This window comes from Populus nigra, chromosome 3 (genome assembly GCF_951802175.1).
Source record: "Populus nigra chromosome 3, ddPopNigr1.1, whole genome shotgun sequence".
Taxonomy (NCBI): domain Eukaryota; kingdom Viridiplantae; phylum Streptophyta; class Magnoliopsida; order Malpighiales; family Salicaceae; genus Populus; species Populus nigra.
Window position 1 is genome coordinate 21,338,640 of NC_084854.1, and position 140,904 is coordinate 21,479,543.

Here is a 140,904-nt window from a genome sequence, read left to right on the forward strand (position 1 = left end):
TCAAAAATAATTTTTAAAAAATAACAAAATATTATCTTGATATATTTCTGAGTGAAGATATATATATACACACACAGTGAAGCATTCTTTTTTGTTGATCGTACAAAGAAGAAAGAATAACATATTTATCTCTTGTAATTAACTTCTACTTGCTTTTCCAATATAGCGTTTTTAGTTGATTGTAAAAAAAGGCAAAGAATAACATATTTTTCGTGTAATTAAATAGAAAAAATGTATTTTTTTAATTAAAAACTCTCTTTCTTTATTCGTGTATTTCTTTCTTTTTTTACAAAAATGTTTTTTATTTAGAAACGTTGCTTAAAAAACTTATTATGATCATAAAAAAAGTTTTAATTTGAAAAATAATAAATTGATAATTTCTATGCACTTATATAAATAAATCTAAGAATAATAATAATGAGAAAATTATGTAAAAATTAGCAAAATAGATATTTTGTTCTTATTGAATATTAACAAACATTTTATTTCCCATTCTCCGTACCAGGTTAATACATAATTAATTGTAATGTGACTGTAAATATCACCATAAAAGCCTTTAATTTTCATTATTGTTTAAGTATTATTTTAAAAAATTTATTCAAGGATAAACTTATTTTAAAATTAAAAAATAAAAACTTACGATTGTTTAATAAACAAGCCTCGCATGTGTAGGCCTAGAAGGATGGGCTTGAAAGGGTATGCCCATGTGGCTGGTTTTTTTTAACGGGTAGTCGCCATGTTATTTTATTTTACGGCATAGATTTTGACTATCTCCGATAATAGAGAAGTTAAGGGTTAAATTTTTGAATTTCAAAAACTTATTTTCAACTTGATTTTAGCAAGCATCTAAAAAACATCATAATAATGACATTATTAAATCTATTTTTAACCCTAACACTATCTTTAACCTTCCAAATACCCTTCAAATAGTCTAATGATAAAAAAACCAAGCCTGAGCTCCTATCTATCTTTAATGGCAAGATAAAGAATCCAAACTACCTTCATGAAACTCCTATTTGCAAGACAAAATCATTGACATTAAGATTGTTTTTCTTTTCGTGAATAAAATATGCTCAACCGATCTTTTTTTATTTTTTTCTATTTTTTTGACTCCTTTTTTTTTTCCGTTAATTGATCTTGTCCTTTAAATATAATCCATAATTTTACCCTGCAAAATTAATTTTTAATTCAACATTCTCGATTCTTCATGCATGGACGAGCATGTGAAGTAAAAAAGAATATTGAAAAGTACGGGAGGATGAGATAGTGAAGAAACTGGTGGTGTTCTTTTTACTTCTTGCTTCCCATTTGTTTGACATGGTGGCTATGGGTGTGTGTCTGTGGATAATGGAGTTTTGGAGCTTTGTAACAATGGCAGCACATGTGAGGGTTGCCCCCACCAAAGTTTTTCGTGATGCTTGCACACCGCATGTGATTTGAATGATTCCAAACATAAAAAGAAAAGAAATTGATGATCCCATTTTATGAATTGTATGCTTCCTATTGGGCACATCACCTCCAATAAATTTCATGACATGACATGACTCTTCTCTCCTTTAAAGGCTTTGAGGTGCACGAGATTGCTTTTAAAATTTGTTGTTGGTTTTAAAAAATATCATGTTAATTTTGGTTTATTATATGAATAATAAATAAAAAATTTAAAAAAATTATTTTGATATATTTTTAAATAAAAAATTATTTTAAAAAATATCATATATTACAATCTCAAACGCCGATAATTCTCGTGATCTAAAACCTAGATTATCCACCTTTATTTATTATTATTATTATTTTTTATAAAAATCCTAAAATCTTAAATACCAAGCTCAATTGAATGATTTAAGTTACAATTAAATTACATTACATTTGATTCTTTTTTCTAATAATTTATATGTTTTATAAGTTATCTATCTATTAACTCCTCATATTTATTTTTTAAACTACACAACAAAACAAATATTTAAAATAATGTTAAGAGGGAACTCATAAGTTGAATTTCCCAAGTTAAAGTTCCTCCTTTATAATTAACATGAGTACTATATTCTTATTCTATGATGACTAAAGAAAATTACTTGTTCACCTAATGCACATATTTCTTCATCCACTTGTGATAATTATTTTGTTGCCGCATGGATTGAATTGATGAAACACTAACATGAATGCAGTAAGAAATTCCCTGCAATTCACATTTCTCTTTTCTCTCTCTTTTTTTATTAAATTTCTGTTCACAGTAAAACAACAGTATTGATATGCGCTTTACTCTAAACATTCAATCACCTCAAAATAAATCACCTTTTCCTAGCTTGGTGATGTGAGGTGCATGTGTAGCTAAGAAAAACTAGACACTGCTTATCATGGATGCTTAGAATTCAAAGGGCTATAATCATCAAGTGGGGTTGAAGAGATGGACAGATGTTACGACATTCCGGCAAACTGGAGCCTGTGTTCTTGCTCGGAATTCGGATGGCAGTCCCATATATATATATATATAGACTGTTCCAAACTACTGTTGGTAGAAGCATCAGCACTACCCTCATGGTATCCATACATAAGTGAAGGGTTTTGACTGCGTTTAAGTTGAAGATATCTCGAAAGACGAGAACGAATTATAACACGAAATTAATCGCTAATAATCTGTGAATTGCCCTTGTGATGGAGCTCGAGCCCGATGACTGAACTACGAGAGAGAGCCGATTCTATGAGAAATGCCATGACATGAAGATGACCTTTTTCTCAAGTACGTGTATGCAAATAGGAGATCCGTGGATGAATGGGTGAAAATGACTTTCACAAGGTTTTCTGTTAAAAAGGGGAACAAAAGTAGTCTTCAAGGAGACAAAAGGTTTGACTTTATTTATCTTTTTTTATTCTATTGATTACAAACCAAATCATCCTCAGTAATCCCATCTTTTTATCTGCCTTTTTTCTCTTTTGGGATTTGATGAATCATAATCATAATCACAAACATTGAATTTGGGGCCTAGTTGTTTTCGTCCATTTGATCAATCCGACCTTGATTTTACGAGGCAGGTGGGTAAAAAATTACTTGTTTTTTTTATCCTAGGATGCTTTGACTTGGGATTTTCATCAAAAGCTACCCAGCATTTAGTGCGCTAACCTCTGTGTGTGTGGAAATTAAGAAAAACAAAATGCCTCTCTAGCTAGTGCCGGTGAGAATCGGATCTTCCATGATCAAATGTTATATATTATCTAAAGATGTTCAACACACAGTACTAAATGGCTGAAATCCTTCTATAACTTCTTTTATATACATCACCATCACAATCGTGTAATCTTATATAACAAGAAAAAATCAAATACAATTAGTCAAAATATTCCCACATCTACACAACCAGATATATATATATATATATATATATATATAGAAACTTGAATGCAGTAGCTATTATATATGGAGATGCATTTGATTCTCTCTTATCATCCCCTACAAGGTGAGCGTGGCTGAAAAGACAACGCTGAGCTTGCTTTGAAAAAAAAAAAAAAAAACTAAGGTGTGGTGATGCCTTCGATCGGTTAGCGAGTTAGCAAGCTGCATATGGCCGGGAAAGAACAAAACTAATTCTCAAAGTGCCATTAGCAACAAGTTCACGACTAAAATGATAATCGTTCGCAATATGTTTTGACAGAGATGAGTAACTGGATCGACTGCTATAAAATTGCGTTTTGTCTGTCACAAAGAACTATAGGTGGCCCTAAGAGTGAAAAACAAAGATCCCAAAGTATTGGAATAAGCCATGCAATATTAACAGCGCCAACAATTTACCAACAATTAAGGAGGATATTCTACTTTTGCACAAGATGCAACGCTTTGCTTCTTAATTAGTGGACCAAGAGATTAAATTGGCGTCAAACAAATAGCATAGCCGGTGGTGGAAATACATGTATCATGACATCTAGCCCAATTCGCATCATAACAGGCAAAAAGTTCATCAGTAAACTGTTTATGAAGTTAAGCAAGTCCATGACGAGTTGTGCCTTTAACATAAGGCATAATTTGTTTAAGAGCAGGAAAATGATTCTCCTCAGTAGAAGCATACATGAACTGACAAATGAAATTTACACTGAAAGACATATCAGGCCCGGTGATAATTAAGTATCGAAGAACATCAATAAAAAAACGAAATAAAGTAGAGTTGGAGAACAACTTTCCTTCGCCTGGTAGATGTTAATCAACAATAAAAAGCATACAAATGGACTTGGCATCAATCATGAAAGCACATTGCAAGATATCAAAAACATATTTTAATTAACAGAGAAACAAATCCTTTTCATTAGTTTCAATGCGGAGAGAATAATAAAGATCACCCAAATCCTTCACAGAAAATTCTTAGGAGAGTCGAGTAATAAGGATGCGAACCAAAATAGAATTATTACTAGTAATGATCATATCATTAACTAAAGAGTCCCAAGCGAAGCAAGTGGATTATTCATTATCAAATTTAATATATTAATAATTTTAATTCCAACCATTGTTACTCTTATTCTTTTAGAACATGAACAAAAGAAAAGGTAAGATAATTATATAAAAATACTTAAAAAAACTAATATTTCAATAATAATAATAATAATAATAATAATAATAATTTTGTGTTTTAAATATGATTCTTGGAAGATATTTGATATTACGGTTCAACCGTGCTTTTAAAAACTTTTGATTTTTTTTAGTTTTAAATTATTATTTTTATATATATTTTTGGATTATTTTGATATGGTAATGTCGAAAATAAATTTTAATTTTTTTTTAATTTTTTAAATTAATTTCTAAATAAAAATAACTTTAAAACACAATACGTACCGCACCCAAAACAACCACTTAACATTTAACATTCTAACCATATAATCACAAATAATCCGTAATTCTTGAAGAAAATCTCTCAATATCATCAGCCTTCATTCAGATCAGGTGATTGAATGCAAACCTCCATAGGAAAAAAAAATGGATACCCACTGTATCAACTTCTTCTACAATCAACAGCAATTTCATTAGGTCTTTTGTTTTAAAACCACAAACCCTACTGGGCCACCAAACAAAATAGAACATGCTTAATGAAACATGATCCCATAAATTTATTGCAGACCCAATATTGAAACCAAACCAGCCCATGAAATTGAACAGTTACCTTATCTCTCGGTGGCAGCTCAGACTGCTCTCCCTTGCAATCAAATGATGGTCCCAGAACTGGTTGGATTCTTAATACACCAATGTTCAAAAACCAAGGCTCTAAGACAAGGTCTCCCGCTTCACGCAATAGCTATAAAAACAGCAACAAGGTCTGATGTTATTGTCTCTAACCACATCCTCAACTTGTATGCAAAATGTCGCAAACTAAGGGAAGCACGCCAGGTGTTCGATGAAATGTCTGAAAGGAATCTTGTTTCATGGTCAGCTATGATTTCTGGTTATGAACACATTGGAGAGCCCATTTTGGCACTTGGGTTGTTTTCAAAATTGAATATTGTGCCTAATGAGTACGTATATGCCAGTGTTATTAGTGCTTGTGCTAGTTTAAAGGGACTAGTTCAAGGAAAGCAAATTCATGGTCAAGCATTGAAATTTGGGCTTGATTCCGTTTCTTTTGTTTCTAATGCACTTATTACAATGTATATGAAGTGTGGTAAGTGCAGTGATGCATTGTTGGCTTATAATGAGGCATTAGAGCTTAATCCTGTTGCTTATAATGCTTTGATTACTGGGTTTGTTGAGAATCAACAGCCTGACAAGGGTTTTGAAGTGCTTAGAATGATGTATCAAGATGGTTTTTTTCCTGATAGGTTTACTTTTGTTGGGCTGTTGGGGACTTGTAATAGTCGTGATGATTTGAAAAGAGGGGAACTTTTGCATTGTCAAACTATAAAGCTTAAACTTAACTCTACTGCATTTATTGGTAATTTGATAATCACAATGTACTCAAAGTTGAATTTTTTAGAAGAAGCAGAGAAAGCTTTTAGATCAATTGAAGAGAAAGATCTCATTTCATGGAATACTTTTATAAGCTCTTGTTCTCATTGTAATGACCATGAGAAAGCTTTGGAAGCTTTTAAAGAGATGTTAAATGAATGTCACGTGAGGCCCGATGAATTTACTTTTGCTAGTGCTCTTGCCGCCTGTTCTGGTCTTGCGTCAATGTGCAATGGAAAGCAGATTCATGGTCATTTAATCAGGACAAGGTTGTATCAAGATGTTGGTGCTGGTAACGCCCTTATAAACATGTATGCTAAATGTGGTTGCATCGCAAAGGCTTATTATATATTCAGCAAGATGGAGCATCAAAATCTTGTTTCGTGGAATACCATGATTGCTGGATTTGGAAATCATGGATTTGGAGGGAAGGCATTTGAACTTTTTGCTAAGATGAAGACAATGGGAGTAAAGCCAGATTCTGTAACTTTTGTTGGACTTCTAACAGCTTCCAATCATGCAGGGCTGGTGGACGAGGGGCTAGTCTATTTCAATTCTATGGAAGAAACTTATGGGATTTCTCCTGAAATTGAGCATTTTTCTTGTCTCATTGATTTATTGGGACGAGCTGGGAGATTAAACGAGGCAAAAGAGTACATGAAGAAATTTCCTTTTGGGCATGATACTGTTGTTTTAGGTAGCTTGCTGTCTGCATGTCGGTTGCATGGAGATGTTGACACTGGGAAATGTTTTGCTAGACAACTTCTGAAACTTCAGCCAGTGACAACATCACCCTATGTTTTGTTATCAAACTTGTATGCTTCAGATGAAATGTGGGATGGTGTTGCAGAGGCCTGGAAGCTGTTGAAGGGCAGTGGATTGAAGAAGGAGCCTGGCCATAGTCTGATTGAAGTGAAGGGGACTTTTGAAAAGTTTACTGTAGTGGATTTTTCACATTCAAGGATTGAAGAGATTATGGACATGCTCAAAACTTTAAGGTGGGCAGCAATTGAAGTTTAGTTTCAGTCATTTAACTCGGTCCTTTGAAAGGTATGTTTAACGTAGGTATCTATTCTGAGTTACACTGCATTTTTATTCAAGCTCAAATTATAAGTCCATCGATTGAGCTGCTAATGAGTTAATGTGGATATAAAAGTTTGTAGCTTTAGGGAGGATACTGAGGAACTCAAATTTGCTGCCATGATAAAGTTGTGACTCATTTCATGTCTTTTAAAGTAGCTCGCCTCAAATGCTAGAATTTTATTTCACTCCATCAATGCAAGGAATTTCATTTCACTCAATCAGTGCAAGGAATGTCATAGGTTTATTTAGATACATAGCTTCATTTTCTGTAAAGTCTGTTTTTCCATTGGTGTGGATCTGTTCAATTTTGTAGGTTGAATTGGATTTGAAGGATGACAACGACAATGTAACATGCAACTGCATAGCTTCCTTAGCAGATGAAGAACCTCTTGTAAGCTAATTTTATGCATTTGACGTTTTCTGACTTTCATTGATAGAATTGATTGCTTGATCCAGCCTCAATGCGGTCAATGTGGCTTATGGTGATGAGAAGGGGTTTAATGGCATTTTTTTGTCCCTGAACTATTGATATTGTGGCAAACTAAGGTCTATATTATCAATTTGATCAATTTTGTCCTTAATCTATCACATTATTCGCCTGTTTGATTTAACTGTTATCATTAACTAAAACCTGCATTAAAAGGAGTTCATTTTTTGGTATTTCGAGCTGAAATTTTTATTATGTGCTAATAAAAGTTCAATCCACTATAACTAATAATTTCAAAAAATTTTGAAGTCAGAAAGTATTTTTTTATTATTTCCTAAACAATAAAATTTCAATAAATTGTGAAAATAGAAATTATGCTGGAATTATCTCAATTTTTTTTGGGAGCCCTAAGGAGGTTATATTAATTTATATTGGTAATTTTAGTATGGTTCTTAAAATTTTTCTGTATGTGGTCCTCAAAGTTTGCTTATTTTAAGCTTGGTTAGATTGGTTAGGTAATGTATTCAACCATGTAAATATTTTGAGAATCATACTAAAAAAAATTATATGATTTTTTTAGAGTCCCCAACAAAATTATGGATGTTCCAAGTTATCTTCTATTTTTTTTTTGCAATTTTTTTAATATTTAATGTTAAGAAAATTCTTCTTAACCTACAAAATGTTTGAAATTAGATTATTTTCTTAACATTTATGAAAATCTTCAGCTCAAAATACCAAAAAATAAATCTTTTTAAAAAGGGTTTTTGGTCAATGACACCAGTTAAATCAAACAGAGAGACAATATTTGTTTAAATTATGTTAGTTTAAGGACAAAATTAATCAAATTGATAGTACATGCCTCAGTTTGCCATAAACCCAATAGTTAAGGGTAAAAAATGCCATTAAACCGATGAAAGGTGAATGTTTTGAAGCTTAAGCAAAGGCAAAAACAAAACAGGCTGCAGCTAAGGTATCTTGCTTCTCGAATCAGTGTTTAATCTGACTTGTGCTCATCGAGTTGATGTTATTATATTCCTGAGGAAGGAAGGTTGGGGGCATCTCACATGAGCTAATGCTTGTTGAAATGTTAAAGCTTTGGAAAATGACAACCAAACTGCCGGAAAATGTAGGTTTGGCGTTTGATGGCGACGAGTTGTTCTATTTGGCAGAGAGTTGCTGAATGTGTAGTTGGCGTGATAGGATGATGAAGAAAATTGTTGCGTACAAAATCAGTGGATGAGGGTATTAGGAAAAGAAGTTCAGCACGTGTAGATTTTTCTTGATTGATCGTAAAGTCAATAAATTGCTGCAAGGATTTTGTTCTTAATATGTCTCAGATGTTGGGGACTTGTCTTGAAAGTTTTGCTTGGAATTCAAATATTTCCTTCCCCTTCTCTTCATGAAGGAGATGAGATTGATTGAATTCATTTTTTCTTTTCCATCTCATCGTTTGGATTGATGATCTAATTAGACAGTTCGTAGTTTCTAGTTGACGAGGTAAGAAAATTGTATCATCATGATAGGAATTAAATTGATCAAAGATGAAGGCTGTTCTAGCCTAGTATTTTTAAACTCAAGTTCTTTAGAGTTAAGGATTTGAGCATGCGATGACTAACTGGCAATCAATTTTCCCACGGAAAACATTCTCCCCTGACAGATAACACTAGCCTTCCACTGTGACTGTAATGTGGCCAAGTTCACCATGGCTCTCTCCTTCTCCGTTTGTCTCTCCAGAGTTCTGATCAGGGTACTGAATCATTTCAGGTGAATAAAGATTTAGAGTTGCTGAAGAGTGGTCGGTGATCCCTTCACCTCAAAAAAATTATGGTCTTGAATCAATGGCCAGTGGCCACTATGCCGTGCGAGTTCATTTACAGATCACAAAATGTGACAAAAAAAAGACCAGCTCCTGAACAGCTGACATCTCTAGATCAGCAGTGCTAGCTGGTCATCTAGCAATGGTATATATGGTCGGCAGAACCATATCCTAGAGGGTTTTCTACATGACTCGCATGCTTGAGTGGCCGATATAACCCAGAAGTGACAGAGCTGCAGCGTAGCTGACCGCTGTCGGTGTGTGGGCCTTCATCAGCCTCAAAATTCTTGGTCTGAAATCAATTGCCGGTAGTGTACAAATATTACTGCCTTGCAGTTATTTCAAGTACACAACACAACACATAGAAAATGAACATTAACAGTGACGTTTAATTGGCAATTTTAGATACAGCTGATGAGCAAACCCCCAAAAACCATCCAATTGTTCCTTTAAAATAAACAAAATAGGCAGCTTGTGAATCATGGTATAGCAAACGTAAAAAAAAAAAAAAATCTACACGCTACAAGTTATGACATTTAACCTTTCATTTTTTTTTCCTATTGTTCTTAACAAAGAAATGAGGAATAATTGGCAATGTCCAGAGCTGGAAATAACTCGCAACAGCAGCTAAAATGAGTGGAATATCATAAATTACCACGCTCCTCTCAGGTGTCTTGTCATGGCATCATTTTTCCTTGTTCTGGGAAGCACCACAGGTGCATGATTGATGCAGGCTGACCCATGTTTGTTTCTTGATAGGCTGACCTAAACATTGTTAATCAAATTAATTAATGAAGATCGAGTTCATAATAAATTTGTACATTTTGCATTGAAGACAGCAGAGTTATGATCATCCAACACAGCATGATTTCTACTTTTCTTTAAGTCTGATCAAACTCTTTTGTTGCCGAGGTAGCTTTATATCATTGTTAAACCCAAAACGTGTTGGATTTGGACATGCTTGAGAAGGCTTGTAAGAATTGCATCTGCTTTTGCAAAAGTTGATGATAAGATCTCACCAAGTGAAAGCAAAGAAAACATCTTGAAATTAAAAACTTCGACATGGTTGAAGAAAAAGGGGGACATATTGGCTAGCTATGGGCTCGAGGTTCTTTGGTATAATGATAAAAATTGTTTTTTAAAAAGTTTTTTTTAATTTAAAAATAAATGAAAATTATATTTATTTTATTTTCTAAAATTTATTTTTGATAATAAAACGATTAAAAAACATAAAAAATTAATTTAAAGTAATTTTTCTTTTAACCCCAGTTAGATGGTGCTCTCAAATATCCCTTGGCCTGTACGTGGATAGAATATTGATTACTACCCGCGTACGTTATCTGAGTATAACCTTCATATTTGAAAATTTAAGTGAGGTTTCGAAAGGATATTTATCGTAAATATATTTGCTTACATATAAATAAATAACTTGTGGAAAATTAAGAAAAATAATAATTTTGGGACGTAAAAGCTGAACTATCATTGAAAAAAATATTTGCTTCGTATTTAAATACTAAAATATGTATTCCCTTGATTGATCCTGTTAATTTCTCATGCACATTCCTTTCTTCTTCCCCTCCCCTCGGAATTTTTTCTTTTATATATATATATAAAAGAAATTTCCAGAAGCAGAAACGGCTGGCGGCGGCCTAAAATTAACGGACACGTCTTGATCAGTTCACCTAGAGACGTCTCTGCATGCATCCTCTTCTTATCATGCATCATTTCAATAAGAAAATTTGCAACATATTATGTATATTTCTTGCAGAACATGCGAGGAATTAATTAAAAATTTGGTAATTTATTGCTGTCCTTTTCTAACTTGTAGTGACAACTGATCAATAAAGGCGTAGCTATAATTAATGAGGTTTGAAGAAATTAATCCTTGTTTGACCAGCCTAATTAAAATGAAAGCTTATAAGTCGTATGACATCTTGATTAGGGCGTGCAGTCCCTTGAATGTTTCGTGAGGTTGATTGAGATCTGAGAGGATCGTGAGTTGATGGCTGTATATATATATATATGAAGATGACATTAATGACAGGGATGATAATTTGCTTGCTTGCCTATCAAGTTAAATTTTCTACTAGTCTATAGAAGACTTTGAACTAATTGATTATTATATTATTAATTAGTCGCACAAATTAGTCTTTCAACTTTCAATCATCACCTTATTTCCATTCTAACGAGAATTATATATACCGGTAAACGTAAAAATAATTTGTTAATATTAACTATAAATAAAATTGAAAAGTTGATATATATATATATATATATATATATATATATATATATATATATATATATATATGATCTCGCAACATACATAGTCCAACCTGATTGTATTTATAAATTTTATAATTTGAATTAAAATTGAATACCTGCTGGATAAAACATCCCACACATATATTTAATCAATATATTATAATTAATTTAAACTTAATTTAAAAAAAAATAGAAAAATAAATAAAATAAAAAAATATATAAAAAGTAATTTGAGTTAAGTTATTAAACCTGCAACCCAAGTTATAAAATTTAGATAAATCATAAAAAACAAATCAGTATAAATAATAAAATTTAATTCCAACTAGTCTAATGTTTAAGAATAAAATTAAAAAAATAAATTAATTAAAAAATATAAAATAACCCGAATGAACTCATACATTTTTTAGCCATAAGAAAAGCACAATAATTTTTTTTTTTTATTAACGTTAACGTTAATGTCTTTAAGGATAATCTGTTCATACATCACGTAATTAACTTGCTAGGAACTTTTTGTTAGTGATAAGAACACAGAGTGGTGTAAAGAATCTCTTGATGAAGCATTTCGTATTTGTTTCTTCTACTTTCATGTGCCCTGCTGGGATCCATTACGGCTCCTTTGGAACCTCACACAAACATCTACACGAGACTGGCTCTTAAGCCTTAAGCATGCATGTGAAGAATTAATCCCCCAAACAAACCCTATCTAACAGTACAATATATACCCTCCATCGATATTTTATATGAAACATGACAAGATATTAATGGAGTGTTTGCTAGTATGGTAGTGATTATTTTTCAAATAATTTTTTGTGATGAAATGCATGCTAATGATGTTTTTTCATTTTTTAAAAATTATTTTTGATATCAGCACATCAAAACGATCCAAAACATACAAATTATATTAAATTTTAACAAAAATTTATTTTTTGGACCCAAACACATTCTAATACAATATCATATCATCCATCATCATATTAAAGGCAACAATAACCACTAAAAGAGAGAGAGGAGAAATTATTATCGCACACAACAAATTAACATCTCCTTCAACTTCTTGTTGGTTGACCACCCATATGGAATTAATTAATTTATTTCATGGCTGATTCAAGACTAAAAGAATTGTTCTCTTTGTATGCATGTTGAGATGAGCTTATAGTTTAATGAAGCAACTCTCCCCTCAAGTATGATATATAGACGACTGAATATAAGCACAAGGGACAGTTTTTTTCCTTCAAATAATGAGGCATCAACTAAAAAATCCAACCAAAAGGCAACAAAAATAAGAGAATAGAAAACCCTTTTCATGAAAAATCATTCATGGAGTATGAGTGTGGAGTTTTGTCTTGCTTTGTGTGCATTAGGTAGAGCAGTACTCCACCTTTCATTCTAGTTCTTGAATTCTTCCCTAAAACAATATTTGATTAATTAATCTTTATGGTACGTAGTAGCCTAGTAGGTTAAGATGAACAAATTAATATCTCACTAACAAGACATTCGAAAGTAATCTCCAATTAATTGTGTTTTACTCATGATCTGCGGAAAAAAATATCTTAGCCTGACATCTCAAGGCATGTCTTCCTCCTCGAAGGCTCAAGCCTCAGATCTAGTACTTGAGTTCCTGTTATATATTCTCTGTGTTACCATGGGAGAAGACAATATTTTCTAGTGAGGCATGCACATTCTTGACGTTTTCTGCTTCCAACTGATCATGATCTGGTCACCAAGGGGGACCTAATAATCATCTACAGTACCCATCAACAAAATCTTCAAGAAAGATATGATTGTGCATGGTCAAAAAGAAAAAAAGAAAGTTGCTTGCAATTATATATTATCTCTCTATCCTCGTCACCGAAGAGATTAATCAGTTGTCCAAATATATTTAATAATCCAATCTCCCTTCCCTGGCTCCCTTCGGCTGTCTTTTCTAGCTATGTTAACTTTTTCTGCTACCCTATTCTGGGATTCGACTATGAACATCCCACAAATGTTTATTCATGTAAAAATACGTTTTTCATATTGATATAATGTATTTAAAAAATCCTTCAAGATACACTACTTCCAATATACAAAATAAACAAGGACACAAAGCTTTTAACCATCCGATTTATCTCCTAGAATCAATCGTTTTCATTATTAATCCCTAACACTACTGTAAAAGGTGAGAGGAAGAAGTAATCTCAGCTTGCTTAGAAGCCAAGTCATTCCACTAATTAAATTAAAATAACTATACACACAATAATATATTTTGTCTATAGATGCAAAATGAATAAACAAAGAAACGAAGATTTAGACAGCATAAAGAACCATACAAGAATATTTTCTTTATCAGGAAAAATGTAGACAGAATGGAAGAGAAGGGGGAAAGGTTGACACAGTGCATCTAAGGTAGAAACAAGAAAAGGTTCTGATGCGATGAAAAAAGAGGGTAGAAAACAAAACACAGGAGATTGGGGAGAGCAAGGTGGTGGGGTGGATGTGGATATAATAGCGGGCTAACATACAAAAAGATGGAAAAAAGAGAGAGACAAGGATAGGATGGTCTCCATGGACACGCAAGGCCTAGCTGAAGCAACCAATAATGAAGATGAATCCAAAAATGCCTGCAGTAATGCAATTCCAGGAAGAGCTTCGCTTTTTAGCCAAGCTTTTTATGTGTTTTTCTTTTTAATTTTGAGTCTTGAGATATCAAAGCTATATATATATATATATATATATATATATATATATATATAAACTAAAACTTCAAGAGATTATCATATTAAAAGAGCTGATCAGAAACATTTCAGCCATAATACTAAAACGGGTTTGAAGAGCTGAAGCTTTGACTCTAATGTCGTTGGAAAAGAGAGCTTTCGTATGAAAATTAATATATTTTTATGTGTTTTTGATAATGAAAATATAATGGAAAGCAATTGTGCACTTGTTCATGAATTTGGCAGGTCATAGACTCATACCTAGTGGGTTTCCATCTTTGAATGTTTTGATAGAGAAACTATTTAAATAGTTGGGCGGCACTCTCATTCTACACTTTTAAATTTCTTCTCTCAATGTTTATTATCACTCCTTGACATTGCCATTTTTATTTTATTTCAAAAAACAAAATGGATAAAAAAGCTAATTTTGGATTTTGATTTTAATACAAAATTCAATAATGACTTTCACTAATCTAATAATTCCTGTGTATTTTTAAGGAATTTCTTAATGCTCGGTATCACTCATCAATTTATATTAAGCATTCCCAATTTTATAATTTTTTTTTAAAAAAACAGGAATATATTGGGAAAGAATAGTATTGCTTTTCTTTTTAAGAAAAACAAAAAATAACAGCTATAATTTCCCTTTCCACTTTTTTTCTATTAATTTTTTTAAAAAAATAATAATAAATAAATTACAACTAGTAATAACTTTATTTTATTTAACTACTAGGACTCTGCCTCTCTATCTATCTTCGTTATTTACCGCCCATCATCTTCATTTCATCATAGACGCATGTCTATACCCATGTTTTTTGGAAGTAAATTCCTTGCAACTCTCTCTTTCCTTCTCGTTCCGAACCCCAAAACTATCTACCTCTCAATTCCCAATTCATCTCTCTTTCTATTTCTGCTCAAAGTTTCCATCTTTATATAATTATAACCTGTCTTCTGTGTCTCTCTTAAAATTTCATAAACCATACGAATTTCGTGACCTTTTTTTTTCAATGGGTTTCTCTGGATTTTGTGTTTAGAGTTGATTTGAAGAACTGGGTGCTCTTAAAATTTGATACAAAAATCATGGGGTCAGCTTCAGTTGAGCAGGAAATGCCAGCCGGAGAGGGGAATCGGAGTCGTTTTGAGAATTTAAGAGGGGTTCAATGGAGGATAGATCTTGGGGTTTTGCCTTGTCCTTCTTCTTCTAGTGTTGATGATCTTCGTAGAGTTACTGCTAATTCTAGAAGAAGGTAAAGTCTTGGCCTTTTTCTGTTGAAAAAAAGAGTGGATTTTTTTTTGTCATGTTTTGGCTTTTTATAAATTAGTGGAATATTGGCTAATGAAAGCAGAAGGGGTTTTGTACTTTTTTTTTATCATTTTAAATTTAGTTCAAATTAGAATTTAAAGATGACACTTTTTTGTTTGTTATGTTTCCATTTTGAAGATAATTTGTTGATTATCCTTGAAAGTTATAATATAATCCTCCGTTGTTTTCCAGGGTTTGATGAATGGAACCAAGTAGTAGTGGTTTTGGTTGTGATCAGTTGTTTTTTATTTTTTTCTCTTATTTTTGGTTTATCAAAAGTCAATCAATTAGGAGGGAGTTTCCAGTTGGATGTCAAGGTTGAAAGTCTGCTTTTGTATGCATTGCTGGTTTGTTTGTTGTGTTGATGGAAATCAAAATGTTTGTCTTTGCCAGGTATGCCGGTTTGAGAAGGAGGCTCTTAGTTGATCCACATATGTCGAAGGAAGGTAGTTCACCTGATCCTGTAATAGACAATCCACTGTCACAAAATCCAGGTTACTGCTTTTTTTCTCATCTTTGCACTCATTAAAATATATTAGCTATGGTTAATGCATCTATGGTATATCTGCTCAGAAAATTGGATGTAAAGTGCCTCCATTGATGGCCTCATGTTCCTTCTTTCCCTTCTCCTGGTGGTACGGTTTTTGTTTTTTTTTCCTTATCCTTGTTTGACTTTGGGCATGATACCTTTTTATGTAAAGCCATCATATTTTAGATTGCTGTTGCTGTAGCTTAGGCTTTGCTTCTAGTTTTGCATTTCCTGAAAATGTTGATGTATGGAAGTAAAGACTGTTGCTTGTAATAGGGCATTATGTGTTTTTACTAATTGCTGATCTTATCTGTTTTGACAGACATGTCTTTCAAATAAATTTAATGTTACTATGGTATGTCATAAGAAAATGTTGTCAGTACATGGTTTTAATGATGATGCGTGAATGCTGCATGCAGATAGCACCTGGGGTCGCTTCTTTCGGAATGCTGAACTGGAAAAAACACTTGACCAGGATCTATCACGATTGTATCCAGAACATGGTAGCTATTTCCAGACTCCTGGCTGCCAAGGAATGTTAAGGCGAATCTTGTTGTTGTGGTGCCTTAGGCATCCAGAGTATGGTTATAGACAAGGTAAATTGAATTGGTCATCTGAAAGAAATTCATAGTCCTTTCGCCTGTTTTGGTATTTTTCTCTGTGTTACACCAATGTTCAATCATTAATTAAGCTGTTCATCATATATTGTTAACTTGACTCAGACAAGCATTTCAATCATTAATTTTTTCGTTTTCTTCCTACATCCGTTTATGCCGATGTGTTAAAGTATCTTTTTACAGGGAAATTGATATTTCCTTTGTCTTTCTGGTTTTCCTTTACAGGAATGCACGAAGTTCTGGCTCCTTTTCTATATGTTCTTCACATTGATGTGGAGTGTCTCTCTGAAGTGCGCAAGCAGTATGAAGACCATTTCACAGACAAATTTGATGGTTTAGCGTTTCAGGAAAATGATCTTACATACAATTTTGATTTTAAAAATTTTTTAGATTCCATGGAGGATGAAATTGGCACCCATGGTAATACCATCAAAGTCAAGTCTCTCAATGAGCTTGATCCTGAGATACAAATGACTGTATTACTAACTGATGCTTACGGAGCTGAAGGTGAATTGGGTATTGTCATGTCAGAGAAATTCATGGAGCATGATGCTTACTGTATGTTTGATGCATTGATGAGTGGGTCTCATGGTTCAGTTGCCATTGTGGACTTCTACTCTCACTCCCCTGCATGTGGGTCCCATTCTGGCTTACCCCCTGTCATTGAAGCTTCTGCTGCATTGTACCATTTGCTTTCTGTTGTTGATTCATCTTTACACGAGCACCTTGTTGAGCTGGGCGTTGAACCTCAGTATTTCGCACTTCGCTGGTTACGGGTTTTATTTGGTCGAGAATTTTCACTTGAAAACCTCTTGTTAATATGGGATTCAATATTTGCGGCAGATAATAATATCGTCTTAGACAAAGTTGCTGAAGATGATGCAGACTTTGGCTTTCGTATCTTTAGATCACCTCGGGGAGCATTGATCCCAGCTATGGCTGTTTCGATGATTCTTCATCTGCGATCTTCCCTCCTTTCCACTGAGCATGCAACTACTTGTCTCCGGAGACTGTTGAATTTTCCTGAGAATATAGATCTGAGAAAACTGATAAATAAGGCGAAGTCTTTACAGACACTTGCACTGGATACTAATATGTCCTCTGTGTCTCCTCCATTTGATGGGATTTATAACCACAGTAGATCAATGGTCACGAGAGGTCATACTCATACACTTTCATCTGACTCTGTTTCCCCAAAAACTCCTCTAAATGCAGTGCCTGACAGCTATTGGGAGGAGAAATGGAGAGTAATGCACAAGGCAGAAGAACTCAAGCATGATAGTTTAGGGAAACTAAATCCAACCCAGAAAAAACGGTGGACAGAAAAAGTAAGATTGCCCCTATCTAGGACAGAATCTGCTCCAACTCCTGTAAGCGTAGGGAGTGGGAAGAAGGATCAGAAGTCATCTGTTAGGCGTAGTTTGTTAGAAGATTTATCACGTGAACTTGGGCTGGATGAAGATACTGGAAAACCAGATTGCCATGAAGTTTCGGGTGAGAAGGACCATCGAACTGCAGAAGTTGAGGAAGGGAGACCAGTCAATGTTAACAATGACTTCGCATGCTCAACTGTGGAGAGACGTCTTAGTGGAATTGCTGGCAGCGAGGAAACTTCATCCGTGCTCTCAGACCCGTCTAGTTCTCTTAGTGGTGTTAATGACCATGAAAATGAGTCAGAGAAAAGTAGTGTTGCCTCAAATATGTCTGTTGATGAAAATGATGATCAGCCTGAGGCTCTCCAGGAAGATTCAACACTACCTGTTTCCCACCCCACTGAAGCTGCGTCTTTAAATTCTGGGACCAACAATGAGCCTACTGGAAAACAGGTTGCAGGTCTTAAGGAGAGGAAGCTTCTTTCAGGTAAATTTCAATGGATTTGGAAGTTTGGACGGAATACTGCCGGTGAGGAGACATCTGAAAAGGGAAGCGACACACTTGAGACTACAAAACCTGGCAATGATGCCAGTAATCAGATTAATTCAATAGGATCTTCATCTGTCAATGGTTCTTGCAATTCTTATGCCAGTAGCGAAGGAGAAAGCGTGGACCAGAATGTGATGGGTACATTGAGGAACCTTGGGCAGTCCATGCTTGAACATATTCAGGTAACCTCTTGATTAATGTTTGTCTCGTGATTTCTGTCAACAGATCTTTCTACTTTCAAAGATGGTGCTTTTAAGACAGTTCAGTCTGAAATTGTTAAAACATGAAACAAAAGTACGATATATTGTGGAATCTTGGTTTCATATATGGATAGGTTTATTTCAGTATGAGCCTTGTATGTAGTCTGCTAGGGAGATGGATCATATTTTCTCTGCTTCCTTTGTTTCTGCTTCACCTATAATTGATAGAGGTTTCAAGTTACTGGGGAATCATAGACTGTAGTTTTTCCTTGAATTATCAGCGAGCAAACCTTAATTGACATGGTATATAATGTTTTGTATGGTATTCAAACTGAACATTTCTTAATCATTTGTGTTGCAGGTGATTGAGTCAGTTTTCCAGCAAGATAGGGGTCAGGTAGGTTCATTGGAGAATTTCTCCAAAAGTGTTATAGTCGGCAAAGGACAAGCTACAGCCTTGACAGCACTTAAAGAGCTTCGGAAAATCAGCAATCTCTTAACTGAGATGTGAGTTGAGCTTAAATTATGTATATCTGTATATATATTTGTAATTACTATTCTTTTGGTGCAAATAAAGTGAGTTTTGGCTTCTCTCTTGCTGCTATCTCCAAGCAAACCCCCCCCCCCCCCCCACCCCCCACCCAAAGCAAGCTCTGAAGACACTGAATATGAGTTCTGTCATGACCTTGGTTATACAATCAAAAGCCTCTTGATACTTGCCTTCATTAACCCTGCCTTGTGCACTCGCGCTGTGGAATCCGTACAATAACCTGACAATGAGGTTCAGGAAATATCACTTGTAAAATTGCAAATAGGAGGAGACTGGTTTAACTTTCATGGAAACCTTTGTTTCTGGTACCTAAACAAATCGAGATACATCATTACTTTATCCAAAAGCTAAGGTTAAGTGATCGGATCTTTGAAGAATGCTGTCTCTGGAATTGTTATTTTAATTGTTTGAGTATTCACATCCCATACACTTGACGCTTGACCAAGCTTAAAGAGAGCTGTTTGAAAGGACACTCTTAACGCCACAAAGTTGACGTCTTCATATATGGGTTGATGCAGAGGCAGCCAATATACCAGAACTGGCCCTAACAGTTATAACTAGCCTCGTCTAAATTGGCAAGCACTGGGTACATATTTTATGATAGAAAATAGCATACGTGGTGGTATACATCGAATTTTGGGTAAAGATGAGTGAAATCTATCTTGGTTTTTCTTATCTACAGTTAATGCTAATGATGCGTCAAACCACTTCTATTTAATAGTAAAAGTTCTCTGATATTTCATCTGCGTATGCGAACTAGGAACGCATAGAACTTTGCAATGGCAAGAAAGATCAACTGTCAAGCTCATGCTGAAAAGAAGTGAAGATGTATCGTCAAGGACTGAAGGATTAAGAGTCAAGAATTGCTCGGTAGTTGGATTATAAATATGATACTTACCATTGGTGTCCAATGTAGATGAACTTGAACAAAGGAGTGAGACATTGTAAGACTGCAAAATCTTGATGCCAAGGTCTTTGGTGCAAGAGAAGTGACCTAATCATGAGCAGGAGAGCGGAATTGGAATTGTTGAGTAGATGGTTTATGCAAGAAAAGGGCTGAAGTTATTTTGTTGGGATTTTCAAGCTAAATAATTGAGGACTGGAGATGAGGGAAAGCCAGTGTTTGGACACGGATAAGAGGTTTTGCTGTCAATCTTACGAGGATTTGGACGACAAATCTTGGTGGTTTTATTTCAGCCGGGGAACCGGGATCCAGAGTCTTTTATTTCTGAACTTGGGAATGAACCAAAGGCAGGCCTTTGAGGGACGGAGTTCAACTGGGATTAATGTGCAAGACTCTGAATATGGCCATTCTGATAAAGAGCCCAATACTTTTACCATTTGGTTCACTGGATCGATCACTCATCTTTGGTTTAACAAGGGACAACTCGAGAAACAGAGAACCAATTCCAACTCCATTTGCCTCGAAGTATTGGTTTAGGTGATTATAAAAAAATATTCGTTCTCAACTATTACTGATTTGTTAGAAAATGACATTTATATTTCATAAAAGATTCAGAAAGCAACAAGCAACAGCAGCCTGAAAATTCTGATTCTTCTGTCACAAACCAAGAATCAAATTTAGTACATGGCGTTGCAAGAATTTACAAAATGTATCAAAGTTATCAGTACACGTAAATTTAGTACATGTGAAACCCTAAATCCACGATCATAATAGAAACTATTCTAGGGGAGACATAAATTGCACAAATACATACAAAATGTATCAAAGTTATCAGTAAATAGAAAAGGGGGCAGAACTCTTCTAATTATTTCAAAAGGGGAAAGAACGGGAGAAAACGATAGAAACATTTTTTTCCGGCTTCTAAGCTGGTTTTGTTGCCTGCTAAAGCATGCTCTAATCTATGTTATGAAAGCCTGGGAGAAGAGAGGTAATAAAGCCGAAGACAATCATTTGAATCTCCTTCACAATTCCCCACCAGCGGTGGCCACCATTGTCTCCATCAGGTTCAGCAACATTCTCATTCTCAGCTGCCTGGTTACCATCCTCTGTAGGCCTGTTCTCATTCTCGACCCCAGCTTGTCCCTCTGCAACAAGTTGTCACATGATTGCCAGAAGTTACAAAGAAAAATCAGAAATATATTTTCCTCTCAAGTCTCGACTTCAATTATAAAAAAGAAACTAATCCCACACAAGGATCCTTCCATTAGAAAAAAAAAAAAAAAGTCATTTTCTTGGGCTCACAAGCACACTGCTTTACTGTAGAGCAAGAGCACTGAATGAACTCTGCTTACTGTATATCTAATGGATACGCAAGGATTTTCATCACCAGGTCAAGAAAAAGTAAATATAACTTGAAAGATTAATTAATCAACCTCACAATTGTTGTTGATACAGAGCAAAATAAACTTCAGTTAGTCTGGTTTAGCTGATATGGGTTTAAGCTTCATCTATCGGTTACTTGTGCAAAAGTGCAGAAATACCCTTGCATACCGTACAATTGGATATCAAATATGACCATGAATCCCCCTCCCTCATAAATAAATAAATTCAAATCCAGAAAACATCCAACATCCTTAGTATGCATTCAGAAAATGAAAGGTACCTGCCAAAGCAATATATTCATTCTGCCTTGCAGCACCAGGATTTTCCACCCTGGCAGCAGGCCTAGGTGGACGGGGAGGCACAGCTGCCCTTTGCATGCTTTGTGAGAGCCAACGTACTAATGGTGTCAGAGCTCCAGTTTGGTACCTGCAACACACATTAAGGTTGAGCTTCCACTTGCACAACTAACCGAAAGTAGCTTCATATGAACAATGAAAGGGGTACAGCTTGGAAAGCTACAGTGAATTATTTAATGTGTTATTTGTGATTGGAAATAGAAGAACTTTTGAAAGCAAGGAATATGACATCTATGAGCTTGATTGGTTAACTTGAGAGCTTCCTTCTCCAGAACTTAAAAGAGAGTATCCAATAATAAATAAATAAAAAGCCATGTGAAGAATGTATCTCAAATAACAAATTATTCCAAAGTTTATTACTTACAAGTAGACAAGTGAAGCAAAAAACACAAGGACAAGCAGCCTTTGTCTTGACCCATCTTGGTTGAACAAAAAGATTACGGCTACCAGCTTAAGTATGAGAAACAAATCCAACTGAAATGCAACTTGAAATCTCCTAACAACAATTTGTCTTGGGTGAGCAGGATGTTGCTGCTGCTGCTGCTGCGGTTGTTGTTGTTGTCCACCTTGTGCTTGATCACCAGTTGCCCCAGCCTCATGACTTGGCCTACCGTTGAACAGAAAATAAGAAAAAAACAGCAATCATTATTTGGCATGAATGGCAGTTCATGTGATTCTTTTAACAACACAGATATATCACCATTGTTAACCATCATCAAGCATCATTACTCAGAAACAGGTAAATGAAAACTAGGAATGACTGTGATAAATAGCATTGATTACAGCATCTAAGAATACATGCATGTATCCTATTGTGAACAACATTATAAACCTTAACTCTCAACAGTTAACACATCACAGGTGTACTTACGTAGGTATATTGAGCGTGAGAGGAATTAGTGTTTTTGAAGGAAGTCCAGCAATTGGTCCCATAAATTGTGGAACAGCTACAGCATAAATTCCCGGCCCATGATTCGCTTGTTCTTGATTTTGCATAGGATTTAACCCTGGAACTGGTGCAGGATACATGATAGGATACATCTGAAAACCACCATCCGCATAAGCTGGAAAACCAGAGAATGCCGGTGGCACCTAAGTTAACAAAACAATCAATGATCAATCCCAACATCATCGGACTCAATTCATGCTGAATGCACAACTCAGAGCACAAGGAGAAAACCTATTGGACTGAAAAACAGCTAAAAATATATAAATAAACTTCACTTTATTTATTTAGTTTTTTGGTCAGTTTCACAATATTTTCTTCAAAAAATATCATTATTTCTCTGTAAAGCTCCAAACTTTTCCACTACAAATCCATCAACATTCAACCTTTTCATCAAATTCCAATTATGTAAATAAATAAAACCCATTAAAATGACCGATTCCTAACAAACCCATTAAAATTCTAACAAAATAAAAAGCACCCTAACTTTTTAAACCACCAAAAATCTCAATAGAACCGAAAACCCATTTATAAAAATTGAGAAAAAAAAGCCAAAAATATAAGAACAATGAATCCCATTTTGTTTTAAGGGCTGGCCATTATTGAAAAATTAAGGCTTGATAACAAAGGTTGAATAAATTTAGAGATTGGAATCGGAAATTGAGAAATACCGATGGTTGCTTGAGCTTCTCTTCTGGAGAATTTTGTGGGTTAGAAGATTGATTCTCGCTTGACAACACCGTTTCTGTTTGTTCTGCCATTGCTCCTGTCTTTCGTGTGAGATCAGACTTTCTTTCTTCCTGTAAAAAACAAGAAAAAAATAGAAGAATTATAGGGTTTTTTTCATAGTTAGCCAATAAATATATGCCATGTGGACAAGATGATGTGGAAATATAAACAATGGGGGATAAATTTTTTGTTGTTTTTAATTACCCGGTTAAACTTTTTTGGGCTAAGTGTATTCTCGTCGCAGTCAAAATTTTATTTGTTAAAACAATATTTTCTTATTTAAAATTATTTTTCAATAATTTAAAATTAGATAAAAAATCAATTCAATTATAAAAAAATAGTCACTGTGAAAAAAAAAAAAAATTGTTGACAATGAAAATTTTGAAATGCGACGAGAATACACACTGCACAAGCATTGAAGAGTGGACAAGCTGGTGGGGATTGATTCCTGTAAATCCTATAATTCTATGCTAAAGCTTAACACGGCCAGGCTGAATAGCAAACTGGATATCTGACTCCAAATAGCCTAGATTTTTGGTATTTATATGTTGGTCATCGGAAATCTAATTCTACCTCTGTGTTGCACCTTTCCTGGCTACAAAATGTGCACAGGCATTGTCCTAGACAGAAGCATTCATGCATCCAGTAGCATCTTGAGAATCCTGTGCAATCATGTGAACTCTTAACACAACCAAGCTGGCCTGATGAGCCAACTACATCCCCTGCCGAATAGCCTAGAGCTTAGCGGTCTCGTTAGCTGCATGCCATGATGATTGAACAATGCCAGCAGCACTTGCATTGAAAGGATTTCTGACGCCAACAGCTTCCAGCATCCGCTAGATACTAGTCCTTGGAAGGGATGGTCCCCGGAAGTACTCCTCGATTCCTAATACTGTATTGATATCCTCTCGTTAAGCTTTCTACCCAACCTCAACCGAAATTCCCGATTGAGAGCCTGGTTCGATAACAAGTTTCTAGTTTGCTAGAACTCCAGAATCTCCAGAAAACTCAAATAAAATAAGTTCCTCTTTAATTTGTCTTGAGAACGCTGAATAGCAAGGATGCTAAATAAAGTCTATTTAAGTGTCATCGAGATGCCATCCCTATATACTAATTTGATTTAGGAATCTCAGTTTTTCTTCATTAGTTTCAAACAAACTTCAGGTTAATTATAAAGAACAGCCACAGAAATCAAGAACAAAAGGGGCAATCTTCATCTAAAGTGTGCTCCAAAACATTCATTGGACAATCAGTATTGCATCTTTGGAAATTTTTTGCAGTTATTCATAGACCTTTCTACGTGCACCTCCATCCCATGCCTGCTATTTTGCTTCTTGCTTGATGACCAACTTCTTTAAGAGAAGTAGCACGATTCAGCATAAATACAATTTTTTCCATATAGCAGCTGATGCAGGGAAAAGTTTCTTCTATTTTTTTTATGAAGGTTTTAATAGCCTTTTGATAGAAGATAGTTTTTTTTCCTTAAAAAAATATATTATTGTACACCCAATTCTACCGTGTGTGTGCGTGTGTATACAACTCCCTTTGTATCCTTTCATGGATAAGATATATATATATATATATATATATATATATATATTAGAATACATCACAGTACTACATAATATATTAGTTTATATACTATTGCATATAATATAACGTTTTCATTTATAACGCTAGAAAATAAATTATAACACAACATGTTATATTATATAATTATCATATTTATCAAACAGTATAGATTTTATGATAAAAAATAAATACCAAATGAAAGAAATTTATTGTAAGGTGCACCTAGAAAAAAATAATTTCATATTACTATTTTGAAATAAATTAATAACTTAAAAATCATACAGATTTATTTCCCAGTTATTTTTTTATCATACAACTAAACATCATAAAGTAATTCATTTTCTCAAAAATAAATTTTCATGAAATTCATCTATATCATGGTATTATGTTGCCAAGTATCTGTATTATTAATTATGTTTGTAAATGAATAGGTTCCCCCAGTTTTTAAAAACCTTGAAAAATGGAGTATTTTCTTTCCTTCTTTAACACTTCACTTTTGGTCCAAGATATTTTTTCACTACCTACATGACTCTTTCCTCCGACTCAGGTCGGGTGAAATTATTATCTGTCCAAACACATTGCACATGCATTGAAGAGAGTGTAAGTTCCTGCAAATCCTTTTTTTATGCTGAGCTTAACAGGACAAGACACAAGTCATACAGATATAGCAGGAGAGATCGTGAACCTGAATCACCATGATGATCACGAAAAACACCACCAGCGCCCGCATTGCCAGGATTTCCGACTCTATCAGTGCTGTACCTCCACCATACACCAGTCCTAGACAACCACGGTCCCAAAAACACTGAACGGTGTACTTTAGTTTCTAAACACTGTATGTAAGTGTCAGTATCCTTGTGAAGCTCTCGAGCCAACCACAATTGAGATTTCTGATTGTCAGAGCCTGGTTCTATAACATGTTCCTACTCCTAGCATGCCAAATAATCCATTTAAGAATTAGTATTGTTCTAGCTTTCAATAATTCACATATGCTGAAAGTTTTTCTAGTAAAATAATCAGATGTACAACATTTCGATTCCCTCGTGAACATCTTATGTTGTAGTCAGTTTCATTTATGTTTGAAAACAATGTCCAAAGATGTGTCAGAGAAATTACATCCAAAGATCCAAAATGAAGGGTCTGTTGTTCCTCAATGCAAAAAAATAAATGAAGTTATTATTTACTAGTTGAACAAATTATGAGCTTTCATCGTAAAAGAAAAACAAAGAATAAACTAATCAGACTTCGTAGCAAACGAAAAGATTTCTCTGCTACTCCAAAGAATCAAAGAATAAACTCAAAATGGGCAAAAAGGACCTCTAAATTAGCATGTGGTTTCCTTGCTGTGGTTCAGAACTTTGTGGGAAACTCGAAAATGGATCTGCAAATGGGTTGGCAGGACCCATCTGTCCCACCTGCTGCATTTGCTGTTGAGGATATTGTGGTTGGTATTGACAAGGACCTATCATCGACTGGTTTTGTTGTTGGTGCTGTTGCATCATCATTTGCTGCTGTTGGTGCTGCTGCTGTTGTTGAGCCATCATCGTCATCTGCACATTTGTTGGGGGTGCTATGCTGTTGGATGTTGCAAATGGATCCTGTTGTTCAAATGGATTGTGCACAGCTGTGGCACCATATCCGTACCCTGCATTTTGCATTTGTATTTGCTTCCTTGCAGTATCATCTTCATATAGGCTATCAAGCAATAGCCGGTCAAAACCACCACCCTGACCCAAAAACCAGAACATGATCATGAGTAAGCAAAAACAAGTATCACATTTTCATGGAGTACACTGGCAAAATGATTCAGTTGAAAATAGGATTTATTGACCTTCAATGAGCCAATATAGGACTTTAAATCTACTAAGCTGGAGTAGGTGTATCCAACTTGATTCAGTTGCTAATAGGATTCAATAACCTTCAATTAGGCAATATGCGACACTAAAGCTGCTAAACTGGAGCCAGTGAATCCTATTGGAGTCAATAGAAACTTGGATTGAGCTTGCTTCAGGATCGGGTGCATCAGCCAGGCTCAGTGTTTCAAGTCAATTCCATCAGATCAAAAGGCACCAATTCAACGCTATGCAATTAAATACCTAATCCTTGAGAAAGCTCTATCTAAGTTTCAATTAGCTCCATTATATTACAGAAAAGATTAAACTAAAGACTTCAGGTTGGTGATTTTCAAAAAGACATATCATTGCACACTTAAACAACCAACTTCATGATGACAAGCAAACCATTCTAACCTCTGAAAAAGAAAACAAAGTGAAGGTCATTTGCTCAGTGCTTCACTTAAAACTCCAATGGAACCAGTATTCATGTGTATAACAAATTTTTTTGTTATATTTCTTTGAGAAAAGAAAAGGCATAGATTCAAAGTCTCAATACTTTTTTTTTTAAGGATAAAATAAACTGACCATTTTGCTTTGCATTGGTTGGCTAGTTGGGTTGCTTGGAGTGGTAACAAGTGCTAGCTCCCAACCTGTTGCATTTGGCTTACCAAGTTCACTTAAAGCATTTGATGAAGACAGAGGATCAGCACCTGCATCAATGTAACATTAATTATTTTACAAAATACAAGACATGCGATGTATGATAAATCAGATGGTCAATATTCCTTCTTTTTTTTTCGAAAGAAGAAAACTCAAATTCACCCGTAGACCACAAAGACGGTGTCACTAGATGAAAGAGAATAACTCCACAGGTTCTTGAGTGATGCTAATCATTGCACAAACTCATAAGACATTTTTGCTATGTCCCATCAGCACTTCAAAAGAGAAAGGGCAATATAAACCATTTAAACAAGGTGCACTGCATTTCTATATCACTGATTGGTGGGCCACTTAATCCATAAGACATGGAAACACTACTCCAAAATGAACTATACTCTACCACACACGTGCACTAACAATTTCTTAATAAACATAAATCAATTGATATGTGCACTACCAGGTGGAACAATTGCAAGAGCCATTGCATTGCTTTCCTCAAGCTCTGCAGCTTTTGGATTTATTTCATTCAGACCCTGCAACAAAAACATATGGAGACACTATGTGAAAGAGAACTCAAGAAATCAACTAAAAAGGACATGCAGAAAAATGTTGATCTTACCAGCAAATCCCCAATAGCATCGTTTGATACTAATGGAGGTTCTACCACCTCTTCCTCAGGTTTAGTTTCTTCCTCCACATCTATCAGTGTTTTTTCATCATCAACCTTTTCAACTTCTACAGGTTCTGAAGGTTCCTCAGGTTCCTCGGGCTCATTCTCCGTATACTCCTGTTGGTGAAACAGCATGCTTATCACAAACCCAAAACACAGAGAAGGTGTCGCATTCCATTTTCTCATATTTCAATACATTTGAATGCAGAGGAAAAACTTTTATTTAACCATCTCATTTAAAAGCAAACTTCCACATGGATAAAATTTCTCACCAGTCTCTTGGGGACAGAACCTGACTGAGGCGCTTCTTTAACATACTCTTCCATTGTTGCAAGAAAAGTTGGAGGGGGCTGCACAATACAGAAAAGTTGTAAGAACCAACTATGAGCATTCATTAAATTTTTCAGTTTGGTGGAAAAGAGAACCTGTCTCAGTGTTGGAAACTGAAAGTTCCTTGCAAGCTCCAAGCCTTTGCAATGTTCATAAAATTCAGCAAGATTTTCAGCCTGAACAGCCCAAAATTGAATTAAAAACTAGACAACAAGTAATAAGGCACCCCCATTTGGCACTAAAAGCAGTCGTTTGTAAAACCTGTTGGCCAGCTCTTCTGTATATATTAAGAGCTTTGACAGCATCGTGTTTTGTCATTTCAAAAAACTGTAAAAATATTTTGAATTTATGTTAATCGAGGAAAAAATATAAGAGGAAAAATACAACTAGTCCAAGAGGCAGTTACACGCTTGAATGCAAGTTTTACCAGGTCAACAAGATTGATAATTCCATCATTGATTGCACAGTAGATTTTAAAGCTCTCCTTCAAGACCTGCATGAAAAACAACAATTTTATGACTTAAAAAAACAAAGGAATACAACAAAAGGTGTTGGTATAATGACCCATGATAGAAAATTAGATGTATTATATAGTTATAAATAATAACTTCTAGAAACCATAAGCTTGAAGATCTTGGATACAATATGAAAATAACCCCAAGGAATAACAAATTCACCAATTATTTGTATCAACACTCCAAGAATCATGCACTGCAGGCAGGCTTCCAGTTCTGGTCCCAGTTAACAAGAAAAGGGGAAAAAAACATTTAAAGCATCCTTTTACTCTATCCCTAGCAAGTCACAAGAATTAAAAAGACAACACCATAATGCTTTAAGAGAATGATTTAGAAAACACAAGGGACTGTAGCTCACTGCACAATCTTACCCTGCCGATGAGGATAAGAAAGTGCATTGTCACTGGTCAGTACAATAAAGAAAATTCACAGCTCATCTGGCAATTGAAATAATTTAAATTTCAGTTATATATGCACTGGTTTTTCACTGAAAAATTCCCCCGTCATTCAGAATTCCAACAAGTACTTGCACAAAACATACTGCTGAAAACACTCTTGTAAGAAAAACATATTTGTATCATGCATACCAGAGCCAAGGCATACTGTATTAGATAATTGTTATAAGCTCCACCTTCAGGCTGCAAAAATTAGAGGAGGGGGATAGGGAAGGATTATATAATGAAAGACAATTCAGTGGTTAGGAGATACTAAAGCCACCCAAAGAAATCTCATTGTTCCGTAACCACAATTAAGCAAATCTGTTACCAGTATCAACCCTTACCTGGCAACCAAGTAGACGATAAAGAAGCTGCTGCAATGCAGGTAGCTGCTCCAACAGATCTTCTCCATTCAAGAGCCGTGTTTTACTATGCACCTGTTATAATTAATAGATAGTTAATGCCGTTCCATGATAAAAACATAATCTGATGCCAGGTTAAAATATGATTCCAAATTAATGCACAGCACGGAAGAAACCTTGATTGCCACAGGTGATGCTTTATTCAAGCGCTCAGCTTCAATGTCATATTTCAAAACCTTAAAACACTCCAATCTTTCCTCTAGAAAAAGAGCATAAGTACGAACCCATGCAGAGCAATCCCAGGCTGCATCTCAGAAAAAGCAATCTAAAAGCTATTGATATTCAAAATTCAAAGATTGTTCACGTAAACTGACAAAAACAATGTTGAACATAGGCTCCATACCCAGCGAACTAGAGTCATCTTTGAAATTGGACATTTGGAGAATATTTCCTCTATGTGAGTAGTTCAAGAGCTCCTCTCGAAATGTAGGGTCTCCCTCTCTCAATGTCCTATGAATGACTATCAACGTCTTTATCGCAACCTGCATAAAGACAACCAAATTTCAGGACCCAAGTTCCATCTATTATCTGTGGGAAATTTTTACATTGATGAACTGTCAAGTTACGGTTATGACACGACAATGCTTAGATCAAAACTCGTTTTATACAAGTTCAAATGAGAGATAGAGAGAGAGAGAGCAAAATTAATCAAAGCAATTTAAAACAATACCTACATGGCTTAACAAAACAACAATAATTAATCAAAATTAAGAAATTTAAAAGAGAGAGACAGAGCAACATTACAATCCAATCCTGCGTCTTGGCTAATCTCTTACAAAGTGCATGAATGCAGTATGCCACATCTGCTCGAGGTCTTATTACTGATGTTGCGGAAAATATTTCTGTAAGTCACCAGAAAAGACAAAGAATAACATTAATAAAACAAAGAAAACAAAAAACTAACATCATCAAATCTACGTCCTAAAAAAATTCGAAACCATGAATCACAAAAGAAACCCATTTCCACGTTTCAATAACCCATTCAAAAGCACAATCACAGATCAAAATCTTAAACACCCCACATCAAAATATAAACTTACTTCTAACATGACGTTCCTTAGGAGGGCATTCAACATGATTGGTAGCCTTTACAATGGCAATATCCAATTCCTTCCATTCAAAATCCAAAAAGAAAAAGAAAAGAAAGAAACATTCCATAATTAAAAATCATAAAACGAAAAGAACCCGTTAAGCAAAAATTGATGAAGAATCCAAAAATCTCACCTTGTATTCACTATTAACCTTTGCAAGGCCAACTTTTGTTGTATCCTTGAGAGCCCCATAAGCTTTTCTAAAACTTGTGAACGTTGCCATTTATCAAAACTTATATACTATAAATTCTTAAATTTTTTTATTTTTTTAAGATTTCAAACAAACACGAAAAGGAGAGAAAGAGAACCAGAAAAAATCCCAAAAAAAAAAAACAGAGAGACCTGTCTGTTGCTTTCTCTGTTAATCTCCAAAATGCAGGAAAACGGGCTTTTTTAGTGATTTGGACAAACTGTCCGATGATTAGATTACTAATAATTAATAATAATTCAGGAATTTGATCATTTTATGGTGGGGTGATTTTTTTTTAGTTTTTTCTTTCCTTTTTTTGAGAATAGAAAAAGGCGGGTGATGTTTTCTTTTCTTGTGAAATCACATAAATGACCATTGTTGTTTGATTTTTGGGGTTTTAAGGTATGGTCTGTTTGGTCATTAAGTTGGTCCAACGTGGGGAACTGTACTTGGATAAGCTGGCAATGCCTGCCTGGTGTTCCCAAGGTACTAACTACTAACTTCCAACCACCTAGAGGTATAGTTCCAATTTTGATAATATATATATATATATTGAATTGAAATATCCAAATACCATGATCGGGTTTGACTTTTTGTTCAAAATATTTTACTAATTTTTATTTGTAAAGAGTTGAGTTCAAGGGGGGGGGGGGTATTCTGTATGTCTATGAGATGGAATCATGAGAATGTTTTTTTAATTTTTTTTTTGTATTTTAAAAGTATTTTTGAAAAAAATTAATTTTTTTATTTTTTTCTTTAAATTAATATTTTTTTATTTTTTTAAATCATTTTGATGCGCTAATATCAAAAATAATTTTTAAAAATAAAAAATATTATTTTGATATATTTATAAATAAAAACATTTTAAAAAATAATCACAACCACATTCCCAAACACGTTAGCATTAGAAAAGACAGGTGGTGTTCTTTTCCTGTATAATTTAATCATTTTGCAGCAATTTCACGATTTCTAATCTTTTTGTTTGTTATTTTAACGATTTTTCATTGTAAATTGATCATTTTTTATTATTTTTAAACATGAAAAATATAAAAATTTCTTAAAAAATATGTTATTTATGCAACTCCACCAACTCTTGATCCTTTCATAATTTTTAATCTTTTAATTTATTATTTTAACAAGTTTTTATTGTAATTTGTTTTGATTTTTGTTCCTATCATTTATTTTGTTATTTTGTTTTAAAATATAAAAATATAAAGATTTCAAAGAAAAATATGTAATTCGGTCATTTCATGATTTTTATTCATCATTTTCGTGTTAATAAGTTTGCAAAGCTTGTGATATAAAAAAGAAAAGGGATTTTGAAAAACATAGCAAATGAGGCATTAGATGGAATAGGAACACAACATTGCCTGATTGAGGGTTGATCATGATTATACATTTATTTTACTAACTTTGCATGGTTTTTTTCTTTCTCTACTGATAAGGGTGTTTTCATGTAAGAATTCGCTAATTCAAATTAGATTTTGAAGTAGATCCTTCACATCTAAATTTATTTATTTACAAGCATATATTTTATTGTGGTGTTCTCTGAAATTTAAATTTTAATATGAAAAAGTAAACACACACACACACACACACACACACACATATATATATATATATATAAAAGAACTAGGCTAAATTTTCTTTAATTATTTATACAATATATGAACAATGATGGTATAGTGTTTCTATGCCATCTCTAAGCTCATAGTGCAGTAAAAATGTGTACCCAAATCCCATTTATGGAATCGTGAATTTTGCCACATTTTCTAATCTTCTTTTACAATAATAATAATAATAAAAAGTTTAGATATAGTTATCACTAGCGGTTTTGCTATGACACAGCTTGGAAAAAAAATTGTAAAAAAAAATATTTGAATTATTTGATATTATTATTAAATCTGGTTTAATGAATTAATTTTTCAATTTTTCAATTTGACTCATTATTTGTTCTAGGTTTAAAATTAAATCATATAAGAGTTATATCAATATAACCCAGTCAGTTTGACAGGTCCAAAAACAACACGGATGTGTGACTTGATTTTTTAAAAAAATATCAAGATGATTTTTTTTTAATATTAAAAAAATAATATATTAGATTAACTTAGATTTCACAGTTTAGTCCATCAAATATATGATCAGAATGATGAACTCTATTGGTTTTATTACTCTGTTTTTTTTAACTACTTTTCACTTAATTATATAATAATAAAAACATATACTTGTAAAATTGAGTACAAATCAATTGTTAGGATGTTTATTTGAGATTATGATAATTTAAAAAATAATAATTTATAAAGATAAATTTATAATAAAATAAATATTGAATGATAAAATTTAAAAAACAAAAAACAAAAATGAAACGAAAAAAAGGGAGAAAGTATAATATTTTTTGTTTTACTCAATGGTAGATGTAATCCTTAAATCAGTCTCCAATTATATAGTAATTCTTTACAGAATCCCAAAGAATATTTTTATACCAATTGGATACCTCAAAGTTCAGAAAATTCTCAATTGAGTCCTCTGCCCACATTCCTCCATGAATGATGGTTCTGCATAAAAATAAGCGGTTTTGTATGGATCTTGGTATTCTTTGTAAAAAATTACTGAAACTTTTAGATACGAAACTCAGATTAAAATTCTAAGAAATCCAATTGAGACAAAATATTATGTTGGAACCAACCAATTTGAGAAATAACCGGTCATTAGTGAAATTATTTTTTTCTAACAAAAAAAAATAGAAGTTACTATGAAAATGTTTTTAAAGAAGTAAAAAAAATTCAAGAATCGGGTACTTGACCAGATTTAATAAAATTGTTTAATTTAATAATATAATAAAAAATAAACAACAACAACAAATAAATTAAACAAAAAAAATTTATCCGAGTCAACCCGGGTCAACTAAGTAAATATTTTATCCATAGCCCAAGTGTTTTCCATAACCTTAATTATTACCCAATACTAGTTTGTCTCTGTCCAAATGGCTAGCTTTAATTTATATCCAGAATCTTAGTCTCGTCTACATAGTTGATTAAGTATTATATTTATATCCTTAACACTATCAACATGACCGATTAAGTATTTTATCCGTAGTGTTAGTCTTGTCAGCACGATCAACTAAGTATCTTATCCATAATCTTAATCACTATTCATATCATTAACTAAGTATCTTATCCATCACCTTAATCTCTTCAATATGATTGACTATCTTATCCATAGCTTTAGTCTTGTCAACGCAATCAACTAAGTATCTTATCCATAATCATAGTCATCATTCAAATGGTTGATTAAGAAGGGATGGAGATCTCGTGGTGTGTTTGGGTGTATTTTGCTATATAAAGAGAGAAAAGATGGTTACTTATAGCGAGGGGAGATGAGCGACAGCTGAGTATGAAGTGAGGGAGATAAGAGTTATAAAAGGAGAAATAAGAAGAAAGAAACTCTAGGATTTAATTTTATTTGAAGTCACAAATGACATGTAAATCACTTGTTACAGATATTAATTATGATATGGAAGTCACATATGCCATTCGTGACTCGCCAAGCATGTTATATCCCCCAAACATTTTTCTATATTGTATTACTTTACTATTTTTTACTTTGCTAAAAACCAAAAACACTCTGATAAATATAAACAAATGATAAACTGTGATTGGAAAACCAAAATTTCTCCTTTTTTGCTTGACTTAATGAAGAAATCTCTTAATATATACACAGTTAAAACCTATTTGAGAGTGTAGTAGAGTTGCTTTTAAAAGTGTTTTTCGCTTGGAAATGAATCAAAATAATAATTTTTTTATTTTTTAAAATTAATTTTGACATTAACACAATAAAATGATCCAAAAAAACCAAAAAAATAATTTAAAGTGAACTTGTTTTTCAAGAACACGGTTAGATTACAATGCTAAACTGGACTTATAAAAAGAAAAGAAGGAATATGTTATTTTGTAACTCAAAATAATTAGAAAATTTTGAAAAAGAAAGGGATAATTTTAGAATTAAGATTTTTTTTAAATATCCTAGAAAAAAAAACATTATCTCTGTAAGCATATTTTTTATTGTTATAAAAAAAATAACTTTAAAATTGCCATCCTACTCCACTCATGCAACTAAACTTTAACTATTTAGTAGGTGATCCAGTGGTAAGAACCTAAAATCAATGAATTTACTCTCCTTGTGGTATCAGGTTGGAGTCCTATGGTTATTAATATTGATGGCGACTGAAGGCTTTTCTAGTTGTTAATTTCAAAGCCCATGAGAATTAATCGAGATGTACGCAAACTGACCCGAACACTTCACATGAATAATAATAAAAACACACACACTAATCATTTATGATTTATTTCTAAGTGTTAATATAATGGAAAAGATATATTTAATTAAATGTTGGGTATGAGAAATTATATAAGAAAACTCAAATCAATAATTTCCTGTTTGTCTTCTTTAATTTTGTGGACCCCACCGATAGCAACGAATTAACCGTCCATCCAATTAACCGCCCCAAAATATACCCTTCGTTCCCCAGTTTTTACCCTCTATACACATTTCTCTACGTTCATAAAAAAAACCAGATCCCCAAATTTTAAAAATTAGGGCTAAGGTTTCGTCGAACCCTCAAATCCACACTCAATCAAATGGCACTAAGGAAGTTCTACAGCGAAATTAAGGGCTTGAAAGTGAAGGAATTTCCCAACCATGTGAAGCCCATGCTGTCACTTGATTACGTGAAGAAATCAGTGCAAAGAGGGATGGATAATTACCATGCTAAGTATATTGTAACAAGCTCAGTTGATCCAGTTTATCATGTTTGCTTTGGTGGCATGGTTTTATCGTACTTTCTTGCTCTTCCTGAGGAACGCCGTCATCTTGAACACCAGCAACATTCTAAGGAGCATGGTGGGCATTAGAGAGGAACGGTTTTGTTTTTATCGGTCTTTTGATTAAAGGTATCGTCTTTGTGGTGTACTTTGATGATCTTTGTTGATGGGTTCTGTGTATTTTGATTGATTGATGGGATAGATTGTTGGGTTTTGTTAGTGAGGATGTTGAAGCTAAAAAGGGTTGAGTTGGGATTGCTTGGTAGTCTCTAGAAAGGAATTGGTCCCTATTGATTAGGGGTAGATTCCTTGGATGATTTTATTGATGGTTTTTTTTATATTATTATTAATTTGATGTGCTATGGCATGTGTTGGTAGTTGTTTTTTATAGGTATATGAAATGTAGGTAGTTGAGTTTTTTTGTAATGTGATTTTGTTGGTAGTATGGTTTTTTTGTAATGTGATTGGTGATTTTGTTGGTAGTTTTTGTATGGTTTTAATTGAATTTAATTATAGATCTTTTTTTGTGGGTTTGATTGTGTTTCATCTAGGGATTTTGTTTGTTTGGTTTTATCCGAGAGAATGTGGAAGATAATGTGTTGAATTTGTGTTTTGGGATTTTGATTTGGTGAGAATACTGTAATGTGTGATTAGTTTGTGTTGCCTGGTTCCCCTCCTTTCCTCTTGCTACTCATACTAAATGAATCCTGGTTTCATGTATTTTACTGGATTTTTACTTTTCATTATGGTGATTTTGTTTGTTTTAAATGCTTTGGTTTTGCATTTCATTTTGTCATTTCAGGTCAAGTATGGTAAGAAACAAGAAGTTATTTGATTGGTAGGAGTTGTTAGTGTTGATGCAAAATCTAATGGTGTTTAACAAATGTTTGTTCATTTGGATGACTGAAGGAATATGTTCAAGAAGGTTGAGGATGAGGAGGGGTGGGTGGAAAAGAGCATGGTGGGAAATACTTGAGTTTACAGAATTTCATTGCGAATTCTGTGTTTGACAGTAATGTTTATTGATTTTTATCTACATTTTCTTTGCTACCACTTACCAATTTTGAAGTTCATAATCCAGAAGTTTTGATAAGTAGATATTTTATGAATGTGTTGTAGACTCCTCTTTACTGTTTTTCTCTTGCTTTATTGGATCCTTACAGTATTCTATTGTCAGATTATTGGCTATGTAGTTTTCTAAGAGGACCTTTGTGTTTTTTTCTTAATTTTCTTCTAAACCTACTTTATGCTCTGCTTATATTACTTGTTAGAATCAGACGGCTGGAAGAACTGAAAAGGGATTATGGGGGGAATTTAAAACTCAGTTTGTATTATGCCAAAAGCTGCCTGGATCATTTTATGGTATCTGTCCTCTACGTGGCCTAATTTCATAGAAGTTATCCTTCTTCACAAACCTATAGTTTAAAGGACATTTTCAGTGTATGCATCCATTTTTCCTTTCTTCACTGTTAAGCCAAAGTACATTTTGACATCTTGATGGTCTTCCTTTCTCTTTACCACCCCTTGCATTATAAAGTGCCTAACTTTGCAAATAGTTTTCTCTGAATCAATGTGTGTGTGTGTGTGAGTGTGTTTGTATCCCTGCATGTATACATCTATTATGTGCATACACACACCATTGTACAATTGACAACCATACCACTGAAGCAGTTGCTAATATTCTGTTTTCTACTGTTCTACATGCTGAAGTCATGTGGTTGTGTGATGCATGCATGGCACACATTATTCTTTCTTTCTTTCTTATTAGTTTGTGGGAATTAATAAGTTCTTTTGATAATGGCTTATTTGTATAGTTACAAGGTAGTTCTTTTAATGCATAGGATTTACATGTATATTTACAAGATTTGTTTTTCATGCTCTTTACTAATAAGAATGGTGTATGAAGTTGGGTTCCAATAGGCATTTTCTCGATGCCAAGACTTGAGTCTAGCTTATGGTAGTAGTTTGGGTGGCCTCATCTTTACTGTTCAGTTATGCTAGGTGGCGATCCATCTGGTGGTGGAACAATAAAATAACTCTAATACTGTTTCTTTCTCAGAATGGAATCTTCACTGTCTTTGCATCCTTTCTGTCCTTTCTAAAATTGAATGAGAAACTTCTGAATGGTTTAGATCAATGAAACTTTAACTGTGGGCAATAGGTTTTTTTTCCTTGGAATAGGGTTTTTTTGGTACCTTTTCTCTTATTTTCTTTTTGATGGAAACAGGATGCTATGTAGTTTTTGTGAGGGGCGATATAAATCTGTACTCAGAACTACTACAGTTCTTTTTTATATTGAAATTATTATAGTTATTTAATGAATGTTGCCATACTTCTCAATCAGAAGAAAACTATGTTTTATGAAATTCTTCATGAATGCGTGTTTGTATATTGTTCTTTTTCAAAAATCTTTGGAACTGAGTTTTGGTGTGCTCATTTGTGCTACATTTCCTCAACTATTGTGAGCTTGAGATCAGCTGTGTTGTGCTGCTTAAAATCTCATTAAATGAACCGCAACTCTAACCAGATCAAACTTGATGTGGATTGTTGCTCTACCTGTGGGTGTTTGTGTCTATGTCTCTGTTTATGAAGGTCGTCATGTTTTATGGCATTGATATTTTTGCTTCTCTTTGCAGGATTTGGTGAACCTTCTGGGAGTTGCTATGCTGACTATTCATTTGCTTGGTGTTTTTTGGTATTTCTGGGTATTGTAGGCAGGAAGATACTGTCTTGCCAATGGTTGGCAGCCTGAAATGATGAAATAAATTACACTTGACTAGTTGAACTTATTACTTTTGTGATCTATTGTTAAATGGATGGATGGTTATAAGAGAAACAACTGTGTTTTTGTTCCTTTTTATTCTAACCACACTATCAATGACGGGTTCATTTTAATTTCCAATTTAGGATGTTGATTTTCTATGTGCAATTTGACTGTGTTATGCCTTAGCATGTAGACACCTCCATTTTCAAGCGGCTGGAGCTAATTTCGCAAGCCATTAGACTCGTTCTTCCATGGGTATCTCTCTCACTTTCTGGGACAGGAAAATTGGATTAGAGGCAGCTCGTTTGTTTCCAGCCAATTTTTTTCTTAAAAAAATATTTTTTTTGTTTGAAATTATTTTGTTTGATATTTTTTAATTATTTTAATATATTAATATAAAAATTAAATTAAAGCGATTGGAAAAAAAATCTTGAAACTGTGGATGCTGGATAGGTTATGCAAGGGTAGCCGCCGCTCCCCTCAGTGAGACCCTTACCTTATCTTAACGTCTTATAAGTTAATGGCTATCCATTTAATTGTATTTGGGGCCAAAAACTATATAATCAACCATCAAAGAATAGTCACTATTGCCTTTCTTTGCCCCTCAACGCTAACTTTCCAGCTTGTTTAAACTTTTGCTTCAAAACTAGAGTACAAGACATCTCTAGCTTGGCCATATGGAATCATTGTGCCAGAGTAGGAAGTTTTCTCTTCTAATTTTGAAATTAAACCTGTTTTTTTTTTTTATTATTAAAATTTGAATTTTTTTACTTTGAATTTAGTATTTTTATATTATTTTGATGTTATAATATCAAAAATAAAAAAATATATTTTTAATATATTTTCAAATAAAAATTATTTTAAAAAATAACTGCTATAACTATCATAAAAACACAATCCTACATAGTCGATCTAAATAATAATACTGGTACAAGAAGCTATTGCAAGACTAGAAAAGTAGTTTCACTCCATAGTAAATTAGTTCGATTACAAATAGTGATATAAATTCACATTCACAAAACATACAAAACATGCCAACACAAACACAAAGGGTATGGAAATTTCATTTCCATTAACGCACCCACCCATTGCAACAACATGTATAGACTAAAATTTTGAGTGGTGCAGTTTAATTGATGAAATTTTAAATTTAATTTTTAAATATAACTAGTTTAAATGTCATGAACTTTATGATCATAAAATTTTATTTAATTATGAATTTCAAGATTTTAAAAAATTAATCAAGATATGGTTGAATACTCGTAGTTACAATTAAAAAAAAACCAGATCAAGCAAAACAAAGTAACAGCATAAGCAACATAATTCGAAGGGTTACATTGGTTTTGAATGATAAGCTAGTTTGTTCCTTATGTGTCATCATTACGGTTCAAATCTAAAAGGTAAATCTTGATGCCTGGAAGTTAATTGTTCTCAGTTATTACTTTGAATTGTTAAAACAGGATATTAGTGTAACTAATTGTTGCTACCTTTCGGACCAGTAATTACAATTAGTCAAAGAAACAGAGACTTTAGAAGACTAGCAATCGTATAGGAAAATAGAGAGGGAGAGGGAGAGGGCGAGGGAAGGCAACAGAACTGAGAAACAGCCACCTCTTTGCAAATCATTCATTCAATCATCAAATAAACCTTTCACTTCACTTCCTTTTAAGCGCCAAATCCCAGATGTCAAATTTCCAGTTTCAAAACTTTGGAGCCTTGTTTAGGCCTCAAATCAATCAAGAAACCCTCTCTTTCTCTCTCTGACTGTCTTATAAATACACGGTGTCTTTTATTTTATAGTGTAGTGCAGGAGGTAGAGGTGTTTCATTCTTTTGTTTCTCAGGTACCCTTTTCTTTGTTTTTGCGTTTGAGCTTGCTTTCTTGGATTCTTTCTTTCTTTCTTTCTTTCTTTCTTGGGCTGTCATTCTTTTTATGTTTAGTTTCAATGTGAAACTTTCTTGAGGTATTGGTTTTGATTTGACTTCTGGGTTCTTCTTGAATTGTTCTTGTGGTGATTATAGATTGGTTTCAGTGCTAATGATGTTTGCCTTCTGGGGTGATTTGTTTGTGATGTTTCTGTTGGTGATCATGGATGATTTTGATTTATGAATCAACAATTTGTTTCCTGTAGCTTACTCGTGTTGGAATTAGAGTTGAGAATGTAATTCAGTGATCACTTCCAAGGATTTTGTTAATGATTGATCATGGATGACAGTTCTTTGATTTGAAATGCATGATATATTGACTCTTGTCAAAAAATTTGTCCTTAATTGTCGAAGTTGTTGGTTTTGGTTTTGTTCATTGGTTTCTTATTTATTTTCTATAGATGTTTGCATCTTAAAGATGATTAAAAGAAAATTAAGTATTCTTTTCATTTTACTGAATATTGGACTTTACATTTTCTTTGTTTACGAAGAAACATTTTCAAATTTAGATTTACTAATGCTGCACAAAAAGTCAAATGTATGGTTAGTTATATTAGATGAAACATGCTGAAAAAACTGACTTTTATGGAATTCAATGGTGGTAGAATTTCATGTTTGTGTTGCGTGAAACTAGAAGTGAAAAGTTGTGGAAACTGTAGAATTATCTTTACAGTAGATTTAGAGTTCCTTGTTTGTGAGCAATAACTATGTAACAAAAAGATTACCTATACATCTATAGTGTATTTTCAGTTCTCATACATGAGAGATCATTATGGGTGATTCTGGAAAGACGTCAAAGCTGCAAGACTCGCACAAATGTTCACCTTCTGACACAGTGACTGGGTCGTTGCTGATTAAATCATTGAAGATAAAGAAGGACAGCAAAATATCTCCTAGAAAAGGCCAAAAAACAAAAACGAAAACGAAAACAAAATCAAAACCAAAACCAAAACCTCATCTAAAAACTATCATCAGTTCAGCTGTATCAAAAAGAAAAGTTTCTCCTAAGGGCATTGGGAATGGCTCTACCAGTAGAAAACTGATTCATAGGAAAATTCTGCATAAAGCACTTGATAAGAAGGCCTCAAGGAAGGGGGCTTCCTCAGAGCTACAATTGTCAACTATTGATTCTAAGGGAAATGGAAAAAATGGTGATGAAGGTGCAATTAAAAAACTCAAGAAGAGGAAACCTAAGAAAAGGCAAAGGGACAAGGTAAAGCTAGATGAACCATCACGATTGCAGAGGAGAGCAAGGTACCTGATGATTAAAATGAAGCTGGACCAGAACCTTATAGATGCTTACTCTGGAGAAGGCTGGAAAGGTCAAAGGTAAAAAGATTTTCTTACATATCATTCCTTCGGAAAAATAAAGAACTCTTCCTAGAAAAGTTAAGCTTGTGATTGCAATCCCGTGATTTAAGAATTCCATCTAAAGTCTAACACTCCTTAATCTGTGAAATGGATATATGTGAAAGAGAAAAAAAGGTGAAATAATTGTCTTCAAACTATTGATCAGAGATGGTTCGTTTTCTTAAACCATGTCTTGTAGAAGCAAGTTTAGTCTAGGAAGAAGTTGGATGCGGAATGAATATTGTTTGCCCTTCTTTCTCTTAGTCCTTATCATGAATTATTAGGAGCATATATTTGAACATGTTACCAGATTTGAAGCTATCTGAAATATTTCAAGGAAGTTCTGATCATATATTGCATGAGATGGAATATTTCCCTACTGAAGTTGGGACTTGGGATTGGCTCAAAGACATTTTCGTTGTAAGTTCGGCCGAAGGAATCTGGATACATTAACCTTGTTTAATTTTTTTATCTGCTTATGCTTCTAGATTAATTTTCCTTTCCAATCATTTATTCTTCAAAATTTTGAAATTTTTTACCTGATCTATTCTCAGAACTAATGAATGATTCCCATTTTACTACATGCATGATACAAAACAAAACAAAACACAAAGAACTCCGCTGACTGGAAGTTCGAAATTGATAGAAGCTTCAAATGATAAAAGAACTATGTTTGTTCTTATCTTTTACTGAATTTCTGCCACAGTCGAGAGAAGATCAGGCCAGAAAAGGAACTACTGCGAGCAAGGAAGCAGATTTTGAAGTGTAAACTTGGTTTACGTGATATAATTCGGCAGGTGGATTCTCTTAGTACAGTAGGATGTATTGAAGAGACAGTTATGGCTCCAGATGGATCTGTTTCACATGAACATGTAAGCAAGCACAAGCAGCATCAGTGTTCTGGAAAATGTTAAGAATTGTAAAGCATTAAACAAGAATTCAATCTTTTTGACGAATTCTTGCTAATAAAGACTCATACCCAGTATTTCCTAAATCTGGGCTGTCAGTTCTCAATGAGCAAACTCACTTCTTGCTTCTCACTTTCAAGAGCTGAAAAGGCACATTCTCATCCAGTAATTGGGCCATGAAATTGGTTGAGGCACAAAGAGACAGAAATATTTTCTAAGCAAAGTTGAAGCATGCTTATTTTTCTCAACATCAATTGAAAAGTCCCTTCTTTTCTTCAAATTTGGATTTACTGATATTACATTAACTTGGGCCCCAAGAAAAATTGGCTTAGTGAAAAGCTGGTAGGAGGCCCTTGACTTGCTTTATCTTGTGTTATTATTTACTTGTGTCTTTACGTTTATTTTTTCTTTTCCATCTCTTCATCTAGATATTCTGTGCGAAGTGCAAATTGAATGAAGTTTCCCCAGATAATGATATTGTACTCTGTGATGGTACATGCAACTGTGCTTTCCACCAAAAATGCCTTGAACCTCCCTTGGATACTGAAAGTAGTCAGTTCTACTCACGTCTTTTCTTGTGAAGTTTTTTCTACTGAGTTACGAAACAAATGGATTGTTTCTAAGGTTTTCTGTACATTTGATAATTTGCACTTCTGCAGTACCTCCAGGAGATCAGGGATGGTTTTGCAAGTTCTGTGAATGCAGGATGGATATTATAGAAGCTATGAATGCTCATTTGGGAACCCATTTCTCAGAGGACAGCAGTTGGCAGGTTATTGTTAAAATATTGTTGAGCCTTTTTCTTTACTAAAAAGTTGAAAGGGAATTAAAAAAATCTTGGTTTTGGAGCCCTGTAACCAATCTGATGTTCACTATATCTTGAAATAGGATATTTTCACAGAAGAAGCAGCAATTCCTGATGCTGGAAATGTGCTATTAAACCTCGAAGAAGAATGGCCTTCAGATGATTCTGAAGATGATAATTACGATCCAGAGAGGAGAGACAACATCATGAGTGAAGCGGGTACTGATGATGATGCATCTGATGACACCAGCAGTCCAACCAGCTTGGGTTGCTCTTCAGACGGTGAGGTTTTTTTGGGATCCAGGAGGTGGGAGATGCATGGCTTGGACTTCAGAAACAATTCTATTTATAGCAGTTTAGATTCTGATGAAACCAGTGATGGGGAAATTGTTTGTGGCCGTAGGCAGAGAAGAGCAATTGACTATAAGAAGTTATATGATGTGAGTATTCTAAATGCTTGTAACATAAAATTGTATCACTAGCTTCGCATAAAACTAAAAAGTTATGGTGGTGTGACAACTTGAATCAACTTCATAGGTTGGTTTCTCTTTTTATAGGAAGAAGTGCATCTTCAGTGATTTTTAGTGGTTATGCACACAGTGTGATAGAATCTCTGTTTAAAACTTCAAACTATATCCGCTATGGCAAGTTTGATCTGGAATGCTGAGGTAATAATTGTATTTTCGAACTTACAGGTCAAATTTAGGAAAAGGCAAAAAAGAAAAAAACAAGGGTCAAGAAAAATATATGGATGGGATGTACGATTAGACTTTGCTTTTCTTCGTCCACCTCCTGGGACTAGTTTCGTGGTGTTCTTATTGAAGGTTAATAGGTTTCTCTGGAATTGTTTTTTAAAGTAGCTTGCAGGAAGAGGGGGCGTGACAGCGATATAGCTAAAGCAGGCATTTGATAGATGCCTATGTATTGGACCAATGATTTGCCCCAAGAAACAAGAGTGATGAAAATTATGCTGTCTATTTCTATTTAGCTCTTAAAATTATGCTGTGGAAACTAATGATGCAGAGTTTACATTTTATTTTTTCTGCTGTCTATTTCTTAAGTGATAGTTCAGAATCATTTATCTAAGGCAATGTGAATTTCTTTCGTATCAGGAGGTGTTTGGAAAGGATGCTCCTGCACACGAGCAAGCCAGCGAAGATGAAGATTGGGGTCCTGGCAAAAGAAAGCGACGGGAGAAGGAGTCAAATGCAGCCAGCACCCTTATGACACTGTGTGAAAGTAAAAAAAAAAGTAAAAGTGATGAGACCATTGAAGGGATGATGAAGCTTCCCCCTCAAACTCGAAGGCCAATTTTCAGACTCCCCCCTGATGCAGTTGAGGTAGTAGTTTCCTCCACTCCACACGTGTCTTGCCAAACAATTTTTTTATGTTCTCTCTCTCTTAAGGATTACTTTGTAATTTAATTTGGTAAATTGCGCAAGTTATCTTTCCCTTTTCATGTGCTGTCCCAGAAACTTCGCCAAGTATTTGTAGAGAACGAACTTCCATCTAGAACTGTCAAGGAGAATCTGTCAAAAGAATTGGGCCTTGAACCTGGGAAGGTAATAACTTAAGCTACTGAATCAATGCATAATGATACCTTGAAATTGAACTTACAGAACTACTATAGCATACATACATATCAAATCAATGATTTTAAAGTGGAAAATCAACTTTTTCTTCCTTTCCTTTTCATCTGTAAAAAAGTGTTACCTTGGTGTTGTAGTACATTATATTGTCCACTGGGATTACTCTTTCACATGTTAGCTCTTCATTTCTTCTAAGTTCCAGATATTTACACTTAAGTTGTAATTTCAGGTTAGCAAATGGTTCAAGAATTCCCGTTATTTAGCTCTAAAGTCCCGGAAGGTGAGTTGGTACTTCATGTACATTAAATGCAACAGTTATATTTTATTGCAGTAGTATTCAAAGTTCTGCTGTGGACTTTCATGACTCTTTCTATGCAGATGTTTTGAACTGTTAATAAAAATTGATACTCTTTGTTAATATTTTGACCTTAATGTTTCTCAAATACAAATAATGTCTTTAGAACTGACAAAAGAATGATTCATTTCTCCTACATGCTTATCAGTCACTAAGTTAAAAAGTATAAATTCTGTGTCAACATGAGATGCATTATTCGTAGTTATCATGTTCATGTGATTATTTGAGAGTCGAAACTTTCAAATCTTCTCTCGCAAGGTCTCTCTATGTGTTTAAGTTTCGTGTATGACAATTCACTTCCACAACAGGTAGAGAAAGGAGAACAACTTCATAACTCTAGTTCCAAAGTCTCTGCTGAACCCACATTAAATGTCATGGAGGGCAAAACTGCTGATCTTTCACAGGATTCTTGGGAAGAAACTGAGGTATGTATCCCAAAGAATTTGAAAAGGATCCTTCAGAGGAAGAAGCTGAAGTCAATAAGCAGAAGTTTAAGGAAAAATGAACAGAAAAGAGGTTCCTACGAATCACCTACTAAAAGCAATGAGGTATTCTTTATCATACGTACTTGATTGTTTTCTTTATTTATTTTTTCTTCAGGCCCAAATCGTGTGCTCTCTTTATCTGTCTATATTGCTTCTCTGGTTGTGCTCTCTTTATCTGTCTATATTGCTTCTCTGGTTGCACTGTGATAAAAAACAAAGAAGTCTTGAGTGATTGGATAAGGAGTTGACAATTGTGTATTATCTTGTGGGCAATGGTTTGTGTGTGTGTGAGGTTGGTGTTGGGAGGCTATGCATTAATATGGGAAAAGATATCCTCAGAGTTATTATCGTTTTGAGTTTTGCTGTAGGATTTTGATGCACCTACAGCATAGAGTTCTTATTTATTCATGCCTCACATATGTTAGCTTTTATCACTTTCAGATGAATGCTGAGTGCAGTGATGATGTGAGCTTGAAGAAGTTGTTAAAAGCAAAACCAAAGGGAGTAAAGAAAAAGGTTAATCCTATTTCAGTAGCGGCTGAATATGATATGGAGAGACTCTGTAGAGCGAAGGCTATATTAGAGAAGATGAAGCAGAAAGTGGTGAAGCTACAAAATGGCAAAGCTAGGAAGTCATCCAAAACCCGTCCACTTGAAGAATTTATCATTTACATTCCCATTGCTGAGTTGAGGGGAAAAAATTGATACACCGTGCAACCTATTATTATTTGCACAGCATTTTGTCTAAACACTTTTGCAGGTAGGGCTGGCATTGTAGTTTTATCTTTTGTTTCTACTCTGTTATGGACACTCCTTGTACAAGTACTTATTTTCTTAGAAAGAAGTTAAAATACAAAAGAAAGGCTCAAGGCAATTTGGGTCAGTACGAAGATCTCCGGTTTGTTCCATTTGTGTAATTGTGATTCTTCTAGTGCAATTTGGGCGTGTTCCTTAGAGTTCAAGCTATAGGTTTTAACATGATGTTTGACAGTGTGAGTGCGTGACTATAAATTTTACTTGGTTTTTCTTCTTTGCTGTTATCGTGGATTTTGGTCCTTTCACCCTATTTATTGGGATGTGAATGCCTTCTACCAGTTCCAATGACAGGCTATTTAGTAATTTACATTTGTAGTAAAATTAATCACGTGAACACATTGATTTGTGACCTGAAGCTGAGAATATGTATACATTATTTTCATGTATTTCTGAAAAAAAACAAAAACAAATGCTACCACTTGTTTGTCTCAAGGATAGAGTCTGTGCATCCACAGACATCGCTGGCATTTATATTTTTGTTTTCGCTAAAATGTATATACACAGGAAGATTTTCTTGTTGGACTTCTGTACAAGAACAGCAGTTACAAGCGCAGTCACTTCTCTTTCATAACCCCCCAACAAATCCACCGACTCTCTCTTCATTTACCTCTGATTTTTCATCAGTTACATCATCAACTTCACTCTGCTTCCACTGTAGAGCAACCTACCAATGCACTATCCACCTATTACACATATTTAGATTAGGTCCCTCTCCTACAAATTGCACTAATATTATCCTCGAATTATCGAGATTGATGGGTTAGGAAGGGAGAAAACTAGAATGACAACACAAATGAGTTTCACAAGGAAGTGATTGGCGAAATTAATATCCCATGATCAATGAAATTTCCTATCGGGACATATGAGCAGGCTCAACCAAAGGCTCACATATATCATATTGAACATTTAAAAAACAATCTAATATAAAAATAATTTTGTTTCGGTTATGATGTGAATACCTAACTCCAAAACTCAGCTGTGGATTTCTGTGAGAATGAATGTACAAAGCAAGCTGTATGGATAATACTTCATTGAAATCATCGAGCAGTGTTTGCTCATTCTTGGAAATTTGCAACTATCACTCCTTTCAATCATCCATTGGATCGCCAATGCTGGCACGCCTCAATTTCTGATGTTTAGCTGCTATTCGGGGTCTTAGCTGCACAACAAATGACATGTTAACAAATGAAGATAAGAGAAATTTGCATGTCGTTGACCAAAAGAAATGCCAAGGATCCTAAAACAAGTGCACTTAGATGAACTATGTTAATAAGTTTTGACAAATTACAGTCAGTTTTATTCCACATTTGTTAATCGAACCACCAAGACCATGCTCAATGATAAGATTCAAGGTTCTACCAACTCTAACCACGTGTCTGCTCTGAACAGCAGAATAATTTGTATAGTAGATTCGGCCCTTCATCACAGCCTAAGCAGTGTATTCTTGGAAAAAAGTAAGTAGGACAAGCAAGTTTAAATAACAATGACCAAGCCGCTAGTGCTAAAACTCTAAAATCATGGAATATCGTCCAAAACATACCATCTGAATATACTTTATTTGCTTCATAACTTCATCCGTTTCCAGCTCCTGAGGCAGATGCATGTAACAAAATTTGGTTACGATAAAATATGAGGTATATGTTAAATATAGCTTAAGAATATTCAATAATCTCCGCAAACTTGTACTTATAATTAAAGTAATAAAGATGGTAGGAACCCAAAAACAATTTATTTGCTACATAGAAAGTCCACGATTCCAAAGATTTCACATAAAAGCCTAATTCACCTGAGGTGCAGCACAGTCGGCATGAATTGGATCCCAGAAGACACAGCAGAAGCATTCCCAGACAGCAGTTTGGACTTCAAAAAGAGGAGCCCTGTTACATCAACAACATTCTAGAACTTAATCTTCTCAAGCTTAACTAGAAAGAGATAAATATTAGATCTATCAGATCAATTATGACTTGGTGGGATTGTCTATGGGAAAGAGTTAGCAAACTAATTTATTTTGGATCTCTCACAAAGCTACAGCCAATGACATGATATAGATAATTGAATTGATTCCACTTTAATCTCCTACTAGGGAACGTTTGGGAACGCGGCTGCGGCTGCGTTCCCAAAAAATTTGAAATTTTTTTTTTTTGCTAAAATTTAATATGATTTGTATGTTTTGGATTGTTTTGATGTGCTGATGTCAAAAATGATTTTAAAAAAATGAAAAAACATCATTGGCATGCATTTTAACACGAAAAGTTATTTGAAAAGCACTCGCAACCACACTGCCAAACACGCTCTAAGTGGAATTGCATTTTGAACCAACAGCACAACAAAGGGCAGATGATACAATATGTTCACAAAGATGTATCAATGATAGGAAAGGACTTGCCAAGCTTCATACTTGTCAATAGCAATTTAAGATGAGAAAATTAACATTATACCTGCATTTTGTTCCTGAAATTGCAAGACTAAGATAGATACAAGGCAATGCCAAAATTAATAGGTTCAGCGCTGGAGGATTTAGTTGAACTGTCAAAGAACCATCTCAACCCAAAAGCTTAAGCTGTTAGGTGAGGTTCCAAGATATGATTTATATTATTCTCTAACATGAATAATATGAATTAAGGAGATTAAACATTCATGGTTGACTTTAGTACCTGGTTTAAATTGAGTGCGCAGTAATGCTTGCTCATATTTCATAATATGTTCACTTAGTGAACGTTTCTACACAAGATATGAACTGCTAAAAACTTACGGCTATAAAGAGATTAAACATTCAAGCTTGATGGTTTAAATTCTTCAAACTGTTTATTGTGTTTGCTAACACAAATATTACAAAATTTCGCTACCAAGGCATTGCTAGGCTAAAACCTGGCAGTACACTAGTTCATGGATGGGCCAAGTGTTGAGAGTTGTATAAAAGTCCTAGTACGGGTTTTTATTGTGCATTGGACTCTCCAACAAATAACAAAAACATTTGAGTTTGAGGCTGTCCAGCTAAAAGCAGGTTAATAAACAAAAACACAAGAGCAAAATCACCCAAGAGAGGAGATCACTATTTGGTTTACCTGCGCCACTTTCCACATATAGTTACATTGCCTCCTTCTGCTGCATCATCTATAACCTGTTTACACTGAAGCCAATTGCCTATAGATCCAAGTTTAGAAGACTTGTTGGACTTCAATTCCTGCACAAGAGGATGTTTCAGTTCTCTCAAAACACCAAGAAATCTGCAGCTAAACTGACAAACTTGAAACTAATAAACAATTTGAAGACTTACGAACAAACTGACAAAGTATGATGGCTCCAATACCAAAGGTTTGCCAATAATGTCGACGACACTACATGAAAATCAAAATAACAGATGATGTTAAAAGTAACAAGTCTAGGACATCCTGGTGATAATTAGAAACAGTCTCGCATCATTCTTAAATTTTTTAAAAGGAAAGTCCTACTGCAAGGAAAAAAGAAAAATGAAAGCAAATAATATAAAGGAGAGGACAAGGAATAGAACACTGAAAAAATTTGTGTCTGACACAAGCCAACGTACTGTGCCTCGGTACAGACTGAAGGATCAAAGAAACACAGAGCCTTTTCATGGAATAATTCCTGTACTTGCCTGTATACCTTTCATGGAATTAAACCTACCATTTCTTTGCCTTATAACCTACAATTGTCTGACCCGCAAACTATTAACTGCTACTTTTTGTTCTTTCAGCACATTGAACATAGATGCTCTGAAAATGGGAATTTATAGTCACACTATAAAAAAATAAGACATTTTGCTTTAATGAAGCCAAATAATTTTCAGTTTCCTCCACGTTTGGGTCCAAAAACTGTAAGGCTATTGCCTCCAAAAAATTAGCTTCAGGCCATTTAGCACTGCTAGCAACCAAACAGATTACTGAAGAGTCAGCTCTCTCCCTTCTAAGCATGCATTCCTCAAAGAGCCCATAATCAACTCAAAATACAAATCATGGGGCCACATTGTTGTGCATCAACACGTTGAAGAAAAGAGACTAAACATGTTCAGTCTGCAAAGATGCCTACAAAATGGCCACTATGTTTGATCCTACCAAGCTACTAGTGCCTCTGCTACTAAGTGAAAAGGGGCATAAAAGATCCATCTGTACACCATGGGATGTATCAAGTTTGATAACATCTCAAAAATAAAGATTTATTGCAAGACCAAAGTCTATAGCTAAATAACAATAGAATGTAACGTTTTTAATAAATGGTAAAACAGCAATTCTTGGCCAAAGTCATTGCTCCCTCTTCCTAGCCTGTTAAATCTTGTAAGGTTGCCAGCAAGACTCGCAGACACTTGTGTTTCTAGGATCAGGAAGAAACAGCAATGGACTGCACAAAAGAACATGGTCATCAGGCTTAATGATCTCATTCTTGAAAACGTTGGAACAATCCAAGACCATCAGCATCAGGCTTATTTCCTTTCAGAATAATAGTACCAACTCTCTCCTTCAGAAAAATTCTCTACAAACAACTTATACAATCTCTATTATGTGGAATCCATTAGAATTCCTCAATGACTTGTCAGACCTACCAAAAAAGCTTTGAAAGGCAAACAAATGCCTGATATGGGCATCCTTTAGTTAACATGGAATCCAGTAACTTAGATGGAACATATGCATTAAAAAAGGAAGGAACTAACTCTCATATGTCAGATTTTAAAGCCCCCTGAGAAGCACATAAACCAGATAAACGAGTTTGTATGATAAAGTGTTACTCCAACAATAAAAAATGACGTGGATATGAATGCTAATGGGACGGTCTATAAGATTAAATTGCACATAATTCAGTCTAGCTATTTCTTATGGATGTCTGCTTCACATAGTCAAAATTAAGAGGATTAGCAAAACAACGTACTTGATAATTGGACCTGACCAATCTGGAATATCTACTTGAAAACCTTTTCCAACTCGAACACCACCTGTATATGGCTCAGTATCTCTCAACATCAATGCTATAGGATTTGATTCACCAGTAGATGAAGCATCTCTACATCTGCCCATGTCACCAATTATATTGAGAGATTTTCTGGAAATTGTCTCCTTGGGAATTATCCGTTTCTTCTTCCAGCAAGAATGACACAACCATTCATCAACTGGTATTCTTTTTACACGAGGATTGCAGCAAGATACATGAAATGAATCTTCACAATTATCACAAATTAGCATCTTTACAGGGGATCCCTTGCGAAAACATTTTTTGCATGGCCGAGAACTGCTGCTACCACTACCACTACCATCACTAATGCTTTTAGCAGAAGCATGGGTTTTGCCGGGCCAAACTCCCTCAAAAGCCCCCTGCCTTCTGAGTATAGAGATACACTGATCATTTTCAGACTGATCTTCCCCTGTGACCTCTGCTGCCACTATACTGGATGAAGAGCACTCACCATTATCATCTCCTTCAGTCTTTGTAGAATCTGAAACAAGATCCATATTTGACTTTGATGATGAGCAGCTATCATTTATACTGTCAACCTCAATGATTTTTGGCCTGCTTTTTTTTGTAGCTTCATCAGAAACCAGGTCTTCAACAAGTGAACATCCACTGCTAGATTCTGATTTTGAAACATGGGGCTCTCCATAACATACTAAAGGAGGCCTGGGAAGTGCCCCACCAGTTCCCCTTTCAAACTGATCTTGATGATCTTGAGAAACTACACGTGCCTCCTCAACGACAAGTGAAGGACCATCAGAACTGATGATTGAAAGGCAATCTTCTCTGCTTCTCTTTGTGATTCCAGGGACCTGTGCTGACAAAAAGGTAGCAGAGTTTCCTCGCAGCTTCCTTCTGCTGTATACAAAATTACGTGCAGAAATTTCAGACATTGTACTGGAAGTTGGTAGCTGAGGACTTCCTTGTAAACTTAATCGGCATCGAGAATCATCACTGTTGTATGCTATAGGAGGAGGCATAAGAGCTCCACCAGTTCCCCTTTCATGCTGATCTCGATGATCTTGAGAAACTACATGTGCCTCCTCAACTGCAAGTGAAGGACCATCAGAACTGATGACTGAAAGGCAATCTTCTCTGCTTCTCTTCGTGATTCCAGGGACATCTGCTGACAAAAAGGTAGCAGATTTTCCTCGCATCCTCCTTCTGCTGTATATAAAATTACATGCAGAAATATCAGACATTGTACTGGCAGTTGGTAGCTGACTTCTTTGTAAACATAATTGGCATGGAGAATCATCTTTGTTGTATACTGTAGGTGGAGGCATAAGGGCAGCTCCTTGCTCATGTTGAGAAATTAGGCATTGCTCCTTGCGTGCAGCTGATGGACCATCGGAACTGATTAAAGAAAGACAATCCTCTCCTCCACTTCTCTTTGCCATTGCATGGACCTGTTCTGATAAAAAGCTAGCAGAGTTTCCTCGCAGCTTCTTTCTGCTGTATACAAAATTACATGCAGAACTTTCAGACATTGTACTGACAGTGGGTAGCTGAGGGCTTCTTTGTGAACTTAATGGGCACGGAGAATCAGCTCTATTGCATACTGGAGGACGAGGTACAAGGGCAGCTCCATGCACGTGTATAGAAATTAGGCGCTGCTCCTTCCGTGCAGCTGATGGACCATCAGAACTGATCACAGAAAGACAATCCTCTCCACTTGTCTTTGCCATTGCTGATAAAAAGGAAACAGAGTTTTGTCGTAGCTTTGTTTTCCCATAAACAAAATTAGTGGCAGCACTTTCAGACACTGAACTGTCAGATGCAAGTTGAGTACTTCTTCCAAAGGAAAAGGGGCATGAACAATCAACTCCATTGCATAATATAGGAGGCATGAGAGGTACTCTAACAGTACCGGTTTCATGCTCATCTTCAGAAACTACACAGTGCTCCTTAACTGCAACTGAAGGACCATCAGAATTGATGGCATATGGACAATCCTCTCCACTTCTCTTTGTGATTGCTGATAAAAACTCAATAGAGTTTCCTTGTAACTTCCTTCTACAATATACAAAACTAGGTGCTGAACTTTCAGACATTTTAATGATAGTTGGTGGATGAGGACCTCTCGGAAAACTTAACAGGCATGAATAATTGTTAGTCTCTTTTTCCTCGGTGATTGAAGCAGCGTCTTTACAGCAATTATGGCAGTGTTCATGACATTTTGAGCACATCTGCCAAATTTCAGTACCAGGCATCCAGTCACAAAATAAATCCTGTTTCCCTTGGTCAGATACATGAAATGGAGTACATTCAATTGAAGTAGATAGGGAACTCTGTATCAACATTTTCACCTGAAAACTCAGCCAATATCCAGCTGATGTGATTTTTGCACTCCAAATCGAAGCCACTGCTTAGCAACCTCCTATGATGCAAACTTGTGATTGATATAGACCATAAAAATGCCCCCCTTTGCTGACTGAAGAAATGGTACTAACAATTTTCCAAATTTAAAACATCAAAGAGGCAAACATTACACAGCACAAAGCTGAAGAAGTTCACAGTGCTACTCGTAGAGGTATCAACCAGACATTTGAACTCCTAATAACATTCATTATTCACCACAAACACCAAAAAGCTTATCAGCATACTTTAATGACAAGACAACCTTATGAAAAAAGCCCCTGTCCCCTGATTCTTAGCATTGTTAGAGCATAGAACACATTGAACATCAAGATATGATGCCTTATAGACTCCTTAATTGCACTAGATCTTTAGTGCTCATCCTACAGAAAACCACTTGACAACTGTTAAGGGCTTTTCTGAAAGGGGGTATGGAAAGGAGAGAGATCTTCCAATAGTTTTTTACTTTCTTTTTTGGTGTGTTAGATGAAAGAGAAGCAAGAATTTTAAGAAATCAATCACATTATGATCAACAACCATGGTGAGAGTATTTTTCTAGGCTTCCTAATTTTATCCTGCAAATTGAGCTAGGTGAATTTTATCTTTCATTTTAGAAAGATGCATACCTTTAGGATTCTTTATTCATGTTCTTCCTCGATAATTTTTTCCTTTCACCCAAAGAATTAAAGGGTTTAAAGAATGTTTTGCATATATAAGGAGAAGCATATAAACCACATAACATTATGGAAACTTGTCAGATTACTATATGAAACTAAGAGCTCTCTAATCATCAACTTTCCAAAAGACAAACTAAACAGCACCATTGGTTGCCAAATTTTAGGGCTTATAACATTTGTGTTCAAGTAGACATTCATGGGTGGACACACAAAAACTCCAACTTCACCACAAAAGAGAAACCCCAAGCTCCCAAAGACAACAAAAATCATCCAAATAACAAACAAAACTTATAGAATAAACCATAAAAAGAAAACCTGAACACATCTTCTTTTACTCACAAAAGAAAACAAAAGACATCCTTAAATCACAACTATCAAATCTAACCCACCAAACCTAAACCCAACACCATCTAGAGCTTCAATAACCAATTAAAACATTATTAACTAAGTTTGAAGAACTTATTCTAACAATGCCAAGGGATTTTCTTTAAAATCAATAATGGGTTTGTCGATTCCTTCTTGAAGACTGAAAATAAAATGCCCTAAGTTCTTTTTCTGGTTTCCAGAACTCCTAGAATTCAATTCACAATTTCCTATACTGTTCGTCTTGATTTCTTTCACACAAAGTTAAAGAAAGAATAGCAAAAAAAAAATCCATTCAAGAATCGCTGTAAATGCCCTACAAACATCAACATTCAGATATCTGAAACATAAAGCAATGAAAAAAAACAAAAAAAGTAACAGAGAAATTCAAAACCCAAAAAGCAAAAATGACAAGAAAGTTATACCTGATCGCCAAAAGCCTTCCAACAATAAGGAAATGGCTTGGCAATGAGGCCTCTTTATAAGAAACTGGCCACGACACAAAGCCCCTCTCTCTTTATCTCTCTAAAACTAAAAACTCCCCCCCTTCTCTCTCTTTAAAAGTCTGTTTTTTACTCTGACCCCCTTTTTTTTTATGGACAGAATAGTTGATTGTGTGCACCCGGTTGGAAAGGTGTTTTTTTTCACTTGCTATTCAATTTATGTGCTTATTATTATTATTTGCTTACTATGAGTTCTTTTAATGATCTAGATTCGAGACATTTTTAGACATGCTTTCGTATATCTATCAAGACTTAAATGTTGGTTGCATTTACGATGTAATCTCCGTTTCTTGTAAAAAACATCGAAATAATGTTCTTCACAGCTAAAAACATAAATCATGTGCGAGTTGATCTCGTATTTTGCATCCAAATAATATACTTACATGAAATTTTACAATCTTTCCTTAGACTTGGTATTTGAATTGAAAACATGGAGTAAACAAGATTATCATCTCCTGTTATAAAATAGAACGTATAATACAAATGTGCCCATAGTAGTAGATGTGCAAAAGGTAGTAATGAGAAAAAAGAAGCAGCAGCAGCAGGACGAAAACTTTTAACTCCAGATCTGTCTCCTCTTTCTTGTTTAATGAATGTTGCTAGAATGAACACTTTCTGCTTTGTAACAAGTTTTTAAATTATAGAATATGGGTTAATTATGTCACGCTGTTTTTGTTCTTAATGGGGAAAATTTTCAGATTATAGATTTGATCATGTCTTTGTTTCCATTATTGATACAATTGTAATAAAGCCTTCTAAAGTTCATGCTGTTTCTCTTTTAAACTACCAAATATGTCACATTTGTGTTTTTCATGGTGCATTATTGGTAAAAAATTTATATAGAAACCTAATTTATTGATAGGTTTGCTCTGCTCAGTTGTGACAGTACAGCAATGGCCAAGATAAGCACTCTTGCAATTGTTCCTTAATTTTAGACTGTACATGGATTACACGCCATGAAAAGTAATCAAGTCCTTCAAGAAAGCTTGGAGATGACACTAACATAAGACCACAAATTCCATTCTTCCACTTTTCCCTTCAAATGCATGACATCAACTGAAACCACATAGCATCTCTTAGTGTAAAGAGAAATGGAAAAAAAAATCACAATAAAATGCTCCATTCATTGACCAAGGCAAATGTAACACAAATTTCAATCACCGGTCCACCATATACAGTTTCTATATGAAAGAATTCTTATTTCAAGCCCAGATTTTATCTGGGTTTTAAAAGCTACTGATGAAGAGTTTGTACAATACTGTAACATCATATGCAGAATCAAAACTACTAGTAATTCTGAAAGCTTTGCTCCTAGATCCTCATAAACAGTTGAAACAATACCGATGAATCAACGCATTCCTCTGCCTGAATCTTGCGGATGATGAAGGTACTTAATTATGAAAGTCCTAGTCGTGCGTTGTCTGTTGAACCAGTGGTATGTGAAACTTTGGAGCTGGAAAAAAAAACTGAGTATTGAGTGTCAAGTGAACAAAAAATAAATTCAATTAGCAGAAATTATGTTGCTGTCTACACTTTTTAGTGCATAGCAAATATAATACTCATAGGTCTGATAAGATGAGAAAACAAGGTAGCTGCATCCAAACCCCCGCAACATATTAGGATTGATGAAGGTGCATCGCAGAATGCTAAAACTGACCTCAATATCTTAAATCCTAACGAGGCTGTGTGTGTTCGTCCCTATGGTTAATTCTTTCCCAAGGAGAGAAGAGAGGTGTAAGTAATATCATCTCTAATGATTTCATAAAGATCTCCACACAGTTCAGGGAATCGTTAACATTCAAGCATAGAAAGATTATGATGAAATAAGCATAATGTCATCACATAATAATTGCCTACGTGTTCATGCGTGTGCAAAAAGGAAGTCATTCCAGACTCCAAACTTGGTTTTGTCGTAATAATTACCAAAAGACATTCAAAAATTTGCTTTCTAGACAAAGCAATTCACAAAATGCCAGTTCATGAGCTCTTGTGCATCATAAATGGCTGCAGCTGAGTAATCAAGCTACATACCATTAGGGTTCTCTTGTTCATTGAAACTTCGTAGAAGAGCGACTTCTTCTAGAGCCACTGAAGACATTTGAGATCCTTCCTCTGTGAAATTTCCCCAGTAACAAAATAAATACCATATTATAGATGAATTCATGTGCACAATTCCCTGAATGCAAGATGTATCTAAAACAAAATCTCTAGATTCTCTATCAAACAATCAAAGGACCTTGCAATGGGAAGTACATTACATTACAGCAGAGGTTGGATATTTATATCCAGACAAAAAACACCCCCAACAGATCCGAGGCATGATATGCTATCACTGAACTATTCATAACAAAATCTCCAAGGGGAATTCTTATAATTTTTTTCAATGTCAAGCAACAGTAAGGTTTTTTTATCAGTTACTTTCTCTTTGGTATATCTCCCCAGACTGAATTCTTCCTTTTTTCTCATTAATAATTAATGCAATGTCAACATATATATATGGTATACTTTTTAAATCCAGTAGAAAATATCTAGATATCAATTACCATTGACTAATTGAAAGAACAAACATTGATATATACGCCTGTTAAGTGTATATGGGCCCTCCTCCAAACTTTATGCCTAAAGGAGGGAAGGCATGCAAGCTAAAAAAGGCACTGTTTGGACTGAAGCAAATGTCGAGGGCTTGGTTAAGCAGGTTGAGTCACTCGATGAAGAAGAATGGTTTCAAACAAGTCTTGGCAGATCACACTGTGTTCTATAAAAAGGAAGGTGATGATATTATGTTGCCTATTTATTTATATTGATGACATATTGTTGCAGGCAGTGACATGAGTGAGCTAGAGAAACTTCAAAACTACTTGGCCAAGAAATTTGAGATAAGGACTTGAACTTTAAAATATTTCTTGGGCATTGAAGTGTCTCAATTCAACCAAAGACTCTTTCTCTCACAACAGAAATACATATTAGATCTCCTGACTGAAATTGATAACTCTGCATGTAAACCTGTGGATACTCTTATTAAGATGAACCATGGTCTTGCTTTCTAGCTGGATCAGGTTCCAACGAATAACGAGAGGTATCAAAGGTTGTAGAGATCAATGCTGTTAGTGTTGTCCAATTCATCCATGTAAATTGTATCTTGGTTTACTTGAAATCCTCTCCATGTAAAGGTGTTATGTTCTCTTGACATAACCGCCTGGATATTGTGGAATATACTGATTTTGATTTTGCTGGATCCAAATTAGATGGAAAATCTTTCTTAGGGTATGTGTCATTTGTTGGAGGTATCTAAGTAACTCGGAGGAGTAAAAACAGGATGTTGTATCACTATCTAGTGCGAAAGCAGAATACCGTGCCTTCCATCATATTACAAAGCTTACTTGGCACAAAATTCTCTCTGGTGAATTGGCTACGATACAAAAAAATACAAGTGTATTTTTTTTTAAGTTTACCAAAAATCCGGTTTAGCAATACTGAGAAGTGTAGTTTAATTGATCAGATTTTGTGTTTGTTTCATAGAGATCACCGGTTTAAATACCACAAACCTTAAGACCATTAGAGACTTACATGGTTGTTAATCTCAAGATCTGTGGGATTAGTAGAGATACGCGCAAATTAATCCAGACATCCATGTTAATCTAAAAATAATAATATGATTTAGCATCATCATCCAATCATATTGAAATTAAAAAGAGTTCAAGTTCAACATCAAAGATAATCTAGATTTTGGTGTCTGGTTAAGATTTTTTAGTACAAAGAGAGCTCGTTAATATAATAACTCATGTTATTACTAATGATCTTTTTCATGTATCATTTGAGCAGGTGTGACTTAAAGGAGAGAGTTTCTCTCTCTCTCTCTCTCTCTATATATATATATATATATGTGTGTGTGTGTGTGTGTGGATGTCCGGGTTAACTTGCGTGCACTTCGATTAATCATACAGACCCTGAACTTTATGACCATGTAAACCTTCAGTGGTTATCATATTAACAACCACAGGGTTCAAACATAAAATTATAAAGAAAACAAACTCTTTAATGTCAAACTTTTATAATTGAACCACCTTCTAGTTAATTAAAGTTAAAGTATATTAATACAACTAATCAATTGGTTAGCTGATTGTTGTCGATTAATTGGGTGATTTTTAGCCTAACTTTTAGCTCCAGGATTGTAGCCTATTCAATTGCACAGTTGACTTATCTAAATGATTGATCTTTGTACAATATAAATACCCTTTGGTGATATGAATAAAATTATCCAGCCTAATTCTATTCTTCAATGGAAAACATTAGAATTCCCTAATGTCACAACAAACCTAACAAAAAGACTTAGAAAGGTAAATCACAAAACTTAGAAATCAGGTTAACCCGAATTATTTTGACAAATCTGTAAATCACATTAACTTTATATAAAAATAAAAATAAATAAATTATAAAACTAAATTCTTAACAATCTCAATATTAAAAGATAAAATCGACAAAAATAGATTTGAAAAAAAAATCACAACAAAAATTAAAAAACAAAAAAGAAGAGAAATAATAAAAAAAAAACAAAACACTGTGAATTACTATTATAATCCATAATGCAATGAGTGTTGGGTGAACAATGATTTTCCACGCATCCTTTAATTTTTATTACTTTATAAAGTTTAATACAATGATTTTTCTTTAAAACTATTTTTTCAACAATATAAAAAAAATAAACTATAAACAAATCAAGTTAAATTTAAAAAAACTCACCAAATCCATAAGTTTAATACAGTATTTGATTCACCTGCAGACGAAGCATTTCTACTTCTGCCTATGTCATGAATTAAATTGAGAGGTTTTCTATCTGCAGATGAAGCATTTCTACATCTGCCCATGTCATGAATTATATTGAGAGGTTTTCTAATAATTGTCTCCTTCGGAATTTTTTTCTTTATTCTTCAAACATGAACGACACAACCATTCATCAACCGGTATTCTTTTAACACGAGGACTGCAGCAAGATACATGAAATGAATCTTCACAATTATCACAAATTAGCATCTTTACCAGGGATTCTGCATGAAAACATTTTTTCCAAGAACTACTGCTATCACTACCACTACCATCACCAATTCTTTTAGCAGAAGCACAGAAATGAGTACTTATGTGACCATTGATTAAAGGTTTCAAGATTTTGTACTGCTACTCTTCTTCTTTACCTGAAATGTTATCTGTAACAAAATTTCCATTCGAAGAATCCAAACTTCGTGTACATTGATGATCCATCGTAACAAATTCTCTTATTGCCGAAAGAAAAAAATCATAGTATATTTGCTACATTCATTGACCATAACACAAATTTCAATTTCTGGTCCACCGTATACAGTTTCTATCTAAAATACTTCTTATTACACGTCTTAGATTTTATCTGGGTTTTGAAAGAAACTGATGAGAAGAGATTGTACAGTCGAAAGTGTAAAATCAAATCTACTAATCATGAAAGCTTTGCTCCTAGATCCCTTATAAAGTGTTGACGCAATGCTGATGAACCAGCACATTCCTCTGCCTGAATTCCCACAGATGATGAAGGTACTTGATTATCTCGCAAGTCTTACATCAAGACAACTGGAAGCAAGAAAGTATGAAATATTGTTTTGGTAGTCTAGTTGTTTGTTGCCTGTTGAACCAGTGGCCTGTGAGGTTTTGGAGCTGAAAAAAAGAAGTTATTATCGAGGGTCCAGTGAAGACAAATTCAATTAAAGATATGATGTTACTGTCTAAACTTTTCAGTGCTTAGCATATAATACTCGTAGGACTGTATAGATAAGCAAACAAGGTAGATGCATCCCCACCCACGCGACATGTTGGATTGATGAATGTGCATTGCAAAATGCTAAAGCTGACCTCAATATAATAATGGTGCATGGGTGGGTGGGTGTCCCAGTGGTTATCTCTCTTCCAAGAGGAGAAATGAGGTGAAAGTACATCATTTTTAATAATTTCTTCACAGTTCAGGGAATCGCCAACATCAAAGCATGCAAGAGATTATGACTGCAATACGCATCATATAATCAAATAATAATTGCTATGAGGGTGTGCAAAGTGCTAGTCATTTCAGACTCCAAAGTTGGTTTTGACATAATAATTACTAGAAGACATTCAAAATAATTGCCTTCCATTCATTTCACAAAATTCCAGTTCATGTGCCCATATGCATCATTATGGCTGTAGCTGGGCAATCGAGTTTCATACCATTGGGGTTCCCTTGTTCATAGAAACGTCGTAGAAGAGAGACTGCTTCAAGTGCCATTATTCCTCCAGTACATTTGAAATCTTTCCTTTGAGCAATGCCCCCACTGACAAAATGTGGAACATATTGTGCATGAATTCAATTGCACAATTCCCTAATAAATGGAAGATGTTTCTAAAAGACAATCTCTACCAAATAATTTAAGGACCTTGCACTGGGAACCAGACAAGCAGGGTATCACATAACAATAACCTAAAACTTCTACCATGAGTAGTCCATAACAAATTATACTTTTCGTTTGTAATAAAAATCTGAAAGCAGAGGTTTGATATTTAAATCCAAACCATAAAACACCCAAGTGACCCTAAGCATCATATTCCATCATCTGAACTATTCAGAATGAAAACTCTCTCTTTTAATTTTTCTTGATGTCAAGTGGCAGTAAGGTTCATATTCCATCATCATATTCATATTAGCTACTTTCTCTTTGGTATATGAATTTGTATCCTCCATTTCATCACATTATTCATTTGTGCAAAATGCACAAACAAGGCATATTTTTGAGGTCTGGTATGCATTATCCACTTATGAATGATCATGAACTAACAGAAATATGGTACATAGATATGTACCTATTAGGTAGTTTAGAGCTGCTACAATGCAATGACAATATTGATCCACAACCTCCAAATTTATCATTTGCGCATCCATAATATACTTCTTTTATACCTAAGTCAAGGGAACAGATTCAGCAGTAACTGATCAGACTAGCTGTAAATAAGAAAGTAAGTTAGCAATGATTGGAGTCTTGCCATTAAAGGAGAACCAACATACCAAGTATCGACAAGGCTGCAGCACACATTATACATGGTTCACATGTAACATAGAGACTGCATGTTGAAAACTTTTCAGCAACTTCTGACACTGAAAGTCCACTTTTTTGCCACTGTTCAAGAAGAATATCAATTGCTTCCATCTCTGCGTGTCTTGTAGCCTGCCATAAGAAATTAAGGGAAGTGCCACCTTATTAATGAATGCATGCTACCAAAGCTCCCCCATCAAAACCCCAACACAAACCTTCAAGGAGAGTACAAGAATACAGAGAAGGTAGATTTGATGTCTTTAATGCCTTCATATATATACTGTCTCTAATTCTTGTCCAAATCACATCAACCCTTTTTTTCTTCTTTTTGGAATAACACCAACCCAATTTACAACCACAAGTTACCAAGCTGAAATATAGGGCAATGTCCTAACTCACGACAAAGACTGGCTGTCTCTGTCTGATTGACCTCCAGATCCTAGTGGTGAAATTATTTAACACTAAGGAAAAAGAATTCAGCTTTCAAGAAACACTATTGAGGCCAAAGTAGTGAAAGCTAAACATATCCTGATATTTGGTTTGCTTGAGCCAGTGTTGTCAAGAGGTGCTGAGGCGCTCACCTAGGTACTCTAGGAGAGGCCAGACCCCAGTGCCTTTTATTTTTCCAGGCGAGGCAATTTAACTAGGCGCTCACCTGGAGTGCAAGCACCGGGCGCTGAAGCGAGTGCCTAGTCAAAATATATGTTCTATTTCCCCTTTTTTTAATTGATATGCGTTTTGACCTATTTGCCCATATTCTTTCTATTCACCACCAAAAATAATTTAAGGATGTCATTATAAAAGTAAAGAATAGGATTTAAAAAGACAAAAAAAGACCATCAAAATAGAGTTGAGGCACATTTGGCAGCCACACTTTTCCAAAGAATCAGTTACATTTTTTGTTTGTTTCTTCATTTATTTTATCTCTTCTTTTTCCTTTTTCACTTATGTAGTCAGCCACACTTTTCCAAAGAATCAGTTACATTTTTTGTTTGTTTCTTCATTTATTTTATCTCTTCTTTTTCCTTTTTCACTTATGTAGTCTCTCTCTCCATCTTATTTCTTCTTTACCTGTCTTCTTTTCTTTCTTTAAATATCCACGTGTTATGCTGCCGAAATTTTTACTTTTTTTTTTAATAGAAGAACATTTTTTTCAAATCTCAAGTTCATCACTCATCAAACTTCATAATTGATTTTTTTTTCTTGCCATGTTTATTGTGTCTGAAACTTCAGTTTATTCTCTTTTTTATTTATTTATTCAACTTAGTTTATTCCAAACTTTAGCATTTTAAGTTTAACTATTTTAATGTACTTGCTCTTTTAATTTTTTTTATTTTGTTTTTAAGGGTGAATAGTATAACTTTTTATGACTATGTTAAAACATTTTGAGTTTCACTTTGATTTTCTAATCTTAATTTTTAACATATATATATATATATATGTGTGTGTGTGTGTGTGTGTGTGTGTGTGTGTGTGTGTGTGTGTGTGATTTATATAGTATAATATTATACATATATTTTTTTTGAATTTATAGCATAGCGCCTTGTTTTATTCAGGCGAGCGCCTTGTTTTATTCAGGCGTGCGCCTGACACTTCAGGGGCTTGAGCTTTGGCTTAACTATGCAACATGGATATCTCAAAGTTTAGCTCAAATTTCAACTAAATTTGGGATCAGAAGCATTCCTAAGACCAATTAGACTGAGGTGCACATTTGCACTTGAATAGAAAGAAAGGACAGTTAAAAATGTTCATGCAACTAAACTATTAAATAATACAACTAAAGGACAATGTATGAGTTAAACCAAGCAAAAAGTTGATCAATTGGTAAGCTTACATTTCTTGTCTCTGTTGTTCGATTTCTCCCAGATGCAATGACCTTCCCATCTTCAACAATAACACAACTGGTCGAACATAACAATTTTACATAAGGTTTCATTCAATAACCCCACTGACTCTAAATGCAAAAACAAAATTAATCATTGGAAAATCAAAATTGTAACTTGGTTGCATCATTACAGACCAGTTGGTAGAAATATAAAGCGTGATACTTTAACCAGTAGATGGTACAACAAGGTCAGCTTAGTTGGATCAACATTTGGGATTGCAGCATGCTTAATTGCTTGGAGGCATTCACCCAGGTCATTTGATATAAATGCAAGAAAAATAATACAAGCCTATTACTCATTTTAGGGGTGAGCAAAACCGGTTCGGTTCGGTTTTTAACTAAAAAACTAACCAAAATCAAATTTTAAAAAACTTAAAAATTCAAACCGAAACCGAACCGAAACCGGTTCGAACCGACCGGTTTCGGTTCGGTTCGGTTTTTTAATAGAAAAACCGGAAAACCTGTCTTTGAAGTCGGGGCCTTTCTAGCCCCCTCGTCACCTAGTGGTTCCTCCATTTTTAAGCTAAACAAGCTTGCTTCTCAATTAACCACCACAACAACAAGACATCCTACTGTAATAATGGTCGAATTTAATTTATAAAAAAAAAACTAGAAATTTACATGCTAAAAGCGAAGAAGAAGATAAAGCGAAACATGTATCCTTAGATTCAAATGATGGCGCTTGGATCCAGAAACAAATGCAACTTCCTTAGCAAAACTCCTAGCTTCCTCTCCTCTCTGTGGATTCAAGTGGAAGGAATGTCCAAAGCCAAACAAGTAGATCTAGCTAGTGAAGGAATTGCAGCTGCAGCGTTTCAAAAACATGGAGTGGAGTGGAGTGCTTTACAAACCCCCCACAACAAATGACGAATGCCTTCCTGCTGTGGTCCTGTAGATGAAGATGGATTGATTTCGTTACAGATGTGAAATTGTGAATTGTGAGTTGGGGGAGCGGCTCAGGAGCAAGGAGAAGGACGGCTAGGGTTAAGAAAGATAACATGTTTTTTTTTGTATTTATACTATAGTACCCCTTAAACCGAACCGGTTCGGTTCGGTTGGGGTTTTTCCGGTTTCAGGTTTCTGAAACCGAAACCGAACCGAACCGAAAATTTTTACAAAAATTTTAATCGGTTTAATCGGTTTTTTTTTTCGGTTCGGTTTTTTCGGTTATTTTTTTCTCGGTTTTCTCGGTTTAATCGGTTTTTCGGTTTTTTTGCTCACCCCTAACTCATTTTCATTAATAGTCATGGATTTATTGAATATTTTCAAGCAAATTCTGCCCAGATATTTTGTAAATTTTGCTTACATGATGCTTGCACTTCCTTATTTTTGAGTTTTTCCCACTTACCATCTTAGGTTTTGGGTTTCCGATTTTTATGATCCGGTTATCCATATGATCAATGTGCTGAGATTGGGATTGTGGGATCTGAAACAAGGTCATGCTGGGGAATAAGGTGACAGACTACCAAGTGCCAAACTTGACATTAATCGAGGGAACCTTGGCCTAACAATTATGTCACCAAGAGATTTACGAGAAAAGACAAACAATCCAGCAGATTCCTGGCATGCTTTGTGCTCACATAATTGAGCTCAAATTTGAAGATGGGTAGAGATGAACTCAGGGTGCTAACTCTGTATACAAAGTCAGGCATGGGCCCAGCCCAACACGGCCTCACTTCATAATTTTGTCAAACTTAATCATTACTCAATTCCATCCAATGTCACAAAGGACATCATAATGTTTTTCATAGAACAAGACCTGACTATGAAACATTCCCAACTGATTAGAAGAAAACGCTTTTAGCCATAGAATCCCAACAATTAAATTGGACACCACATTGAAAGGAACACCAAGCAGTGAAAACAATGTTGTATAAGGTTACTGACCTAAAATAATATTCGGGATAGCTCAATAATTAAAATGGCCGACCTAAAAGGCTAAGGTTTCAGAGTTGCTCAGTGGCAAATCTTCAGTTGGTGAATCGCATTACAATTGTTAAAGCTTAAAACTCTATCAACATTCAAATAAAATATAAAAAACATGAATACAATAACCTGAACTTTTTCTTATCCTACATTTTAGTCACTTATAAGGTTGAGTTCATGTCTAGGTCATTGAAAATAAATATACAAAAGCAAAAGGCAAGTACGGTAGCCACATTTTATACTATGTCATAAGAACTTATTATACAAGGTATCATTGCATTCACTAGCAAAGATGCAAAAGCTCATAAAATAAAATTTTAACTCATTGAACAAGCGATATGGCTCCACAAATCCAATGATATAGATTACTCAAGAAAGTATTTTGAAAGATTAACATTATTACTAGAAAAATAATCATAGGATAAAGCTTACCCGACTGGCACTTCAAGGTTGTTCAGAGCATCTTTCGCCTGTTGCACCAAAAAGAAGAAATAAATTAAACCCAGAAACGTAAACAAAAATCTAAATTGAAAGCAATAAAAAAGCATTCCCTGGTTACGCTTTTGCCTAATATAATCATCTCCGTTAACACAAAGGTTTGCATGGATTACCTGTTCTATAGCGAGCTCCATGAATGCCAAAGTCTCAGAAGAACACCCTTCTTCCACATGAGAATCCATCTATGAAATACTCAAATAGAGAAATCACCAAAAGAATCAATAAGAACTCAAGTCTGTTGGTTTTTCAGTGATGTGTTTAACTTGTTTGTTAAAATGCCTAAACAAAATTACAAGCTTTGAAGCTTCCAGTTTGGCTAGTTCAAGTGTTTGTTGTTAGCATCTCAGTGAGGTGTTTCTTTATGAGGATTTAGAATGGTCTATAACCTTGAATTTAATAACAAGAAAAATATATGATAATTAAATAAAGCAAAATTGAGAATAACAAGAAAAATACCAAAAAAGATTGAAACTTTAGTGAGAATTTCTGGTCTATAACCTTGAATTCAAGTGGGATTTTCAATCCAACAAATATAAGATAATTAAACAAAGTAAAAATTGAGAATTCCAAAGACAAAAATTTTTTAAAAAAATCAGCACTAGTAACTAGGGAATTCAAAGAAAATCCTGGAATTTGGAGGAAACCGTGTAGAATTAGGTGAACTGCTAGAAAAGCTAAAAGATTCCACCTTTTTGGTGATGTAATTGTGAAGTAACAAAAACCCTAAAAAGTACAACAAGCGAGAAAAGTATCAATTATTTCTGTAGAGGAAAAGGAGAAAAGGGTCAAGAGTAAAAAGAATATTTTAAAAAGAGGAGGAACCTAGAACCATATAAAAAAAAATCCCTTTATAAAATCAAACCCCATTTTACTAATCTTAAAGAGAATAAAGATAATCCTGATGGATTGAGAGCAACATATAACCCTTGTAACCTAAACAATTATGAAGGAAGAAAAGGTGCCTAAAAGAAAATGGAAATAACCATCTATGCATAATGCAAACGAAAACAGATTATCATGAATGGTTATGCAAGGACAACATGTTTGTGCATGGGCATTCCAATAGTCTGATTACAAGTTCACACACAACAGATCTACCACAATGAACATCAACAGTTAGGGGGGGGGGGGGGGGGGGAGTCCAAAGCAAACTCTTCTGGTTCCTGTAAAAGCTTCTAAAGGATAAACACAAGCTTCTAAAGGATAAACACTTGGAAAGATAGCACTTTCAAATTGATGCTTCACACTGGACTCGGCAAAATTAAGAAATGGGCTCCACAACATGTTATGACATGCATTGTACTTATCCATAAACATGTGTTGGTTACAGAGGCAAATAAGACTTGGAATTGGAGTGGTTCTGGAAACAAGCAATAAAAATTAGGCTCACTGCAATAAAAAGAAGATTTTCAAGCAATGAAAATTCCATTAATCTATTTCCAATAGTCTGATCACAAATTCACACACAACAGTTTATGTCCGTGACAAGAACAACAATCAGGCTGTGTGAAGCGTTCTTGCATAAAAAATCATTCTTCTCTTTCTTGTATATGCATAAGAAGAAGAAAATAAATGAAATGAAATATAAAATTGCAGTTTACTTATGATTTATGCGGTATTTGACATTGAGGTTAAACCTGGTTTTCGTGAAATTTTTTTAAAAAAATTGCTTCAAATTAATTTTTTTTAGTGTTTTTTTTATTGTTTTGATATACCAGTATAAAAATGAATTTAAAAAAATAAAAAATAAAAACACTATTTTTATATATTTTCAAGTAAAAAACATTTAAAAAAAATCCAGCACCCCACTCTCAAACACCCTCTCAGAGCTATAGGTCAAGAGCTGGTTTGTCTAGGTCTGCGTATACAGAAACAGAGAGACAACCAGAGCAAGTTTCAATAACATACTCCTGCAAACACGTTTCAAAATTGAATTTCAATAAGCTAAACACTGAAAAGAAATCAACTCAAACAAAAATAAAGACAAACCATTACCATCATAATTACAAGGTCTACTAATTTGGTAAAAAAGATCAATAAATAAACCAACCAAAACCCAGTTTTAAACACATACGTAGCATTCAAAAGGTAAACCTTTCATCCAAGAAGGACCACCTTTTACCTCTCTCTCACTTGCTCCACAAAAAAAAAATGGATATTTTAAGCCTGCCCAAGTCAATTATATTCTACAAGCAGAAAAAAAACTTTAATGTGCAGCACTTCTTTTTGAAAAGCAAAGCATGACTAATCAGGCAATTGGCCCATTTGGCAAATAATCATGTGATAGAAAGGACAATGTGCTAAATAATGTTTGCAATTCAATTTGGAAAGTAAATTTTGGGACTGACCTAAGCGAGAGGGGTGGTTGCTGGCTGCGCTGCGCGAGATAGAGGGAGGAGGGTGGCGCCGGATTTTACGAGTTAAATCGCGATTTTGACACCAATGCTCACAACAGTTTCTCTCTCCTCTCAGTGCACGTTCTTGTTGATTTCGGCCTCCACCACCACCCTTAGCCACCACAAACGAGGTCCAAGCGTAAAAACTATGTATTGAAAACTGTGAAGAGAAGAAAAAAGAAGAGCTGAAATTGAATATATTTCAAGCTTGAATTGAAGGTTCGTTCAAGAAGAAGAAGCAAATTGGGTGAAATGAAGAAGGCATTGGCGGAATTAGGGATTCGATTTCTACGGGATTTCTCTTTTTTTCTTTCAAATTCTTCTCTTCTTACTTATCCCCGACTTTCCGAGCGTAGTTTGTAGTCTGAACATTTCAATACAGCCTCGTGGATGCCTGTCTTCGGAACCGATGATTTTTACCTCTGTTCAAAACGACGTCGTTAATAAAAAATGAGTTCATCCTTGGGTCAACCGCTGGTCACCTAGGTTTGACCATGCGAATTTCCTAGGAGCTATTCTAATGAACCCGAAACGGTCTAGAACCCGGGTCTACTAGTTCTTGGGTTGACCCACTGGTTGGTGCAAGTTTTAAAACATTGAATAAGACTACCTATGATATAATTGTGAGGTGTTTTTTTTAGGTCTGCTCTTTATTGAAAACCTAAGAAATTAAGAAAGGACAAATATATTCCCTTTAAAAGTATTTATATTTTATTAAATTATTTCTCGCGGAGGATAAATAATGCCTTATTAAACTATTCACGTTAGTATTTATAAAGAATTTTGACAACTGTTAATTTCCATGAAAAATATCTATGGATTTATTTATCATTAAATCAATAAATTCTTAAAACAGGTGACGAAGATGTCACTCTACGAGTTTATAATGAAAATAATCCACTTGAAATAACTAATGATGGCAGATAATTTGACAAGTTTTTTTTTTTGGAGTATAGTTGTAATTGATTTTTAAAGTGTTTTTTGTGCTGAAATACATTAAAATATTATTTTTTTTATTTTTAAAAAATTATTTTTAAAATCAATATATTAAAATGATTTAAAATTTATAAAAAAAATTAAAATTAATTTTTTAAAAAATATAAATATAACCGCGTTTTCATGGGCCGAAGACTCCTTGGCTCCAACTTTTTTGCAACAAAGAAAGTCATGGCGTCCTTGTTTTCGCAATGGAAGAGTAAAGCCAGCATATTGAATAATATTGGTGCATACACATGCACTTCGATTACGAACTCAAATTGATGAGCCAATTGAGACGAAATTAGGTGCCGATAAGAGCATTAATGGGAGTAGATTGCGTTTTTTCTCATGATATTCATGTGATTTTGCACATGATTTTGGTTATTGCGAACGGCAATGCCTTGTGCTCTATGTATTTTGATCTCATCTTTTTTTTATAATAAGAATTTCATTAGAGGTTTGGAAATATAGTAATTTTAAAATATTTTTTTGTTTAAAAATATATTAAAATAATATATTTTTTATTTTTTAAAAAATATTTTTAACATTAACACATCAAAATAATTTAAAAACACTATAAAAATTATATTTTATAGTGTTTTGCGTTTGCAGTGAAAGTGAAACAAACGCTGCAAGGTGTTTGGTAACAAACCAAATCATATTTTATGTTGCGGGATCCACTAAAAAATTAAGTTTGAAACGTAGTTTTTATACAGAAGTTTTTATATGTTTTTTAACAGAGTTTTGTAAAAATTCCTAGAATCCTGTTTATTTTTGCATTTCAAAAATATTTTTAAAAAAATTTTAAATTTTTTTATTTTTTTCTTTGCTTCAAATTAATATTTTTAGTGTTTTTAAATCATTTTGATATGCTGATATCAAAAATAATTTTTAAAAAATAAAAAAAATTATATTATTGTAATACATTTCCGAATAAAAAATACTTTAAAAAACAACAAACTTCCCAAACACAACTAATTACCAAACATTTTTTACATATTTTTTACTGCACATAAAACTTTAACCACATTTATCGTAGCACAAACTCACGTTCAAGAACAGAAAATCGGTTCCTCTCTCTCTCTTAGTTTGTATTAAGTTTCTTAATCATAACTAAAAGAATTGAAAAAGAAAAGAGAGTTAATTTGTACTTTGTATTAATATTGAACCATCAAGAGCCTCTTAGCTGCTAAATGATCGATGCTAATCGATAACTTTCTTGAACCAAAAAAAAAAAACTCAAGCAGCATCTTTCCAAAAACTAGAAAACAAAGAGAAAATATAGAGCCTAGGCGAAAAAAACTCGTCGGCCATACTTCTATATCCTCCTCTCCCTAACCAGCCTCCATCTCCTCGGGTTTTAGCGCAGAAGATGAAAAGAAAGCAAGTAAATAATGCAAAACAAAAGATACCATCATCAAAGCAGTGGTGATGATGATGATGTTCACAGCTTCTTCTTCTTCTCTTGTTCATCACTTCTTGGATTCGGCCTTCTCACAAATCTTCCCTGTAACGTTTCAAGAATCATAAATTAGAGTAGAGAAGAAGGTTCAAGCTACCCTTTTATTTTTAGTAAATTCAAGAAAAGGGCTAATTTCTTGCAGAAAGAACTGCCAGTTTAACAAAAGACTAGCAAATATTTTTTAGGGGTTAGGGGCAATGGCACCCCCAGACTTTGAAAAATCTTATATTTTAATTCTAAGATCTTGAATTTCTTTAATCATTTCCTTCAATTTAATTTAAAGTTTATTTTATATGAAATATATGTTTTGCATCCCAAAAGTTACACTAAAATATGATAAGCTATTTGAATAATTTATCATAGACTTATTTATCATCATATATTAAGAAGTTCTCTTTATTATTTTTCAAAATAATTTTTATATACGAAAATATATTAAAATAATAATTTTTTTATATTTTAAAAATATTTTTTTTTTAAAAAAAAAGGAAAGCTAGAAGTAATATAGAAGATATACCATCAACCTCCCACTGTCCACTTTTCAGGGTATAATTAACTGAAATCACCAAGAGAGTGATCTCAGCAAAAAGAAAGTACATAACATGGAGTAAGGAAAAGAAAAGAAGCGTACCTTCATTCTGGGCCGTTGATCAGCGTTGACTTTTCTGACCTGGTATCTGATCTTCTTAGAGAAAAGGCGTGTACGCCGCTTTTCTCTGTAGCGCAGGACGCTAGCTTCTCTCATTCCATTCTCTGAGAATAAATCAATCTGTGCCAGCCTGGCCTGCCGCAAAAATAAATAAATAAAAACAAATTAGAACCTTCAAAACCCATGAAATAATCACAACTTCCTATCCCTTCAGCCTCATTTATTACTAATTAACACAAATAATTCCTAATAAATGTTAGGGATTTAGAACATCTAGTGGCAATTCGAATAAATTGAATAATCCCACAACAATTATTGCGAGAAAATTAATTTTGAACAAATTAAAATAGTTAATATAGTTATACAATAAGGCCACCACAGTATGCCTCGACCTAAATGCCACGCAAGCAAAAACAAATCTTGGGTCAACAAATTGAATTGCCTGCTCGGCAAAATTGAGTTTGATTGTTTCAAAAAACAAAAACAAAGCAAACGTTAAAAAAAGGCTACTACTTTATCACACGGAATCAAGGCCAGCATCATTAAAAAGAAAGGGAGTTGGTTAGAGCAATAATATTCAAAAAAAAAAAAAGAATAATCATATTTAAAGCTTCTCAAAAAAGAAAAAAAAAGAATAATTAAGGTCCCACTAATTAACAAAAGGTCGTAGCATGAGCACCGTTGGCTGGATTATTATTGGTAATCGTAGGTAGCTATTTCCGAAAAAAATTCTTTATGCTTTTTTATTTTCTTAAAATCTCAAAAACAATAAAATACTCAAAAAAATCAAAGCGTATGTAAAATATCAACTTAAAAGATTAAAATTAAAACTATATATTAAAAATTGGCACCACCTTAATGGCATGTAGCGAAAACTACAACTATTTTACTAAACACATTTATAACCTAACCAATTAATTAATCTATTAAAGTGTGAAACTTTTTTTTTCCATGTGAAATTCATTTCCCGGCAGGAGATGAGAAACATACAGAGACATCATTTCCTTCAGCACACCCCATACTTTCGTCGGAAAATGGCGAGCCACGGTCGGACCACTCGCTCAAGACATGGTCGTAATTCAATTTCAATATCAACCCTTGACTGGATTGTGGAATAGAATTCTCCTTGACTGGATTTTCATCTTTCAACTCCACCTTCTTCTCTTCCATCACAGCTGGTTTCTCCACTCTCTTTTTCTTCTTTTCGCTGCTCGAATTGGGTTTCATTTTCATCTTTGGTTTTGGCTTTGGCTTTGGAATTGAATTGCATTCTGGACCATTGTTGTTATTGGCTTTTGCGGTGGCGGCCACGGTGGTGGTGAGTGTTGGAGAGATTTGTAACATATCAACAATCGGAAAATCCCACCAATTTCCTTCATCAACATGCCTCAAAGCTCTAACACCTCTTCTCATTGCAATCCCATGACCATAGTGTGATTTCCCGTCAAAATTATATCCCATTGAACTCCCATACCAAGAATTCATTTGACCACCAAAACTAGAACTAATGCCATTAGGCACCTCGTCAGCCATTTCATCGCCTGCACTTAAATGCCCCATAATACTATCAATACCCTCCTCAAATTCCTCATCAAGAATGGATTCCGCGTCGAAATCCTCGTCGAGTCCATCACACAATTCCACTGAATTCCCGTGGAAATCAACTTCCCCGCTGCTCTGGCAAGAGGACTTATCTGTAAAATTCGCAAATTTCGACTCGTTTCCATAACTGGGCTTTCCTCGGATTGGTTGGTGAATTAGGAATCCAGAGTTGTCGAAGACGCGAAAAGGCAATAACAAGTCGGAGGATTGGTCAAGGAGGAGACTGTTGTCCTGGGGTTTGGTGAATTTGCTAGATTTTGTGAGGTGTTTGGTGGAGAAAATGTTTGGATAGGCAGTGGAAAGAAGAGCAGCTGCTTCATTGTAAGTTTGATTAGGCCTTTTACGAGGAGTTCTTGATTTTCTTGTTGAGATTGCTAACGGCGAATTACTAGATTCAGAGATAGTTGAAGATGGTGAAGATGAGTGTGATGTTCTTGTTGAGGAAATAGATGAGGATTTGACTATTTCTAAATCAAATCCATAGGTTCTACCACCTCCACTTATACATGGAGAAGACATTTTAAAGGCGACAATAACAAGAAAAATACCAAAAAAGACTGAAACTTTATTGAGAATTTCAGGTCTGTAGCCTTGAATCCAAGTGGGATTTCAATCCAACAAATATAAGATCATTAAATAAAGTAAAACTGAGAATTCCAAAGACTAAAAAAAAGATTAGTACTAGTAACTAGGGAATTCAAGGAAAAACCTGGAATTTGGAGGAACCCGTGTAGAATTAGGTGAACTGCTAGAAAAAGCTAAAAGATTCCACCTTTTTGATGATGTATTTTTGAAGTAACAAAAACCCTAAAACCCTAAAAAGTACAACGAACTAGAAAAAGTATCAATTATTTCTGTAGCTTAAGAAAAGGCCAAGAATGTTATACAAAAGAGGAAGAACCTAGAACCATATTAAAACAAAAGGAAATCCCTTTTTAACATCAAACCCCATTTTTAAAAACCCATATGAAGGAAAAAGAAAAAGAAAAGAAGAAAATAGTAAAAGAGTTCAGCTTTTCTTATTCTCTGACTAAAAAACAAGGGGTTCCTAGAACCCCATGAAAAACCCAGATTCGGTAGCTAACATGAGAGTTGGTTAAGGAAAAGATTGCATAAGAAAGGAAAGCTAACCAATAAGTGAAGAAAAAACTGTAGTCCAGAAACTGATAAATTTAGGATATAAAGAGAATAAAAATGAATAAAACAAGAAAAGGGAAGAGATTTTAATTTGTGGGCACAGCCGGAGCCAAGTTGCTAGCAAGAAGGTCACGAGTAGAGGCAGATAGAAAGAAAAAGATCTGCTGATACATGGCAAAAGCACAGAGAGACAGAGTGCCACCCTCTGGGCTGGACTGAGAAGTTAAGGGATGAGATTAGAAGAGAACAGGGGAAGAGACAATGCCAGTTCCCGCTGCGGGACCATTCCTTTTCGTTTGCTCTCTCTCCTTCCAATTATTTTGTCATGCTTATTTACATCATTGGCCCTCTCCTTATTTGTTGGCTTAAAATTAATTAATCCCTATTTCACAACCAAGATCTAAACTACTACTTATTAATCTTACAATCAGAGGAAAATAATGATGATAGTTGTGATCTTCCAACGCCCTAACTCATATGACTTTCTTTCTTTTTCTTTTTTTTAATTGTTTTTCTTTTTTTGAAGATTTTAAAGTAAGAAAGTACAAGTATATTTGTATGGTATACCTAATTGTTTTATTTTAAGAAAAAATTAAAAAGAATTTGATGGTCAGAAACCAATTCCCTCCTCCTAAAAGTGATTTTAGCATACAAGAATCCCATTTTACTATGTATTTTTCACAACTACTTCAAACGTGTTTGGCAATGTGGTTGCGGGCGTTTTTCAAATAGCTTTTCATGCCGGAATGCATGCCAATGATATTTTTTTATTTTTTAAAAATTATTTTTGATATCAGCACATCAAAACGATCCAAAAGGTACAAACCGCACTCAATTTTAGCAAAAAAAAATTTAATTTTGATGAAACGCAGTTACAAACATAATATCAAACGGTGTCTAAGTTCAAAGGGTATACGCAAAAGTTAAAAAAACAGATCACAAGAGATATAGGATAATAGATGCGTTTATTTTTGTATTTAAAAAGTATTTTTTTTAGATTAAAATTTTATTTTATTTTTATTTCAAATTATATTCTTTTTACTTTTATATCATTTTAATATATTAATATCACAAATAATTTTAAAAAATAAGCATTAAACAAATCAAATTAACAACCTCCAATTTGCACCTCGCCACGAGAATAGATTAATTTACGTGGGATTTTACGGGGCAGATTTCTTATCTGCTGAGATGGCAGGATCTCATTGGATATCTTAGATTTTTCAGTGCTTAGATGGCAAGAAGTACTTTAATGGTTAGAGGATCATCACGTGTATCAAGGCAGAGATCGGGTTTCTTTTGGATCTCACACACACGGGAGCGAGAGGGAGAGGGAGAGGGAGAGGCAGAGAGCAATGATTTGAACCTTTTTGGTTTCTTTTGCATTCCTCTGTGTGGCGGATGGGTAGCATACGTTGGGCTTACCAGCATCGTTAATTTCTAGTTCCTTTCTTTTTCTATAATAATAATAATTAAAAAAAGAAAAAAAAAAGAAGAATGATCGTTGTCCGTTGAGATTGTTTGGAAAAAGGCAATCGAAATCTTAATTTCCTTAAATATCTAAAACAAGGAAAATAATTTATGCACGTAAATGGGCTAAAACTTTATAACAATCGATAAACTATGGATTTCATAAATCTTAATATAGTATAGAATATAGTATTTATTGTTTTATTTAGTACAAAAAAGAATGCTAATGTTTTATTTTTATAAAAACAAAGTCATTATATTTTGCTCTTTCAAGGCTTCAAGAGCCTAGGCTTTTCCTTTTCGTGATATTTTCTCTAGATATCCCAATCATCCGCAACATAGACACTTATGCCACCGTAAATATCTGGTCTGTCTTTAAACACATGTCACATTCACCGGAATAACCTGGATCTTGTCTTCCTCCCCCCCTCTCCCTCGCCAGTAACTCCCAATATAGATTATTTATTGTTGCCGTGTGGTGTTGGTTTTTTTAAAATTATATTATATTTTTTAAAATTAATTTATATTTTTTTATATTTTTTTAATATATAGATATCAAAAATAAATTTTAAAAAATAAAATATATATTATTTTAATATATTAAAAAAAACTATTTCAAAAATAACATTACTACACTATCGAACATTACCTAAAGCTTTATATTTTGAATTAATAAATCTAGTTTTTTTTTTTTTAAAAAAAAGAGAGTGGTTTGCTAATTTATTTAAAATATATTGATATAACCATATTCTATCCATAATTGTTTTGAAATAGAAAGAAATTACATCCAAATTTTTCTAATTGATTCACTCATAATTCCATGATTAAAGGATGGTTGAGATTTAAGAGCATGAAGGAAAATGTCTTAAGAAAGATTAATGTAAGGGTTTTATTATATATCTGTTTTTATCCCCCAACAATTTCTCATGTATTCTCATTTTCATGTCGATTAATATAGAAATTGGTTTAAGTTATTCTTTTTTTTGAAAAAAAAAAAACAGAGAGAGAGTGTTTTTCTTAACTACACTTAAATTGGATTTTCTTTTTCTTTATATGCTCTTAAACTCAAATACTGAATGAATAATAATGTGAGAAAAAGTAGCTCAATGGCCGGCGATCCATTACTATTAATAAAAAATACTAAAAAGATATATTTTTATTGTGTATTATCTAATAAAATATTATTGATTTCAATAATTTTTTTATTTTTTTATTTTTAATTTTAATTTTATCCTTTAATTTTTTATTTATTATTAATTAAGTTTCATAATTTGTTTCGATTTATTTTTTATAAGGTTATCATAGCCTTGTAACTCAAGTCATAGATTTAGCAGGTTCACCTAGTTAGCTTATCTTTTTTCTTAATTGGATTTTTTTAATTTTATTTTTTAATTTTTTAATGATTAAAATTTAAGTTTTATAATTTGTTTTAGTTTGCTTTCTATAAAATTATCCATATCTCATTACCGAGCCATTAGTTTAGTTAGATAACTTAGGTTGACTTAGGTATTCTTTTTATTTATTTTTTAAAATTGATTTTTTTTCAATTTCATCATTTAATATTGAATTAATTAAAAATTATGCTTCATAATTTGTTTGTTTTGTCTTTTATTATGTTATCTCAACCTCATGACCTGAGTCATTAGTTTAGTAAATTACCATGAGTTAACTCTAATTATTTTTTTTATTTGTTTTCTATAAGGTTATACAAGTCTCATGACTCAAGTAATGAGTTTAGTGAGTTCACTTGAGTTGACTCGAGTTATTTTTTTTTTGTTATTTTTTAATTGATTTTAAAAAAAATTCATACTTCGACATTGAGTTGATTGAGAATCGAGTTTCATAATTTATTTTGATTTATTTTTTATGAAGTTATCCCGGTCTCATAACACTGATTGCGGGTTTGACAGCAGGTTTGACAGATTAACTCAAATTGACTCATGTCTTGTTTTTTAATTGAATTATTTTTCTACTTCATCTTTTAACATTGAGTTAATTAGAAATTATACAATTTATTTTAATTTATTTTTCATAGGGTTATCATGATCTTATTACTAGAGTTGTAGATTTGACAAATCAACTCGAGTCAATTCAATATATTATCGTCTCAATGTTTAAAATAGATTTTTTATTTATATTAAACAGATTATTTATATTTTCTTTGAACCAATCAAATTAAATGAAATCAAAGATATTTTTTTTTGGTGCAAGATAAAAACATTTGTAAATCCCGAGTATTTTTTTTTAACCTCATAAAAAACTTATCCGAACTGTAAATGAGCGCAGGGCAGGACAAGAGTCTCTAAGAATAAGGGTCTGAATTGATAACTAGTTGGCAATCGGGCATTGATCACTTTTGGCAGCAAAAGTACATCCTCTAGTTGCAGCCTGAATACAGAGGCAGAAGACAAAATGTGACAGTACCTTATCCTTCCAAGGGTGAGTTGGAAATCCCATAGCCTTTAAAATCAGATAACCTCTAGCACAAGGGTTTATGACTGTAGAAATTTCATGATGCATGTGACTAGGTTTCGGTGCTGCAAATATCAGCCAGCTTCGTATGTTATCTTGTTCATCTTGGGATCGACACGTACGATAGAGGAAGAAACAGAATACATGGTACTAGATCTTCAAGATCATGTCTTTTTCATAATCATTCCTGTCATTGTTTACTCGCACTCTAAGGAACCCGATGGTTTCAGGGTATATGTAACTTATCTTTTTAGAGTTCTACAGGAAAAAAGAATGGTAAAAACCAGGTATTGAGTGTAAAACCACCTTGGAACCATCTAATAATTGCTCATAACATTTATGTTTTTGCTACCCCAACTGCATCAGAAAGGTAGATTGCCAAATCATCTCACCAAGAGGCAACACTTGCTGAGATGAATTCAATATTGAAGCCAAATAAAACCACCATAGATTGCCAAATCATCAGAAAGGTAGATTGTAGCCTTGTTCACACGCCAAACAATTTCCCTTTCTTTTCCCATTGAAGCTCTTCCTTCTTTAAAAATTCTCAGTTGAGTTCCTAGTTTAGCCCAAGCTGGAACAGAAGAAGAGAAAATGGAAAAATGACCCAACTAGGCTCCAAGCAAATACAAAGAAAGAGAAAAAGGAGAAGAAATATCGGCATGCCAAACAATGTTTAAGCATGTTCTTGCCACTGCAATCATCTACCAGCATTCTTTGTTCTACACGGTACCCACCTGATTATTCATTTTACAAGCTATCAATATGGCCACATGAATGATCAGTATACCAATCTAAAAGTCATGTCTCATAAATTGATAATGTGATGTCCACATGGACAACTCGTTGTACGTTAGAGGTGAAAATAATTACTCTTCATTAATTATTACTTTTATACTATGATATGTCTATGATTCTATTCTTTAGACATATATATTCACGTGACTTGAATTAAGTGTATAAAACACCTATGGTCACTAAGTAAAAACAAAAGATAAATCCACACAATAACACATAACCACACACATAGCAATAATGAGATATATATATTCTCTTAAATTCTCGTTCTCTTTACTATATATTATTTTTCTCTAATGTATTTTCTAACTTAGATATTTTCGAAGAGTCTGCTATATATCTCGTGTAAAAAAATTATTTTGTAAAAGTATATAAATAATCAGCTCAGCCTAACATTAAAAAATAATTCAAAACCCGTATTTGTATAACATCACATCTTTATTGGAGGAAACATGATGAAATTAATGCTATTTATTTTAGAATAACCATCGTATTATTTCTTAAAATAATATCAAGGGGGTGTCTTGCTATTTATTTTAGAATATCCATCGAATTATTTCTTAAAATAATATCAAGGGGGTGTCTTGCGATACCTATGAATCAACTCTATCTCATGGCACCATGGAATGCAAGATGGTGTGAAAGATTGTCCCATAATGATCCCATGCAGCGTGGATTAATGAAAGATTGCGACATCCATGCTAGTTGCAGGTTAGCCATGGAAAACTCCAAGAGGAGAAGAAATGACCCTTGGCTATCGAAGATGGACAGTTACCGATGTAGGGTTATCCGGGCTTGCTGCCCATTAAGCCTGCCATGCAAAAGAAACTGAACCATTTTCTTCAATTGTGCAGAGTCTGCAGACTTTATACATGCCTTAGTCCTAGTACCATCAGGATTCAGGACCATCTAGAGCAAAACAGGCTGCTCATCAGCCATGAACTTACCAAATGTATATTGGAGGACCGTGTGCCCCGTCCTTTTCAAACTTGGAGAGTGATAAAGAATTAACATGCTGTTTCAGGTTCATGCCAAAATCTTCATGAAGTTCATTTTTAACTATAGAAAGACTTTTTGTCTTGTGAAGGCAAATGTAAGTAGATATACTCACAAAGATTGCAGAGAGAATATACTTCAGTTTTATAGACCTTCATACATGTGTATGGGTGAGATTTTCCAATATATCTTTGAATTGTATTTGTTTATTAATTCCCCCCCCCCCCGTATATTATCTAAATTAAAACATTTTTTAATAAAGTATATATTTAACTTAATGAAGTTATAACTCTTTTATTTGAAAAGGCATTACATATAAAAAATGTTCAAACTCATACGAAATGCAATAACTACTTAACTTTAGAGATGATTTTCAGTCAAAGCTTACACTCCTCTTAGTTATGCCTTCGACGGTGCGAGGGAGAGAGAGAGTATGTGTTTAACGAGGAAGATGGCTGCAATTTCTTGGTAAATTTATAGTTTTAGAGGACGTAGAGATTCGTGGTGATCGACTTAATTCCCAACATGTCCACAATGCTCACATAGTGCTCCAGTGAGGGGACAGTGCTGAACTCTTTCCACATGGACTTAGAGAGCAACATTCCCTTGTTGATATCACCCAAGACATTACAAGTAGAGAACACCCCAACAAAAATTTGTGCTTAAGGTTTCAGTCCTCCATGTTTAGATTGATTAAACAGATCAATGGCATCCTCCCCAAATCCATTCTTAGTGAGCCATGTTATCATGATAAACCATTAAGTCAAATTGCATTCTTGCTTATTGTCAAATACGATACATATTTTTAGTACATTTCTAAGATCTTATTAAGCAAGCCAACATCCAGAGGAGATTGCGATCTTACAATGCAGTCATATCAACAAGTGAACTGGATATAAGGTATTTTGGTTTGTCTGAAGCTATAAGTCCTGTTGATCTTAGGAGTTTGTCATTTCTTCAGGGTGTAGCCTGAAACCCGGCCAATTTAATGTCAAAATGCTTCATTTAAAGATCTATATAACCTATTTGTTAAAATACTTCTTCCAAGCACCATATTATTTTGATGATTTAAGGCTATTTAGTTATTAAAATAAAAATAATCAAATATTTCATATATTAGAAACTCTAGCGGAGCCACGATAAGTGTGAAAGAAAGCGTGGGATCACCTGATCAGTTAATTGTGGAGATAAAAGGAACCTCATTGCAGGTTCAGACAGCTCAACAACTGATTCAGGTATCACATTTCTCGGCATATATCTCAATTGCCTAAGGTCTTGTAGAGTTTTTGGGATGGATACTGATTTTCATAGATAATCTTCCGTTCGTTTTAACTATTGTTTTTTGTCCAGTTGAAGTGAGCTTTTGTAGATAAGTTAGAGGGAAAAGCACTGTGGAGAGTGGAAAAGCATATCCTAAGACAGGTTGGGACAAAAATGTGGGAACGAGTGGAGCTTTGTGAACATGCTTCTCCCTCTAGAGCATAGACATAACAATACGTGTGCAGACATAATATTTGTTTTATTGTCCGAATAGGTCTTTGGTTGGAGCATGTAGTTATGGCAATAATAGTTCCCTGCTTTTCTATATATGCATAAAATATTTATGAATGGCAATTTCTCATAGGAAAACATTTTTTTCAATATTGATGATCTGGTTTTTGCTTATAGAATCCTGAACGCTCATCCATACTATGAATTCTCTTCTGTTTCCTGCAGGAATGTTTAAGCAATGCCAGCCATATAGAACCAGTCACCAGAAGCTACGAGAAGCATGAAAGCGGTGTGCGGTCTGTGTACAACGACGAGACATCTTATCCTGCAAGTTCAGCGGTGGGACGACTCTACGGTGATTATAGATCTTCTGCTTTAGGAGGCTATAGTGGTTATAGGATTTGAGCGGGCAACTCATGACAAAATGTGGTCTGAACTCCTTCTGATTACTTCTGAGATTACTATTTAGGGAAGGAAATCCTCTTGGGACGTAGTTTTTGTAGGGTCTTGGAAATGTCCACCTCTGCTTATCTGCCATCATCAGCTAAACAGTTGTAAGTTTTGAGTTTAGCGGGAAAAAAACAAGAAAATGCGATGAAATATTTGCAGTTTACCAAAAAAAAATTCTCCATACCCCGGAATTCATATGGAAGTTGCACTTTTCCTATAGCCATAGAAATTATATAGCGAAAATAAATAAACGAAAAAAGAATGAATTTCTCTATGAAAAACCCAGATGTTTTTTGGATTGAAATGATGTCTGTCCCAAGTATTCTCATACTATATATATGGAAACTAAATGATTCTTTCATAATCAGTTTGAGGTATTTTTGGATTACCTCGTGCTTGTCAAAATTCAAAGTTTTTATTTCTTTTATCCTTGGATTATCTTGTCGTGCTCCTTCTATTATCCGAACTAAATATTTCCCAAATTCTAGGTATAATATTCATAATCGAGCTGAAGGACGGTCATTTTCAATATCTAATTATTAATTAATATTTATTACCATATATTTTTTTTTTAAATTAAGTGGGTCGTATAAAAATCGAGCACTGTCCATTCTTTGTTTTTTTATGGTTTTTGAGCCTAGATTTATTATTTTCCTCCAATCCCAGAAAAGCTCCCTTCTAGTAGTTTAGGAAGGAAGCGTTATCTATCTCCAAACCTATCCCATCCATCCATTCATACAACAAAGAAAGGTCTTAGCCAACATAGCCCCTTCCCCCTCCCCTTCCCCTTCCCACCAGAAAGAAAAAAGAAATGCCAACCTTGAATCTCTTCACAAACATACCAGTTGATGCTGTTACAACCTCCGATATTCTCAAAGATGCCACCAAGGCTCTTTCTAAAATCATTGGCAAACCTGAATCTGTTAAGTACCCTGTTTAACCACTTTCCTTTATAACTAATTGTGTCTTTACTTCAGTTTTCTGTCCTTGTTTTTCTTGTAAAACTTTAAATGACTGCGTTCTGTTTGATGAAATTTCTCTGTGACACATCAAAATTAGTAGCATGTGTTCGGTACACAGGGTTGGACAACTGTGCTTGTGCTGATGTTTTGTGTGTCCCACGTGAATTTTTGTCTTTCTTCTTGTCGTAGGATAACCTTGTCTACTCTTCTCCAGTCTAGGCGTGCACATCAAATGCGTCTTTCTTTTCATGTGTTTAGTTTAGTTTTTCTTTCTTTTCTTTTTTCATGAAGCTATTGAATGCTGGACTTGTATGAAGATGGAATTGACAGTGATGTGTCATGACGGAATATTGCTGTATTTTTCAGTATGTGATGGTTGTGATGCATGGAGGGGTACCTATTGTATTTGCGGGAACAGAAGCACCAGCTGCGTTTGCTGAAGTAATCTCCATTGGTGGACTTGGGCAAAGTGTTAACGCAAAACTGAGTTCAACTATTGCAGATATTCTTCAAACTAAGCTCTCCATTGATAGCTCCCGTTTTTATATAAAGTTTTTCGATTCCCCGGTAAGTTAACTGGTTCTGCTCTGGTTTTGGCTTTGGCCTCATTTACATTTAGTTTTGCTTCTATTGTTTTATAAGGCTTTGTGGGTTAGAATTAAGAGAGTTTTTTTTTTTAATATGAATTGATATGAAATAGGCAAAGCTGCTAGCATTCCAGTCAACAGGAACTTGATTCACTATTACTTACTCCACTGGCTTAGTATTTTTGGCTTGAAATCAAGAGGGGTTTATGAATATGTATTTATAAGGGAAATTGGCAAAGCTGCTAGCATTTCACTGTCAATAAACTTGATTAAACTGCCATGTGTTTGTCACTTACTTACATCACTAGGTTAGTCTTTCAGTCTCAAAGCAATTGCTTGCTGGAAAAAGTGACAAAAAAAAATGATAATCTATCTCGGTTTATTTCAAGTGGGAAAACTTGGAGGAAATTCTATATCATGCACTATTTAATGCAGTGACAAACGTAGTTTAAAAAGGGTGAGTCTTTGTCATGCTATGAAAAATATCCTTGTACTTTATATACATGCACATTCAAATATATACTGCTTGGCTGGTTATAGCATTCCAGATGAGAAACTTGTTTTTTGAAACCTATCTTGATCTTTGTTTTTTTCTTTTGTCTCCAGCGCCCGTTCTTCGGCTTTAACGGCACGACTTTCTGATGATCTCCAAATCTAGTTAATTCAAATCTATAGGTAAGCCTGTATATGGCCATTGTAAGCCATGTTTGGATTTCAATCTGGTGATTGTTTATTCTCAAGTTATTGTTTTCTCAAAGGCAGTGCTCCATAAATCCTTTTATACCTAAAGATTAAAATGTTCAGCATTTCTTTCCTTCACCTTTTCTTTCTTTTTCCTGATGCTATGCTGCCTTTTGATGTTTGTGGATGGAAACTCTCCAGAGTACAAGACTAAATTCTAAATTTTTTGGTCCATGAAGTACATTTCCCTCTTGTGTAACATTCATGTAAGTTTTTCTTCCAAGTTTTGCATAAATGTGAACAGTTAGACCACTTTGCTTGAGATTTACAACATGAGAACGGTGTTTCGCAAAAAGATAGATCAGAAAAGAAGAATATTTGTATGTGAAATTTCAGAGTTTCACTGTAAGCTTTTCCGCATCTCCTACCTAGAAGCAAATGCAGTACAGAGCAGTACAAGGACTGAGATACAAAGAAATGAAAAGTTTTCATCTAGAAGGTTTATTCATGAGAGTGCAATTACTTTTTTCTTTCTTTCCAAGAAAATCAATGAACTTGCCTTTGGGGATGATTTGGTATTTTCACATGATACATTTTTTATTATGAAATTCATCGGGGACAACTCGGTTTTTAGCTATTTTTTAGCACTACGCAATTATTGAATTACCCTTAAAAATAAAAAAATTCCATCCATGACCATTTTCGTTCTTTTGTTTCGGCTAGCACAATGCAGTGACAAAAATACCTTTCGGAACTTACTTTCAGGGGTTATTTCATCTATAAGGTTGAGAGGAAAACATAATCTGCACATTTTAAAAGCTCAATATTCCTTATTTGATGTCATCTGCATCTTCGAAGACCTTCAACTTTAGAAGAATCAATAACGAGACAGTAGTTTGCTCTAGTAAGTGAAACCAATACTATAAATTATCTTATTTTTTCACTATAAATATTATAAACCATAAAGCATTATTTGCAGTTCTTATAGTTTCTTCAATACATAAAATTTTAAAACAACAATTCATCTCAAAATCTAATAAAATGATTTTCACTGTTCTTATCAATAACTTCCAAGTATTAGATTAACATTCACAACACTTGCATAAAAAAAAAATTATATTTATATTAAAGCTTGTTATTCATACAAAAATCCTAAAAACCAACTGGACTTCATCCTTCATGATGGGTTTTTTTTTTTTTTTAATTTGCAAGCCTTTATATATCTAACTTCCATGATTAAATGGATTTTCTTTCGAGGTACCAGAATGACTACCAAAAAAAACTAAAAATTAGGCAACATTTTTCTCAAAAATACATCAAAATAATATTTTTTTATTTTTTTAAAAAAATATTTTTAATATAACACACCATCCAAAAATATAAGAATATTAATTTAAAAAAAAAAAATTATTTAAGCAGCGTGGGCTGCATTCTCAAACTGCTCCGTAGTCTCATGCATGCTGCTGCCTCTCTTTTTTCCCATGAGCAGAATCAGATGCTATTAAGTTCATCGTCACCTTGAGACATTCTAAAACAGTGCTAGCATAATTACACTACTAGTAAGTTATAACCATCAGCATGGCTCTTTGCGGGACGAATGAAAAAAAGAAAAGTGCAGTGAAAATAATAGCAAAAACACAACAACATCTGAGGGGAGCCAACATCAGCTGTTTGATACCAGAAAAATGGAAATCATCTCAAAATCACCATCCATACTTGGCATGTGTTTCAGCTTTAGTGAGAAACCCTTTGGAACGCCGCTCTGTCAATTCTGTCTCCTTCTGCTTCATATCAAAGTACAAAGTACCAATTTGATGCTTCCTCTTGTGCAGTTTCGATGGCTTCCCTTTCGATGAAGCAGGCTACAGAAGACAAATATATGTTATCACATGGAGAAATGAAACTGAACATTAACTAGACAAACTTAAAAGAACTCGTAAATTAAGCCCGGCATGTGCTAACAAAACAAGTTCAATAAACCATGGATTTTAACTAATCAAATTCTTTCGGTCATGTCAGATTCTTGCTCAACAACATCTAATCAAAATTCAGATTCTTGCTCAACAAAGTCTAATCAAAATTAGCAATTTATCACACTACAGGGATATTTAACTAGGCCATTAAGTTGATGTCACTGGTAACTGGAAGAGCTCTCCCCAGGTTGTGCCAGACATGAAACAACATTTAGGAGAAACAGGCCATGATGACTTTTGACTTCCCATACTCTCCATGATATGATTAATTAACCAAAAATGAAAAACTTTATGGAGACCAGCCAAAGTATAGTTAAGTTCCTAATTGTTAGTGTTGGCATGGATCACTTCTCTCAGGCCCTGCCTCCAGTCTTGCACTGAACAGCCAAACTCTAACCAATTCACTGGAAAATAGCCTCTAGCAGGTTTACAACCTTTGTAATCTACCAAAATGAAACAGTTACCAAGGATTTTCCACCTAAAGACTAAAATCTGAATTTATCATCTCAAATTCATAGACGTTTTCCTCCAGTAACTATTCTGGTGACAAGGAATTGGTTGAATTTGTGGAATTTCTCAGACCTACAGTTACAGACAACAAGACAATTATTCCAGGTAGGGTCCTATTCTTCAGAATTTTGCATTAAGTGTCTATTCTCATAATGACTTGCCAATGCTCTTATTCTGACCAGTGCACTGGAAATGGCCCCTTTCTTGTTTCCAACCTTAATAATCTACCAAATTGAAACATATAACAAGGTTTTGACTTTAAATGACTAAGGATCTTGAGGTTTTATCACAGACAAACTGATGATTTTCTCCAGTATGCATTAAAATGATCTTCGATTTAATGATATCAGATGTCATCTGAATTTAAAGCAGTATGTTCCTATGAGGAAACACTTGTGATGCTCAAACTCCTGCCTTACTCATTGACTCACACCCAATAGCTTTCTATAGTACAGCAATGGTAACCGCCCCCTTCATTCTAGAGCAACGGAGGGATCGTTTGAACACCAGATGCCTTTCACATCCAAATATAACAATACACATTGAATGCTAAGATTACACATTGAATTTTCATGAAATATAAAACAATCATCATTCAAATTGAAATTCGAATTTACAGATTGAATTTTCATGAAATATAAAAAAATCATCATTCAAATTGAAATTGAAATTCGAATTTTGAGTCACCAACATGCTGATTCTTGTCCGGTTCCAGTACAAGCAAACTTTTCATGGTTTTACAGGTCAGACCATAGTAGTCTATTCTTAAATTCTTAAAACATTATATGATTTATGTGTTCTGCACTTGAAATAGTAGTAAAATTATTTTTGTAATTTAGTCTGAGTAGAATCTCTAGGGATTCGAGTGTGTACTTGATGTGGAAAGAAAAGGCATTTTGAAGTGGACTTGAAAATATTCATGGAGAACTGCCCATTTTCAGAATTTGTTTTTAAGTCCTTTCTACTTTTTCTATGAGTCCCCCATGAAGATGAACAAAATGAGAACAATACAGTTTATGATTCTTGGGGATTCTAGAATCTAGAGCTTCTCATCCTATACTCCAAACGAGAGCATTTTGCAGTCCTCACAGAAAGCCCACTAGGAAGACATCAGAAAGAGATCCTCCACTTTAGTTGGAGATTCTCACTGCTCCTCAAATAGCCAAAACACCAATACACACTATCTCATGTCACTAGATTATGTAGGACAAATGACTCTTTATGTACCAAATGTTAAGACGCAGACCCAGACCAGGGTTCAAGTACTATGCCTTGCAAGGCCTTGTCACTTGCAGTAGTTCGGTAGTGTTTTCTTATTAAGAACCAACTTCAAATAAAAGTCTTAGCCTTGGATGGAATTAAGCTTCACAGATATGATTGACCAGAGGGAAACAGATACAGGAATAGAACTCTAGCTTAACTACACTAATAGATAGTTTCAAAAAACACAAGTAACCATTTTGATACATCAATAGCATGTTTGCAAAAGTTGAATTATCAATCCATGCGTTTGTTTCTCAATGTAGAACTGCAATTCCTAAAGCATTTGATACATAAAATAAAAACCTCATATCCCTCTTCAGCAAACAATTGTAAAAGCACTAAAGCAGTCAAGGCATTGCATTGGCATGGTCAAAGCAAACATTGATGAGATGAAACAGGACAGTATAGCTTATTGAGAGCGGAACGTTATAATTCAGAAAGCAATATAAGTTATGCCATATATGTATAATAAACTCATTATCAATTGAAAAACACCAATCAATGCAATATTACATAAGTTCCCCAACTACAAATAAACCACAAATCAAAATCTCCACACAAGTTAAATCATCTTCAACAAACAAACTGAAAGAACCACGCACAAAAACAAAAAGTAATAAATGCAATACCTGATAAGCTGGGCCAAAAGCGATTCCAGTTGACTTAACCTGGTCCTCCCTTGGTCGATTCTTAATCAACTCATCCTGCTTCACCTCAATAATTTCAGTTGGTATCTCATTCCTTCTTCTCTTCCCCATCATTCTCAATGCACTTTCAGCTGCCCCTCCACTTCCAGTCTCAGCCACTGCTGCCACTGACCGATCATCCCAATTACTCCCATACTGCCCAGAATCTCCATAACCACCATAACTCTCATACCCTCCATAACTAACACCATCACCACCAACATTTTGAGCAACACTTTGATCAGCCCCGGATTCATAACTACCATAATTCACATAATCCCCTCCATTGTGATCAAAACCTACATAACCACCATCATAACTCACATGTCCCTCACTACTTTGCTCAACCCCAGATTCGTTTTCTGCTCCAACACCGCCAGAACTTGAAGTGGGCCCCTCAGATTCAATCACAGACCTCCTTCCAGACCCAGAACCCAAAGAACCAACCCCTAAAGTAGATGAATTTCTTGGTGCAGGTATACTAGACAAGAAACCCTTCACTGAAGAAGAATCAGATTGCAACAAAGACTCAGTCTTTTTTCTTTTTCTCTCCTTCTCCTTCTTCTCCTCCTCATCTTCATCCTCCTCGTCTAAAATTGAAGGCCTGTTAATGGGAGGCTTAAATTGAACAACCCTTTTGGGATTACTGTCTACAGGCGTTAAATTTGATGTGGGCTGCTGTAAAGTTTCGGTTTTTGGCTGTGGTAAAGAAGAGAAAAGAGAGGTTGTAGATTTGAAGGTTGGCCTTTTATCTTCTTCTTTGAAATTAGCAATTCTAAGGTTGTTGTTTTGGGGTATAACTTGGGGTTTTGAGGTGGGTTCTTGTTTGGGTTGTGGAAGAGAAGAGAAGAGAGAAGAAGAAGATTTGGGCTGCGGAAGAGAAGAGAACAGAGAGGGTTTTCCTGGAGGAGAGGCTGGAGTTTGGTGCCGTTGCTGGGGCTGGGGCTGGTCCTTTTCTTCTTCATCTGAAGAAGCATAGCTGGCTATCAAGTCCATGGCAGAGAAAGAGAGGGAGGAATTATTTGAGGTTAGAGAGAGAGAGAGAAGGAGTGCGTGAAGAATGTTCAATGAAGCCTTTGCTCAATGGATCGGTCACAATGTTGAGGCTCTGCCTTGCTCAACTGATGACTCGATTGAAATATAGGTTGTAGCATAAGGACTAATTTGATGATAAGCAAACAAATTGAAACTACAAGGTTGACGGTGATAAGTTTTAAACATTAAGGGCCGAGGTGAAATACTGAAAAATTGTAGGAATCGGATGCACTCTGTAGTCTGTAGTTTCTCCAAAAAAAAAAAAACTAATAAAGATAGCATTTAATTATGGAAAAATCAATGCCATTGGGCATTGCTTGATTTAATAAAATGGAGAGAGACCACGAGAAAGAGATAAGAGTCGTTGTTGGTTATTACTGCACTACCGCTGCTGGAGAAGAGGGAACGATGACTAGTCTTATGGTTGAAAGAAGATAAAGGAACTAGGTCTGGTGGGTGAAGAAACTTCTGGTGGCTATGATGGAGGTTTGATCTTGGAGTAGGAAAGCTACTGTCATGGTGTGAATTGAAAAGGGACAATATACATGGTTGATTATGGAGGTACTGTTATTTTGTGTGAGAGAGAGGGTCGACTGAGGGAACCAAAAATTTGGGCTAAAGTTTAAATTCTCTCTTTTTTTTCTTTTTTCTTTTAAATATTTTTATCAAATTTCTCTTCTTCTTCTTTTATGACTCTTATCACTTGTAAATTTGTCTTTTAACTAATATTCTCTCGTGATTTTTCTTTTGTGTCTCTCTATAAATGTTTTTCTATCTTTTTTTTTTTTTTTTGTATTATCTGTCTAGCCTTCTATAATATATATTTTTTTAACCATATGATATTTTATCTTTGTCTACCTATCCTTTTATCCCTCTATCTCTTAAACTTTTCATTTCAAAGATGTTTTTTAAAATTATATCTTAATTTGTCGGGTCTTGAATTTATCCTCAAGAGATCATTGGTTTGAGTGCCACAAATCTCAAGACCACTGAAAATTTACTTAATTGTTAACTTCAAGGCCTTGGAGGATTAGTTGAAATGCGCATAAACTTATTCGGATATCCATAATTACAAAAAAAAATTGTATTTGAGAGACTTGAACTCTTTTTTTTTTTTCAATCCCTTTTTCTTCACTTGGTTTTCATTTTGCTGCCCAATCTTTTTTTATTTTTTCTTTGGATGTGGAGTCAAAATTGGTTACAATATCCATATTCAATAAAAAAATAACATGAACACAAGAAATCCTAACAAATTTTGTTATTTTTACTTGACCATAGTCATGATATTAAAGAATAACATGCCATGAAAAAAAGATTAAAAGATTGATCTCTAGAAGATAATTTCTAACAATTTATAAATAAGAAGATGCAACCTAAACAAATAGGTAAAAATTCATATGATGCAATACTCAAGATTAGATAATTTTTAAAATTAAATCTTTATATTTTAAACTTTTTGAATAAAAGCAGTACTTTCTCCATGTTTTCAGTGACTCTATGAAAATCTCTATAACAAGATCTTGACGTTTTCATTAAATTTTCCATGTCTCTAAGGAAAGGTTTTCATATCTTCATAAAAAATTTTATTTTTGCAAATATAACTCCCTAAAAAATATCCACCATAAGATCTTGTCTCTATTAAAACCCTATTAGGAATCTATATTTAAATCTCTACATTTTTATATAACATCTCCTTATATAATGTCTTTTATGATTACAAAGTATTTTTTATTTTCTGGATAATAATATTCTCTACCAAAACTTGATAAAACCTTGTATCACTTGCATAAAAACTCTCATGTTTAAAGTAAAAGCATTTTGTTTTTTCAAGCCTTTAAAATTTTTTTCTCTTCTTAATTCTCACATGTTATTTTCTTGTGATTTATGAATGGAAGAGTATGGTCAGATATGTTAAATAATATATAATATAATCTATAAATTTTTTTTACAAAAGGATAATAATAAAAAATAAAATAAATAAGAGTATAGTTGCAAAAGGTGTTGTTTATCTAAAAACTTTATTATTTTTTTTTAAATATAAGTCAATATAAAACATGCAACCTTAAAATAAAAAAAAAGAATATAATAATTTTGAGTCACACGTAAACTAGTTGAATAAAAAAGGAAGAATAATTGTAACCACTTCCAAAAGTTTTATAAAGAAATTGGCTTAAAAATGGGCTAATAATGATATTTGCCTTGAACAAGACGGGCCACTTTTTCTTTTTTAGGAATGATGGCCTTTTAGCCTATTGTACAGATAGCCCAACCCACCTTTTCTTTCTTCTTCTTCTTAATTCTCATGTTTATTTTTCCTGTCCGAAGCCTCTGAAATACCAGGAAGCAGAGTGGGGGAGACTGAAACCAAGGATTCATGAACTCATCAACACAAGTCTCCCTATCAACACTTGATTGAACTCAGATTTTATCCATGTTTCTTTCACTGTCATTATAGAATCGAGAATCATCCTCATCATCTTCTTATAGCTGTGGACTGGAATTCTTCATACCATAATCAATGGTTTCAAATTCTGAATAGTGTGGATCATCCAATTCCTGAATTTTTATCTGGTAGTCCTTTCCATTGAACTGCAGAATAATGTTTCTTTAATTACCCTTGTAAATCGCGTTCTTATCAGAAATTTCAGAGTATCCGTTGTATTGAAACGAAGAATGATTCTATAAGAACTGATAACCCTTCCGTACTTTGACAGAATGTTCCTCATACAAGATACATTCCAAGGCATAACTGGGAGGTCATATATAGTAATCTAGGCGAGCCCGAGTTTATCCATGGTCTTAATTCTTCAAAATAATTAGGCCAAACTTAAATGTCCGATTCAAATGCCTCCATCATTGAATCGGAAAATGTGATATTAAGGCTTGAGAGGCACCCATGAATCGAAAATCGTGAAATTGCACGGCACAATCAATCAAATCCATTTTGATTTTCTGATAGTTTACCCCTTCTGTAATGCAACCCAACCAAGCTATTCTTCATCCAAACATAAATGTCCTTCTTGTTTCGCCTTTTTGATACGAAGAGATGAATCACGTGGCCAAACCTGGTAAAAGATTTCCTAAGGGTCTGGTAGTCAAGCCAGGTAGGAAATCTCTCAAAATAAATCCTGGTCTCTGTAGAAAAACCAACAGAGTTTCTCCGTTGGGGCTGTGAAGGATAAAGATTTGGTTTTTGGGTGACAAGTGTTTGTGTTGGAGGGTAAAGGGTAGGTTTTTTTGTAGCTGGTTAGTTGTGATGGAAGAACAAACTGGTTAGGTTGCAGATGACGGACGTAAAGGTTAGATTTGGAAGGATTAGGCGCCTAGATTTTCACCGTTGAAGTGAACAAATTCTTAATTCCACTAGACGAAACATAGAATCTTTTGATACTTCGCTGTTTATTCTTATTTTATATTTTCGTTTTAGAGTAATAAATTAAGAAAAGAAAACAATAAAAAAGATTGCATCTTTACATGACAGCAAGTGGTCGGAGATTGGAAACTCAATTGTGGTCGGAGATTTGGATTAGGTTTGATCTCTCCTTTTCACCTGCCAGAAATTAAAGACGACAAATTGGTAATCTTTTTCAGAAAATATGATTTCTGCTGTTATAATCGTTGCTGATAAATTCTATAGTGAATAGAATAATTAGTGGCGTCCTTGTATATTCTCAAGTCACCTCGAGAAAATCATTCCTTGTATATACTCAAAGCTTTGTTTTGTTTTTGTTTGAGCTGAAAAGTCGTAACTTAGAAGAAATATATTTCTGGAAGGCACAATTATTATTTGATGGTGGCTTCACTTAGCAACAGAAGGAGAAAAGTCCAGGAGAAAGAAGAAGAAGAAGAAGAAGAAGAAGAAAACTACAGACTCTTCATCAAGGAAACAAGGATGGAAAAACCTCAACAAAGAGGAAAAAAAAAACAATGGTTGCAAAGTGATATGTATTGTGCATGGATGTCACGTTAGTTACATGCTCATAGGACTTAGAGGATCATTAAGAGCTGCGATAGCTGTTTCAATTCTTGTCTTCAAATTATCCTTCTCTTCTTCATCTGCCTGCAAGACAAATTTGGCAAATGCTTTATCAGTCTTTTATTTCACCAAAGCTCAAATGTGCAAATCCAGGATCTTAAGCCAATGCTATTTCGCAGGAGGAAGATGGAGATTAGTGCGTTACCCTTGCGTCACTTAAGGGGGCAACCATTATTTATTATAATCTTATTAGAGATCACTTAAGGGGACAATGGAGTATAGATTAACCCTACATAGCATAAGCCCGCCGTGGAACAGGGGCCACACTGTTCGAACACAAGTAGGGTTTTTTTTTTTTTAACACAAGTAGGGTTTTTAAATGTAAAGAACAAAGAACAGTTGATTAAATTATTCAAAAAATTATATAGACGACAAAATGTTGATGAACTCTAGTTTTCCAAAAGATCATGCTATACCTATCGCACATTAATTAAAGCAGAATCCAGCTAATTAAATACTTTATATTCTTTCCTTCTTAACATGTACTAAAAATATGCCATGCTCTCCACATAATCCAACCGTTTATTGTGGAGGAGTTAATTTAATGTCGAGCTAATAACAAAATGCAGGCATCAATTCATGAATTAAAAGATTATATGGGCCCTAAACATCATCTTGTAAGGCTACCAAAACATTAAAAAAATATACTAATGGCAAATATTGAAGAGCTCACGCTAGGAATGCAAATAAAATCTAATGGGAGTATTAATTATAATCCAGCTAGTAGGCACAAACGTCATCTAGCTAGTCATAATCGTAATTCAAAATATATTTATAATTAATCATGAGAGCACAGTGCTCGAAAAACAGGTTGACGCGATGCACAAAATCATCTCTAGCTAGTTGAATGATGGGAAAAAAAAATGAGAAAAAAGATCTTGCAATCTCAGCCGATAAAGACTTGCAACCAAGATAATAATAACAATGATACCTGCAATTTCTATATCTTTATGTCAACAAGAGCTCGGGGTTTAAAAAAATGTCTGGTTAGTTTTATATCATGTGATCGATCCAACAAGATTGGAGAAAAACAAGATCAAAATAAAGAATAAAAAAATGATCCATAAATTAAACAGCTGCACACCAGAATGTGACTAAAACAGAACTGTTCATGAAATGCCCATTTTAGCTTTTTGGATCGTGGCTTTTGGCTTTGTTTACAAAGATGGAAGGTTCCTGTTTGGAGGTTTGATCTAAAGCAAACCGCAGCCCTTACCTAATCAAGAAGAGAACGGACAACACGGCTTATCAGAATTTGAAACACGGTTTATTGCATCTGTTCACATCTCATATCCTTTTATGCCATGAGATTTGTCTGCTTTTGCTTCTCCATATTTGAAAATACGGGGAACACGCCTTATTTTTGGGTAAGCAATATACATTGTAAACTCTTTTTTCAGCTAATTTATTGCGGTGCCATTACGTTTCACTGTTGTAAGTACAATTTAGTTGTCTTCGTTGAAAATATTGTAAGAAATCTAGATGTCTTTTTCAAACATAATAGCCATTGAAATTGAGTTTTAGGGGTGTCCAGAGTAAGATTTTTGTTTCTTTTTAAAATAATTTTTGAGATGAATACATTAAAATTATATGAAAATACAAATAAAATATTAATTTAAAACAAATAAAAAAATAAAAAACTATAATTTTTTTTAAAATACTCTTGAAACATAAAAACAAATAGGATATTAATGTTGTAAAATCAACCCCTCCTTTTTCATTGATCATTGAGGTTTACATTTGGTTTAGTTGGTTTTTAATTGTGTGCCTAACACAATTCATGATGTAATAATGAGTTACAAGACCCCTTTTTTAAGTGATCTTAGTTTCTTGTTTGTGGGAATTTAGTGGGCAAACATCTTGATCAAACAAGGAAAGATACCACTTGCCACATAAACAATTGTAGATTATCACAAAAAAGAAAAAGAAAAAAAAAAGAGAAGGGGGGAAGATTATTTATGCTTGTACATGGTGGAAAATTGATGGGGTCCTCCCATCACTTTGCTCTCTCGACTTGTTTTATTCGAAAACACTCTGGCTGACACCATTCATGATTGCCCTAATTTGCTAACATTATTATAGTGGTATGATCCCACTTTATTAAAGTAGTCTTATCAGTTCCCAACCCTATATGCCCGTCTTTTTTTATGCCACTATTTTCACTTTGCCCTTTGATACTCTTCTATGTGATGATAGGACGCCATCTTTTTCTCTATCTTTTTTCTTTAATCTGGTTAGGTGCATACAAGCCGGAAAAAAAAAAGTATTCGAATCCACGGTACAACTAAACTATTATCATGACACCGGCGAAAAATTGGTTGATATTTGCAGCTCTAATCGGACAATAATCTTGATTTGTACGTCCGTCTTAATGGAGGTGGTTTATCTTGAAAGTTGCGGAGTTCATTTATCTTCCTTTGAGTTGAAATTTCTACTCTACATTTTGATTTTTAGTGAATGTAACTATGAATGCTATTGAAAACGATTGAAAACATAAAAAGAATTAATTTTAAATAAAAATAAAACTTCAAAATTTGGCCAGAAGAAAACAAAGAGGACTTAATCCTAAATCAAATCATAATGTTTATCAATTAATGTAGAAGATATAACACCTTAATCAAAGTTATAGCAATCATGAATCACCTTAATTTTATTTTTTTTAAGAGAAATATTCACAAAAGTTGTCTCCAAAAAACTTCGAGTTTTTTTGTTTTAGTGCCGTATGTGTGACACGTGGAGTGAGATGATGTATGAAGAGAAATTAAGATGTGGAAGAGAAAAGAGAGTGACCTCGATGAAGACTGTCTTCAATACTCTCCCTGAGACAGTTGTGATATTAGCTGTAATAATTTTGACTCTCAAAGATTCAAAAACCTCACAAAGTTTCACCATTGTATCTGTTCTTTTACTACATGTCAAGCTCACTAATAATGTCTTCTCTCCCATGTAAGCAACCCTTAGCTGCGAGAGTAGAGCAGAGTACAAAATCAGCCCACCATCTTTATATATGCCATGATTAAGGAGAGAGATGAGGGACTTACTTCAAGAAGTTCAATACGAGAAAAATTCTTGGATCCTCCAAAATCACAGAATCGATCATCAATTTTCTTTTTCTTGGATCTCAGAAGCACTGGTAGCTCTTGCTCAAATACATCAAAACCCGGATCTTTCTTCAATTTCCCAGATTCTAGTTCCAATATTTCAGCTTGAATTCTTCTCTCTTGCTCATGCAATTCTTGGATGTACTCAATAGCGTCTTTAATTATTGATGCCTTGTCCATCTAGAGTGACAAAAATATTAAATAATAATAATAATAATAAATGTAGAGTTCAGAGTCACTCAATGATTTAGCTTAGCTAGTACCTATATAATAAAAAATAAATGTTGATTAGTATGTCTTAATGTCATCACCTTGGTAATGTTGGGGACCACGGCTCTAAGTGCAAAGAGTCTTTCATTGAGTCTCTTCCTTCTGTTCCTTTCTGAAACAATATTCTTAGAGGCTGCCGATGAAGCTGCTCCGTCCGGCGAACTGGAGTCATAGTACCCTGAAAAAGCCTCATCTATTGCCCATCTACCTCAAAAAAAAAAAAAAAACATCTTTCCTTTGGTAAGTTCCAAGACCCCAACTAATCAAGTGAAAGGACAAAAAAGAAACAAGAACCATGCATGGAGAAGGTATACCTATCAAACTCCTCATTTTGGAGAAACATTTTTGTTTCCCAGTAATTTTGGTATTCTTCACCAATATTCTCAATAGATTCCATGGGAGCAGTGGAAGGGGGTGAGCTTGTGTTTTCTGAGAGAGAAGAGAAGAGAGATAGAGAAGGGAAATGATGCCTTCCTCTAATGGTGGGATTTGGTGTGCGTGTGTATATATATTATTTTTTTTCCAAGAATCGACAAGAAGTGGGGTGTTGTTCTGGGGGGGAGGAAAGAGGTGAAAAATGAACGGAATGGGAGCTATTAAACCACATGTGGCTCCCATGTCTTATTAGATGTTTCTTGGAAGGATCATAACCGTCCATAGGTTGTTGGGTGATGCCACATCCAATTAATATCCATAATAATTTATTTTTTTTTTTGTAAAAACCTAGTGTGTGTGTGTGTGTGGAATTAAGTTTGGAGCTGAGTGTCTTTTATTTGGACGGTGTGAACAAAATCTCACGTTTTGTGATGCTAGATGGATTTGCTAAATGATATGCAAAAACACTTAATTAATTTTTAAATATATACCAATAAAATGAGAAAACATATAGGGGTTAATTAGTTAATCTGGATTCTACATTTTCAATAATTTAAAGTATACTTATAAACATCAAGTTCAGTCCTTGATCGACATTGAAACACTTAACATTTTAAAAACAAAATTTGAGATTTTTTTTAACAAACATAATAGTTCTAACAATTATTACAAAATGTACTAATATGAAATAACAAGTTACATTCCATTTTGAAAATATTTTAGCAGTTCACAATAATTCAATTTTTTTTATTTTCATTCTCAATTTTTTTTTCTAATTGTAGCTTAATGACCAATTTCGTAAATTTTGTTAAGGAAAGCAAAATTTCACCAAAAAAGAACTAAACTATAAAACAAGGGGAGATCCCATGACAAATCTTAAATTTGCTAGAATTGTTTTTTTTAATCCACCTACTTCTTCTTTTTTTCTTAATTTTCTATCCAGGTTTTGCAATTCAAGTTTTGAATTAAAAATTTATTTTCTTAATATTTTAGTTTTTAAGTTTAAGAGAAAAGAGAAAAAATCATCTAAAACCAACGAAGGAGAGAGAAAATTGTATATAACCCTGTTTTGAAGATGAATGTTATTATTCTTAGTGCCAACAGGTTCCATTTAACTAGAGGGTCCTATTAGGTTATTTTTTAACATTCATCTTGCTTGAAAAAATAGATCAGGGTTGAAAGAGAAAAAAAATTTCCTAGTTTGATTTGTGTTTCTAGAGTTTTCGGGATTTTTTTGAGTTTATAAATTGATTTTTTTAAGGTTCTAAAGATGTTTAATATGTGTTTATAGGTGAAATTATGTTGAAAATGAATTTTTACGCTAAAAAATAGCTTCTTGATTTTTCAGCCATCATTATAGTGGTTGGATTTTAGACAGGTAGACAATACATCATTTGTTATAATTTTTTTTTTCAAAAAGAAAAGGGTCGGATGACTTAGGCCAGGTTAGCACACCTAACCACAGTTATTAAACCCGGCCCGGAGGGTCGACTCGGTGGCTGGACCGGTCCGGGTTTAACAAAAGACCGGCTGTGGCAACAGCCCGGTCAAACCCGGGCGAACCCGAACGAGACCCGATTTATTTATTTTTTTTTTCAAATGTGAGATTTGAAACACATTAGTATATATACTCTATGTTCCCAAGAAAAAAGTCATGTTTTTTCAATGTGGGATAAAAAACCTTTTGGTTTAAATACTTCAACTTAAAAGGATAACATAGTATTTTTTCAATGTGGGATTTGAACCCCTTTTATATATATACACTATGTTCCCATGAAAAAAACCATGTTTTTTCAATGTGGGATAAAAAACCTTTTGGTTTAAATACTTCAACTTAAAATGATAACATAGTATCTTTTCAATGTGGGGTTTGAAGCTCTTTCATATATATACACTATGTTCCCATGAAAAAAACTATGTCTTTTCAATGTGGGATAAAAAACCTTTTGGTTTAAATACTTCAACTTAAAAGGATAACATAGTATCTTTTCAATGTGGGATTTGAACCCCTTTCATATATATACACTATGTTCCCATGAAAAAAACTATATTTTTTCAATGTGGGATAAAAAATCTTTTGGTTTAAATACTTCAACTTAAAAGGATAACATAATATCTTTTCAATGTGGGATTTGAAGCCCTTTCATATATATACTCCATATTCCCATGAAAAAAGTTATGTTTTTTCAATGTGAGATTTGAAACCCATTAATATATATACTCTATGTTTCCAAGGAAAAAGTTATGTTTTTTCAATGTGGGATAAAAAACTTTTTTAGTTTAAATACTTTAACTTAAAAGCTTAACATAATATCTTTTTAATGTGGGATAAAAAACTTTTTAAAATATTCTTTTAAACTTCATAATATGTATAATCTATATTTACATGGATTTTTTCATATGAAATATTAAAACTTTATTTTTTTTTAATTTTTCCGGGTTGACCCGAGTTGACCCCTGAAACCTGGGACCCTGCCCCTTGGCCGGGTCAACCCCCGGGCCGGGTCTAATAACTATGCACCTAACCCTTTTTTCCTTTTATTTTTTTCAATTTTATCCTTTAATATTGATGTGTTTTTAATAATATTTTTTTTTAATTTTATCGTTCAACATAAACATCCCGATATTAGATCGATATTCAATTTTACAAGTATCTATTTTTGTTATCATATAATTAAATAAAATTAATTTTAAAAAAATTAAATTATTAAATTTAGTGGAATCCATAATATAGCTCATAGACTGAGATAAACAATATAATCAACTAAGTACAAAATATAACAACAAAACTTCATTAAAATAAAAAATAACTTAACACCTATCTTCGTATTCTTCATTTAACATATATTATTTGTGAATATATCCACATTAATTAATATAAAAACAGGCATAATTTAAAACAAAATAATGAACCAACCACCATATATGACTTGAGTATTTTTATGGAATTCAGGTTAAAATGTGAAAATCAGTATGATAGCGAAACCTTAAATTAGCCGAATGTCTAGAAAAATATCCACTTATCAATCCGAAAGTCAAGAGAAATGTTAACAAACATATACTTTATATACAATAAATATAAGAATACGAAGTAATAATAAAAACTAAAAATAAGTGACTCACCATAAGATTTAAATATTTTGAATATATCTATTAAATGTTCATCTTCTTGTCCTCCTCGCTCACCTCTGTTGAGAAAGTCAAGAACCACCCATTAACCCTTTCATGTCTTTCACTCAAAACCTCAACTAACTTTCGTCCTTCTGTTACAAAAGACAGCAACATGCGTCCTAGGCTCCTAGCACGCGCGCGCGCACACACGAACTAGAATAAACATCTCAATAATAATTTTTAAAAAATATAAAAAATATTTTAAATGTCTTGGGTTTAGAGGTTAAGTTAGAGAGCCAAGAGACTTAGGTTTGTGAGGCAATGTCAGACCAAGAGACCTGGAGCTCGCGAACGATCCAGACTCAAGTCTTTTGGGTTTGGTGGCTATACTTAATTAATGTTTTTTATATCTTTTATATTTTTATAAAAAAAATTCAAACTATCTTTCAAGTATTCCAAACAGAAATGCTAATTATTTTTTTATTTTTATAAAACAAAATTTAAATTGTCTTTTAAGTATCCTAAACAGAAATCCTAATTAATTTTTTTTATAAATGTTTTTTTATTTTTTATAAACAAATATTTAAACCACCCTTGAAATATACTAAAACAAAATATTAATTAAATTGTTTATAAATGTTTTTTTATTTTTTAAAAAAATATTTAAACTAGTCTTACAGTATTCTAAATTGAAATCCTAATTAATTTGTTGTAATTGTTTTATATATATAAAAAACATTCAAACCACCTTAAAGTATCCTAAATAGAAATCCTAATTAAAATTTTTAAAATGTTTTCTTATTTTTTATAAAAAAACATTTAAATTATCCTTAAAGTATTATAAATATAAATGTTAATTGATTTTTTTATAAAAAAACATTTAAACTACCCTTGAAGTATCATAAACAAAAAAGAAAATTATTTTTTTATAATTTATTTTTATTTTTTCTATACAAAATCATTAAAACTATCCTTGAAGTATCTTAAATAAATTTTTTTATAATTGTTTTTATTTTTTATAAAACAAAACATTGAAACAACTCTTAAAGTATTCTAAACAAAAATCATAATTAATTTTCTTATAATTCTTTTTTTTATAACATTAAAACTACCTTTAAAGCATCCTAAATAATTTTTTGCATAAATGTTTTCTATTTTTTTTATAAAAAAAATTTAAACTATTCTTAATGTATCTTAATCGGAAATTCTAATTATTTTTTTTATTTTTTATAAAAAAAATTAAAATGTCCTTAAAGTATTCTCAATAAAAATCATAATTATTTTATTTTATTTTTATTTTTTATAGGCTCTTAGGTCTGGCGGCCAAGCCAAACCTAAGCACCTTAGGTTTGACATGGTCCCTATAGCAAAAGAATTAGTTCATTGTAGTTAGCGGCATTTGAGTCTTTTATCCTACGTTTTATTGTTAATTTGAAGGCAATAATGTAATTCCCCTTTAAAATAATGATTTTTTAATTGCAAAACTGCTGACGTCTGTAGAGTAAGTGCCAGCGCATTGGAACCGCCACACATTTTATGCGTCGTGTGCGGCGATTTTTGACGATAAAAAATCTATTCCGCTGTCAACAACAACAACAACAATGATAATGACAATGATAATAATGATAGTTGTAATAGTAATTTTGATTTTGATTTTTTGAATTGCTATTTTTTAAAATCCTTTTGTATGATCAGAGTTCCCCCCCTCAATTTCATCATTTAATATTTAATTTTTTAAGAATTGAACTTCATGATTTTTCTAGATTGAGTGCTTCAAGTTTAATGAATCGGGACACGAGTTTAAAATTTTTTAATATATATATTTTTAAAAGGCTTTATAATTCTTTTTATTTTTAAACAGATTATTCCAGTCATATAATTTAGATTGTGGGTTTGGCAGAATGTCCTGTGTTGGTTTAAGCCTAATTAGAGTTTTTACATATTTATCATGAACAATATATATATATATATATATATATATATATATATATATATATATATATATTAAAAAAAACAGATATTTAGCTACCGTTAATAATTGTTTTTATTCATTATTCAATATCATCCCATCCTCACTTATTAGAATTTTCCTCTGGAAGAAAGGTTTATTAGTTGTTTCTTGTTGGATGGGAAATTAAGATTAATACTACTCAACGATTTTGAATGCTTGTCGGATGGGAAAGATTAATACTACTCAACGATTTTGGATCTTTCATCAACAACCTTTGGTAGAATTTGAGAATTTTAAAGAGTTTTCTTTGTCGTTCGAATTATTGAAAGGAAGAGTTATGTTTTTGAAAGATAATCATATACAGTTGATGTTGTTATTTATTTTTTTCAAATAGTAAATTATAATTTTTCTAGATATATAGTATATAAAACTAGCTACCGCTGTACAGTGCTCGTAAGAGCAAATTTGTTATACACAACAACGAAAAATAAAGCGCAAGCAATGCTAGTACTTGCTTCAACATTCAAGAATGCTGAGATTGTGAAACAAAAAACAAATGTGTTAATTTTTTTATAAAAAAAATCTCTTTATCTAATTAAGACCTCAGCCAACCCAATTTTCAGGTGATAATTTTTTTTTTAATATTGAGATGGTGATATGTTGGATTGGCCTTGAATAACTTGAGTTAACTGTCAAATTTATAACTCGAGAAATGAACATGATCAGAATACGCTAACCTAGTGGGCTATCTATCTCTTTGTTTTCCCTTCCAATATCGAGCCTTTATTGGACTCGGGGTTGATGAAATCCATATTAAATTGAAGAGGTCTTAGAGAAACAATGACTAAATTGAAAGAAAAGAGCTTGGGTTCTGGTGGAATAAAAGTTGAAACTCAATTGAGAAGTTATTATAGATTTAGGGACTAAAATGAACAAAAAGGAAGACAAAAGGTTGGTGCGTGCAAACCACATGTCAATGAATGGAAGGAATCATGAGCTAAAAAATAGCTTTCTTTGATGTCGTTAGAATCATTGTGTTGTCATCGTTCTTTCAATGTGACACGAGTCTAAAAAAAAGGTCTAGTGTGGCTTTGATTACTATTTTTTCTTCTCTTTTCCTGGACAAAAGAAGATTGGATTTTTCATTAATCTTTTATTGTAGTCCTTTTAGTTCTAATCATTTAAGAACAAAAAAAAATCAAAATATTTGCTTTGCAAATTTGAGTGTCAACCCAAAATCATATTTTTTTTTTAATAGTGAAAACCTCAAACTTAATCAAACTACCAATCTAAATCTCAGGCCAATCGAATATGAAAAGACCTATTGGAAAATAAAGAAACACGAAAATGAAAATAAAAGAAACTTCAAAGGATGAAAAAATAAGACAAACAGTGGGTCCACAATAGAAGAAACAGTAAAACTTGTAAGCAAACTAGTTTTTTCTTTAAATTAATAACGTATTTATATTGTATTTAGTATAATAAAATTGCTTTTTTTTTCCCGTAAAAAAAGACTTCATATTGGAGTACATGCCTCATGTATTTGTTGTTAAAAACAAGAAAAGTATTTCTTCCACTCGATGTGTAGGATATCCACTGCTTGAAAATGATACATCTTATTCATCCAAATCTATGAAAGTATTTTGAAAATTTTTAAAAATAATATAAATATATTTTAAAACCTCACTTAATAATTTAAACTTTTGGTAGAAATAGTTTTTTTGACATGGTATCAGAACCTTGATAACCAAGCGGTCACGAATTCGAATCTTACTATCCATATTTATGTGATAAAAATTATGCATAAGGTAGTATAAATTTATATAAATTTAAATTATTAAATGAAATTTTAAAATATTTTATTTGATGATTCTTTGACCATCATCTATATATGCAACTTTTTTTTTTGTCAAAAAATAAAGTTTTTCTTCTTAAATTTCATTTATGAGTGAGGATGTTTTTTTGTTAAAGAATAAAGTTTTTTTTCTTGAATCTTACTATCCATACTTACGTGATAAAAATTAGTTTAAATTTATATAAATTTGAATTATTAAATGAAATTTTAAGATATTTTATTTGATGATTCTTTTATCATATATATATATATATATATATATATATATATGCAACTTTTTTTTTTCTCGTCGAAGAATAAAGTTCTTCTTCTTAAATTTCATCTCTGAATGAGGACGCTTTTTTAAAAAGAATTATGCTTGTTCCTTTCTGTGATGTCATGAATTTCCTTTATTTACAGACGTCATCCATTTTACCTCACCATATTGACATCATCGTCATCGTTTACTTTACTTTTCCAGCCGTTGATTCCTAAAGCATGGTGCTGAACACCGTCGTCTTTTTCTTGATGATCCATTTCTTCATCTTCAAGATTGCTGTTTGTATTAAAGGAGATGGATAAGTTTGAGGTTTGTACATGCACAGAGATTATATGTAATAATGGCTATCATTTCCTGTTCAAATAACCTAAACTATTGAGTCACGAACCCTCATTTTTTTGTAATACAAGCATTTTGTTCCTCTCACCTTTAGCCGAAATGAGATATTTCACTCACAATTGTTTCCAAACGAAACAAAACTATGACCCGTATTAATCATCAATTGTGGGTTATGTTCATTAAATCTAAATAATTAAATTCAAATTGAAAGACTTAGTCTATGATAAAAATGAAATTAGAAAAAAAGAATTCGATTAGAACCCACCATTGTTTTATGGAAACATGAGAGTATAAAAAATCCAAGATTTAATTAGATGCTGCGCGGCTTCTGTCCCTTCCGTCCAGCCATGCTGATGTGGTACCGTACCCATGGGAGAATCATGGCCCCAGGAGGGCCAGGACTCTACTATTTTTGAAAGAGAGAGATGCCTCTTTGACTTGACTCGGTGGTCCTGTATTGTGGTGGGTCTCTCGTCACGAGGCCTTCAGAGATTATTTGTTTTTACGTGATACCCATCTGAAAATCCATCTGCTAAGTGAAACCGGGTTGAATTCGGGTTTTTATAATTAATATTATTGTAAAAAACTTGTGTAAAAAAAAGGATATAAATCTAAAAAAAGATGTTACATCTAGCATTGTTACTCACTTTTGTTTATAGAAACAAAATGATGGTAGGATGGCAGGGGGTGGAATTAGTTTAAACAGCTATTAAACTATGATAGGATTTTGTTAGGATTTTCAAGCTGGCATTAGATCGGTTTAAAAAGCTTTTACATGACCGACCAAATCTAAAATCTCGTTTATTTTTATTTTTTTATTTTAAAATTGTTTTTTAAAATAATTTACTTTAAATTAAAAAATTTTAATATTTTTAGATAGTTTTGATTTATCAATGTCAAAATTAAATTTAAAAAAATAAAACATATTATTTTAATATATTTTTAAATAAAAAAACACTCTAACAAAACAGTCTTCGAATCCGACGTACCAAGCCCTTTCGAAAAGGCCAAGTGAAGCGGAGTCCTGAAGATAGCTCTCACCTGGAGTCATGGGGCGAAATAAGAGGCTCTATGGCACGGAAGTCAATTACCATCGGCTTTCATACAGACGCGTCTCTCTATTTATCCTTATAAAGGTAGGCGTGGAGGAACACTTCTATATCCAGGAAGGCACGCATGGAAGCATGCAAAAATAGTTGATACAATAATATTCAGGTATAGGGTGGAAATCTTCTTTCCTAGTAGCATTTGAAAATACAGCCAGCCCGGATTTCTAAAAAATTTATAATATATTTTTAATAAAAATTATTTTTTTTATGTTTTGGATCATTTTAATACACTAATCTCAAAAATAATTTTTAAAAAATAAAAAAAATTATTTTAATATATTTTAAAATAAAAAATATTTTAAAAAACAACAACAAATCCACTATTAAACACAAATTACAAGATTTGTACGGCATTGAAAGAAAATTGTCGTATTCACATTGTTGCAGGAACATGGAAACCCGCAAAAACTTTCTTGACTAACCTTAAAAAAGACAGAAACTTTTCAAACTTGATAAATGATAACGATGCTTTTACTAAGAGATGTGAACGCTTGTGTTCAGAGATGCCCATTTCAGGAGCGAAGTGCTTTGAATGGACGGAAAATTTAATTTCTACACACTAGCCAATGGAGACAAAACTGAAGGCTAGCTGCGATAATACGCTAATCGGGTGAACATGCTTAAGTTGATTCCCGCAATTAGCACATGTTTACTCAGTCCAAGGAGAAAAAAAAAAAACTTCTATTATTTTACTCGTCAAATAATTTTTTATCCATTGACGCGATATATATATATATATATATGAATTCAAATTTTTGTTTATTTTCTTCCAAAAATAGTTCTTTTAATTATTAAGTGAACTTTAGTTAAAAAAGAAGAAGATATTCACTTAACTTGTAACGATAGGAGAAATTTTATGGTGTTCAAATAATAATTAATAACATCTATTTAATTATTCTTTGAGATTCATTTTTTTTAAAAAAAAGTAGATACAAGGCTGAGAGAGAAATTTTTCCTAAATATATTTTATCATTTTAGTGAAATTATTTATTTTATTTTTTCTCTTCTTGTGTCTGTTTTTTTTTAAATAAAACCTAAAAAATTACTAATAGGATTAAATACTCACGGTTGTTATACGGAAGCTAGGTGTTTAATCGATAAGCTCGTTTGTATAATTTTGTTTAACATCAATGAAATCACTCTACTTTCTCTTCTTAAAGAGGGGGGCGGGCTGGGACTTAGCTAGCACATGACTAACCGCCATAAAAGCAAGCACTTTCAAAATTGCAAGAGTGAAGTGGAGATTTGCTGGTTGTTCTCCATATGCATAACGAGACGAAATACGAAGCTTCATGGAATTTTTACAGCTTTGAAAGAAAAAGGAAGATTGGTTTGAACCAACAACATCATTTATTGGGGTCAACTGGTGATGGACGGTGTGGTCTTATTTACGTTGTTGTCGGAGCAATATGGAAACCAGCTGAAAGAACTGGGCGTACTACAGTTCAAGAGAGGAAGAAGACCACACGTAAACAATTTAAGCAGTATTTCAACCTCCTTGAACATTTTATGCATATCCAAATTGAAATCCAACATTCCCTTGTTTATTGTCAAAGTTGAAGATCCTGGTGAGATCCCCAGAATTAATTAAGAAGTCAATTTTGTTATATATCTTAATTTGTCTTTAACTATATATGCTTAGCCAGGTCAGCGTGCTTCCTCTAGCCGAAATAACACGGCGTCAATGGTCTTCATGAACATGCCCTTGTACGTTCGTATGCATTATCAGGAGTCCTTTTCTTTTCTGATTTCTGAATTCTATGCGCTTTCCCATCTGCTATCTGTCCAAAATTATGTAAAGGGTCCCTGCTTCTGTTTCTGTTTATCGTTTCGTGACCAAAGAGAGTGACATATCATGTGCTTGATTAATTGCCAGAGGTTTCAAAATCCAGGGACCCCAAATCTGTAACAAAGCCAAGTGTATGCTCTTCGTTCATGGAGCTGCCAAATAGTATTATCCTGCTTTAATTCGCCAGTGCTAAAGAAAGATAGGTGCACGAGGAATAGTGACCAAGTATAATAATTTCTAATGAAGTTTTACAATTTACAAATAACAGAATATATTAATTAACGTACGTAAACTAAAGCACATGCAGAAAGCACTGTAGTACACTGTATATTGTTATAGTATCTCCCCTGCTGTTTTTTTTTTTCTCTGCATGGGTTTTTTTTTGTTATAATTTTTTTTTTTTGTCTGTGTGGTTTGCGGGTTTGTTAAAGTAATTCAGGTTACTCTAGTTTATGGGTTTGATAGGTTTTTTTTTAATTGAACTTGGTTTTTTTATAGTATATTTTTTCTCATATAGTTTTTTTTAAAATAATTTTAGAGAAAAATCATGTTATTAAACTTTATAAAGTACCAAAAATTAAAGGAAGTGGAGAAATCATAGTTCACCCCAAACTTATTGGACCGTGAATTACAATAGTAATCAATAGTGTTTTGTTTCTTTTTTTTTTTGAATTTTTGTTATGATTTTTTTTCAAATATGTTTTGATCGATTTTATTTTTTAAAATTGATATTATTTAGAATTTAACTTTGTAATTTGCTTCCTTTTATTTTGCTTTTATATGAGGTTAGTGTGGTTTACGAGTTTGTCAATGCAACTCGGGTTGCCCCGGTTTACGAGTTTAGTGAGTTGTCTTTTTTTAATTGAACTTGACTATTTTATAGTCTATTTTCATTCTCATATAATTAAAAAAAATAGTTTTAGAGAAAATTCATGTTATTAAACTTTATAAAGTAAAAAAAATTAAAGGGAGTGAGGAAATCACTATTCACCCACACACATTGCACTATGAATGACAATAGTAATCTATAGTATTTTGCTTTCTTTCTTTTTTCTTTTTGTTATTAATTTTTTTAAAAAATTTATTTTGTCGATTTCATCTTTTAATATTGAGATGGTTCAAAATTTAGCTTCATAATTTATTTATTTATATTTTACCTTTCTATAAGGTTAGCATGGTTTGCTAGGGTAACCTAGGTTGTCCTAGTTTACGAGTTTGGTGGGGTGTCTTTTTTTTTAATTGAATTTAACTTTTTTATCATCTATTTTTTCTTATATAGTTAAAAAAATAGTTTTAGAGAAAAATTATGTCATTAAACTTTAAAAAAGTCTATGGATCTATTTATAAGTTTGACTAGTTGACTTGGTTCGTAGGTCTGTCAAGTTTAATTTTTTTAATTTCATCCTTAGAGAAGAAAGAGAGTGACTCGCAGGTTGACAATAATTCTGATCACTAAGATTATCGATCTTGGTATCAACGAGTTCCATTTAGTGAGAGGGGTTCAACTTAGGTGTTTTTAAACCTTTAAATTTCCAAAAAAAACCTAAATATAAGCTTAAGAAGATTTTTTATTTCAGGTTGATTTTGGATTTTTGTGCAGTTTTCTAGGTTTTTTACAGCCATTTATGGGTTTATCAAGATATTTAGGGTCTTTTCTAAGTGTCTGGTAGAAAAACAAACAAGTTGAAAAATAGGTTTCTAAGCTAAAAAAAACCAAGAGCTTTTATTTTTCAACCACTACGGTGGTTGGAATCCAGAGAATTCCAAACTTGTGTTATTTGTTATATTTTTTTTCAAAAAAATTAGGACGGACGACATGTCATCAGCCCCATTAGCTTTAAAAAAAAAACTTGCGCGCATCAGCATGCTCTAATAGGCCAAACGCCTAACCTAACTTACCAAGTCCAATAACATTTTGTCTCTTTCTTTTTTATTTTTATTTGTTTTAAATTATTACCTTATATATGTCTTTTTCTTAAAGTAATCTTTAACTTATATTTCAATTAATATCCTTTCTCAATGATTTTGTTTTTGCCTTATTTAGTCTTTTTAAATAGCAATTATATTTAAATTATTTTATATGTATTTAATTTTTAAACATGTTATAATGATTCATCTTTATTGTTATATATATATATATGAATTTTTTAAGAAAACAAAAAAATATTTATTTTTGAATAATATTTCTAATATATGCAACCCTGCATACTAGTTTTTTTTGTTTAATTTTATTCAAGAAATTTTATTTGTCATTTTTATTATCATTTAGTTTAATAAAAAGTAATTTTAGTAATCAAATTCATTAAATACAACCAGGTAAATGACATGTGTTGCGATATTAAATATCTTGATATATCTATCTATCAATTTCTTAATTTTTTACGTTTTGTTTTTAGTTATCGTTAATAACTTTATTTATTTATTTATATATAATTCTTGAATTACTTAATTAGAGACATGTATAAGCTTTTTGATTCACAATTAGGCCCCGTTTGTTTGCTGGAAAGTGGTTTTCTTTTGGAAAGTGAATTATTTTCCGATGTTTGGTAGTTTAATGAAAAATAAGTTGGAAAACACTTTCCAGTGTTTAGTTATGTCATGGAAAATGAGCTCGAAAATAACTTATTAATGTTTTATTTTTTTCAAGTTTATTAAAATAATGAGGAACAAATCTTACAAATTAAAAAGTTGAATGAGAATGAAATTAAAAAAAATATATAATTTCATAAATTATCTCAAATAAAATAAATATTAATCAAAATAATAGAGATCAAATCTAAAAAATAAAAAAATTGAAAGATGAAGAAATTAAAATAATAATAATTAACATTTTATAAATTATTTCAAATAAAATAAGTAACAATCAAAAGAATGAGGACCAAATTCGATAGATAAAAAATTTCAATTAAAAAATGATAAGGAAAAAGCAAATAACAATTATAAAAATGAGGACCAAAATTTATATAAAAATTAAATTCTAAAGGATAAAATTGAAAAACAAATATTTAAAACAAAATATATATAGCAATTAAAAGTTTGAGGATCAAATTTGATATAATCAGTAAATAATATGACATTTCTAAATTTTTCACAACTTCTAAAAGTGTTTTCCGCCCAAAATAAAATAAAAACACATTCCTGAAAATCAAGCCAAATTTTTCTTTGACTGGAAAGTGTTTTCCGTTAACCGGAAAGTATTTTTCGTTAACTAATTTTTTTAATGATAAATAAACACAAAAAAATTTAAAAAATAATTTTTTAAAAATAATTTTTCAGAAAATAAACATAACCTTAAAAATTGGTTTCATGTTAAAAAACATGTTGGAAAAGTTTATATGTTGACTTTTTTTTTTTGGTAAAGGAAAATTTTTACACGCGATAGAATACGAGCATTGAATTATTGAAAAAGGGCGTTGAATCCATATGAATAATGAGAAATGGTTTCGGATGATGGCAAAAATAGACTTTAGCCCTTTTGTTAAAATAAATCTTGTAAATAGAGAAATTTTTTTTTCTTGTTTATTTATTATTTTTGTTGTTGCTGTTGTTGTTATTTTTTTATCATTATTATTTAAAAAAAAACATGAGTTTTTTATATTTTTGTATTTGTACACCCAAGAGCCAATTTATTTAGGACAAATAACTTGTCATAAACTCTAAAAATACATTGAACAAAATATATTTTTTGTTTTTAACAAATTCCAAAAACATAGTTTTTATAATGCTGAAAAAACATGCAAAATGATGTTTTTTGTTTTTATGTTAAAAATGGTTTTTTAAAAAAAGATATTTTTTATGATGATTTTTTTTAAACTTAGCCATATTTTTTGTCTTTTTTTTCTCCTTTCCTCTTGCTGCCAGACTTCTCTTGTCATTGTTTTTTTTCCTTTTCTTACATGCCAGGGCAGTCTCGAGTTTCTACTGTGTTATTTGCTCTTTGTTTGTCTCTCTCTTTTTTCCCCTCTATTTCTACCACTGGTTGGTTAAATGGAGGCAGAAGTTCACACAAAGGCTGTCCTCAGTTGGAAAGGCAGTTAGGCCTATCGCTGAACGTAAAATTGCAACCAAGCAATACAAAGCATGATGGGAGTGCAGAAGAAGCCCGAAGGCAAGAGAAGGGTAAAAGAAACAATTTCGATGAATATACCAGTAGAAAAAAACCAGACACCACCAAAATAAATTATTTTGCAAATAAAATATTAATGATTTCGAAAAGTAATCAGTCAATCACAGAGAAAGACATCACCAAAATACTCGTACGAGTCCCTCCTTCCCTGAAATACTTAATCAGCGCGCGCCAAAAGGAAGAGACAGCATAGAGGAAGTGATTGAACCCAGAGTGAGCTGCTAATGACACACTGCAAGCTAAATAACACGCGAAAAGAACAGCTAGAATTCAAAACCCAGGCCGAGATTAATAATATTACAATCCACAGCACAAAAATGATTTAAATGCAGGGAAAAAACTAAAAGTAATGGTCCAGTTTTATCAGCCCATCAGACCATATGAGCCTAGGTGACAACAGCCTGTTATCCTTCCACTGCCAGGAGCGGGAGGTTGTCGCTGCTCTGTGAAACCAGCCTCACGCATTGCCCCCCACTTCAGGAGACAAGTAACCCAAGCTTTCGCTGGGATCACATGACTCAGCTCTTGGCTTGGAACGGGCAAGCCAGAAATTCATCACGCTGGACTCAGCCATCCGGACAAGATCAACGTTCCATCACCTCAATGCCTCCACTTGGATCACAAGCCCACGCTACCGGGCTCGGCGATTCTTCTTGGGTAGCGTGTCCATTATGTCGAAGTAGACAAAGTAAGTTTTAGTCGATGTGGGATTGTGCTCCTCCCTACTACTTGTGCAGCTTGAAACTTGGTGACTAAACGAGTTATCTTTTTCTTTGTTGTTCTTGTTTTATTTTCCATAGACATGGACACTTCTTCTCCCAGATTGCAGATCGCTTTGTCATTTGAATGGATATGTGTATACATAAGGATACATCCAGATCTTATTCAAAACCCATTGGACTGTGAATTACAATAGTAATTCATAGTGTTTTGCTTTCTTTTTTTTTGAATTTTTGTTATGATTTTTTTTCAAATACGTTTTGATGGATTTTATTTTTTAAAATTGAAATTTTTTAGAATTTAACTTTGTAATTTTATTTTTTTTATTTTACTTTTATATGAGATTAATATGGTTTACGAGTTTGTCAATGCAACTCAGGTTGCCCTGGTTAACAAGTTTAGTGAGTTGTCTTTTTTTTTTTTAATTGAACTTGACTATTTTTATAGTCTATTTTCATTCTCATATAATTAAAAAAAATAATTTTAGAGAAAATTCATGTTATTAAACTTTATAAAGTAACAAAAATTAAAGAGAGTGAAGAAATTACTATTCACCCACACACATTGCACTATGAATGACAATAGTAATCTACAGTATTTTGCTTTCTTTCTTTTTTCTTTTTGTTTTTGAATTTTTGTTATGATTTTTTTAAAAAATTTATTTTTGTCGATTTTATCTTTTAATATTGAGATGGTTGAGAATTTAACTTCACAATTTATTTATTTATATTTTACCTTTCTATAAGGTTAACATGGTTTGCTAGGGTAACTTGGGTTGCCCTAGTTTACCAGTTTGGTGAGGTGTCTTTTTTTTTAATTAAATTTAACTTTTTTATCATTTGTTTTTTTTTTTCATATAGTTAAAAAAATAGTTTCAGAGAGAAATTATGTCATTAAACTTTATAAAAATCTATGGATCTATTTATAAGTTTGACTAGTTGACTTGGTTCGTAGGTCTGTCAAGTTTAATTTTTTAATTTCATCCTTAGAGAAGAGAGAGTGTGACTCGCTGGTTGACAATAATTTTGATCACTAAGATTATCGATCTTGGTATCAACGAGTTCCATTTAGTGAGAGGGGTTCAACTAGGTGTTTTTAAACCTTTAAATTTCCAAAAAAAAACCTAAATATAAGTTAGAGAAGATTTTTTATTTCAGGTTGATTTTGGATTTTTGTGCAGTTTTCTAGGTTTTTTACTGCCATTTATGGGTTTATCAAGATGTTTAGGGTCTTTTCTAAGTGTCTGGTAGAAAAACAAACAAGTTGAAAAATAGGTTTCTAAGCTAAAAAAAACCAAGAGCTTTTATTTTTCAACCACTACGGTGGTTGGAATCCAGAGAATTCCAAACTTGTGTTATTTGTTATATTTTTTTCAAAAAAATTAGGACGGACGACATGTCATCAGCCCCATTAGCTTTAAAAAAAAAGCTTGCGCGCATCAGCATGCTCTAATAGGCCAAGCGCCTAACCTAACTTACCAAGCCCAATAACATTTTGTCTCTTTCTTTTTTATTTTTATTTGTTTTAAATTATTACCTTATATATGTCTTTTTCTTAAAGTAATCTTTAACTTATATTTCAATTAATATCCTTTCTCAATGATTTTGTTTTTGCCTTATTTAGTCTTTTTAAATAGCAATTATATTTAAATTATTTTGTATGTATTTAATTTTTAAACATGTTATAATGATTCATCTTTATTGTTATATATATATATATATATGAATTTTTTTAAGAAAACAAAAAAATATTTATTTTTGAATAATATTTCTAATATATGCAACCCTGCATACTAGTTTTTTTTGTTTAATTTTATTCAAGAAATTTTATTTGTCATTTTTATTATCATTTAGTTTAATAAAAAGTAATTTTAGTAATCAAATTCATTAAATACAACCAGGTAAATGACATGTGTTGCGATATTAAATATCTTGATATATCTATCTATCAATTTCTTAATTTTTTACGTTTTGTTTTTAGTTATCGTTAATAACTTTATTTATTTATTTATATATAATTCTTGAATTACTTAATTAGAGACATGTATAAGCTTTTTGATTCACAATTAGGCCCCGTTTGTTTGCTGGAAAGTGGTTTTCTTTTGGAAAGTGAATTATTTTCCGATGTTTGGTAGTTTAATGAAAAATAAGTTGGAAAACACTTTCCAGTGTTTAGTTATGTCATGAAAAATGAGCTCGAAAATAACTTATTAATGTTTTATTTTTTTCAAGTTTATTAAAATAATGAGAAACAAATCTTACAAATTAAAAAGTTGAATGAGAATGAAATTGAAAAAAAATATAATTTCATAAATTATCTCAAATAAAATAAATAATAATTAAAATAATAGAGATCAAATCTAAAAAATAAAAAAATTGAAAGATGAAGAAATTAAAATAATAACAATTAACATTTCATAAATTATTTCAAATAAAATAAGTAACAATCAAAAGAATGAGGACCAAATTTGATAGATAAAAAATTTCAATTAAAAAATGATAAGGAAAAAGTAAATAACAATTATAAAAATGAGGACCAAAATTAATATAAAAATTAAATTCTAAGGGATAAAATTGAAAAAAAAATATTCAAAACAAAATATATATAGCAATCAAAAGTTTGAAGATTAAATTTGATATAATCAGCAATTACTATGACATTTCTAAATTTTTCACAACTTCCAAAAAGTGTTTTCCATAAAAAATAAGAGGAAAACACTTTCCTGGAAACCAAGTCAAATTTTTCTTTGACTGGAAAGTGTTTTCCGTTAACCGGAAAGTATTTTTTGTTAACTAACTTTTCTAATAATAAACTGGAAAGTTTAGAAAGTGATTTTTTAGAAACTAGTTTTTAAAAAACAAATATATAATTAGAAATTTATTTCATGTGAAAAAACATGTTGGAAAAGTTTATATGTTGAATTGTTTTTTTTTTTGGTAAAGGAAATATTTGACACGCGATAGAATACGAGCATTGAATTATTGAAAAAGGGCGTTGAATCCATATGAATAATGAGAAATGGTTTCGGATGATGGCAAAAATAGACTTTAGCCCTTTTGTTAAAATAAATCTTGTAAATAGAGAAATTTTTTATTCTTGTTTATTTATTATTTTTGTTGTTGCTGTTGTTGTTATTTTTTTATCATTATTATTTAAAAAAAACATGAGTTTTTTATATTTTTGTATTTGTACACCCAAGAGCCAATTTATTTAGGACAAATAACTTGTCATGAAGCCTAAAAATACACTGAACAAAATATATTTTTTGTTTTTAACAAATTCCAAAAACATAGTTTTTATAATGCTGAAAAAACATGCAAAATGATTTTTTTTGTTTTTATGTTAAAAATGGTTTTTTAAAAAAAGATATTTTTTATGATGATTTTTTTAAAACTTAGCCATATTTTTTTGTCTTTTTTTTCCCTTTTCTCTTGCTGCCAGACCTCTCTTGTCATTGTTTTTTTTCCTTTTCTTACATGCCAGGGCAGTCTCGAGTTTCTACTGTGTTATTTGCTCTTTGTTTGTCTCTCTCTTTTTTCCCCTCTATTTCTACCACTGGTTGGTTAAATGGAGGCAGAAGTTCACACAAAGGCTGTCCTCAGTTGGAAAGGCAGTCAGGCCTATCGCTGAACGTAAAATTGCAACCAAGCAATACAAAGCATGATGGGAGTGGAGAAGAAGCCCGAAGGCAAGAGAAGGGTAAAAGAAACAATTTCGATGAATATACCAGTAGAAAAAAACCAGAGAGAAAGAACCATAGCACGGTAAGCTAAAGGGGAAGGCGTAAAAGACAATTTGGCTATATAGATATGCTTGAGGTTTTTATTTTATTTTATTTTTCAATTCCTTTCCGTTACGCCTGTGGATTATGATTATGATTTTTATCTTATTTGATTTTTCATTTACATCTATTTTTCAATCTCAAGCGGTGTCCACTTCCTTTGACACTAAACCCAGGTTCCGTTCTTCTCTGGGTTTTTCATATATTCCACGGCTTTTTTAAACTCTTTCATAACAAATTTTTTTTTTTGGTAGAATAGAGGATTTTGATGATCAAGTTTGCAAATTACGGAGAGAAATATAATGTAAAGAAAGAGGAGAAAAATACAGGAGAGTGTTTTGTTTAGGAGATTGTACGTGTGTTATGATTCGTTGTTTAGTCTTTTTCATGCCCGGTGGTGATCTTGAGTATTTATAGACCTTGAGAGATCACATGGATTTTGTCCCCTGCTGTCTGGTTGGGCTTGTTTGGTTGGGCTTGTCAGCTTAGGTTTTTCAATGTTTTTTCTTCTTCTTTCTTTCTTTTCCTTTACTGGCCCGTTGGGCTTGTTTGGTTAAGTCCAATCAGGTTTATAACATGAGTTATTGATTTAACACATTCGCAAGGAGTAACATGAAAAATCAAAGATGTCATAATTCAAAATTTTGAAATAAAAAATATCAGATTTTTTTTTAAAGTCCAATCAGCTCAATACAAGTAAGATTTGTATAGTTATACTATATCATTTACCTATTTATAATTTATTTTATAGTTATCAAATTTTATTTTAATCATTAAAGCAAAAAAAGAAAAATACACGATAGACTAATGTATTTCCACTATAGATAGTTATGGGCATCAGTCATCTTTCCTCCTCGTGGTCCAAATAATTAAAGCGAAAACGAACTAATACTGGTGAGCCTGGTGCCTTCCCGAGGAGGATCATACACGTGGCAAATATAAGTTGGGGGCCCTGCATTTTGAAACCTCTGGCAATTAAGCATCAAATATGTCGCTCTCTTCAGTCAGCATATGAGAAACAGAAGACTACTAAATTTACATAATTTCAGCTAGCTTGCTGAAAATCACCCCTGATAATGATATATTTGTACTTACATGTTGTTTTTTAAAATATTTTTTATTTTAAATATATTAAATAATATTATTTTTATTTTTTAATATCAACCCATTAAAATAATATAAAAATATAAAAGATTAAAACAGATTTTAAACGAAAAATCAATCACACTCGTTATGTTTGAATGGGACCGAACATCTTACTAGACAGCATTAAATTATGTACCATGCCAAGCTCACGCATTCTTGACTAATGACCACAGATTATTGTTCTTGAAAATGACATACAGAAAGACTGACAACTGACACGTGTAACTTCTCCTACAGCAGGCTGACACGACCATCAGAAAGACTTTTGACAAAACAAGTGTTAGTAAACACTTCTTACATTTAATTTTATATATATATATATATATATATATATATATATATAACATGGAAATGATTCATGAAATGTTTTGCACACAACTTATTTAATAATAATAAAAATAAAAATAAAAATAAAAATAAAAATAAAAATGTTCGCCCCATGTCTTCTATAAAGTTTCATTTCCAACAAGAAGTTAGATAGTCTGCTCTTAAATAAATTAAGAATTTCATAAATAAAATCATATTGGACCATCAAATAGTGACCTAGGATTTTGAATTTAAAAAGAATAGCAATTACTTATTATGATATCTTCAAATAAATAAAGAATTATTTAGTGTTTGAAACAGTAGTTAATCAATATCTTTAAATGCTTGGATTTTTTCTTCTTAATATAAAAAACTTCAAGCTTATGATAAAAACTCAAGTAATAATCAGGGTAAATTAAAGACCCTTCAATAATAAAATCAATATATTTATAAAAAAAATATTAAATCACTTAAGACAATAATATTATTCAATCTGTTAGCGAGACATAATATATTACTGATGGTTACTTTGTCAGTGAACCGTTAGCAATATTTACGGAAGGATAGGGTGACAGAAAATAATTGATATTTGTTTCTGTTATTGATACTAACATTTTCGGTTTATTCGCCGACATTTAAATCACTGACTGCGTTATTATTGGATCTGAAATCTCTAACAAGACACCCATTAACCACATGATTTTATTATAAAATTTATCGGTGTAAATTAATTTTCTGATCATGATAGTAATCTCACGTATCAAAGAACTCATGCCCTCCAAGGATTTTAAACACTAAGATGTTCGTATGTGACAAAGTTCCAACATTTCAAAGTCAAGAAAAAAAAAAATCATTACTTGAAGAATTAGGAAATTTGTACTAATCATAGAATGCTTTTATAATCATTCCCACGAAGCAATATCAGACCGAATTAGCAAACCAAGAGTCCAAGTGTAATTGGGAACTGTTGTAACAACACCAATAATTGAAATAAAGAGCTATAGAGGACTTCACTATCATGGGTCATTTTCTTGACTTCGCCATCATAAGTCGTGTTCAATTTTCGGTCTGGCCAATGTCATGTAAAGGTCTGCACAGCACTGGTTTCTGACTTGGTAACCAAAAACAGGGACAAATTATGTCCTTAATGCCACAAGTTTCAAATAGAGGGACCCAAATTTATAACAAAGCCAACTACCACTTGATTCTCTTCCGTTGAGATGTTGGTAAACGTTTGCTTTCATCAGAAAAAATAATAAAAAAAAAGTAATAGTTTTTTTCTTCTTTTTGTTGGGTGTAATTTGATAAATTTGTAGGTTTGGGTTATGTGAGAGTTCGTAATTTGGGCCCTTTTATTTTGAAGGTTTAATTGCAAAATTGGTAAAGATAATAAGGTTAATATGAAAATGTTACATAATTATGATGGTTATATATAGTGGGTATACACGCATTTTCAATCATAACTAGTTATATAACCCGCGCGATACCGCTAGTTAATTTTTCTTACATAAAAAATATCAAAAAAAGTTAAGATTTAAAAGTGTTAGGTTTTTCTGCAAAGCTATACCTAAAAGTCTTGGGTTTGACCGTAACATCTGACCTAATAGTAATATTTATAATATTAATAATAACATTAAACTTGCATGACCTAAGTTTAAATGGATCTGGCTGCAATACCAAACTCAATAACCTTGGATGTGGGTCTGGCTAAGATCATGTCATAAAAGTGTGATAATTAAATAGATTAATTAAAAAGAAAAAAAACAAAGAAAAAAAACCAATAGGAAAAAAAACTAATGAAGAAAAATAAAAAAAAATCTGAATTAACTGGGTTAACCCGTCAAACCTGGGATTCGCGTCATGAAAATTTGATAACTAAATAGAAAAAACATTGACGGGTTTACCCAAAATTAACTGGGTTAACCCATCATATCAAGTTAACCCGTGAAGCCCAAAATACATGTCATGCAAGTCTGATAATTAAATAAAAAAAAATTTAACATTAACAAACTAAACTAAATGACATAAATTAATTAAAAAAACATAAATTCCGGGTTAACTCGTCAAATCAGGTTAACCCATCAAACTCAAAAACCGTGTTATGAAAATCTGATAACTAAACTAAACAAAAATAAATTCATTAAAAATAAGAAAAAAATTAAAAGAAAAAAATTACAGTATTTTTTAGGATATCTTATAATATAATATAATTATGATATAATAATTATAATAATATAATATATTAATAATAAGAAAATAATAGAGAAAATTAAAAGGCGTTGGAAGCTACAGTGCTTTTCCCACACCTTTTAGAGTATTACTTAATAAAGATTTAATTAAAAAATAAAAATATAATGTATTTATTTAAACAAAATAGATTGAAAAATATAAAAATGTCTAATAAATTAAACAAGAGTTGTTACTGTTGATTAAAGATTGAAGAGAGGGGGTTGATATTTTTTATAATAGATAAAACATAGATATACATGCATGTATTTTATCTTAACTATCCTTTTTATTTTACATGTTTTATTTTATTTATTTTCAAGGTTAATTATAGTAACTAAGTATATGTGATTGATTCTTTGGTATAAACAAACCATGCGAAAACAATTTATTTATCTAAAATTTGAGATGAAATAAAATTAAAATAAATTAAAATAATCTCTTTAGCATATAAGGAAAAGCCTAGTGTCAAATAGAACTGGAAGGCTATGCTTATGCAACTAGCTTTTCTTATTATTTTTTTTAAAAGATTGGATGATGCAATTGTGTTTTAATTTTATTTTAATAGATTACTTCTATCTTAGCAAACGATATATCATCTATTTTTATATTTTTCATTCACTTTCAGTGACCAAAAAATTAAAACTCAAGTATTTGAAATTTAAAATCATCCTAAAAATCTTAATAAACACATTTAAAGCTTAGAACACTCTCTAATTAGTTTAAAAACCCATAAACCATTCAAATAATAAATAAATTAATATTAAATATCAAAACACTGTTTTAACAATGCTTTATAGGTAAGTGAATAATGAATTCAACTTTTATTCAACTTTTTTTAAAAAAAAATTTATGCAACTATGTTCTTAATTAGTAATTGCATTCTTCTAATTAAAACACGCTCAAATTTGATATATGGTTTTTTTTTTAAGAAGGGCACAAATATAATAATTAACTTCAAAGCATTGGCATCATTTAAATAATAAATCATTTTGACTAGTTTTCAAATATCAACTATAAAGTCTAAGCATCAGTAATTGAGGCAGAGCACTACTATTATATTAAATGAAAAATGAAGCATAACATTATATAGAAGACACCAAAATCTTAGTTATTAGTTATTGATGGCTAAGATTTGGTCATATAAGAACTTTCTTCTTCTCTTTTTATTTTTTCTTTCTATCCACTTTCTCTCTTTTCTCTAAACATTCAAGAACTGCAATGTAAAAAAAAAAAAAAAAAAACCTCACAAACCACAATATAAAAAGGCCAAAGAAGAAGGATTGAATATGAGAAAGTAAAACTTGAGGGATCAAAACATTTTTGTGCCGTTAGAAATTAAATGTGTGAAAAAAACTGAACTTTTTAAAAATATCTAGTGAGGGATCAAACCAAACATTTTTGCATCCTTAGAAAATAAATGTGTGAAAAAATTGAGCTTTCTTAAAATATCAATTTTGAGCATTGATTTTTTAATTTTAATATTAAGAATAACATAAAATTGGTCTTTGATTCAACGCAAGAATATTTAATCACAATAAATAAAAGATAAAAATAAAAAAAAACTATTTTGTAAAGATGTAATTAAAAATTAATAAAATTTAGTGATCAGAACAAAAAAAATAAAAATTTAAGGACCGAGGAACAAATATTTGATTAGCTAGAGTAGATGAACACATAGTTATCAAACCGACCTGCAAGTTGACCTGGCCAAGGGGTCGGGTCCTGTGTTACACGAGTTGACCCGAGTCAACCTGAATCAACTCGAAAAAATAAAAAAATATTTGAAATTTTAATATTTCAGCCCTGTTTGTTTGCTGGAAAGTAGTTTTTTTTTGGAAAGTGAAATCTGGAAAAGTGAATTATTTTCTGATGTTTGATAGTGTAATGGAAAATAAGTTGGAAAACACTTTCCAATGTTTGGTTATGTCATAAAAAATGAGCTGGAAAATAACTTATTAATGTTTTATTTTTTCCAACTTTATTAAAATAATGAGGAACAAATCTTACAAATTAAAAAGTTGAATGAGAATGAAATTGAAAAAAAATAATTTCTTCAATTATCTCAAATAAAATAAATAGTAATCAAAATAATAAAGATCAAATTTAACAAATAAAAAAATTAAAAGATGAAGAAATTAAAATAATAATAATTACCATTTCATAAATTATTTCAAATAAAATAAGTACCAATCAAAAGAATAAGGACCAAATTTGATAGATAAAAAATTTCAATAAAAAAAATAATAAGGAAAAAGAAAATAACAATTATAAAAATGAGGATCAAAGTTATATGAAAAAATCAAGAAACAATCCATGTAAATATAAATTATAAATGATGTAAATAATGAAGTTTAAATGATTATTTTAAAAAGGTTTTTTATTTTACATTGAAAAGATATTATCTTATCCTTTTAAGTTGAAGTATTTAAAATAAAGGGATTTTTTTTATCTTATATTGAAAAAATTTAATTTTTTTCTTGTGAACATAGAGCATATATATTAAAGGGCTTCAAATTTCATATTAAAAAAATAAAATATTCTTCTAGTATTTATATAGTGAACTTTAAAATGGATTAATAACTAACAAAAAAGTATGAGAAAGGAAAGACCTTTAACTAAGAGAAAAAACACATTTTAAAAAAGAAAAACGGGTCTTTATCGGGTTTTGATGTCGAGTCACTCGGATTCCGGGTTGACCCGATGGGTCGAACGGTTCATCATGATTTTCCCAATTGTTTTAATTTATTTATAAATGATAAATAAAACATTATAAGAGATGTTATAAAATAATGGAATAATAAAAGCAAAAATTAAGTGTCAAAAACATAATGTATCAGAAAGATGTGACTGGGTTTTTAAATTTATACGGCGTGACTTCGATACACTCCACACTTTGCTTTCACTTGCTAGAAATTTGTGGCATGAGGACTTCACTGTGGGAAAGAAAGGGGGTGATACGTTATATATATATATATATATATATATATATATGAATATCGAGAATAATTTATGAATATCTTGATTAATTTTATGGTTTCTGAAGTTAATGATAATATAAGTCTTTAGTAATTCTGAAGGGACTCAAACTCGTGATTATTAAAAAGCAAACTTAAAACCTAATTAATTGAATTTACACGCATATTGACTAATCCAACAGACTCTGAAATTAATAACCATATAAGTTTTCAGTAGCTCTAAAGTTTATGAGACTCGAATTAATAATTTTTAATAATTTTTAAAAAATAAATTTAAAATTTAACAAGTTGAGTTATATTGTTTTCAAATTGAGAGTGATACTTCCTTGATTCGACTCGTGCGGGATTATCAAACGTAGGGCGTCTCTTGTAAAAATGAATTGACGCGAGCATGCAGCGGGCCAGCGGCTGCTCCTACTCAAATAATAATTACTTCTGTCCAATACGTGATATTATAAAATTATTATTCATGTCTTATAACGCACTATTTACTAGAAATGCAGATGAATCGGGTCAGCTATGGAAAGATTGATATTTTATCATGAATATTTTTTAAAATATATTAAAATAATATTATTTTTATTTTTTAAAATTTATTTTTAATATTAGTATAAAAAATATATATAACAAATTAATTTTCAACAAAAAAATATTTTTTCATAAAATTCCAAACGACACTTTAATCATGCAAAGTTTTATTATAGAAAACATAAGTCCTAAATCTCTTACATTTTTTGTTTATAATAATTTGGAAATAACATAAATATACAAAAAATCACCCATATGTAGGGAGTTATGCATAGGGTAGCTGGTTAATTGATAAGGTCATAGAGAGAGTGGTTGCTACAGCAACTCGAAAGAATTAGAATTATAATAAGTTCAAGCATATTTAATTGTTGGATAAAAAAACTAACAACCCTTAAAATAACAATAAATTATAATGCTTATGAAAATATAAAAACCTTAAAATGGTACAACCAGTGTATTAATACAATTAAAAAAATACGTTTTTTGATAAATAATATTAAATCATTTTATAAAATTCAACAGTACTCCTATATTAGACATTTAAAGTCAATATTAAAAAATTAAATTAAATCATATATATCGATGATTTTTTGAATCTCAATAGACACTTGTAGTATCTTATAAGGCTCTGTGCTCATAAATAACAAGTAGTGACAATATATAAATTTGATGAATTTGTATTCGTAAAATCAACAGATACTGACAATATATATATAATCGTGTATAGTATTTTATTTATTTATTTATTTAATAAATACTTATTGTGTCTTTCAACTCTGAATAATTTTATAAATTAATATAAAAGCATATAACACTTAATATAAAAAGTCAAATATATATTATTTTCTATTTCTAATTAAACACCAAAATCAATACTGAATTGAGAGCAATAATTGAGAACTAAGGCATTTATATAATTAGTTTTCGTTTTTTTTATAATAAGAATTATATAAAGTTTAATTTTAGTAAATAACATAGAATTTACAGATGTATCACTAAATAATTATATTGCTAAGGTAAATTAAAATTATCCAATACTATTATAATCGCAAAAAATCTAAATATAAGATCATGATAGTTTTTTTTTATATAATTGAAAGACGAAAATCATGGTAAAGGAATGTTATTTATTTCCTTTTTAAGTTTATTTTTCCTTTCTTTTTTATTACTGCTCTATAAAATCTCAAAACTATGTTTTTCTCTTTAATTTCATGTATAAAGCTTATCTACCTAGTTTACTTCATCTCACAATAAATGCTCATATATAAAGCAAATTAAAAGTTAATGAAAAGCAATCAAATTAATAGGTACTTGTAGTTTTTTATAATGCTCAATTATACCATATAAATAAGAGATACACAATCAAATACTTGTAATCTCTTTTCTTGTTTTTTTTTTAAATATATGCTTGTAGAATCTTTCAATATCCTATTACACTTATATAATTTCTTAAAGAAGATAACAACCAATAAAAAAAATAAATCAATGTAAATTATTATGTTTAATTGATTTTAAAACACTAAGCCCAATGCTAAATTGGAAATAACTATGCAGTGAAATTAAAGTAAGCAAAATAAATTATTTTAAAATTTTCCAATAAAACTCATGAAAAGTGTTACACTAGGCAAATAACACAATATTTTACATGTATATGCATAGTTAAACATTTTTCTTATTAAACATAAATTATAAAAAATTTACAATGTAGAAGTGTTTTTTATTTTTTAATATTAGGTTAATTGAGAATTGAGTTTCATGATTTATTTGAATTTTTTTCTATGAGGTTATTCCGACCTTATGACCTAGGTTTGATATGTTAACCCGAGTTAACTCGGTTTATTTTTTTAATTGAATTTTATTTTTAATTTCATCATTCAACATTGAGTTATTTGAAAATTGAGTTCATCTGAGTTGATATAATATATTGTCATTTCAATATATATATATATAGTTTTTAAGTTGAACTATATTTTTATTGGTCATTCGAGTTGTTTTTGAACCTGTAAAATTAACTAGGTTATATCAAATTAATTTTTATATAATTTAATTTTTTTTCTTCTAAAAAATATATTAATAACATCTAGATACTTCTCACATAGTGCGGGGAATGATATAATAAAGTTACTATAAATAAAGCTACTTGGAGTTATTATTGAAATGCCTCATTGAAATCAAACATACAGAAACAAAGAGGAAGGGTGATATTTTCAAAATAGCGATTTAATTACAATTTCTATTGGTATAATTATAGCAATTACTTTTGAAAAGAAAAACGTGAATTGTGAACTACTGGTTGGAACAATAAATTAGAGAAAGAACGTACCAAACAACACTGTCAAGCTGGTCATGGACGGTACTGTGGTCTTATTTAATGTTAAGAATATTACAGGACCAGTTTCTTTAGACGATCTTAAAGAAGCATTTTTCACTGTGGTACGTTTAAAAGAAAGCTTCTTTTTTTAGAAAAAAGAGAGCATTTTTCATTCAGTCTGTACGCACTCATGTGGTGCAATTGTTCAATTTGCTTCCCGTGAAGAATACAGGTTCCTCTTGAGTCCACGGACAAAAGTTGTTGCATGTTTTAAGTTTAGTTTTTAATGGTTTGAGTCATCAAAATTTATTTAGTGATTAACTTTAGAATTTATAGGATTAGTTAACATATGTGTGAGCTGATACGGATATTCATATTAATTAAAAAAGTTATTTTAATATTATACCAATAGATAAACGTAATTAGGTTTAAATCACCTTTGGGATAATTTTTTTATTTAAATTTACTGTTTATAGATAGTCCGTTTTGGCTTGCCCAAAAACGTGAATTTAATTGATCTAGACAGATGAAAGCTGGTATGGTGATAGATTCAGCCGTCAAAAAACTTTTGAAAAAAATATTGCACATCATATTTAAATAACAAGGAGTTTTAGACACACTCTCGATCGTTCATTTTACTTTGGCATACAGAGAGAAATTAAATAATAATTGCACTACAGGGTTGCTTTTACATTTATGATATATGGTACTGTCCCATAAGAGGATTAAGGAAATGTTTTTAATATGGTTACAATTTATTTGGATTTGATCTCCTAAAGCCATGATGGAAATAGAGAAATTGTGCTTCAATTTCCCATTACTGGACTATATGTGGGGATCTAAGAGCTGAAACAGCTCTTTCAATTTTGATCTTCAGATGCTCTTTCTCTTCTTCGTCGACCTGCAAGACACGAGCTGCTGTCAACTTTCCCGATCAAATTTCTTGTGCTAAGATTGAGATTTTTTTATGGAACAAATTCCATCAATATTTTCTTTTAATATATAAATCATTGAACCCGTTTTACTTTCTAAAATATAGCTCTTCTTATGCACTTTTATATCCGTACAACCATTTCATATTTTTGGTTTTACATTTGTGTGACTTGGAGAGATCAAGGAAAGAGAAGGGAGCCTGACCTCTATCACGACTGTCTTCTTTACCATCCCTGAGAGAACTGTGGCATTTGCTGTGATAATTTTTAGCTTCAAAGATTCAAAAACCTCACAGATCCTAGTCATTGCGTCTGTTGTTTTATTACATGCTAAGCTCACTAACAATGTCTTCTCTCCCATAGAGGTAATAGCAAGCTGAAAAACATCACCAGACTCATCATAAGCAACATATTAATCATTTGAGATACACAGTGGCATGTTTTACGTACAGGCAGAGAGTAACTCACTTCATGAACTTGAATTGGACAACTACTCCTGCCCAAACTGTGATGATAAATTTTGTCATATCTTGTTCTCTTGGATCTTAACAAGTCTGGTAGCTCTTGCTCAAAGCCAGAATCAGGATGTTTCTTCAATCTTTTGGATTCATGCTCCCTTATCTCCGCTTGGAGTATCCTCTCCTGTTCTTGCAAGTCTTGGATGTACCCAATAGCATCTTTGATTATGGAAGCCTTGTCCAACTAAATTTGGTCAACAAAAAGAATGAAAACAACAACAACAACAAAAAAATCAAATCCAAAACAAAACAAATTACAAACATTAGCATTATTAATTAACTAATTAATGTACGTAGCATTAAATTTAGAATTATCGGTGTATGGCATGTATTAATTTGTTCGTGGTTGCCAATAAGCATATCACTCAACCAGCATTAATCATGTCTTCCTTCCATCAAAATTCTGGGTTACCTTGCTGATTTTGGGGACTGCTTCTCTAAGTGCCAAGAGCTTGTCATTGAGCTCCTTCCTCTTGTTCGTCTCCGAAGCAATATTTTTAGTCCTTATTGGTGAAGCAGTTCCCTCCGGCAAACTTGAAGCATAGTACCCGAGATTAGATTGCTGATTCGTTGCCCAACTGTCTCGAAATTAAAGCACTTTTATACGTAAAAGCTTTGGACATGGTTAAGCAGCATATATTATATAGTAAAATAAAAATTTGGGCACCAAAAGAAAATATATATGAAGGGGTACCTATAATTAAGCTCTTCGTTCCAAATCAAGCTAGTTTCCCAGTAATTTTGGTACTCTCCAATATTTTCAATGATATCCATGAATTGAGACAGAGAAAAACCGAATGGTTCTTGCTTAATATAGAGAGTGGTTTTGTCATCTCAATCATGCACTTTATATATATATATATATATATATATATATATATATTACACGGAAATGTGTGGCGCACAAATCTTCCACTGGGTATTTTGTCTTTCTCTTCCAACTATTTCCAGAAAGCGCCCACATCCAACGGTATGGTACGCTCAGTGTCTCTTAACTCACAAATAATACTACTTTTTTTTTTTTCCACAAAAGCTAATGAATGTTTTTCAGTACATCTATCACATGTCCTTCAAAATATTTACCAAAAATGACTAAAAAGCTTGTTATCTCAATCAAAAAGTAATGATGTTCAATAACTCTTACACATCAACCACCTTTTAAAAAATAATTTGAGTTGCAGAAGCATCATTGTTTTTTTGCAAAGGATAAAATATACCAATATTTAAGAACATATTAACTACAATAAATACAAAACCCATTTCCCCATTCAAAAATCAGGAGGAGTTTTGATTCAGGTGGAGGTTAATGACAGTAACAAACAAAGAAAGAAAGAATACGGGAATTTTATTGAGCAAAAAAAACTGCAGATGTGAATTCTAAATTTATAGGTTTTATTTTCTCTAGAATAATAATTCTCCAGTCCAGAAGATTTATAAAGCTTTAAATAGGTCAAAAACTCTATCTCAATTAGGAAGCAAAATAAAAATTCAAAATTACAAAGGAAAAAAGAATGAAATCCGTAAATAACAAGGAAAATTACAAAAACTATCAAAACCGAAGCCTAGGGCGAGATTTTCAAAATCTAAAGATCTAACAGTCAAAGTAGCGATTTCATGCTTCTTTGAGCATCTCTTAGATTTACTTTAAGAAAAACAATATCTGAAAACTTCTGTAAAAATTTGAACACGATGTAATGGTCGAATCAAAAGTTATGATTTTTTTAAGCTTTTATTTTAGTATGACACAACCAAACCTCCTCTTGGATCTATACCTGTTTCACTGGTTCATAAATATATTTGTTAGGTTATCCATATAATTTATTTGTAGCAGATTCTCATCTAGTTATGAGAAACCCATACCTGCTCAAAATCACTTATTATTACAGGTCTAACCACATCAAGTTTTAGCTACGTGGAATGAAGAGAATTTTCAGGTATAATCGGTAGATTACGGTGGTCAATGGGTAGCCATTTTTGGTGTGTATGTTAAAACATCTTTCCATTGTGCTGTTGTGGGAATTTATGCATCAATTCAACATATGACCGAAAGACATTATGGTTTGATTTAAAAATTCTGAAATAAATTCTGAAATCTACTTTTGACCTCCCATGATCCTTGTAGGAGATTTTAATGAAACACTTCGTGCTAGTGAAGCAAGTAGTGGGTACTAAAACCGGCAAGGTTCATGGGCTTTCAGAAATCTTATTTTCGAATGTGATCTTATGGAATATCCTCTCCAGGGGCATCGATTTACTTGATTTAGAGGCAAATCTAAGAGTCGCATAGATCGGGCTTTTGCATCTCCGGCAGTACACCAGCAATTTTCATCTCATTGATTCGGTTCTATTGAGGTCTATCTGATCATTGCCAACTAGTCCTTGGGCAATCATTACAAAACTAGGGGTAGAGGCCTTTTCGCTTCATAAATTGCTGGACTTCTCACCCTCAATTTTTGAATGATCTTAAAGGATTCTAGAATGAAAGTTGTATAACATTTCCAGGCAGGTACAACCTAGTACGAAAGTTGAGTTTCATGGCAAAAAAATCCAGAATCTGGAATCATGCAGTATTTGGTAATCAAGACAAAAAGCTTCTAGATGTACAGAATCAGATTCAAAAGCTTGAAGGGAAAGGAGAGGTTACTCAGCTTACAGAAATAGAGATGTCTGATCTTAGTAATCTGATTTCTCAACAGTGGCAGATTAGTAAGAATGTTTAGGCTATTTGGAAGCTAAAGTCTAGGAAGCTCTGGTGTAGACTTGGAGACAGGAATAAAAAATTCTTCCATCGAGCATCTACTGTTAGAAAATCTCGTAATTTTATTTCAAGAATTACACATGAAAGCTCTCTACATTCAACTCCAGATAGTAGTCGCTGCAGTTTTTTTTCCTCTCAAGTTTGTTCTCTAAGTGTCGGCTTCAAAGGGTCAGTATTGGAGCTTTAAGGTTTAAAAGGCTTTCTCCTCTATAATCAAGCTGGTTAGAAAAAGAAATAACACTGGAAGAAGTCAAACGACAACGACAACGACAACGCCATTCCAGCTGAGCCCAACAACAAAAGAGGCCGCCTACCAAACCGGTCCAGAAAAAGAGCTGAGAGCAACACAAAAGAAGTTTTGGCAGATCCCATGATGACATTAACACCAAAGAGCATTTTCTTGCTGTGAATTCCTGCATCCTTGAACTGAGCACAACTTAGTTTCATTTCCAACACTCTTGTTTTCATTCTAAATGATGACAACATGCTAATTCATATATATGAAGTGCATCCTTAAATGGTTTGAATTAGCATCAGGACTCTGGGCTAATTTTCATAAGAGCTCATTGAATGGAGTTAATCTAGATGATGATTACACATATAGTATGGCTAGCTCTATTCTCAGAAGATGGGACAGGTTACCTGTTAGGTACCTAGGACTTCCTTTGGGAGCAAATCCTAAAAGACTTTCTACCTAGAAACCAATTTTATCAAGGATTCGGGCTAGATTATGTTTATGGAAAGGGAGGTTACTCAGCATGACAGGACGGGTATGTCAGTGTTTTGAATTGGTTGCCATTTTATTACATGTCAGTGTTTCGAATGCCTAAGGAGTTAAAGCATTCTATAACGTCAATTCAAATATGTTTTTTGAGGGAGAGTCAACACTGATGGAAGGAAAATATGCAAGCTGAAAAGGAATGCTGTAGTAAAAGAGAAGAGTAAAGGAGGGTTTTGTTTAATTGGTTGTGGAGATTAGGAGAACAAAATAATGGAGGATGACAAGATGTAATCATCAAGAAGTACAAGCCTGAATTTCAGAATGGGATCCCTATTTTTCATGCCTCTCTTCCGGCTATATGGCAAGGGATTTATTCCATTATAGCTACCGAGGGTCCGATGTCTAAAAAGTTGCTCGCTAGTTGTTGCTTCATGGTGGGAAATTGAAATGGTGTCAGGTTCTAGACTAATTGCTAGATAGGAAATACTGTACTGAGAGCAGAATTTCCTGAGCTGTTTTCTCTGTCTATAAAGCTGGCTGCCATGATTGCGGGAATGGGAGAATTTGGGAGGGGATGTTGGTCTTGGAAGCTAAAGTGGAAGAAAATATTGAGTACCAGTGAGTTGGAACAAGCTAATCAGTCATGCACAATAATTTGTGAGGTCCATCTAAAGCAATCCGCTTCAGATAAAAGGAGGTGGAATTGTGAAGCAGATGGTAACCATTCTACTAAGTCAGCCAAAACAGTCATTGACATAATTCTTCTCTCATGTAATCTTTCTCTCTTCTAAGATCATCTGGACAGGAAAATCACCTCCAAAAATTGAGGTTTTTATCTGGTTGTTGCTTCATAGAAGACTTGATACTAAGGCTTTTTAAGTTAGAAGACATGAAATCAGGTTAGAGGATGCGAACTGTCCATTTTGTAATAATTTTGTAGAATCAGTACAACACCTCTTTATTCACTGTACTGTAGTTTGGAAACTGTGGAATAAATTTATAAACCTGCTCGGCCTGCAACGGAGCATGCCCCACACTATCCCAGAAGTATTGACCCAGTGGATTTATTTAACAAAAGGAAAATTTCAGCAAACATCATTCCTTTTTTTTTCATTTTGTTTTTTTTTATGAAGTTATATATATTGTTATCATGGATTTAGTTTTTTTTTTAATTTCAATCTTTAATTTTGTAATTATTTTTATTTATTTTTTATGAAATTATTTTAATCTTATGACCTAGGTTTCAGGTTCAACAAGTTAGCTTTGGTTGACTTGAATAATTTTTTTTGTTTTTATTTATTTAATTATTTTAATTTCATCTTTCAACATTAAATTAAATTTTATTTTGAATTTTACTAAAGAGAGCGAAGATGTTCCTATATAGCTAGACTAACATTTTAAGTACTTGCACTTGTTGAGAGAATTGTTGGGTACTTGGAAGAATTAGAGTCTTTATAGAAAGATCAGTTACTCTTCCATGTACTAGAGTCTTGTCAACCACGAAATTTATTTTGTAGAAGTTAAAAGGAAAGAACATGTTTTTTTGTTCACCTTCCCATAGACAGTGCCGTGATAAAATCATAGAAAAAATTCACACAAAAATGAGTCTTCCCTGACAGAATTCCGGGCTTAAGTTATAGTCGTAGAAAAACTTCACACAAAAATTAGATTTTTCCTCGTTAAGTTCTGGGCTTGAGTTATACTTGACAAACAAGTCTTTAGTGGAATGAAAGAAACTATGATGCTTAAATAAGTTTTTGAGTTTGGTTACTCCAGTTACAAACAAAGTAGGTAAAAAATTAAGAATATGAAAATCATGTTTTATAGAGAAGAGATCTCCAGGTGAAGAGATATGTTTATTTTGTAGTGGAGAGGTGATCCTAAGTATTGTTGAGATAAATCATCCCCCTTCTCTCTATTTAAACCAGAGAATATACAGCCTACATTAGAAAATATCTGGAAAATATTACCATGAAAGGTGGTGTTTTTCACTATGGTAGCTTTAGATGAAGTTGTAGCTTATATAGGTTGACGTGGTGGTAATTAAAAACAAAAAATAAGAGAAGAAAGAGAAAGGAAGGAGAGAGAGAGAGAGAGAAAGAGGTGAGGCTCGATATAGTGTTATTCATGAATGAGATTGAAATAATATTATTCATGGATGAGTTTCACGGATGAGCTTGAAATAGTACTATTTACTAAAATAGTAAATAGATAAGCCTCGATATAGAACTATTCATAAATAAGGCTAAAATAATATTATTTATGGCCTTAACTTACGAGCCCAAAACAATCCTATTCAAGGATGAATTTATTTCACAGATAAGTCTGATAAAATACTATTTGCTATACTAATAGTTATAGCCTGAAACGGTTTTCTTGAAGTTTTATAAAACAGAGATTGTTGACATTTATCTGAGAGGACACAGCACGTCTTGCAGGGCAGTATGTGTCCATTTCGGTCCAGGCACTGGTCCATTCTATTTTGAGTAGAAAACGTGAGGCAAAACAGCGTTCGACTCAAGAGAGTGGTCCCTTTGTTCACCTCGAAGGATACAGACATAGTTATTAAACCCGATCCGGGGGTGACCCGGTCAGGGGGCCGGGTCCCGGGTTTCATGGGTCAACCCGGGTCAACTCGGGTCAACCCGGAAAAATTAAAAAAAAATTAAAGTTTTAATATTTCATATGAAAAAATCCATGTAAATATAGATTATACATATTATGAAATTTAAAAGAATATTTTAAAAAGTTTTTTATCCCACATTGAAAAAACATAACTTTTTCCTTGGAAACATAGAGTATATATACTAATGGGTTTCAAATCCCACATTGAAAAAACATAACTTTTTTCATGGAAACATAGAGTATATATATGAAAGGGTTTCAAATCCCACATTGAAAAGATAATATATTATCCTTTTAAGTTGAAGTATTTAAACCAAAAGGTTTTTTATTCCACATTGAAAAAACATGGTTTTTTTCATGGAGACATAATGTATATATATAAAAGGGCTTCAAATCTCACATTGAAAAGATATTATGTTATCTTTTTAAGTTGAAGTACTTAAATCAAAAGGTTTTTTTATCCCACATTGAAAAAACATGGTTTTTTTCATGGAAACATAATGTATATATATGAAAGGGCTTCAAATCCCACATTGAAAAAACATGGTTTTTTACATGGAAACATGGAGTATATATATGAAAGGGCTTCAAATCTCACATTGAAAAGATACTTTGTTATCCTTTTAAGTTGAAGTATTTAAACCAAAAGATTTTTTATCCCACATTGAAAAAACATGGTTTTTTCCATGGGAACATAGTGTATATATATGAAAGGGCTTCAAATCCCACATTGAAAAGATATTATGTTATCCTTTTAAGTTGAAGTATTTAAACCAAAATGTTTTTTTATCCCACATTGAAAAAATATTGTTTTTTTCATTGGAACATAGTGTATATATACTAATGGATTTCAAATCCCACATTTGAAAAAAAAAAAACCGGGTCTCGTCCGGGTTTGCCTGGGCTGTTGCCACAGCCGGTCTTTTATTAAACCCGGACCGGTCCAACCACCGGGTCGACCGGGTCCCGGATCGACCCGCCGGGCCGGGCCGGGTTTAATAACTATGGATACAGATCTTCTAACGTTTGGTAATGTTTATTGAATCTTAATAATTAAATTGAAAATGAATGTATCTTATTTTAATAATATAGTTAATGATAACAAACTACTTACTGACTATTGAATTCAACATAAACAATATTAATACATGATTGATAGTGTTCTGTTCCTAACATGTATAGGAGAACCGAACCTAACAAGAGTTCTCCTGTTAGTATTATTGACACAAACCTGAATTGTTACTCAACCTAAAAGCAGATTAAGTTGTTAGTTAAAGTTTTAAAATATAATTTATATTATTTTTTATTATATTTCTTCAAACGAAAGTTATTTAGATTTGAAATTTACACAGATCCATATTACTTTATGCTTAATTTTTATCAAATAAATAAAGATAATGAAATTTAAACTCGTGACCGCTTGATTATCAAGGTTTTAATATTATGTCAAATAATCATCTCAACTTAATAACTTAAGATAAGATTTCAAGTTAAATAGTGATGGTGAAATTTATATTGTTCTCAACACTACATGTCTTTTTTTTTTCCCCAAACCTCATTAGATACTCTAGCTTCACACGATTCTCCTTGACATTTTTGCCATGTTCTTGAATTCCATTTTTCGAACTCAAGAAGAAATCATTGACACCATAGGGTCCTCCTCCGGATGCAAGTCTAATTAATCTTCTTTAGGATTAGCTAGGTACTAGTCAGTGTGTCCACGCGATACAATGAGACACTTTTTTATTTTTCATTTTATTTAATCATGTAGTAATTAAAATAGATATTCTAAAAAAACAATTTAAATTCTGAAAAAAATGTTTTTAGAAAAAAAATTCTTTTTTTATTCCTGTACTTAAAAAAAACAATTTTTTTATTGGCAATATAGTTTTTTAAATAAAAATTAAAGGTGATTAAAATAAATTTTCCAGTGTTGTGCGGGAATGATAATTTCTCCTTTTTTTTTTCTTCTTAAAATGTACTGGGTTGTATCGGATTAATAAAAACTTATGCCATATTCATATATAATTTATAATATGAACAGTAGTCAAGAAAATTATTACAAGAAATTATAGATCTAATCCTTTTAATAAATTTGACGAGAGATTGTTTGTTTCGTCTAATGGAATCAACAGTTCTTCAATTAATGTCCACCGTGCAAGTTTTTAATTTTGCAATGTAACGACTAACCAGAAACTGGCGCACCTAGACATTTTCACTGTGCACTTAAACATATATTACTCTTTACCACACTAGTATAATTACTATTTTACCTTCACAACAAAAAATCAATGAATTTGCTATATAATATAAAGAATTTTTTTGTTCTTCTTATGGTACATTAGTTTAGTTATCATGAAATTAATGGGAGACAATTTGATCCTTTTATATTTTAAATGTATAGCGTAGTAATTATATTATCCTAAAAAGCAATTTTTTTGAAAAAGGTTGAACGAAGATAGTTCGGTCTTTTATATTTTAAAAACACAGTATGAAAGACTATATTACCCTTAAAGGAAAAAAAATCTTAAACTTACATCTACAAGCTTTTTTGTATTTTCATACTGTTTTTTTGTAATAAATAATTTGATAAGGGTGTGTGTGGTGTCATCCTAGGCTCCGTTTGTCTACGCGGCTGCGGCTACGGTTAAAATAAAACGCAACAAACATCTGTTTGGTTACAGAAAAAAAGTTATTAATTGTTCATGAGTCCCACCTTTTACTGCGTTGCAAACGCAGTAATCACGAAGCAGCATCCAGCTGCTTTTGTTTCAACAGTAAACAATGGGCAGCATATTTACGCACTGCATGCTAATTAATTAGCATGGACAGTGTAACATGCATACAGTTCCGGTCGGACCGGTTCCGGCCAAACCGGTTCCGGTTCAAAACTTAAAATACATTGAACCAGGTCCAACCCAGTAAAATAAAAATTATTTTTTATTCGAAAAACTAGTGTTTAACATTATTTAATGACACTACATAAATTAGACAGAGATTGCTTGATAAAATATCATTTGCAGAATTTGATTGCAATTCCAATTTCGTTCTTGATTATATTTTACCTGATGTTATTGGCGCTTAAAAAACCAAAAAACTGTAGTCCTCGTCGGATGTATTTCATACGTGATGGAATTGTAGATATTTTAATGGAACAATAAAAAATATTTTATATAAAATATTATTTATTTCATGATGTAATAACAAAAGTTAAATCTATAATATTTAAATTAAAAACTATCAATATTAATATATATTTTTTAAAATTATTTTATAACCTCAATTTCAAAAACATTATTAACCAATAACATTAAACTACTTTTTTTCAACTTTAATTTCAACCACAGTTTTAACCCAACACTTATTTTTTCAAACCAATCTCAATTAAAAGTATTTTTTATAAAATAATTTTTTTCAAACCACAACCACAATTATGCCATAAAATACCAAACACATACTATATCCAAACATCGCCTTTGAGATTGGTGTCGGAAGTGTCCTGCCATGGTTATTCTGGTAACGTGGCACGTGTATTTGAAAGCATCGATGATATTTTTTTATTCTCTTTTCTCTCTCTTTTTTTTCCTTGCCCAGCATCTTTATTTGAGCACCAAATCACAAGAAACTTATCTGAGTAAATCACAGCTATGCCATAAAATCACAAATCTTCTCTCTCGAAGGATAATTCTAGAGCTTTAACTATAGCTAACAATTATGCTTCATAGCCAGGTTGCTTGTGATCAAGAAGGAACTCATTTCATAGAGAGAGAGAGAGAGAGAGAGAGAGTTCTGGAGACACTATAATTCCAAAACTCCTCCTTAAACAGACATTACAACCGCCAACCAATTATTTTGCAATATCAGAAGAGGACCAAGAAAATGTTATTAAAAAGGCAAGACAGAAATTGTGCTTCGATTTCCCATTAGTTACATCATCCTGGTACCATGCGTGGATCTTAGAACTGAAAAGGCTCTTTCAATTTTTATCTTTACATGCTCTTTCTCTTCTTCATCTACCTGCAAGACAAATATCGTAGTTAACTTTCATGATGATGATGACCAAATTTTACTAGGTGCATGGCTTTTTGGCAGAATTTTTTGAGCTCCAATTTTTGTCTTGAAACAAATTCTATCAAATTTCTTTTGTATGAATAGCTATTCCCAAGAGCAGTGGCCTCCCTTTTTACTTTCTAAGAAAAAGCTCCTTTATCATTTTATAATATCGGTAACCCTTGATAACTTTCTTTTCCACCTTTTGTGGGGAAAAAATATTCTTTAAATCATGATTTTCAACTAAAATCCTTTACCTCAATATATATATATATATATATTTAATTCGATGAAACCCCACCCCCAAAAAGTGCATTTTATGAGCTCAGATGAACGAGCAACCCTTAAAATATTGGTAACCCTTAAAACCAACAATATTCTTTACCTTTATGATCATCTAAAATTTGTCACTATATAATGTTAAATCATGTAGCTATTCTAAAAAAACACTTCTCTGACTCAAAAGTGTAAGCTGTTGCATTTTCATATCTGAACAGCTATTTGGATTTGCATTTGTGTCACTTGGAATGGAATAATGGAAATTAAGGAGGAACAAGAAAAGAGGCTGACCTCTATCAAGACTGTCTTCTTGACCAATTCTGAGAGAGTTGTGATGTTTGCTGTGATAATTTTCAGCTTCAATGATTCAAAAACCTCACAAATTCTACTCATAGCGTCTGTTGTTCTATTACATGTCAAGCTCACGAACAGATTTTTCCCTCCCATCGAAGTAACACTAAACTGAAAAACACATCACAAAACAGACCATAAGTGACATAATTAATTAATCATCTGATATATGTTGCTACAGGTAACCTTTTTTATTATAATTTTACTGGTAGTGAGACATCTCCACTACTTAAAAACTAACTATATCATACCAGACTAAAAGCAGAGATCGACTTACTTCATGAACTTGAATGGGACAAGTATTTCTGGCCATCCTGTGATCATAAATTTGGTCATATCTTGTTCTCTTGGATCTTAACAAGACTGGTAGCTCTTGATCAAAGTCATAACCACGATCTTCCTTCAATCTATTCGATTCAAGTTCCATTATCTCAGCTTGGAGTCCCTTCTCTTGTTCTTGCAAATCTTGGATGTAATCAATAGCATCTTTGATTATAGAAGCCTTGTCCAACTAAATATGTTCAACCCAAAAATGAAAACAACATAAAAAAATTCCAAACCCGAAAACAAAATGATAAGCATTAGCATTGCTAATTAATAAATGTTGCTTAAAATTAATTTACAGTGTGACTTGTATTAATTAGTGGGGTTACTAGAAAGAATATTAAGAATTAAAAAAAAGAATTAAATTTTAAAATCCAACAAAAAAAATAAACTTTAATATTGTTGATTAATAAATATTACATCGATGGGTTACCTTGCTGATTTTGGGGACAGCTTCTCTAAGTGCGAAGAGCTTGTCACTGAGCTTCTTCCTCCTGCTCCTCTCTGAAACAATATTTTTAGAGATTATTGTTGAAGTGGTTCCATCCGTCGCGCTTGAATCATTGCTCCCGAGATTAAATTGCCGATTCGTTGCCCAACTGGGTCTAATTAAAATAATTTTTTCAGTTGAAAACTTTGGACATGGACGACCAATACAAATTATATAATAAAACAAAAGTTTTGTCATCGAATGCAAATATATAAGAAGGGGTACCTAAAATTAAGCTCTTCATTCCAAAACCAGTTAGTTTCCCAGTAATTTTGGCACTCTCCAATATGTTCAGTAATTTCCATGGTTTGGGGCTGTGTGACAGACGGGGAGAGAGAAAAATCGAATGGTTATTGTTTGAGATGAAGTGAGTTTTGCCTTCTGGATGATGCAGATGTTGTTGGATTTTATGCAGAAGAGTGAGGTGTCGCTGTCAATAATTGCTCTTTCGTTTCTCAGAAGGCCAACGACTTTTGAAAAAGGCGATGAATAGTTCGTTTACTGTAT

The 140,904-nt window shown here is 32.7% G+C and overlaps 14 protein-coding genes and 1 long non-coding RNA gene across 33 annotated transcripts; 6 read left to right on the forward strand and 9 right to left on the reverse strand.

Moving 5' to 3' along the window:
* Window positions 1–4,863: 4,863 nt before the first annotated feature.
* Window positions 4,864–9,002, forward strand: LOC133688907 (pentatricopeptide repeat-containing protein At4g33170-like). 3 transcript variants are annotated; one of them, XR_009841218.1, is made up of 3 exons: window positions 4,864–6,970; window positions 7,317–8,400; window positions 8,561–9,002. XR_009841218.1 is itself a non-coding variant. In XM_062108552.1 (2 exons), exon 1 carries the CDS (start codon window positions 5,186–5,188, stop codon window positions 6,938–6,940), a length of 1,755 nt encoding a protein of 584 aa, XP_061964536.1. In that variant the 5' UTR covers window positions 4,864–5,185; the 3' UTR covers window positions 6,941–6,970; window positions 7,317–9,002. The 3 variants fall into 3 exon arrangements, 1 of the variants encoding a protein (XP_061964536.1); XR_009841219.1 differs by having other exon boundaries at window positions 7,317–7,394; window positions 7,460–9,002; XM_062108552.1 differs by having other exon boundaries at window positions 7,317–9,002.
* Window positions 9,003–14,950: 5,948 nt separating this feature from the next.
* On the forward strand, window positions 14,951–19,367 carry LOC133689095 (uncharacterized). 2 transcript variants are annotated; one of them, XM_062108829.1, is made up of 5 exons: window positions 14,951–15,451; window positions 15,901–16,001; window positions 16,456–16,632; window positions 16,879–18,758; window positions 19,138–19,367. In XM_062108829.1, the coding sequence occupies exons 1-5, from the start codon at window positions 15,285–15,287 to the stop codon at window positions 19,285–19,287; spliced, it is 2,475 nt and encodes an 824-aa protein (XP_061964813.1). In that variant the 5' UTR covers window positions 14,951–15,284; the 3' UTR covers window positions 19,288–19,367. The 2 variants fall into 2 exon arrangements, with proteins under 2 accessions (XP_061964813.1, XP_061964814.1); XM_062108830.1 differs by lacking the exon at window positions 14,951–15,451 and having other exon boundaries at window positions 16,001–16,142.
* A 1,438-nt stretch (window positions 19,368–20,805) lies between these two features.
* Window positions 20,806–23,745, reverse strand: LOC133689096 (uncharacterized). Its single transcript, XM_062108831.1, has 5 exons — window positions 23,587–23,745; window positions 22,841–23,061; window positions 22,334–22,576; window positions 21,894–22,039; window positions 20,806–21,375 (listed from the first exon to the last, which is right to left on the reverse strand). Exons 1-5 carry the CDS (start codon window positions 23,674–23,676, stop codon window positions 21,185–21,187), a joined length of 891 nt encoding a protein of 296 aa, XP_061964815.1. The 5' UTR covers window positions 23,677–23,745; the 3' UTR covers window positions 20,806–21,184.
* Window positions 23,746–26,252: 2,507 nt separating this feature from the next.
* Window positions 26,253–31,652, reverse strand: LOC133688869 (putative clathrin assembly protein At5g57200). The gene is made up of 15 exons (XM_062108502.1): window positions 31,310–31,652; window positions 31,126–31,195; window positions 30,830–30,927; window positions 30,429–30,567; window positions 30,202–30,329; window positions 30,008–30,100; window positions 29,814–29,864; window positions 29,139–29,204; window positions 28,973–29,038; window positions 28,807–28,887; window positions 28,654–28,731; window positions 28,331–28,498; window positions 28,169–28,244; window positions 27,637–27,761; window positions 26,253–26,943 (listed from the first exon to the last, which is right to left on the reverse strand). The coding sequence occupies exons 1-15, from the start codon at window positions 31,397–31,399 to the stop codon at window positions 26,536–26,538; spliced, it is 1,737 nt and encodes a 578-aa protein (XP_061964486.1). The 5' UTR covers window positions 31,400–31,652; the 3' UTR covers window positions 26,253–26,535.
* Window positions 31,653–35,879: 4,227 nt separating this feature from the next.
* Window positions 35,880–39,040, forward strand: LOC133687958 (uncharacterized). The gene is made up of 2 exons (XM_062107315.1): window positions 35,880–36,315; window positions 38,823–39,040. Exon 1 carries the CDS (start codon window positions 36,004–36,006, stop codon window positions 36,274–36,276), a length of 273 nt encoding a protein of 90 aa, XP_061963299.1. The 5' UTR covers window positions 35,880–36,003; the 3' UTR covers window positions 36,277–36,315; window positions 38,823–39,040.
* A 1,391-nt stretch (window positions 39,041–40,431) lies between these two features.
* Window positions 40,432–47,259, forward strand: LOC133688631 (pathogenesis-related homeodomain protein-like). Of its 5 annotated transcripts, none has more exons than XM_062108187.1 (11): window positions 40,432–40,793; window positions 41,615–42,204; window positions 42,932–43,097; window positions 43,562–43,685; window positions 43,793–43,905; window positions 44,022–44,378; window positions 45,051–45,278; window positions 45,411–45,500; window positions 45,757–45,807; window positions 46,191–46,430; window positions 46,809–47,259. In XM_062108187.1, exons 2-11 carry the CDS (start codon window positions 41,648–41,650, stop codon window positions 47,070–47,072), a joined length of 2,190 nt encoding a protein of 729 aa, XP_061964171.1. In that variant the 5' UTR covers window positions 40,432–40,793; window positions 41,615–41,647; the 3' UTR covers window positions 47,073–47,259. The 5 variants fall into 5 exon arrangements, with proteins under 5 accessions (XP_061964171.1, XP_061964170.1, XP_061964172.1 ...); XM_062108186.1 differs by having other exon boundaries at window positions 41,626–42,204; XM_062108188.1 differs by having other exon boundaries at window positions 41,626–42,204; window positions 43,562–43,682.
* On the reverse strand, window positions 45,917–56,281 carry LOC133688630 (uncharacterized). 10 transcript variants are annotated; one of them, XR_009841182.1, is made up of 9 exons: window positions 55,966–56,274; window positions 52,065–54,698; window positions 50,461–50,521; window positions 50,249–50,367; window positions 48,970–49,060; window positions 48,724–48,771; window positions 48,143–48,342; window positions 46,451–46,568; window positions 45,917–46,337 (listed from the first exon to the last, which is right to left on the reverse strand). XR_009841182.1 is itself a non-coding variant. In XM_062108184.1 (8 exons), exons 3-8 carry the CDS (start codon window positions 54,329–54,331, stop codon window positions 48,271–48,273), a joined length of 2,658 nt encoding a protein of 885 aa, XP_061964168.1. In that variant the 5' UTR covers window positions 54,452–54,522; window positions 55,966–56,269; the 3' UTR covers window positions 47,998–48,270. The 10 variants fall into 10 exon arrangements, 8 of the variants coding, with proteins under 8 accessions (XP_061964168.1, XP_061964167.1, XP_061964166.1 ...); XR_009841183.1 differs by lacking the exons at window positions 45,917–46,337; window positions 46,451–46,568 and adding an exon at window positions 47,514–47,866; XM_062108184.1 differs by lacking the exons at window positions 45,917–46,337; window positions 46,451–46,568 and having other exon boundaries at window positions 47,998–48,342; window positions 52,065–54,331; window positions 54,452–54,522; window positions 55,966–56,269.
* Window positions 56,282–61,291: 5,010 nt separating this feature from the next.
* On the reverse strand, window positions 61,292–69,550 carry LOC133690337 (tRNA-specific adenosine deaminase TAD2). Its single transcript, XM_062110591.1, has 8 exons — window positions 69,509–69,550; window positions 67,548–67,616; window positions 67,369–67,406; window positions 64,960–65,026; window positions 63,098–63,257; window positions 62,896–62,992; window positions 62,266–62,369; window positions 61,292–61,722 (listed from the first exon to the last, which is right to left on the reverse strand). The coding sequence occupies exons 1-8, from the start codon at window positions 69,533–69,535 to the stop codon at window positions 61,676–61,678; spliced, it is 609 nt and encodes a 202-aa protein (XP_061966575.1). The 5' UTR covers window positions 69,536–69,550; the 3' UTR covers window positions 61,292–61,675.
* A 2,380-nt stretch (window positions 69,551–71,930) lies between these two features.
* On the reverse strand, window positions 71,931–75,929 carry LOC133689565 (protein CHLOROPLAST IMPORT APPARATUS 2-like). 2 transcript variants are annotated; one of them, XM_062109464.1, is made up of 3 exons: window positions 73,910–75,929; window positions 72,902–73,054; window positions 71,931–72,315 (listed from the first exon to the last, which is right to left on the reverse strand). In XM_062109464.1, exons 1-3 carry the CDS (start codon window positions 75,038–75,040, stop codon window positions 72,253–72,255), a joined length of 1,347 nt encoding a protein of 448 aa, XP_061965448.1. In that variant the 5' UTR covers window positions 75,041–75,929; the 3' UTR covers window positions 71,931–72,252. The 2 variants fall into 2 exon arrangements, with proteins under 2 accessions (XP_061965448.1, XP_061965449.1); XM_062109465.1 differs by lacking the exon at window positions 71,931–72,315 and having other exon boundaries at window positions 72,903–73,049.
* A 3,514-nt stretch (window positions 75,930–79,443) lies between these two features.
* On the forward strand, window positions 79,444–79,951 carry LOC133688445 (uncharacterized). Its single transcript, XR_009841146.1, has 2 exons — window positions 79,444–79,567; window positions 79,657–79,951. It is a non-coding gene; the product is annotated as an uncharacterized LOC133688445 (long non-coding RNA).
* A 4,026-nt stretch (window positions 79,952–83,977) lies between these two features.
* Window positions 83,978–85,703, forward strand: LOC133688654 (uncharacterized). Its single transcript, XM_062108224.1, has 3 exons — window positions 83,978–84,257; window positions 84,664–84,864; window positions 85,491–85,703. Exons 1-3 carry the CDS (start codon window positions 84,147–84,149, stop codon window positions 85,524–85,526), a joined length of 348 nt encoding a protein of 115 aa, XP_061964208.1. The 5' UTR covers window positions 83,978–84,146; the 3' UTR covers window positions 85,527–85,703.
* Window positions 85,704–86,957: 1,254 nt separating this feature from the next.
* LOC133690024 (uncharacterized) lies at window positions 86,958–91,143 on the reverse strand. Its single transcript, XM_062110167.1, has 2 exons — window positions 89,941–91,143; window positions 86,958–87,427 (listed from the first exon to the last, which is right to left on the reverse strand). The coding sequence occupies exons 1-2, from the start codon at window positions 90,991–90,993 to the stop codon at window positions 87,269–87,271; spliced, it is 1,212 nt and encodes a 403-aa protein (XP_061966151.1). The 5' UTR covers window positions 90,994–91,143; the 3' UTR covers window positions 86,958–87,268.
* Window positions 91,144–94,796: 3,653 nt separating this feature from the next.
* On the reverse strand, window positions 94,797–98,982 carry LOC133689968 (transcription factor bHLH35-like). Of its 2 annotated transcripts, none has more exons than XM_062110089.1 (5): window positions 98,754–98,982; window positions 98,481–98,647; window positions 98,110–98,349; window positions 97,859–98,029; window positions 94,797–95,092 (listed from the first exon to the last, which is right to left on the reverse strand). In XM_062110089.1, exons 1-5 carry the CDS (start codon window positions 98,767–98,769, stop codon window positions 95,003–95,005), a joined length of 684 nt encoding a protein of 227 aa, XP_061966073.1. In that variant the 5' UTR covers window positions 98,770–98,982; the 3' UTR covers window positions 94,797–95,002. The 2 variants fall into 2 exon arrangements, with proteins under 2 accessions (XP_061966073.1, XP_061966072.1); XM_062110088.1 differs by having other exon boundaries at window positions 98,481–98,643; window positions 98,754–98,980.
* Window positions 98,983–127,983: 29,001 nt separating this feature from the next.
* On the reverse strand, window positions 127,984–129,587 carry LOC133688174 (transcription factor bHLH35-like). The gene is made up of 5 exons (XM_062107572.1): window positions 129,494–129,587; window positions 129,212–129,377; window positions 128,750–128,983; window positions 128,487–128,657; window positions 127,984–128,250 (listed from the first exon to the last, which is right to left on the reverse strand). Exons 1-5 carry the CDS (start codon window positions 129,571–129,573, stop codon window positions 128,167–128,169), a joined length of 735 nt encoding a protein of 244 aa, XP_061963556.1. The 5' UTR covers window positions 129,574–129,587; the 3' UTR covers window positions 127,984–128,166.
* Window positions 129,588–138,637: 9,050 nt separating this feature from the next.
* On the reverse strand, window positions 138,638–140,795 carry LOC133689240 (transcription factor bHLH35-like). The gene is made up of 5 exons (XM_062109031.1): window positions 140,623–140,795; window positions 140,341–140,512; window positions 139,861–140,094; window positions 139,524–139,694; window positions 138,638–138,920 (listed from the first exon to the last, which is right to left on the reverse strand). The coding sequence occupies exons 1-5, from the start codon at window positions 140,700–140,702 to the stop codon at window positions 138,831–138,833; spliced, it is 747 nt and encodes a 248-aa protein (XP_061965015.1). The 5' UTR covers window positions 140,703–140,795; the 3' UTR covers window positions 138,638–138,830.
* Window positions 140,796–140,904: the final 109 nt, after the last annotated feature.

What these genes read in the sequence shown, in the direction of transcription:
- LOC133688907 (XM_062108552.1), top strand. Translation starts at nt 5,186, where the DNA reads ATGATGGTCCCAGAACTGGTTGGATTCTTAATACACCAATGTTCAAAA.
- LOC133689095 (XM_062108829.1), top strand. Translation starts at nt 15,285, where the DNA reads ATGGGGTCAGCTTCAGTTGAGCAGGAAATGCCAGCCGGAGAGGGGAAT. An exon ending in TCCACTGTCACAAAATCCAG is followed by an intron (nt 16,002 to 16,455) that starts GTTACTGCTTTT and finishes TGCTGCATGCAG; the next exon opens with ATAGCACCTGGGGTCGCTTC. An exon ending in CCATGCTTGAACATATTCAG is followed by an intron (nt 18,759 to 19,137) that starts GTAACCTCTTGA and finishes TTTGTGTTGCAG; the next exon opens with GTGATTGAGTCAGTTTTCCA.
- LOC133689096 (XM_062108831.1), bottom strand. Translation starts at nt 23,676, where the DNA reads ATGGCAGAACAAACAGAAACGGTGTTGTCAAGCGAGAATCAATCTTCT. An exon ending in AGAAGCTCAAGCAACCATCG is followed by an intron (nt 23,062 to 23,586) that starts GTATTTCTCAAT and finishes TTGTTAACTTAG; the next exon opens with GTGCCACCGGCATTCTCTGG. An exon ending in CTCACGCTCAATATACCTAC is followed by an intron (nt 22,577 to 22,840) that starts GTAAGTACACCT and finishes GTTCAACGGTAG; the next exon opens with GCCAAGTCATGAGGCTGGGG.
- LOC133688869 (XM_062108502.1), bottom strand. Translation starts at nt 31,399, where the DNA reads ATGGCAACGTTCACAAGTTTTAGAAAAGCTTATGGGGCTCTCAAGGAT. An exon ending in AGGTTAATAGTGAATACAAG is followed by an intron (nt 31,196 to 31,309) that starts GTGAGATTTTTG and finishes TTTGAATGGAAG; the next exon opens with GAATTGGATATTGCCATTGT. An exon ending in TTATCAATCTTGTTGACCTG is followed by an intron (nt 29,039 to 29,138) that starts GTAAAACTTGCA and finishes ATATTTTTACAG; the next exon opens with TTTTTTGAAATGACAAAACA.
- LOC133687958 (XM_062107315.1), top strand. Translation starts at nt 36,004, where the DNA reads ATGGCACTAAGGAAGTTCTACAGCGAAATTAAGGGCTTGAAAGTGAAG.
- LOC133688631 (XM_062108187.1), top strand. Translation starts at nt 41,648, where the DNA reads ATGGGTGATTCTGGAAAGACGTCAAAGCTGCAAGACTCGCACAAATGT. An exon ending in GATCTGTTTCACATGAACAT is followed by an intron (nt 43,098 to 43,561) that starts GTAAGCAAGCAC and finishes CTCTTCATCTAG; the next exon opens with ATATTCTGTGCGAAGTGCAA. An exon ending in TAGCTCTAAAGTCCCGGAAG is followed by an intron (nt 45,808 to 46,190) that starts GTGAGTTGGTAC and finishes CTTCCACAACAG; the next exon opens with GTAGAGAAAGGAGAACAACT.
- LOC133688630 (XM_062108181.1), bottom strand. Translation starts at nt 54,445, where the DNA reads ATGTTGATACAGAGTTCCCTATCTACTTCAATTGAATGTACTCCATTT. An exon ending in TGGTCAGGTCCAATTATCAA is followed by an intron (nt 50,522 to 52,064) that starts GTACGTTGTTTT and finishes ATTTTCATGTAG; the next exon opens with TGTCGTCGACATTATTGGCA. An exon ending in AAATAAAGTATATTCAGATG is followed by an intron (nt 48,343 to 48,723) that starts GTATGTTTTGGA and finishes TTTGTTGTGCAG; the next exon opens with CTAAGACCCCGAATAGCAGC.
- LOC133690337 (XM_062110591.1), bottom strand. Translation starts at nt 69,535, where the DNA reads ATGAAAGGTTTACCTTTTGAATGCTAC. An exon ending in GTTTACCTTTTGAATGCTAC is followed by an intron (nt 67,617 to 69,508) that starts GTATGTGTTTAA and finishes AGTATTTCATAG; the next exon opens with ATGGATTCTCATGTGGAAGA. An exon ending in GAACAACAGAGACAAGAAAT is followed by an intron (nt 63,258 to 64,959) that starts GTAAGCTTACCA and finishes TTCTTATGGCAG; the next exon opens with GCTACAAGACACGCAGAGAT.
- LOC133689565 (XM_062109464.1), bottom strand. Translation starts at nt 75,040, where the DNA reads ATGTCTTCTCCATGTATAAGTGGAGGTGGTAGAACCTATGGATTTGAT. An exon ending in CTGAAGGAAATGATGTCTCT is followed by an intron (nt 73,055 to 73,909) that starts GTATGTTTCTCA and finishes TTTTTGCGGCAG; the next exon opens with GCCAGGCTGGCACAGATTGA. An exon ending in ATCAACGGCCCAGAATGAAG is followed by an intron (nt 72,316 to 72,901) that starts GTACGCTTCTTT and finishes GAAACGTTACAG; the next exon opens with GGAAGATTTGTGAGAAGGCC.
- LOC133688654 (XM_062108224.1), top strand. Translation starts at nt 84,147, where the DNA reads ATGCCAACCTTGAATCTCTTCACAAACATACCAGTTGATGCTGTTACA. An exon ending in TCATTGGCAAACCTGAATCT is followed by an intron (nt 84,258 to 84,663) that starts GTTAAGTACCCT and finishes TGTATTTTTCAG; the next exon opens with TATGTGATGGTTGTGATGCA. An exon ending in TAAAGTTTTTCGATTCCCCG is followed by an intron (nt 84,865 to 85,490) that starts GTAAGTTAACTG and finishes TTTTGTCTCCAG; the next exon opens with CGCCCGTTCTTCGGCTTTAA.
- LOC133690024 (XM_062110167.1), bottom strand. Translation starts at nt 90,993, where the DNA reads ATGGACTTGATAGCCAGCTATGCTTCTTCAGATGAAGAAGAAAAGGAC. An exon ending in CTTTTGGCCCAGCTTATCAG is followed by an intron (nt 87,428 to 89,940) that starts GTATTGCATTTA and finishes TGTCTTCTGTAG; the next exon opens with CCTGCTTCATCGAAAGGGAA.
- LOC133689968 (XM_062110088.1), bottom strand. Translation starts at nt 98,836, where the DNA reads ATGGAATCTATTGAGAATATTGGTGAAGAATACCAAAATTACTGGGAA. An exon ending in CAAAATGAGGAGTTTGATAG is followed by an intron (nt 98,644 to 98,753) that starts GTATACCTTCTC and finishes TTTTTGAGGTAG; the next exon opens with ATGGGCAATAGATGAGGCTT. An exon ending in TGGTCCCCAACATTACCAAG is followed by an intron (nt 98,350 to 98,480) that starts GTGATGACATTA and finishes TTGTCACTCTAG; the next exon opens with ATGGACAAGGCATCAATAAT.
- LOC133688174 (XM_062107572.1), bottom strand. Translation starts at nt 129,573, where the DNA reads ATGGATATCATTGAAAATATTGGAGAGTACCAAAATTACTGGGAAACT. An exon ending in AACGAAGAGCTTAATTATAG is followed by an intron (nt 129,378 to 129,493) that starts GTACCCCTTCAT and finishes ATTTCGAGACAG; the next exon opens with TTGGGCAACGAATCAGCAAT. An exon ending in CAGTCCCCAAAATCAGCAAG is followed by an intron (nt 128,984 to 129,211) that starts GTAACCCAGAAT and finishes GACCAAATTTAG; the next exon opens with TTGGACAAGGCTTCCATAAT.
- LOC133689240 (XM_062109031.1), bottom strand. Translation starts at nt 140,702, where the DNA reads ATGGAAATTACTGAACATATTGGAGAGTGCCAAAATTACTGGGAAACT. An exon ending in AATGAAGAGCTTAATTTTAG is followed by an intron (nt 140,513 to 140,622) that starts GTACCCCTTCTT and finishes TATTTTAATTAG; the next exon opens with ACCCAGTTGGGCAACGAATC. An exon ending in GTCCCATTCAAGTTCATGAA is followed by an intron (nt 139,695 to 139,860) that starts GTAAGTCGATCT and finishes TGTGTTTTTCAG; the next exon opens with TTTAGTGTTACTTCGATGGG.